At 43.1% G+C, this 121,896-nt stretch overlaps 4 protein-coding genes across 7 annotated transcripts; 3 read left to right on the top strand and 1 right to left on the bottom strand.

Annotated features, from left to right (window-relative positions):
* Positions 1-19,619: 19,619 nt before the first annotated feature.
* Positions 19,620-42,535, bottom strand: FBXO9 (F-box protein 9). 3 transcript variants are annotated; one of them, XM_058554142.1, is made up of 13 exons: positions 42,194-42,533; positions 38,974-39,057; positions 36,058-36,212; positions 33,238-33,296; positions 31,748-31,847; positions 29,091-29,221; positions 28,188-28,302; positions 26,245-26,363; positions 25,687-25,777; positions 24,904-24,999; positions 24,452-24,545; positions 22,274-22,425; positions 19,620-20,213 (listed from the first exon to the last, which is right to left on the bottom strand). In XM_058554142.1, the coding sequence occupies exons 1-13, from the start codon at positions 42,194-42,196 to the stop codon at positions 20,105-20,107; spliced, it is 1,308 nt and encodes a 435-aa protein (XP_058410125.1). In that variant the 5' UTR covers positions 42,197-42,533; the 3' UTR covers positions 19,620-20,104. The 3 variants fall into 3 exon arrangements, with proteins under 3 accessions (XP_058410125.1, XP_058410127.1, XP_058410126.1); XM_058554144.1 differs by lacking the exon at positions 24,452-24,545 and having other exon boundaries at positions 42,194-42,535; XM_058554143.1 differs by lacking the exon at positions 38,974-39,057 and having other exon boundaries at positions 42,194-42,534.
* A 3,024-nt stretch (positions 42,536-45,559) lies between these two features.
* Positions 45,560-64,500, top strand: LOC131413568 (uncharacterized). The gene is made up of 2 exons (XM_058554145.1): positions 45,560-45,760; positions 64,358-64,500. The coding sequence occupies exon 2, from the start codon at positions 64,381-64,383 to the stop codon at positions 64,498-64,500; it is 120 nt and encodes a 39-aa protein (XP_058410128.1). The 5' UTR covers positions 45,560-45,760; positions 64,358-64,380.
* A 29-nt stretch (positions 64,501-64,529) lies between these two features.
* On the top strand, positions 64,530-99,671 carry CILK1 (ciliogenesis associated kinase 1). The gene is made up of 13 exons (XM_058554146.1): positions 64,530-64,630; positions 67,988-68,042; positions 72,367-72,488; positions 73,906-73,985; positions 81,190-81,322; positions 82,086-82,257; positions 84,879-85,046; positions 87,337-87,657; positions 89,114-89,304; positions 89,420-89,568; positions 91,864-91,992; positions 94,934-95,056; positions 96,072-99,671. Exons 1-13 carry the CDS (start codon positions 64,530-64,532, stop codon positions 96,224-96,226), a joined length of 1,899 nt encoding a protein of 632 aa, XP_058410129.1. The 3' UTR covers positions 96,227-99,671.
* A 3,353-nt stretch (positions 99,672-103,024) lies between these two features.
* On the top strand, positions 103,025-118,950 carry GSTA4 (glutathione S-transferase alpha 4). Of its 2 annotated transcripts, XM_058554147.1 has the most exons (7): positions 103,025-103,088; positions 104,042-104,146; positions 110,845-110,896; positions 112,324-112,456; positions 113,277-113,418; positions 115,056-115,187; positions 118,348-118,950. In XM_058554147.1, the coding sequence occupies exons 2-7, from the start codon at positions 104,060-104,062 to the stop codon at positions 118,468-118,470; spliced, it is 669 nt and encodes a 222-aa protein (XP_058410130.1). In that variant the 5' UTR covers positions 103,025-103,088; positions 104,042-104,059; the 3' UTR covers positions 118,471-118,950. The 2 variants fall into 2 exon arrangements, with proteins under 2 accessions (XP_058410130.1, XP_058410131.1); XM_058554148.1 differs by lacking the exon at positions 115,056-115,187.
* The last annotated feature ends 2,946 nt before the right edge of the window (positions 118,951-121,896 follow it).

Here is a 121,896-nt window from a genome sequence, read left to right on the forward strand (position 1 = left end):
TTTAATCTAATTACCCATATCTTTCAGTTCTGAGACATGTTCTTGTATTTTTTTAAAAAATAATTTCCTTTTCTTTCTTTTTCTGGTTCTCTTTTTGGAATTTCTTTCAGCTGAGTATTATACTCAACAAATTTTCATTGAGCATCTACTCGTATACTTGCCCTGGGTACTATGCTCCTGTTGGCTGCTGTACAAGGCAAAATTGCATCAACTATGTTTACTGAGAATTGACTGACTGCAAGAATCACACTTGAGCTTAGACAAAATTATAGTCATAATACCTGACCAAAGGGATCCAAATCTGTTAAGGTCAAGATAAAATACAAATAGAAAAATTAAAAAGGCAAATAAAATGGGAACATGGATACTATCAATTATTATAGCACTAAAATTTATTATCTTTGATATTGTCATAATCCACATGTGTAATCAATAAATATCTTGTTTAGCAGCTGGCTCAATGCGAGGCTTCTAGAAATGCTCAATGTCTATAACTGACATAAAGAAATATCAAAGGCCAATCAGAATCCATGATGGGGACTATTATTCTGACTTTAATAAACGTGTAGTAAGAACAAAATGTCCAATATAGGAACTAGTTCTACTATCTTTGTTTTGTATAAAAACATTAAAGTCTTTGTCATTGAGTTCCAGGTGGCAGACCAAATTTATGCTTTGCTACCTCTTCTTGTCAATAAATGTCAATAATGATGTACAAAAGAAAGAATGAGCTCATGAGCCGAGAGAACATAGGGAGATAATAAGTGCATAAGAAATGTCAACAAATTTCTGGGAGAAGGGAATTGTATGGCGTATGTATTGACCTATACTGAGGAGGTGCAAAGAGGTGAAATGGAGGAGGCAGGACTCTGGAGAAGCTGTGGGCTTGATGTCACCGAGCGGAAGGGTAGGAATGAGGAAGGATGCGGACGTTGAAAACAGAGCCAATGCTTGAAGGTCTTTCTACAGATCAGCTGCTACCAGTTAGGCTCTCTCCCAGCAGGCATTCATCCAAACGTGTATCCTAGGGAGTAAAAAACTAAAAAAATAAAATAAACATCAGACTAAGACTCGTCTCAAAAGAAATTGAATTAACTATTCTAGGAGAACTAGGGCTTCTACCAGGGTGCTTGTTCCCAGAATAAAACACTTCTCAGCCTTGCCTTTTGGGGGCCAAGGTCTAAAGGCACAGGGTCTAAAGTGAATGCTGTTTGGCGTTTGATTTCGATGCTAGAAACTTAAACGCACAGATAAGGAGAGAGAATCCTTGCCTGCTATGTGGCCCTGCAGTGAGCTATTTACACAGATAGTCACTTAAAGAGTATTCATTGAGTTCCAACTTTCAAAATTAACCACAGACGAAATGCAGAAGACCTCATAAAAGTTACAGCACAGAATGTAACTGTTGTAAAGGTGTAGTTGACGGGTTAAAGAGGAAAAGAAGTGGAGGAGAATTTGGGTGGGTCGTTTATATCCTTGTGTGGAAGGGAATCAACAGCTGCTGACTGACGTCGATGGAATAATAAGAATGGTGGTTTAATACGTTATGTTAAGTTTCAAAGATATCTACTAGAAGCATGGAGAGTAATCGTATAACAACATATGACCAAGAAAAGTCAAGAAGAGGAAGGTGGAGGGGAGGGAAAAGAATGAGGGCTCAAGTGAGCTAAAACCTCATTTTTCATTCTGGAGGATCGATAGATATCCAAATTTGATAATCTAAGAAGTAGAAGAATAAGAATATGATTTAGAATTATGAGGGTAACCTCTGAAAAACCAAAACCTGGTTTAAAGTGGTTGCCTCTTGGAGAAGCTTCGGGAGTGGTGGTGCTTTTCAGTATAAAGCCCTTGCATATAATATTATATATTTTTTACCATGTACAAATGTTATTCTGATTGAAAAATTAAGAATAACAAATCAAATAAAAAGCACTAAATGAACTTCTCATAATGTAAGTTTGTCACAAGTACTTTCCATCTACTTCTACTGTTTCATCATACATGATTCATAACGTGTGTTTGTTACGAGTCATAACAGCTGTGCTTTGACTCTGTAGGTTTCTACTACTGCTACATTAGCTGGTCCGGAAAGGTGCTAAAGGGCCCTCCATTTGAGGGAGGGCTTCTCTTTTCATTCATAGGCAAGATTTAGTCAGGAAATGGGTAAATGGAGAGGAATGAGCTCAGAGAGGCAAGTGAGAAGACACCCCTGGCAGGGTCAGTGGAGTCGAGTGGGGAGTGAGAGCAGTTGGTTTAGGTGTTGCCAGCCTGTAAGTGACCTTGACTCCAGACAGTGACTCAACAGCCACTACTTTCCTTAGTCAACCAGCTCCTACTAGTAGGGGTCAAAGTTAAACTGGACCTGGACATCAGGGCTTGGTTGGAAGGTGAAGATGAGTGTCTTGGTGGCTAACTGGGTCCTTCCAAGCTCACAAGATGAGTGACAGAGGAAGACCATTCAAAAATAAGGTGAGGGGAGGACTGAGGGAGATGAATTGGAGGATAAATAATTGCACTTGTGATTGAGGAAAAAAGGATGGGATGAATTTAAAACCAGAACCAGCTCCCAAACGTTTATTCTGATGTTCAAAACGGAAAGAGTAATTATCCAGCTTCTAACCAGAATCCCTCTCTCACAAGTAGAGCATTGTCCTATAAGAACAGGAGAAGGCCTCTGGCCCTGGGTGATTTCAGTGGTTTATTCTCCATCCTGCAAATGTTTACATAGAGGCCACCTCCAGAACAGTTTTTCCTTGACCAGGAGAGAAGAAACATATCCCACGGGTTTCTTTTCCTAGCTACTTTTTGCCCTGCTGAGAAAAAATTATTTTGGAAATTGAAGCGTCCTCTGATAAGCCTTGGGGTTTTTTATCTAACAGTCACAGAGAACTTGTGTAAAATAAAATACGAAGATTGGACAGTAACCTGGAGACACAAGGTTCTTTGGGCTGACGCAGGGTGAGATATAAAGGCCTGTGAGCTCTAGTTCCTTCACTCTCCTTTTGTGTGACTTCATGCTGGCACACAATTTTCTTGTGTACACAATGGGAACAGCACACTGTCTTCTTTTCTCTGAGAGAGTAGGTAGCTTGTATCTAGTTCTGCATCAGCTGAGGCTCTTCATATGCCCTCAACAGCCCTTCCAAGGTCTGTCCTTTTCCCACCCCTTTGGATCCATTTGGTTTTGCTCTGGTTCTGGGAGATGGAGAGCATTCCTTTGAGGAACTGAAGTCCATGAGTTGTTGAAACTCCATTCTGAGATGCTGAAAGTTTTTCATGAAGGCTGAGAGAGAAGGTTAAATACTCTGATACTTCATATTGAGAGTGTAGAACGTGCCAGACATTGTGCCAAATTTTTTCTATACATTACTTTATTTAATCCTCAAAACGATGATGTAGAAAATGTTATTGTCTTCATTTCAGAAACAAGAAAACTGAGCTCCAAGTTCTTAAGTAACTTCCAAGGCTACCCAGGAGACAGTATTGAGAGAGGGTTAGTTAAGAGTGTAAGACTTCCTGGGGGGTGGTGGAATGGGAAGATATTGGTCAAAGGGTACAAACTTACAGTTAGAAGATGAATAAGTTCTGGGGATCTCATGCACGGCAGTTGAGGTAGACTTGAGCACAAACTGCTAAGGTGACTGACCATCCCTGACACCGAAGCAGGTGAGCCTCAGGCACACCTGGGTTACACCTGCCACCCAGCACTTAGGGACTCAGGGACTGCGACTGGGCACTCACACCATCCAGCGACATTTACTGAGGCTCCACCCTTTGGGCTTGGCAAAGCCCACTCTGCAATATTCCATGGTGTCCCTAAAGTTCCCGCGCATACGTACATGCCTTTGCATATAGTTGTCATTTTGTCTCCATCAGCCTGTCTCATCAGAGCAGTTGTGGTTTCTCCTGCTGGATTTTATTGGTTCTGTGTAGCAAAAGCTGCCAGGGCTTACCATAGGATAGTGACACGGCACTTTGGGCTGAAGTGATGAATTCTGGGCCTGGATGTGGAAACATGCTTTGCATGAGCAGAGGTCAAAAGGCTGACTTCAAATGATAGCTTCCATAGAAATGCTTGGCATTTCTTAGAAACCATCAAAGCCTGGCATTGTTGGCATGGCTAAGTAATTGCATTGCAAACAAAGAACTCTTTGAAGCTGTCTCTCTCTTTGGCTTCTGGTTTCTCTGGCTGAGCCACATCATCACAACACAGATGATACCAGCCGGGCAGCTTGCTTTGGGTTACTGACCCTGAAAGATGCTGCTGAGAACCCCACGAAACGCTGGCCCTGAAGATCGAGACCTCTGGGGTGGTCTCACAAAATAAATCGTGTTTTAGGGAAGCTGCCAGGGTGGTGACAAGGTCAGATTTGGGTAAAAGGAGCAGATAAGGATTGAGGACTGAGCAACTGTCCTGGGAAACCTCATGCACCGCTGACTCAGGAGTGTGGCTTCAGCATCACAGAGCGGTAGAAAGGGCACAGGACTAAGAGCTAGATGATTTTGTAGGGGTGGAACTTTCTCCTCTACCCTCTCAGGTCTTTGGCTGGGGCCCTGGAAGTTAAACTGCCAAAGATAGATTAACAGGATAAAAAGATTTATTTCATATGCATATGGAGGGCCTCACAGAAATGAAATGAAAACCCCAAAGAGGTGGTCAGACCCACAGGCTTAAACTAAAAGGGAAATACATTTGTAGAGAAGTGAAAAGATGCAGGAAAAGGTTTTGAGCGTCTTGGGGTGGTAACTGTGGGAATGCAAGTATATGGGGAAACTAATGGAATGCACGGGGTGTCTTAGGAAGGTTGTTATGTAGCTTCCTTGCCATGCCATCTTTGGACTGATGAGTCCAGAGTCCTCCCCAGTGATTGAGTCATTCTGCCCTTCCTGGTATAAGAGAGGGGAGGGGGACACCTTCACAATGGGAAATTTACACCCTATTTTTAGGCAAGTAGGGGGAGGGTAGAGAGTTTCTCTGCACTCTATTGTTCCTCAGTTGCATTCAGCTCAAAACAATCCTTAGGTCAAAGTGGTTCTATTTTGGGGTGGTACATTGTCCCCTTCAATTTCATATAACTTATCGACAGTCTCTTTCCTGCCAGGCCGGAAACAATTTGCGGGCAAGGACCATGTCTGTCTTGCTCACTATTGTATCTCCAGAACCTAGCACAGTGCCTGACCCATTTATTTGACTGCGAATTAATGGATGAACAATTCTAAGCTGCTTGGAGCCTCCGTTCCCCTGTCTGCAAAATGAAGATAATGATCTTGTCTGAGCATCAGTAGACCTCTTCCTACATGGACTTTGCAGTCGAGGTTCTCAGGGTGGGCATGAGAACGAAACAGCATCATCTCTTGTTTTGAAAAAATAGCATAAGTGCAAAAAAAATTTTTTCTTGACTTAAATGGTAGCTCTTCTTCATTTGAATGTTCCCAAGGATTGGCAAGCTATGATGGGGAGGAGATCAAGACACATCGCCGCAAATTACCTATGGGAGTTTCTCATTTTGTCCACTCCTGTGACACGTTTTGCTAGGAGTTTGAAAGGTGTGGATGCACACACAGACACGTACCACTCCTCCTCCTCCTGCTAAGGAAATGCACCGAGGTGAGGATGGCTAGACCAGCAAATGTTACACTCGGAATGCCGCATTCACAAAGGCAGGAAGGACAAGACAAATTAGAAGCCCATTTTTGCACAGCTACAGAACGGAGTTTTTGAAAATGCCGCCTAACGTGATCTCACCTCGGTTCCTTTCAGAACGTTTCAAATGATAGTGGCAAATCTACAGCTTGGTGGAAAACAGTCCTTGGTGGAAGAGTTGGAGTTCGATGTCCTGGATCTTATCTAGGGCACCCTGCCTTTGTCCTTGGGCAAGCCACACTTCTCTGGGCCTCAGTTTCCTCCTTTGATCTTAATGTCTATAAGATGTCTCGGGTCTCTACTGTTTTAAGATGGTAATATCAGCACTAATTTGGATCCACCAAATCCAGGCGCTGCTCCCTCAGGGCATTTCTTCCTCTTCCCAGTGGTGCTGGCATCCCCCACCAGTCAGCAGGGCTAGCACCTGGATCCACTCCCCTGGGGGCTGAAGATGCTTTGTTCATTCAGCTCCCCTGGCCTGAGACCCTGAGTGACCAAGGACGCAGGTAAGAGATGGTGGCCACGCCATGGGAAGAGTGGAGCTCCATGGAGGGGCTGAGCAGAGAAGGCGGAGTTTTGCCCAGTGAGTCAATCAGCCACAGTCTTCCAAATCTGAGTTTAGCCTGGCTGGGATAAACTCAGTTTAGTCCCTTAAAGCCAAAGCTTTAAAGAAGGCTTGACATTCATCCAGCACCTACAAGGCAGATCCTGGGGCTGGAGGGGGGAGCTGAGAATGGGGCTCTGTGCACAAGTTGCTTATAATTTAGCATCACAACTTTTCTCTGAAGCCTTCTGATGTGTGGTGCATGCCAGGATATGGTAGAAAGTACAACAGAAGTGAAATGTACCCTTTGAGAGTGCCCTGGAGGCCCACAGGGAGTAGATTGTATGTAATTATTTAATTATTCATTGGCTGGAATAAATCAGGGAAGACCTCCAGGAAGATCAGCAGAACTTTCCAGGTAGAGCTGGAGGAGCTGGGAGAAAGGGCATTCCAGAGACAGCAGAGCAAAGGTGCAGGGGCAGGGAGGTGCCTTGGGTGTCCGGGGAACCAGAACTACTCTGGACTAGCTGAGAAGTGGAGCGGGAAGGGAGACTGGAAAGGTAGGTCATTGTCAAATAATTCTGAACCTAGAATGCACAGCTCATGACTTTGGATTTGGCCTGTACACCGAAGGTCAAATTCTGGCCAATTCCATTCACCCTGCAGACGGCTTTTGTTTGGTCTGTATAGAGTGCTTTTCTTTCTTTTTAATTTGAGCCAACTTTAAAAAATATAGACATTTCACATAAAACCCAGATTTCCAGCTTCTCTTTAAAAATGGGAGGATCTGTCCGCACGCCGACAATCAGGGGGAGCTAAGTAGCCGATTCCCTTTCTTCCAAGACACCCGGGGTCCCGCTAGCCACTGTCTGCACACCTGACCCTCTTGGCTCATTTGTGGCACTCTGTAGACCCCTGCCAGAGAGGGCAAGGCCACAAAAAATCACAACTCGGGCATAACAGAGCAAGGCTATGCCTCAGTGAGACTAGTCGGGGGTGGTGTTCAGGTAATAGGGCAGGAATAGAGGCAGGGTGCCTGATATAGGTTCAAGCAAGAGGTGGTGAGGTCCTGACCTAGGCAGTGGTAATGAATGAAAAGAAAGAGGTGGCTTTATGTGCCGAAGGAACAGGTGCTAACTAGTGGTGTGATGTGAGGGCCAGCAAGGGCTCTGTCTCAAATTCATTCTCAACAAGCATGAAGTCCACACTCAAACAATAAGAGTGCCTTATACCGGATCATTTCACATCCCTTATCTCATAGGATCCTCACCACAACCCTATGAGCATGGCATTGTTACTTGTCATTCCCATTCTGTGGATGAGGAAATTGAGGCTCAGAGATGGCCTGTTTGCCTAAACCCCGTCAACCAGTAAAGGGGAGAACCAGAACAAACCTTTATTGTGGGGCTCCCAGTAGGAATCCCTCTGCCTTGGTTGGGTGAATTCTTCCGCGTTGCACAAGGTGCTCCTCTCTGCACTCTTTAAAAGCACACATACATCCAGGTAGGAGAAAGCACTTGAACTCCCAACGACAGTGTGACAGTCTCCCGTTAGGAGAGGTGCTATAGCACAGGGGACCAGGCACAGGCTCGGAGCCAGCCTCCCTGGGTGTGAATCCCATTGCCACCACTCCCTGGGCAAGTTATGAGACATCTCTGTGCCTCAGTTTCCTCTCCTGTAAGAAAGGGCAGCAGCACCTGCTTCACAGGACTGTTGTGAGGATTCAGTGACTTAATATGTCTGTTGCTCACTGTCACCCACATTTTTCATAAGCCAGTCTACAGCCCTGGGTATCTGGGGATGAGCAGAGAATGGAAGGGGTGGTGGAGGAGACGTGTGTGGATATGGCAGGGAGATTGGCACAACCCTTTCCACGTGGTGTTTGCCAACAAGAGGCGACACCAGTCTGAGCCATCTGGGCTGTTACGAGTGGTGGAGAGAGGAAGGATAAGATGGGGTATGACCTACCTTTAGACCTTCCTCCTCGGGAGTCAGGCTTGGAGTTTCCTATTTCTGGGCCAGCCAGAGGAAGAGGGGTGCGGGCTGGTGGAAGCAGCAAAACTCATCTCTGGTTGCTGAAGGAAGGTAGACTAAATGCGTGACGCCGGCTGGTATGATCATGGGTGCAAACTGCTGGTATTGTGCCGAGGCTGATAGCCACCTCAGGTTTCTAAAAACCCTGAGCTCATAACCTGCACTCAGCTCCCGAGGAATGGAGGCACAGAGTTTGAGTGATGTTGACACAGCCCATAGTTTCATGGCTGTGGTAGGCAGAAACACAGCCCCCGAAAGATGTCCATGTCCTAACCCCCAGGATCTGTGACAAAACCTTAGGTGGCAAAAGGCATTTTGCAGATGTGATTAAGAAGCTTGAAATGGGAAGACAATGTTACCCAGGTGGGCCCAATCTAATCACATTGCTTCTTAAAAATGGAGACCCTTTGCCAGCTGTGGTCAGGGAGAGGGAGGTGTGACGAAGGAAGAGTGCTCAGAGAGACGCAATGTTGCTGGCTTTGAAAAAGGAGGAAGGGGGCGATGAACCAAGGAATGTGGGCAGCCTCTAGAAACTGGAAAAGGCAAGGGAATGGATTCTCCCCTAGAGCCTCCAGAAAGAACGCCACCCTGCAGACACCTTGATTCTAGCTCAGTGAGACCCATGTCACACTTCTAACCTCCAGATCTGTTAAGTTAATGTATCTGTGTTGTCTTAAGCCACTAAATTTGCAGTAATTTGTTGCAGCAGTAATAGAAAACTAACACAACAGCTGAGAATGAAACCGACCGGGAGACAAAGAATAGCCATCCGTAGGCATGGTCTTGGATGAAGAAGGTTGAAATATTTCAATGACAAATAGAGCAGGCGCACACAGGGCTAGCCCCAGTCTATGAACAGCAGATCAAGATGCAGAAAACTCTCCTAGAACCAAGGGAGACAGGAAAGTGGCACAGAGATATTTCAGAGAATCTAAGTGTTTGTCCCAGATTGGTGGTGAAGGAACTTCTCCTTGGAGCCAAAGGTCAAATCACATTTACGGAAATGTGAGTCAAGTTTTAGCTGGGCCTTGATGATGATTGAGTTTGAGCCCCCAAAAGAGGCTGTGCCGGAAACGATCTATCTACTGGGTAACTTGTTCAAGCCTTCTGGTTAGTTCTCTCTGCTTTAGGATAATTCAGTGGTTGTCAATAGGCCAACGACGGGGTGATGTTGCCCCTCAGGAGATATTTAGCAATGTCCAGAGAAATTTTTGGTTGTTACAACTGGGAGTTGCTACGGGCATCTAGTGGGTAGAGACCAAGGATGCTGCTAAACGTTCTACAACAGACAGGAAAGCCCACTCCCCCCACCCCCTCCACCAAAAAGCAAAGAATTACCCAGCCCCAGATGTCAACAGTGCCAAGGTTGAGAAACCCACAGGTCGAGAAACTGGGAGAAATGGGTTCAAATCCACATGGCTGGTAAGTGAGGAACAACCCTGCTTCTCTGGCTCCTCATTGAAAGACAGCCACCCCTCCATCAGTCCCCTGAGCCCTGAAAGTCTGGTTGGTTCCTCTGCCCACACACAGGACCAACTCCCACTCAGGCATTTATGAAAGGCTGTAACTGGGGTAATTGAAAGGAGGTAGTTTCAATTCTGAGTAGCCACTAACTGCAAAGGGGTGGTCTTTCTGTAAAACACCGCCTCATCGCCTCGTCAGCATATCTGCTGTTTTCCGGAGGTGCTTGCACCGTTCCAGCAATTTAGCTCCTTGACTACATCTTCCCAGGACTGAGCAGAGAATTCCAAGGAATATTTCAATGATCAGGAAACAGAACTAATCTTAGGACAGCCTCTGATTTGCCTTGAGCCCTTCTCCCTCTGGATTCCCCCATCATCCCCACCCATCATGGTGAACCAGACTGTCACTGCTTACTTAGAGAATCTTGGTCTAGCAGCGGGGCAGAGGGGTAGGGCCCACGGTTAAGGTTTAAAGCACACCGTGTGTGCTGTAATAAGTAGGCTTTGAAATAATTGTCTTATCTCTAGCTTGCAGGGAACTTTACACAATTTATTTGGAACTTTATACCAGTGTAAACAGAGGTCTCCCCACTGTATAAATGAGGAAACTAGGCTTTGAAAGACAATGTTTCTCAAACCGTGAAAGACAGTGGTTCTAGTTGGTGAAACACCTGGCTACCTGTCAGGACACATCACAGAAGCCTAACCTTCATCAAATGATTCCCCAGCCCAACAATTAGTGTTATCACAACTATAGCCATTATGCATTTAATTTACACTTTGCTCACAAACACTCATTTTCCATCACCCCATTTCTCACCATTGTGGTGATCACTATTATTGCCCCTCATCTCCCCCATCCTAAACCCTGTCAGTCCTGTTTCTGGTTAATAACTGGCAAGGAGACGCTAAGAACATCTTCCCAACTACTAGGGTCCCATAGCACATATGGACAAGGATGGCCAGAGTATGCATTAGTCAATGATAGATATCAGGCCGACAAATGTGAACAGTGGTTATCTCTGGTAGTAGGTTTATGGGTAAATCCTAATTTCTTCTAATGCCTCTCTGCATTTTCCAAAATGGGTACATTAATTCTATAATCAGAAAAAAAGTATTGAAATATATATTCCCTAAAAAATAATACAGGAAAGAAGTGAGTCTAGAACCTACATCTTTTCAAACTGAGCCAGGATCTGTAAACTTTACTTTTCAATAACGTTTGCCAAAAAGTTCAGAAAATTCGCAGGTACTTCCCAGTCCTCTGTATCATAGGAAAATGTAGGAAGAAAAGGCAAAAGAATATTGCCTGTCCCAGAAAGATTAGGGAGAGAGCTGTACCATACTCCCTCCATGACAGCTGACCCCGAAGAGTACTAGCAATATGGCGGCCACATGGGCCACTGTCCTCACACTCAGAGAAATCTGCTTAATGACAGTCTGAGTAGGAAAAGAAGAAAAGCCTATTCCAAAACTTGTTCCTTCTTAAAACAAAATTTCTTGATATTTATGTTTCTCCTGTCTCTTTCAGGTTCTTCAGGATTATTTTCCTAACTCAGGTCTGCTTTGAGATATTATTTCTGCTTCAAATACAGTCACAAGTCGCTTAACAACTGGGACTTGTTTTGAGAAATGCGTCGTTAGGTGATTTTGTCATGACGTGAACACTGTAGAGTGGACTTACACAAACCTAGATGGTACAGCCTTCTACACACCTAGGCTCTACGGTACTAGTCTTATGGGACCACCGTCATATATTCGGTCTGTTGTTGACTGAAACATCCCTATACTGCGCATGATTGTATTTCTATTTCTTGATGAGCTGGGGCAGAGGGAGGACAGGGCTAGGAACAGGGATTTGCTATTTATAGTCTCCCTGACTCTTATAAGGGTCATCCGTTGTACTCTATCATTAAGGATGAACCAGACTGCACTTTTTCTTACTCAATTCTTCTCAAGATTAGTGTCTTCAGAATACATATATTGAGACATCATTCAACAATTAGAGGAGGCCACTGGATTTTGGAAGGGGCATTAAATTTAGGGACATTCAAGGCTTTCTTGCTCTTGGCTATTTTGACCATTTATAAACTTGTGCTTCTTAAACTAGTGTTCCCCAGGACAAGGTTGGGCATTTGCTTGAATTTTACCTTGTGTGTATACTTTTGTGTTTCCCCTCTCTTCCTGCTCTTTAACTTGGCTCCGTGAATGTTTTAAAGTTTCCCAATATTCCCAATTTTCTCTTGACTCTTCCAGGTAATTTGTCAGGCCCTTCTGGCTACCGTTCCTGGGCTGCTCCTGGGTAGAATTAGGAAATCATTGAAATTTGCCTAATGTACTACCAAAGATTTCCCATGATCTCCCACACCTTTCCTAGTATATCAGTTTTGGGAGCACGACTGCCTTCCATTTTTTTCCCCTAAGCTACGCAAAGCCTGAGTGATGCTCTAGACTTCCAGATTCTTGCCTGTGTTAAGAGCAGCCTTATCCATTGGTCCATGAGGAACAGAGGGTCATCATATGCTCCCCAGTCCTGCACCCAGAGCAGGCATCACTGATCAATCAGCCATGGCACGCTTCTCTACTGAGTTCAGACTCAGCATCAGCATCTTTCTCAACCAGCACTTCAGGTAGCCCCTACCAAGTGATCAAGCCCAGTCGTTGATTTGACATAACTTGCCCTAGTATTAGGGGATTGCTGGCATAAACTACCCAGTTGAGATAGGGCGCAAGTATGGTCTTAGGATTTTTTTTTTTCTTCAAGTTTTATCATTTTAGAAGCTTGTTTCTGGGGGCTCCCAGTCATAGAGCTATCTTCCCTCCCCACCTGAGTGTTATGGTTCTTTGAGATAATTCTGTGTAACAAGAGTTTCTGCATACAGAGGGCCTGTTATGTGCAGGGGCTTCACATCTGTAGTATTTTATTGTCACAGCAACCCTTATTCCTAGTTTACAAATAAGGCTCCAGGTGTTAAATGACTCTGACTATGATAACAAGATGCTGATGCTGAGTCTGAACTCAGTAGGGAAGCGTGCCATGGCTGATTGACCAGTGATGCCTGCTCTGGGTGCAGGACTGGGGAGTTCAAACCCAGGGCTAGCTGACTCCCAAGTGCAGAGTCTTTCCATTGTTTTATGCTACTTCTTTACTTCTCCCTTCAAGTTCTGAGTTGAAGGAAGGCCTTACTCCTTCATGTCTGGGGGAACACGATACTTTCTTGCCCGACGTAAGTCAGGTCCCAAAGACTCAAAGGAATCATGTTGAAGGTTTGAAGGCTGCAGAGCTGAAAGACCCTTCATCTATAGAAGCCCCCGTGTTTGTGGCTCTCACTTGCTCCACATGATACTAGCATCTACTACCTTGGGCTTGAGTCGGGGGCACCCAAGCAAGGAATGCCTTCTCTGATGGATTGTTGGTGGAGAAGGCCACAGAGGCCTCCCCTCCACTGCAAGGGTTAACTGTGATGGTCTGATTGGGAATCGGCTCGTATTTATCAAGCATCTACTACGTGTCAGGCTCTGTGTCAGGTGCTCCGAGCTCATGTCCTTTGATCCAATTGGTGGTCTTCGCACCACACCATGCAGCTAGCTCCTCACATCACAGGGCTCCAAATACACCCTCTCCCCTCGGGGATCATGCAGAGAAGGCGCTTCACAGACAGGAAGGAAGAAGAAACAAGGCAGGAGGGGAAACTTGGCTTCCAGCCGGACACTTCAAGAGAATGCGAGTCATAAGGCATGGGAGAGCTATTTCTTGGCAACCGTCCACATTAATCTGGGATTATGGGTCTAGGCCTAGAAGCATTTAGCAAGACATTAAAGAAATCAGACTGAAATCAAGAACAGCTATAAGAAAAGTAGAAACTGACTTTTTTTTTTTTTTGTGAGGAAGATCAGCTCTGAGTTAACATCCACGCCAATCCTCCTCTTTTTGCTGAGGAAGACTGGCCCTGGGCTAACATCCATGCCCATCTTCCTCTACTTTATACGAGACGCCACCACAGCACGGCCTGACAGGCGGTGCATCGGTGTGCACCTGGGATCGGAACCCGGGCCGCCAACAGAGGAGTGCGAGCACTTAACTGCTATGCCACGGGGCCGCCCCCCTGACGTATGCTTTCAAGCTGTTGGTGATTCCTGGCACCAAAGTCTCTGTTGGCCAAATGCAGAAGTTGGTGAGCATTAAATAGCCAGAACAGAACAGATAACCTCCATTCCAAGTTAAATCTGATGAAAAGCTGGTTGTAGGACATTGATAATGCCTGGTATATAGAGTGACGGTTCATCCCAATTTGCCCAGGACAGTTCTAGTTTATGTTTGTTGTCCCAGCATAATTACAAAACACACTCCTCTTTCCACTAAAAAGTGTTCTGTTTTGACAATAAACTGACTATACGGTCACTTTGCTTACATAGCAGGTTTCAGCTTACTGTTCCGTTGGCCTGCACACAATAAATTGGGCTGAATGTATTTCCAGGGTTCAAAGAAGTTAGTCTGCACAGAAAAGCCATTTCATCAGAAAGAAGCCTGGGCTGCTGATAAAATTTCCACACTGTGTCCTCTCAATCTGCTGCACACAAACTCAAACACACACACACACACACACTCACACACAGTGTCTGGTGTTAGTCGGCATTCTTAGAACTGTCTTGCAGTTGTGAATCTCGATTCTATGACAAAGTGTCTACTGGAATCACAGGAAGAAGGTGCAAATATGGAAGCTTTCAGTAGACTTGCTAGTCACGCACCAAATCTCTGCACTGGTCCTCCCGAGTATAAAGTAGTCACAAATTGGGCCATTTGCTGTCAAATGGGGATAGGTTAGCTGTTCTTCTGCCCCTGCCCCGTCCCCCTCCCTCACTGCAGATGACTCATTTCAGGATCGCTTTCCTATTCATTCCAAAGCAGGATATTCAGTTTCCTCAAACAGCCAAGACAAACTGGCCGGATAAACTCTGGCCAAGAAAACTGGGGTTCCTTGGCAAGTTATTGAGGAGCTCGGCCTGGCAGGAGTCAGAGCTCTGTCGTGGAGATGACAGTGCATTTGGAGTCACACCTTAAGTCTTAGATCAGATCATCTGCAGCTGTGCAGGCCAGTCAGAAGGATTTGGGGTGCTCCTCATTTCCCGTGAATGAGAAATGTCAGATCTTTCGCTGACTACAGAGAATAAAAGCAAAAATAAAAGAGAGGAACAACACTGTCACCTAGTGGCAAGAGCACGCTTTCATTCATGTCTTTCAATAAAGTCGGTCCCCAGAGCCCCAGGAAAGTGTCCAGTGCGTCCTAGGGATTATTTTATTTCATGTTCTCAACACGGAGGTGCTTTGAAATCAGGAATTTAAAAGGAATGGTCCTGTCCTCAAAGAACCCAGAGTTGATGGAGCGACAATGACATGTAAACACAACATGAGGATAGAGGGTGATAACTGCTGGGTAGAGGTAATGAGGGGTGTTTCGGAAACACAGATGAGGGACACTTTCTGGCGGAGTCAGGGAATATGTTGAGAGGTGCCGAGCCCACGAGGAAGCGGGAATTAATTAGCTCCATGCTTGGCTGACTGGTCCCTGCGGCCAACTGCACAAGTGGAAAAACCAAGAGGGTGGAGCTCAGCACCAATCATCCCCCGCCCTCGCTGTCCTGTGATGTGCGTGTCCATTACGGCAGCCTCTCGCGGTGGGTGCTATGGAGCAGCGGAAATATTAAAATGTAGCTAATCCAAACTCAGATGTGCTGTAAGGACAAAATTACACTCCAGATTTCGAAGATTTAAAATTTTAAAAAGGAGTGTAAAAAAAGGCCATTAATAATTTTTTATGTTGGTTACATGTTGAAATGATACTATTTTTGATACACTGGATTAAAAAAGGTGAATTAATAAAATTAATTTTACCTGTTTCTTTTTAGTTTTTTGTTAACATGGCTCTAGAAACCTTAAAATTAAGTATGTAATTCAAATTCTATTTCTCCTGGGCAGGGCTGGTCTAGGTGATTGGTTCACCTCCAGTGGGAAAGAGAATGTATTTGTTTTGATGGGATTCCTTTAGAGATGGACTCGTGGCTCTGGCTGTGAGCACAGATTCTGGAGTCAGCCTTGCTCCACCACTCAGTAACTAGGGTAAGCTTGAGCAACTTTACTTAAACTCTCTTAATGTCAATTGTCTTGTTTATAAAATGGGGACCATAATACCTATGCATTGTGAGCATAAATACAGTCTTTTGCTCTACACTTACATATAAACTCTTAAAAATTTTAAACAGCTTCGTTGAGATGTTATTTACACAAAATAAACTCTTAATGAACAGTATTAAGACTAAAATTTGCTGAGTGCTTCCTACAGCCAGGCCTTTGGTATGAATTCTCTCCTGTAGTTTGTGCGAGTCCTAGTTTTAAACCTTTGGCGAACCACTTCACTTTCTAGATGCCCATTCTCTCTCCTCCACACTGGGATGCCTGGTCAGTCAATGATTTCTAAGGTAATTTCCAGCTTTGACATTCTATGTTTTGCCAGAAATTTAAAAAATTTTTAGCTGTCATATTTGTAATATCCAAAAGATCTGCCTTCCAATGGCTTCTTTCTCTTTATAGTCGCTTGTTCTTGTTTCATGGATATATTTCTTCCTTCATCTCTCTGAAGATATGTAACTTCGTTTTTTAAATTTTCTTCCTCTCCCTTCGTTTTTCTGTTTCCTCTGCGTTCCTTTTCTCTATTTATGTAATAAGTCTGATTCTCTCTTTCGTGTTAGAGGCTTTCTCCTCCCACGCCCGGTGTTCCTTGCTCGTCCATTGAGATTCAAGCATGAGGCACTAAATGTTGATGGGAATGTGTGGGTGGGAGGGGCGTGTTGACTGACAGGTGAGGGATGGAACCTGTCTGTTTTGTTGAGACGCCTCAATGTCAGTATCTATAGGGCTTTATTTGAGGGGAGAGGCTGTTTTCCCAGAGAGGAAGCCTCTTCTTTCCTGCCTGATGCGAATAAGCTCTGGGGACTGACGGGGGTGTCAACCCTGTGGACTCTCGCCATTCAGGATGGTTCATTACCTCAAGTTGGATGTCAGGTGAGTTGATTCACTCTTTTTATCTTCCCCTGCTTGCAGCTGAGGTCTCAAGTCTCTGGAACGACAGCAGTAATAACAGTAATAATACATATAATGGCTGTATTTATTGAGCACCAATTCCATCAGGCATTGTCCTAAGCAATTAGCACGGGGTATCACTTACTTCTCACGTCTGTGGGTAGGTACCGTTATTTCCTCCAATTTATTGTTGTGACATGGAGAGTGTGACTTGCTCAAAGTCACAAAGTCGTGGATCTAGCACTTCCACCCAGAGCCGTGCTCAGACCAGCGTGTCACTTGCCCATCTGCTTTCTACTTCCCAAATACTAACGTCTCTCGTCCACTGTCAGTGCCTCTCCTGTTCTCCTTGTCTTTGAGGACTTAGGCCTCCTTGTTTCTTTACTGTCCATTTAGCAGGGTTTCAGGACAGAGGGGAGACAAAAGTGCAGGTTTCATTCACCATATATAACCAAAGATGGGATCCCTTTTTGGATGTAGGTAGCTATCTCACCCGGTCACACTGACTGACAGATGATCAGTGTGAGACAGAGACCCACTGTATTGCCCCAGCTTCTGCTTCTAACCCCCTGTGGACTCTCTGTAGCCACAGAAGCCCCGGGGAGCCCTAGCCCACATATGTCATGGTGTCATAGTCAAGCTACCTCGAGCTGTGGCTGACCCTCAGCACCCATCACTGGGGAAATGACTGGCCGGGTGGTAAGATCCAGGGCATGAGAGCATCAGCTAAAGGAGAACTGGCAGTGTTGCAGTGTAGGAGTGAAAAATTGCACATTTACATGAGGCCAGAAGGATTAACACCAAAAAGTGAGCAGTGGATTTTGTTGGGTGAGCTGATCACAGGTGATTTACATTTTCTTTTTTATGCCCATCAGTTTTCCAGTTTTTCTATAGTGTATGTTTTTTAACAAAAAATTGTTAAGATATTTAAAAACATTCACTTTGATTCAGCAATTTTACTTTTTGGAAACATCCTAAGGAAATAATTAAGGATGTGTGTTAGGATTTAGCCACAAGAGTGTTCATTCCAGAAACGTTTACACTAGCATTAAATCAGAAAGTGGAACTGTCAAAAGAGGAGATTAAAGTTGGACTATGCAACCATTAAGAATAATGAAATGACATAGATGGTATCACTATGTGGGAAAAGAAAGCTTACAAAGCATTAGGTACAATATAATCCCATTTTTAATAGATGCACAGAATAAATAGTCAAAAGATACACATCATACAGTTGAGTGGTTACTATAGAGCCAGAGAGAGGATTGAGGTGAATCCTGCCCTGCATCCCCCAGCCCCCAAGGGCCCCAAGTGCTTCTACCTTGCCCTTTACTCAGGCGTGAGAGGACCGGGGAGGAAAACACAGGAGGGGAAGAGGAGGTGAGTCCACATGTTGGTGCTCAGGCCAGATTCCCTGTGAGGACATCTGAGCACTGTTCAAGCAGGAGATGAAATGCAATTTCTAGAAAATTTTTCTTGTTTTTTAAGAGCTAGTCTAGACACCGCTCTGCCAGCTTTCCATAGTTTCTAAAACATCCAAATAGAGCAAAGGAAGGACATTTCCTGAAGTTAAAAGGCTTTGGTGACAGGGTTTTCAGAGAACGGGAGAAAAAGGTTACACTGTAAAAACTCCTCCTCGTTAGTTATCTTTGTGTTAGGATTATTTTATGTTTTGAGTCTCTGAATATTCTAATTTTCTCACACTACATATACATGCATTAAATTTTAAATATACAGAAAATGTAATCTGAAAAAAAATGATTGTTTTCAGCTCCAAGCTAAATAGGTGAAAGCTGCTTTCTTGGTCACAAGGGAACCTTTGAACTTGGTATCCACCGGCTGTTTCCAACAGGTCATCTAATCAGGGGTGATGGCAAAACAACAATCTCCAAATTCCACTTTCCTTCGTGATTGATTTTTCTAGCTGTATTTGACCATGTCCTGATCAGATGTTCTATCAACTTGTATATAAACATAACAGCCGTATCATGAAGAGTTGCCCTGTCTTAGGCAGGTTGCTTCTTTCTCCCCCTTCCAACTTGAGGAACACATCCTTCTCAGATTGCTGCAAAAAGCCGACCTAAGCAGACCTCTCTTCTCTTTGTACACACACTGGATGTTTGGTTTTCATCTTTAACATAACATGTATTAGCTTTTTTTGTTTCTTTGGTGAGGAAGATTGGCCCTGAGCTAACATCTGTGCCAACCTACCTCTATTTCGTATGTGGGATGCTGCCACAGCATGGCTTGATCAGCAGTGTGTAGATCGGCACCTGGGATCTGAACCCGTGAGCTTAACTGCTACACCACCTGGCGGGCCCCACCTATTAGCTTTTTAAAAGATCTGTCCCATATTGAGTTGCAGGAACTTATGAAGTGTCTTTTGATCTCAACATGAATTTGAAAGCAACTGTGGCTGCAGATGTGGATTTCTGAAAGTACATGACTTTCTTAAAGTACTGGTCGGCAGCTGTATTTGAATTGCCAACATCTGAATCTGGTAGAGCTCTGAATTTAAACACTAATAGTATTGTTACTAGGGACGTAACATACAGTATACTCGGTGGCTGGCTCTCTCCCATCTTGAATGCTGGAAAGAGTTAGGCCTAGGTTTACATGATCCTGTATTGTTCTTTTATGAACAGAAATGACCAGTTGAACATGTTGAAAAGTTCACTCTTTCTCATTTAATGTCATCCATTTGTAAGGTGCCCGGATGAGGTCAGAGTATGATATCTATAGTCTGCGGCTGCAGATAAAGACCAATGATGAAATGAGGCAATGATTCTTAAGCTTTCACTGGCTACTCTAGGCCTGTTTATTATCCTGACAATTGAAAAAGGCCATCCAAATATATTTTCTTGAAAGAAACGTTTATTTATGATCTTTATTGGTCAAAGAGTTTCAAACAAATCCAGAACAGGTTTTTACATTTTGAACCTTGAGTGCAAAGACACTATGTCATGCATAAAAGAAATGCTTACCCAGTGGAGCTCTCCCCCCTGACGCATTTAAATATTGGGATGATCAGGCAGAAGATTTATGTGACAGAAATCTGCTTGAAAAAGAACATGATTTAAACCTCATGAGGTTTTTCACAACATAAATGTGCTTCAACAACTTAAAATTTCAACTTCTTAATTTCAAAACACAACACCCCAAGAATCAACTATCCCTTTAAATAAAAAAAATAATCAATTTACATTCTTCTTAAAAGAACTCCAACAATGTAAAATAAGTTCCAATTCCATATATATATATATGTACATTTATAACTTAGGTGGCTCTTTTGCTCTCTAAACTTTTTTTCATGCAATAGTGACAGAGGACTGGGCGGAGGCTCACAGAGGCCTCTCGGAGAAAGCAGTGTAGCTCCTCACTCGAGCGAAGAACAAGGGGGTGTACATCTTGTCAATCTCAAAAGCAGTGACTGCGGTCTCACCAGTTGATCTGGAAAGAGAGCACAGAATTACTAGCTACAAGGAAATTTCACTTCACTTAAAATCCTTGCATATTTCTAGGGGGGAGTTTATTTTTTAAAAAGCATAAAGAAAAACCACTCATAATTCCATCACCCAGACATAGCCAGAGGAAGTACTTTCTTCTAGTGTTTCTTCCAAGCACTCCCACCTCTGCTGAGCTTCACTATTAGGATCACACTCTGCTAGTCATGCTGCTTTTTCGCATTTAACATTATGACATACGCATTTCTTCACATCATTAAATACTCTTCAGAAGCCATTTTTAGTAGCTGCATAAGATTTCACTGTCTGCTTGTATCACAATTTACTTAATTCTCCTTTTGTTGGAGATTTAGGTTGTTTTCAATATTTGGCAATTAAAAATAACACTGTGAGGGGCTGGCCCGGTGGCACAGCAGTTAAGTGCGTGTGCTCCACTTCAGCAGCCTGGGATTCGCAGGTTTGGATCCCGGGCGCGCAATGACGCACTGCTCGTCAAGCCATGCTGTGGCGGTGTCCCATATAAAGTAGAGGAAGATGGGCACGGATGTTAGCCCTGGGCAAATCTTCCTCAGTAAAAAAGAAAAAAGAAAAAAAAAAAAGGAGGATTGCCAACAGATGGTAACTAAGGGCTAATCTTCCTCACAGAAAAACAAATAAATAAATAACATTGTGAAATTTTTTATTATGTCTTTTGAACAGATTCCTAAGAGTAGAATTTCTAAATCAAAGGCTATAGACATTTTAAGATTTTATTAAAATGTATTTTAGAAAGAAGTATAATCCTAGAATAGAATGTAATGATTTAATATTTGCATAACCGACTGCAAAATTACAGGTGGGAGGGGAAAGCAGGTGATGAGCTATATTACCACAGCCTTTTATTTTTCCTTAAAAAAGGAGAATAAACAAAAACAGAAAACTCAAGTGACTTTATAAATATTATAAGGAAGTCAACATGATCATCAGTTCTTACAAATGACGCCTATTATAATGTCCTTTTTCTCTCCTAAAACATAATGCTTTTCATTTGATTGGTCCTACTTTTGGGTTTTGAAAACCACTACTTGTGGTTTGAAAAACTACTTCTTGGGGGGGAGGAAAAAAAAGTTCCACCTCACAGATCGTTGAGAGAAGCAGGAAGATAGCGGGCCTGGTAAACAAAGATGAAAAGACAGAAAAATGCCCTTTCTCAGCTGTCAGGACCTTCCACACGAGTGGGACAGTTATTTGTAAGGTACAAATGTGACCAAGCAAGTTTTCAACCATGTGGCCAAGATTGTGAAGCAGGTTAACGGAAGGTGACCTCAAAGCTTGTCTCTCGGAATTCTGGATTCAACTGGAACAGAGAGCCCTCAGTCACACACCAACATTCTTTCAAACCTAACAGCAGCTGACTTCAATTCCACATGAATTGATGTTTCCTTTCCTAATTGCTTTTTTGATTTTATTTCTGTTCTGTTCTTTTCTCACACACACTCTTCTGTTTATTAATTGTTTCATAAAAGTAGGTCCTAACTCATAGGACAGAGAGCTTTAAATAGGAACCGCCTCACAGATTTGGCTTTGGGATACCTGAGATCTTTTCAGCAGACTTACTTTCCTAACTACAATTTTATTAAAATCAGTGTATAATCCCTGGGGATAAACCAAATGACAATAAAGTAAAAAATGATAAGACTGAAACATGGGAGAAGAAAAAGGATCTGGTATTTTAAACCTGCTTTGAGTAAGTCAATGACTAAGCAACGGCTGGACAGCTGAGAGTGACCGAGCACCACTCTACTCGTGGACCGCTGCTTTCACGCCCACAGCGGCGGTGCCCACTCCCATCCCACGCGCACTGCGGGAGACACCAGCGCTCCACTTCCTGGTCCACTTTTAGTTTTTTTCAATTTGGCCATTTTCTGGTTTGTAGTAGTATCACACTATGGTTTTGCTCTGTAATGTAATGTTAGCTCTGCGGAGTTCAAAACCTGCGAGTTTCCTAACCTGACAACAAGTACACATTTATCCTCTAACCTTGGTGTTTTTATCGTGTTCACCTACTTGTAAGCAATGTGACAAGAATGATGAATCCAGATGAGTTTGTTGAACCTCTGGTGGCCACTGGAACACAGCTGTAGCCCCACGTGAAAACTCTGTTCTGCTTCTTGTACAGGGACACGACGAAAGTATCTGTATTTATAGTCAAGTGGTTTCTGTAAAAGGGTGCATGAACAATAATGAAGCACCACTTCACTGATATTCATATATATAAAAATATTTATAGGTATATATTATGCAAGAGTGACACTAAAAGTAACAATCTCTGCACACAGTAAAGAGTTGTCTTGGATATCAAATTAGAAGGCATAAGAGTGGCACCAGCCCCGTGGCGTGGCAGTTAAGTGCTTGCACTCCGCTGCTGGCAGCCTGGGTTCAGATCCTGGGCACGCACTGATGCACTGCTTGTCAAGCCATGCTGTGGCAGCATCCCACATCAAGTGGAGGAAGATGGGCACAGATGTTAGCCCAGGGCCAGTCTTCCTTAGCAAAAAGAGGAGGATTGGCAGATGTTAGCTCAGGGCTCATCTTCCTCACACACAAAAAAAAGAAGGCAGGGCCAGCCCCGTGGCTTAGCGGTTAAGTGCGCGCGCTCCGCTGCTGGCGGCCGGGGTTCGGATCCCGGGCGAGCACCAACACACCGCTTCTCCGGCCATGCTGAGGCCACGTCCCACATACAGCAACTAGAATGGATGTGCAACTACGACACACAACTATCTACCGGGGCTTTGGGGGAAAAATAAATAAATAAAATCTTAAAAAAAAAAAAGAAGGCATATGAGTGCCTTAAAAAATGTTAAGTATTCTAAAAATATAACGTTTGTTTCTCCGTCATCATCACAATAACCCCATGTGTTAAATATGATTGCATTATTGCTATTTAATGGCTGAAAGAATGAAGACCCAGGAAGGTTGAAAGGGTTAACTAAAGCTACACAGCAGTTTCAGAGGTAGGAATTACAACTTCTGTCTCCTCTCTCTCAGCCTACTATTTCCTTCTAATTGAAAACATTTGGGAATTTTTAAAGAGGGAAAGTGATAAACTGATAAAGGCTGCAGAAAAAGCAGAGTACAACTTATCTTTTGCAATAACAGTGTAATAGTCAATGGAGAAACAGATGTGATAAAATTCATTAGAATCACACTTCTCAAATACTGCTGCTAAAAACACAAGAACATCAAGGCTGCATATGGTTTCTCTATACCATATTCTGAAGAGAAAACTGGTGCTCAACATGGGAGTTCCTCAACTCTTTTATTAGATAAAGTCTAAACAACTAGGGCCTGACCACTCCCCAGTTCTGACACTCACAGACAAGGTCACAGTCAGAGCAACTATCTGTGCCCCTCAGATGCTGCCCCAGATTCCAGGAGCCTCCCCGAGGGAGGTGGAGAAGCCAGCAACAGATGGCCACATGGTGACAGGACTCCCACAGGAAACCCTGCTATGACTATCTCCATGCGTGGTGCTAGCGAAGAGAGGCAGATTTAACACAAGGGAAACTTCTTTCAAAAACTGTATTAATCAGGAAAGCAATAGGTGAGTATTTATTCCAACTATCTTACAAATGACTTCTTGGGTATGTCACGGTTTTTAACGGAGACTGAAAAAAATGTACACGGAGAAAAGTTGTGAAAAAAATTAGGCCCTCAATCTGTTAAGAGAGTTTAAAGTACTCTGGAATGTAATAATTCAGCAATCATGTTTGCTTGGCATTTTTTTCCTTTTGTGAGAAGAGGAAGAAGGAAATTAGCTTACTTTAGTTTATGTCCAGTAGAAACTGAAATTCTCTCTAAGAATATGCTTGTGAAAGAAATATCTATATGAGATAATTTAGGAAGAAAATCTCCTATGATTCAAAATGAGAAAAGCCAAAAACATATTCAGATATAATTTTACCAGTTATTTTAGGGAAATTTGGTTTTATATTTTCACATGCAAAAAACCTGGACCAGAAAAGAAAACCATTTGGAGAAAAACAAACAAGCTGATCTTAAAAAAAAAACCCTACATTTTAGAAAACCCTCCAGCTCTCTTCAGAGATATGCTGTAAGTCAACATACATTTTGTGTAATAATATAAATTATGAAATAGTATTTTTTTATCCTTTCTAATCAAGAATGCTTGAATGAGTAGGGCACTGAAATAAAAAGAAAACTAATTCCACCTTGCATACTCACTTCTTCTTTTTTCTTAGTTATCACAGCAAATACTTTGGTCTGATTGTCTGTATCTTGTGACAAGCGATAATGACCCAGTAGAATTGCCTCAGTTCTAAAAATCAAAAAAAAAAAAAAAAAAAAAAAACACCACTTTAAATCTAAGTCTACTAATCAGTTTTATGTATTTAAGTCATCTTTAAAGTAATCAGTTATAAGTGTTTACTCCTGAGAAGTACTTGCCTGAGAAGAGTCAGTTAGGACGTGAGTGAACCTGGTTTCCAAGGCCCCAGAGCCCTACTGAAGCACACTCTCTGGGGAGGGGCCCGGGAATCGTATCTTTCACAAGTGCCCCTGATGATTACTTTTTTAACCATCCAGCAGCAGTAAGTTAAGGAAGCAGTGGCTTACATTCATCTGCACGTTACCACAGGAAATGTGGACTGGATAGAAAACCACACACAAAAACCCACCTAGTGTTCCTCGTTCTCAAACGAGGAACGATGGACTGCGGCTCCTCGGGGGTAGTCAGCATCATCACGTGGCCATCAGGAAAGAACCGTATGTACCTGGGTAAGAGAAAGAGAACACCAAAGAACACCACACACGCACAAGGTATGAAACACGTATGTCCTTTCTCCCCAGTGCCTAAACCTCTTCACAGCTGGGAAGCCAAAACAGAACTACCAAGCACCAAAGAACTGGCCAAACATCATTAAAACAAACGTGACAACCTGTGAGGCCAGTGACAAAGAACTAAAGGACTTTTATTATCTTTCTTAGAGGGAACTGCTGAACTTTTAGTTTCACTGAATAAAAATAAATTAAATATTGCTCTATTAAAGTTCATCTGTTTTTTCTTGAAGCACTAATTAATGACAAACAAAAGTGAGATCCCATGATAATACACAACAGTTAACGTGTCTACTCATTTCTCTATGACAGTAATATCTGATGAACAGGCTGAATAAAAGCACAAGCTATTTATAAAGGCAAATGAGTACACCAAAGGCACAAGACAAGGAAGAGCTCTAAAATACAAAATAATTCTTAGATTTAGAGGCTAGGAGGAATTAAATAATTTGTATTAACCTATTGGCTCTTTGAGTGTAGTTCCTATTATAATAACAGACAAAAATATTGAGGGCCATTTTGTGGGTAAATGCAAAGGCCACAAAGAACAGATGTCCAATAACTAACCAACTAATACTTGGAGAGAGAGAATTTTCCACTCACTCAGTTCACTACAGTTGTACCTGTAATATTCCACTTGGTGCCAGGCTCTATAGAAACCATCAAGAGACTGTTCCCCTTGGCGAATATATGTGGTTTTACTGATATACACTCCTATAAAAAAGAAACAGATTTTTTTTTTGTTTGTGATGAAGATCAGCCCTGAGCTAACATCCAATACCAATCCTCCTCTTTCCTGCTGAGGAAGACTGGCCCTGGGTTAACATCCCTGCCCATCTTCCTCTACTTTATATGGGATGCTGCCACAGCACGGCTTGACAAGCGGTGCGTCGGTGCGCACACGGGATCCAAACCTGTGAACCCTGGGCTGCCGCAGTGGAGCGCGTGCACTTAACTGCTGTGCCACTGAGGCAGCCCCAAGAAACAGATTTTTTTAAAGTAACAACATAAAAAACTTTAAAAATTACAATCATATAACACATTTTCAGCTTTATTTTTATTGTGGTTTCCTTTAAATATGCTCAGAGTACTTATCTCTGTTACAGAAAATTAAGACTGTATTTACCAAAATCAGCATGACAAATCACTATTTCTCCCGAGTGCTAACAACTTCAACTTACCATCAAACCGAACACGGGGCCTTTCTAAAAACATCTCTCTCCAGGATGTGTATGGAACAAGTTTAATACAGCTTCTACCCCAAACTTTCAAGCAGGCCAAACGCCATATTTCAGGGTCTCTAGGCAATGAAAGCACATCATCAATTTATATAAAGGCTAAGTGCCTACATGCAGACATAAGAAATACTCCTGCTATGAGCCATCTTTTATCCTGCAAGTGCTTGTGGAGCCCCTGCCAGGCACTGTCCTGGGCACTGGAGATAGACTGATGGATGAGGCAAAGGCTCTACTCTTTTACTGGTGGGAAAGCAAACAAAAATAAGAAAAGAGAGAGAGAAAAGTTCCACGTTGTGTGCTCAGTACAAAAACAAACAGACAAAGCAGAGTACCGAGATAAGGACGACGGTGGTGGGGAATACGAGACTATTTCAGATACGGTGGCTGGGAAAGGCCTCTCTGGGCAGCTGCCTACAGTGATGAGGAAGATGGTATCCTGGGCAGAAGCCACAGCAAGTGCAAGGCCCTCGGATGGGAGTGTGCCTGGTGTGCTCCACAAGGAGCAAGAAGGATCACGTGGCTGCAGCAAAGCAAGGTGAGGTGGAGACGACACAATCTGAGAGGCAGTCACGCCAGGTGAGGTAATGCAGGCGGGAGTGGCTACTGAAGTGAGAGAGATGCCCCTGCGGGGTTCTGAGCAGGACTGGTGCTCCTAAAAGATCACTCTGGCAGTTTACAGAGACTACGCTCCAGGGCTCTAGGCGTGGAAGCAGGGAGACCACGCAGGGTGCCGCCGTAATCCAGACCTGGCACGACGGCGGCTGCGGCTCTATAGTGTACTTGGAGAAGTGGCGAGACTGGACGTAGAGTATTGTGAAGGCAACACCAACAAGACTGTTCTGGGATTAGTGCAAAAAGCGAAGCAAAAGATGTATTGAGTACTGATACGATTCTGATACAGCTCAAAATATTTTAACTCCATCTGTAGCTTGAAATAGTCAGTTTTAAAGATGTAAAAACTATTTATATCAGAGCCAGACTGTAAAAAAAGATAAACCTGCTCCAGATTGGTTGCAATGTATATTTAAAACTTTTCCTTGTAAGGATTACTTTTATATTATAATAACACATGAAGTTTTTTCCCTGAAAATTTGTTTTCTTAATCAATTCCCTCTTTATAATGTTTTCTCTTGTATAGTTAAAAGAAAAGTTAACAGAATAACAGTGCTAGAGACCCCAATTTCAAAAGGTTGGTGGCAATCCACCAGGTGCTTAACAGGTACTTGTTAAATAGAATAGCATAAAGAATCACCAAAAAACCAAGGCTTCAGGCAATTCAAATGTTTCATCCCAAATATAAGACTCCAAATGAAATTAGGTTATTTAAAAATAATCTAATGCATCTGAATTTTAAGAACTACAGTTATAAAAAAGTTCTAGATGCGAAGGACTAAGTAGATATTTTTATAAAAGATACCCATGCAAGATTACCAATTTCAAATAATCTTATACTAACTAAACTATGATTATTCTTCACATAGCAAGATTTTAAAAATACAGAATAACTTTTAATAACTCAAAAGAAAATTCCAGCACAATCTAAATTTAAATCATTACCACTTAATGAGTTTAGAGTTACTGTGAAAATGACTTGAGCATATTTTTCTAACATAATTCTTTTTCCAAATCAGCTAAGCCAGCACGCAAACTACCCTAGGGAAGTAATACGTGTGACTACATCTGACCTGCATATTATTCTGCACCCTGGAAACCCAGTGCGTTCTAGCCTTTAAATGCTAAGCTGTTTGAGAAAATCACATAAGTACACTGTAGCAAACTGTTCATTCTAAGCTTTTACCCAGAATGTCAATCAAGTTCTTTTATCAAAATTGGCAAAAGACCGTAATCTTTTCACCACTGCCTGAGTGCTTTAAAAAAGTACGTACCTAGCACAGATATAGAATCCTCTGCACACCTGTGACAACTGCTCTAATGACCTGAGGTCCAAGTCACTGGACACCACCCATCGGAAGATGTACATCAGGACCTCCATCGGCAGCACTACAAAAGAAAACCATCCTCTCAGCGACTCTCCCAAGTTGCTCTGCTCTCACGTTCTCAGTGCAGATATCTTTATATATCACTAGAAATTTATAAATCACACCCTCAGTATCACTCAGAGCGACAGCATGAGTGTATTTAGCTACCCAAAAGTAATAATGGTTCCTAACATCAAGACGCAAATATCTTTGTTTCTTCAGTACAGAACAGATCTGAAGCTACTTTTGTAAAGCAACCCCTTCCCTCGGAGGATGATTTTACCAGCAAGACAAATTAAAACGAACGTGTTAGGAAAAGAGTCTACTATATCTATGTATGTGTGTGATCCTTAGTGCATTTGTTAACACTCAAAAGTTCCTTTCATCTCCTTGAAAATTTTCCATTACCCTTCTCTGAAAAGTCCCATAACTAATTAAACGTTTAACATGTGAAAAGAAAAAATATTCGTTTTTAACCCTTCAGCCTATCTCAGGACGACTGTCTAACTTGGCTGAAGCGCCTGATGCTGCCGGTACTCCTCAGTTTTCTGAGGGTCGCCCCAGTAACTCAGACACACAGCCTGCCAGACCTCCAGGGAAAAAGGAGGACATCCTGAACAACCGCCCCACAAACTGCTCTACTTCAGGTTCTGAAAGCGCAGCAGTGGACGCGAACTACTTACAGCGAGATCTCCCCCCACTCCGAACTAGAGTAACCGGCCGGCAAGTTATCTGACCTTGTACGTTCGGGAACCTTAAATCTAAGGTTCAAGCATTTCTCACTGGGTGATCACAAGCATGAATTCTCACCTGATATGTGCGTCTGACTGCTCTCGAGTTCAGGCTGACACAGTTTGAGCACAGACTCCTGAAACGTGAGCTGCTGCTGGAAGTAGGACAAGAGATCTGCCATCTTGCTGTCATCATCACTGTCTTCAATGCTGAACAAAGATGGGGGGTGAATCGATTACAGGCCTCAGTCTACAAACACAGAGCTTAGAAACTGATTTTTCATAGCACTTTCAAATCTGCTTTAGAAAAAGTCATCTACAAGTAAACTTACTAGTTTTTTTTTTTGGCTGAGGAAGATTCGCCCCGAGCTAACACCTGTTGCCAGTCTTCCTCTATTTTGTATGTGAGCCTCCAACACAGCACAGCCACTGACGAGTGGTCTAGGTCCCCACCCAGGAACTGAACCCAGGCCGCCGAAGCGGAGGGCACTGAACTTAACCACCAGGCCATCGGAGCCGGCCTCTATTTTTTTTTTGACGTGATAAAAGTTTATCTGCTTTGTAAGGAGTACCATACGAAGTCTTTTGAAGACGAAAGCGTTAGCAATTTTAATTACCACCCAGAAAGAATTAGAATTTTTGGATACAAATGTTGAGATTTAACTAATTAGTTTTATTGTAAAGTAGAGATTTCCTCAGGTATTGGAAAAAATAATTTCAAATAACTTTAAAAAAGTTAGGTAAATATATTCTTTTAAGTGACCTTAATCTATTCAAATTGGATAAAAATCAAATATACAGATGCCATCTAAGGTACTTACTTACTAAGGGGTTTCTAATAGACGTGCATTATCATTCTACCTTTAAAGAGGAAAATATGTAATTTAAAAAATCTTAGCAGGGTCTACAAATCATCTGTCAATATAAACAAACGTGCAGTTAAAGTTCTAGAAAAATATCTAGCTTTCCATTTTTGTTGAAAGTAATCTAAAAAATGATCACTTAAAAAAAAAGGCCTGGATGGGGATGAAGTTACAAAACCAGGAAGCGCTTCTTTTAATACAACAAAGGGCAAAGGTGATTGAGGCTATTCTACCAACCTTTTACAGAACACAAAAAACAGCAAAGAAACTTCTAGGGATCATTAGACCTGATAAGAAAAAAAACACTGTATCCTTCAAGAACTTTCACAGCATCTGGGTTGGTATAAAGGGATGGGAGAGAAAAGATATGCTTCTTTAATGTTTTAATACAATCTTTCTTAACAGCATCTGGTGTCCATTTATAAAACTGGCTAAAAACTGGGTCTAAATGACTCTACTCAAATATAAAGGCTTGGAAAAGCCCAAATGATTCCTTTGGAGCATGAACTACCTCACACTGTTAAATCTAATTTGGTGAACAACACTATCAGCCCAAAAGTTCAAACAGGCAATTAATACTGACTTCACTAGGATGTTTTTAATATGGCTTATCCAAGGCCTAAGTGTTAATACTATAAGCAGTTAAAAAACACTGGCAATAAGCATACTTTATCAATAAAATAACTTAACTATTTCATGACAGAGGTAATATAATAATATAATAGCTAATATAATATCTCATTACCCAAATTCTATTTTTCTATGTATTGCTCATTTTAAACCTGACATTCTCTCATGGGTACAGACTCCCTTCCCTTCTACTATCAGCAAATTGGGCTTGTGGGGATAGGGAGATTAAGCCAAAACAATGTTATAATAGTCTTGCAAATAGTTTCAAAAGTATTGGTTTAACAACACGTTCTCTTACTCTTTCCCCGTATAAAACCATCAGTGCTACTTTGTGACCTGGATGCAAGTGTCATCTATACAATAAAACGCGGTTTCTTTTAGGAGTTGGTTATATCCTGAACCTGTGCTTTTAAACAAACGTTACAGTCTTAGTAATGTTCTACCCACAACAAAGTCTTGCTATAGTTCAGTTTTATTTTCCTAAAAAATGGAAAGCCTTTTTTTTTTTTTTTTTAAATGTAGTTTCAAACATATACAAAAGGAGAAAGACTACCCATCACCCAATTTCAATCATTATTAACATTTTTCAACTTTGGCCTACATTTTTTTGTGTGTGTGTGAGGAAGATCAGCCCCGAGCTAACATCCACGCCGATCCTCCTTCTCTTTTTCCTGAGGAAGACTGGCTCTGAGCTAACATCTATTGTCAATCCTCCTCCTTTTTTTCCCTTTTTCTCCCCAAAGCCCCAGTAGACAGCTGTATGTCACAGTTGCACATCCTTCTGGTTGCTGTATGTGGGACGCGGCCTCAGCATGGCCGGAGAAGCAGTGCATCGGTGTGCGCCCGGGATCCGAACCCGGGCCGCCAGTAGCGGAGCGCGTGCACTTAACCGCTAAGCCACGGGGCCGGCCCCTGGCCTACATTTTAATAGTTTTGACTTTAAATAGGTTTAGAAAGCTGAAAGGTGTCCTTTAATTTACTCCTTTCAATAATCAATGCTTTTATTAAACTCTGTCATCACTTCATTTTTGTTAGGTCTGTTTAAAATGTGCAGGTCTATATTTTAACCTTAGAATTTCCCTAATTAAAAATTTCTACGACTTTATAAACAAGTCTTTATACTAAAGACTATGGAACTTAGCAGAACTGGCACAACCTTCTTATCATGTTAAGAGTCAACAGGACAAAGATGCTTCACTTTAACAAGCTCTAGGTATTCCTGTCTATCAAACCATATACGCACTAGCTGTTTCCAACGCCATCACCATCTGGAGACCGGGTATAAGTAATCTTGAACTCTATATCAGGTACCAGTTGCATGGCCCTACGATAAAACTTGATGGCTAAAAGAAGAAATAAAGAGAAATTAGGTACGACCACACATTTTTGTCATTTCCTTTGATTATCCTTAATTGTGGTTTAATTTGGTAACTTTCTTTAAAAACAGGCAAATTCCCTTTTTCTACATGCAACAGTAGTTCAGTGAACAAACTTATTTCCAAACCTTACTACTCAGAAATAATCTTTCTTTTTTCTAAAGCTAACATGTTATAAAGCTTAAGATGCTACATTTTACTCTCATCATTTAGCCCTTCCCATCTTTTTCCTCAGCCTCTTATGCATTGTCAGAAGTGAGCTTATGTGGTTACCTTTCTTCAGGCCTTGAAAATGCTGTAGCCCCAACAAAAACATTTTTAAGCAAACTTTTCTTTCCAGGACAGAGTTGAGGAAAATCAAATGTATCTTACTGGGTGGAATAAAGAGAAGAGGTTTTGGGACTTATCCTTCAAATCCAACTTCCTTTAGTCTGGCTGCCTCGTATTTAGCTAAATAACCTTTAATATCATTTTTTTTCCCCATAAATCTGACCAGGTGTTTCAGAGCTATAACGTTTATTCACGTCTCCCACAGAGAGATACCAATAGAACTTGGGGCTGTAGAGGCCCACTAGTTCCTTTTGCCCTAGATGAGGTCTATTCAATTCAATATATACTGCCATGTTCTAGTACCCTGGTGAATCACTGTACACTAAGTGGAGATGGCAATCTCAAAACTAATGAAGGCTGTGGAGGAATTTCACCCTTTGGGCCCTTTCAATATGTCAGAGTAAAAATATCACTAGCAGAAACTTGCAAATAAACGCAGTAATTCTGACAATGTTATTTGGGGGACATTTTCAAATGATTCAAGCACAAGCATTTTTCCCATGCCCCAACTATTAGCTTTACTACCAAAAAATGAAAGCCTAATTACAAAACAGCCCCACCACTTTGTTTACTTACACATTTCTACTGGGCTAATAAAAGAGACAATTAAAGCTGCAGGGTATTCCTTTTCATTAATGCAAATTAGAACTTAGAAAACATATGTATGTCCCTCAATCTATCCTTTATATTCCCCTCCTCTGAAATAATTTTCACCTATAAAAGGAGCATATCCTATTTTTAAACAAGTAACAATATTTTTAATATTTTAATAATGAGGAGTTAATAAATACTAAATCTAAATGTAGAAAATCATCCTACCAATATGATATTTCCCAGCAATATTTTTTGGGGAAGAGAGAGGTTACATAGAAATACAATTTTTATTTTTTATTTTTTTTAAAAAACAATTTCAAATATAGGGAGACATGTTCTATATCACATATATTCTAGTAAAAAAAAATTGGTTAGTAACAGAGTGGTTCTTCAGAAATGTCATGACAATAGATGCTGGGCCCTGAGTTTTTACCTTCATAGAGAGCTCCATTTTGTTCTTCTTCTACTGCTTTTAGGAAGAGTTCTCGAGCCTATAAAAATAAACAATGAAAAACAATTTTTGAAAATCTGTATTAAAAATGAGTATGGATGGTGGGAGGACAGCCTTTTTTTTTTAAATAATTTTATTTATTTATATTTTCCCCCTAAAGCCCAAGTAGATGGTTGTATGTAATAGCTGCACATCCTTCTAGTTGCTGTATGTGGGACGTGGCCTCAGCATGGCCGGAGAAGCGGTGCGTCGGTGCATGCCCGGGGTCCGAATCTGGGCCACCAGCAGCGGAGCGCACGCACTTAACCGCTAAGCCACGGGGCTGGCCCGAGGACAGCCTTTTCAACAAACGGTGCTAGAACAATTGGACATCCATAGCCAAAATAATGAACCTCGACCTAAACCTCACGTCTCACATAAAAATTAACTTGACGATGGACCATGAACTTAAATGTAAAATATAAAACTTTTAGGAAAAAAATAAAGAAAATCTTGGAGACCTAGGACTTGGCAAAGAGTTCTTAACACTTGACACCAAAAGCACAATCCATAAAAGGAAAAGTTGATAAATTGGACCTCACCAAAATCAAATACTTTTGCTCCGTGAAATACCCTGTTAAAAGGATGAAAAGACAAGCCGCAAACTGAAAGAATTGACAAGAAAGATGATGAATTTACACGGTCAACAAAGGACTTGTATTTGGAATACATAAAGCACTCTCCAAACACCACTAAAAACACGAGCAATTCAATTAGAAAAGACAAACAGACATTTCACAGAGATGAAAAGACAGTCAACATCATTAGCCATCAGGGAAATACAAATCAAAATCACAATGAGGTATCACTATACACCTATCAGAATGGCTAAAATTAAAAAGAAAGGACACCACCAAATGCTGATGAGGATGCGTAGACACCGGACAACTCATACATTGCTGAAGGGAACATAAAATGATGAGGACACTCTGGAAAAGTTTGGCTTCTTCTAATGAAACATGCACTTACGATATAACCAGCAATTGCATTCTTAGGCCAGAGGAATGAAAATTTATGTTCATGCAAAAACCTGCACATGAACATTCATAGTAGCTCTATTAACAATAGCCCAAAACTGCAAACAACCCAAATGTCCTTCAACTGATGAATAAACTAATTGGGGTATATCCTTACCATGCAACACTACTGAGCAATAAAAAGGAACAAACTACTGATAAAACAACTTAGATGGATCTCAAGCTCATTATGCTGAGTGAAAAAAGCCAATCTTAAAAGCTTACATACTGTATGATTCCATTTATACAACATCTTTGAAATATAAAAATTATAGCAATGGAGAACAGATGAATGGTTGCCAGTGATGAAGAATGGCTGGGGAGAGGGGAGAAAGGGAGAGCACAACTGTAATGTGTAGCAAGAGGGAGTCTCGTGGTGATACAGCAGTCCTGCATCTTGACTGCGGTGGTCATTACATGAAGCTAGACATGCATTAAGAGTGCAGAGATGGGCCAGCCCCGTGGCTTAGTGGTTAAGTGCATGCGCTCCGCTACTGGCAGCCCGGGTTCAGATCCTGGGCGCGCACCGACACACCGCTTCTCCGGCCTTGCTGAGGCCGCGTCCCACATACAGCAACTAGAAGGATGTGCAGCTATGACATACAACTACCTACTGGGGCTTTGGGGAAAAAACAAAAAAAGGAGGAGGATTGGCAATAGATGTTAGCTCAGAGTTGGTCTTCCTCAGCAAAAAAAGAGGAGGATTAGCATGGATGTTAGCTCAGGGCTGATCTTCCTCACCAAAAAAAAAAAAAAAAAAAAAAAAAGAGTGCAGAGAACTATTTATATAACACACACACACAAAAGTGCTGGGAAATTTGAACAAGCTCTGTGCCTTGCACCAATGTCTAATTCCTAGTTTTTAACATTGTACTATAGCTATTTATGCAAGACATCACCGTCGAGGGAGGATGGGTGAAGGCGGACTTCTCAGTACCTGTGAATCTGTAATTAGTTCAAAATTAGAATAAAAATTAAACAAAATGGAGCCAGCCCCGCTGTCCTGGTGGTTGAGCTTGGCACACTCCACTTCAGCGGCCTAGGTTCGGTTCCCGGGCACGGACCTACACCACTTGTCTGCCAGTGGCCATGCTGTGGTGGCAGCTCACAAACAAAACAGAGGAAGATTGGCAACAGGTGTTAGCTCCAAGTGAATCTTCCTCAGCAAAAAAAAAAAAAAAAAAAAAGAATATGGAAGTTTTTAGTTACCATGGTAATGTCAATTATTTAACAGCAAATTGTTTGTAAAGAAAAACTTGGATCTGATGGTGTAAAGACAACAGCCTCCATGGAATAGGAAAATAATGAAAAGTGAAATGGTGTGCTGTGCCTTATTCCTATAAGTACAAGAAAGAGGTGAATAATTAGCATTCAAAATCTTTTCAGTGTGAGCACTTTCAAAATTTTTCAGAATAAGAAAATGATTAATGCATCATTATAAATTTGTTCAACTCAAAATATAACAAAATATTGCATTAAGACCTTTGGAATGGTGTTAATATTTGAACAATTTTTTCCCCTTTTGGGCTTTTGTTAATAAATCTAGAAGCACCAATCTTTTCGAGACGAACTGAATCTCAGGGGGTCTATAAATTACCAAAGACAGTTCCATGAAGACAGTGCACCTGTAGGAGAGAAGCCTATGAGGATGGTGGTACCATCCAAAGTACCGAGAAGAAGTAGTGAGGGATGGACAGACTGGTACACTTGTCAAAATTCTTCCAATACAATATCCATAATACTTAATTTTTCTTCTTTTGCCAGTTCTTGCTTTCCTCTGGTGTCCGCTGCTTTCAGTAAAGAGCCTCTTGCTGGTCTGCAAGGTCGAGTTTCTGAATTGCTGGAGCCTACGCCCGGGGCAAGTTCAAACATCCACTGAGCTCGGAACATCTGGAGTTGGGCCTAGGGGAGAAAGTGTTTCAGGACTCATCGAGAAAGAGCAGCTCACATCTGGAATAATTTATCAGTAAGTCCACCATCAATTCATATATAAGTTTGTGTATACAGGAAAAATCTAATGGTATTGGAAAATCAAATTTTAATTACAATTGAAAATATAAGCTATCACTTAAGGGCTCAACTTAGAAGCTTTCCAACATGGGTTTATTTGGAATACATCATCTAGCAGATGTTAAAAGTGCTGCTAAAGGGCAGGCCTGGTGGTGCAGCAGTTAAGTGCATGTGCTCCACTTTGGTGGCCTGGGGTTTGCAGGTTCGGATCTATCAGGCCATGCTGTGGCGGTGTCCCCTATAAAGCAGAGGAAGATGGGCATGGATGTTAGACCAGGGCCAATCTTCCTCAGCAAAAAAAGAGGAGAATTGGCATCAGATGTTAGCTCAGGGCTGATCTTCCTCACAAAAAAAACAAAAGAAAGAGTGCTGCTAAAAACTCTGTAGGTGAGCCCAAGTCTTTCTTTTAATAACTATTCATTTTTTTTAACAACCAAATTCTTTCCTTTTTTTAAAAGGGAAATACTTTTTCTAACACACATAACTTAAAAATTATACATATAATTAAAAAAATAATTTTTAAATATAGAAAGCGTGAAGTCCCCCTGTGTGGTGGACTCTGCTGAGCTGCCCAGCTCCTCCTTCAGGAATAAAGCACTGACTACCCCAACCACTGGGAGCGCAGCTGAAAACAGCCCTCAACTGCCAGTCCTTCTGGGGCTAATCGCTCCCCTTCCCAGGGGATCTCTATGCAGTGACTGATCAGTGAAACTGACCACTGCCTGACAAGGGCCCGGCTCTGGAAGGTTACCCCAGCCTCAGAACTCCCAGAGGACGGGCTACGGTGGCCCACGAAGACTGCACAGCAGCTTGGCTTCTCCCTCTGCCCACTCTGCCTCCCTGCGCCAAGAGCATGCCCTCATAAGCCTCCCACATGCACTGAACCTCCTCCAGCTCGGAACCCAACCTGGGACACCCCTCCTCCCAAAGAAGACCACTGCCAATAGGACTGTGTATATTAGTCCTGGCTTTTTTAAAAAAGCCATATGGAAAATACGTGAGTTTTAAAAATAATTTTCTCTACATTTTTACACTGCATTGGTTCCCACCCTTCTACTTCTAAGACAAAACACATGTACCTCTGACCTATAGAATCTCTAGCAGCTCTCAATGTCCACTAGAGGATGCACTCCAAATAAATATGCATCATACAGCTTATAAATTCAGCAAGACACACTTAACTAATTACAATGAATATTTTTCTATTTCAGTGCACAAAGATTTACCCCATCTCTTTAAATGGCTGCAGCGTATTTACTGTATAGAAGCATCATTATTTAACATAAGTGTGGATATTTAGGTTGTATTCCATTTTTCCATATAAATAATGCTACAACAATTTTTGTACATGTATATTTACTCCCTTTCCCTATTATTTCCTTAGGATTAATTTCGTGGAAGTACAATTGCTGGATCAAAGGGAATGTATGTTTTTCATTTTGATCCATATTGCTAATCTGCCCTCCAAAAAAGTTGAAGCAATTTACACTTTCATGTACACCGCCTAAGTGTTCTTATAGCCTGGAAGGCAATGGGCATTATTCACCAATTTGATTGTTTTAAAAAAAAAAATCTCGGGGCCAGCTCGGTGGCACAAGTGGTCAAGTGCGCGCGCTCCGCTGCGGTGGCCTGGGGTTTGCCGGTTCGGATCCTGGGCGCGCACCGAAGCACTGCCTGGCAAGCCATGCTATGGCGGCCTCCCATGTGGAGTGGAGGAAGATGGGCACGGATGTTAGCCCAGGGCCAGTCTTCCTCAGCAAAAAGAGGAGGATTGGCAGATGTTAGCACAGGGCTGATCTCCTCACAAAACTCACTGTAGATTTAATTTGTATTTTTTTAATTATTAACGAGGCTAATTATCTCTTCAAATATTTAGTAACCATTTATCTTATTTTTTCCATTAGTTGTCCGTTCATATCTATCTTGTGTTCCTCCCACTAACGTATAAAAATGATATATATACTGAAGATATCAATCCTCTGCCCATATGTGGTATACAGTTTTTCCAGCTGATTATTTCCCTTGGTTTATGATGTTTTTTGCTATACATAGGTTTTAAACTTTTCGGTGGTCAAATCTGTCAATCTTTTTCTTTAAGGTGATGGGTTTTGCGTCATGCTTAAGCCTTGGTCTGAATACTTTACACCCACATATTGAATTACATAGCAGCAATTATTGATATCTCCTTTTACAGAAAAAGAAATCCACAACACAGTTATAATTTAAGTATTCTATAAATAAGCATGAAAATACGGTTAAATGCAATGCAAATAAAAACCTACATATCGGGGCCAGCCTGGTGGCACAAGTGGTTAAGTGCACACGCTCAGCTGTGGTGGCCTGGGGTTCGCCGGTTCGGTTCCCGGGCGCGCACCAATGCACCGCTTGTCAAGCCATGCTGTGGTGGCGTCCCATATAAAGTAGAGGAAGATGGGCATGGATGTTAGCCCAGGGCCAGTCTTCCTCAGCAAAAAAAAAAAAAAAAAAAAAAAAAAAAAGAGGAGGATTGGCAGATGTTAGCTCAGGGCCGATCTTCCTCAAAAAATAAATAAAAAAAAATAAAAACCTACAAATCTTCATAATTAGGATCAATTTCTGCTCATGTATAGAAAGCAATGGAATAAGAATTAAATAGACAACTGCAGAAACCTGCCTGCAGATCGGCTTCAGCAGGGCTTTCATTTTCCTCATCTCCTGCTCTGACAGTATCAGAATGACCATCTTCCTCAGCTTCTGCCTGAGGGGAAAAACCCAAAACAAGGATCAGGAATATGCAAACTTCAGTTCCCCACTGGAATCTACATCTCCTATTCAGCTACTCGCCCAATGAAATATATAGCTGCTTCTCTCCAGATGCCTTCTTCACTGGTAAGCTGCATGATTTCAATCAGATAAAATTTGATACTTTAATTTTTTAATACTGTAGAATAAACAACTTCACTGGCCTCCAGTTTAAAATATTTTGGTAGGTGGTTAAAAAGAACAACTTTGCTTCGGAAAATAACATTTAGTTGTGGTACAGATTCAGCAAACAGTTTCTGTTTCACAGATCACTTAAAAGACCATACATAATCCATATATGGATGCCACTTCTTTTAAAGAACTGGCATGTTATTAATATGCAAACGTCTTTTGTCTGTTTATTAATATTTTAAATGTAGTAGGAAAGCTCATTATCAAAGACAAGTAATACTGAACGTTTCTGTAAAGAAGCCTCTTCTATTTTATCTGTTTTATAAGTCTAAGTTTTTATATATTAAATTGACTTAAAGTGGAATACAGCTGGACTGGAATTATTGTGCGTGGCTTGGGACTTAAGTCTCAGGTCAGATTCCTTCCATTTTATCCTTTTATTCTCAATAAATGTTAGCTAAATTAAACTGAATCCTACCTTCCAGTGAAATGAAATGTTACCTCAGTCCACTCTGTTAGCTAACAGACTTATTAGCAAATTGGACTTGCTCAATATCTAATGTGTGGCAATCAGGGAAATGATCTTGAAGGTTAGTCAGAAATAAAAACAATAAAATAGTTAATTTTACTCACTCCAAAGATGGTAAGGTTTTACAAATTTTAGTTGTAATTTGTTTCCAGGACATAAATGTTTGTATCAACACAAATTTTTGAACGCAGCAATCAGATATACTTGCACCACTTTACAGCACAACATAAATAAGCCTCGCTTCCTATCTTATCTCTGGCACCCAGACTTAGAGCAGAGGCGCCGCTCAGACTTGAACTAGTTAGTAAATGCTAAAGTGCTTGGCACACTGTGGAGGCTAAATCGCTGAAGAAATAAATGAGCAAGGCCAAGACTCTGGATGAATCTCCAGAAAACTGAAAATTTAAGCATTAATGTATTGTCAAATACATTTTTTTTAAATCTCTTCAAGCAGGCGCTTTTCCTACTAAAAACATCACTAATGCGAAAATATATAATAAAGGACTTTGAATTTATAGATGGCATTGAGAAGTATTTCTCTCTCTCCTCAAATGAGAGTCTGCTTTACTACTGTAAACTCTAAGTACAGCCAACAGGAGGGACCTGAGTTCCCTGGGGTAGCCTCTTAGTGACTTAACCTTCTAACTCTGGCCTGGCAGTCTGACTACACTGACTTCATTTCAAGAGCTGCCCCCGCTCTCTCCACTGCCCGGCTCTTGCACGTGCTGCTTGCTCTCTCCATTTGGAATGACTTCTTCCTCACTTGGCTACTTCCACTCATCCTTCAAGATTCAGCTCAGGGATCATCCCAGCAAGAAGTATTTTTTGATCCTTTTAATTGCCTCTTTTGTTTTCCCATAACACTTCTGCTTGTATCACAGCACTAAAAACTCGTATTGAGATTCTTTTTGTCTCCTTCCCTCAAGTTAGTGCACTGCGAACATTTCAGTAATCTTCATAAACTTAGGGCCAAACACATTGCTTGATTCGTAGTAAAGAAGAGTCCAGGCCTCAGCTGTCTCATCTATAAAGAGAGGGTGTTGGATTTGGTAACCTCTGATGTCCCTTTTCATATATGACATTCTATGACTAAAAGTTTCCCATAAATCACCTTACAGGTTTGGTTATATTGAAGATCTAGTATTCTACAAGGGTCTAGCACTATGCCAGGTTGATAACAGGTGCTCAAAAAAACTGGGTGAATTAACAAATAAAATGCCACGTGGATATATAATGCATACATATCTCAAGGATAAGGAAAGGAAACCTATAATACACACACAGCACTTTTCCTCTCCCCTGAGTTCCTGTGTTAGAACAGAGTTATAACCTATTATTACTTTGATTTTGACAGTACGAGAAAAACAAGACACAATTAGATTTGGGGTTTTGCTACATTTTATCAACTCAAATACCACTTGAAATAAGTAGGTCCCCAGCTGTCACCCAGAGATTTTCACTTTATTCTTCACAACTGAGTTTGACCTCAACATCACCTTTTTTTTGAGCAGCCCATGTCATCATTTTACTCCTGTTTTACACATGGGATTAATATAACAGAAAAAATTAGGTGCTTAATCCTGGTCAGAGAACTACCTCTGAAAGTTTAGCGGTGTAGACAATTAGTGCCTTTTTCTATCCTCCAGATTAACTTAATAAAATAAATTCGTTCAGCATTCATTTATTCGATAGATATTTGAGTGCCTACTATGAGTTAATTAGTTGGGTATCATTCCACCCTTGATTCAGGCAACCCTAGCAAAAGAAAGTCAGCGTAGGGCAGAGACTACACATTCCAGCATGCAACAGTCTCATGGAACTTGCGTTGGCCATTTCTGAAGCTTAGCTCAGTCCCTCCATTTGGACCGCAGACTCTTCTCGGGCTCTCACTGCTGGAAAGTGAGAGATAATCCCTCCAACCCCACACCGCCAGGACCGCCTGCCAACATCCTACCCAGAGCAGTTACGCGTCCCGGGGCAGGTGCGTCCTAAACCCAGGACTCCTAAAGGCCAGAACAGCCTCTCCGTGGGCAGGGCTTTGCAGAGGGGGAACAATCAACAAGTGCCTCCGCTGGCCACGGCTCCCTCCCGATTTCAGATGCTGCGACGGCTCACCTCCATCTATGCTCACTGCTTTTGATAAAATCCCTCGAAAGGGGCGAGATTGGTTCCATGTCCTCGGCGAGCTAAGAGGCATTTTCCTCCGCGGTCCTGCAAACTCGCTCTTAGCAGGAAGGAACCCCGGGAGCGGTCAGGGCCGGCACCCCCTCCACTGCCTCTCGGGCCAAGGGCCCCATAATGGGCGGCGGCCATGCAGCTCCTACTCCTCCCAGTCTCCACTCCCGGCTCTCTCGGGGCTCCCCGAGGCCTGGCCCCTCCTGCACACCGCGCCCCCGCCCCGCAGTGTCCCCCGGGCCCCCTCCCCGGTTACCATGCTGGCGGGGTGGCCGGCCGCGGTCGAGGGCCTCTCGGCGCCCTCTGCACCGCCCCCCGAGGAGGTGTGCTGGTGTCCGGTGTCTACTCCTGCCCGTCTGCTGCAGCGGGGCTTAGCAGAGTTCTCGGTCGGAGAAGCGCACCAGGCAGCGGCAGTAACTGCGGGCCCGGCGTACGGCAGCCATCTTCGCGGGGGAGGGGGCCAGACTGGGGCGCGCTGGAGCGGCGGCCGGGGACTCGCGGAGCGGAGGGGCGCCCGCTGCCAGCCGAGGCCGAGGACTGTGCGAACACCGGACCGTCGGCCCTGCTGGAGACCCCGGACGCGGCTGCGGAGCTGCCCGCTCTGCCACGGGAACCTGCGCCGGCGCACCGAGCATGCGCAGTGCCGCCGCCGCCGCCCGCATGCGCACACGGCCGCTCCGCCCGGGCGCTGCCCAGCGGAGGACGAGGGGGCGTGGCCCGCTGTGTGCGCAGAGTAGGACCGCGGGTGAGGTCGCCAATTTGCCCAACCCGAAGCTTAACCCACCTATTGGGCTCAGTGAACACTTATGCAGACTCTAACAAGCGTCATCTCAAAAGCGTTTGTAACTCAAATTTAGGATTGAGACCTTAAGGCAAGCGTCGAACTGGGCGCTCGGGACAGTTCCCAGCGACTCTGGCTGGAGTCCCACGCCAGGAATGCAGGGAATCGGTGAAACTCCACTACAGTCACAAGCTGTTATAAAGACTAAACTTTTTTAAAGCACGGCTCCGAAGGTTGAGGAAAAGATGTGCTTAGCAGAGCAACAGGAGGAAAGAAAACCCAACGCAACCCAAGGCTTGTGTCACTACAGATCCCGTCATGCAACGGGGGAAGGATGTTGCGGCTCCAAGGCCCAGAAACCCGAGTCTTGCGGAGACGGCAGCCGCGAGTCACTCTGGGATTTGTAGTCCTGTGTTCCGCGTAGAGCGCCGGAATTTATACACGGTCGTCGCCCCGCCTTTTAAAGCCCAAACACCCGATTTCATTTCTACAGAAGGCTCTCGTATTTATCGGGCGGTATGTTATTTTTCCACATTTTACAATGTTTTAAATGCGGAATTTTGCGTGCTCTGTGAAAACCTACAGTCTTACAGCCTACCTTCATTCAGCAAACATTTACGTAGTTTCTAAAATTTCTACTAGTTGCCAGGTATTAATAGTCATCAGGATTCCAAGACCTTACGTTTAACGAGTTCACGGAGTTTAAATCTCTTATCCATTATGTTATTCCGGAGATGCAGTACATCTTCGGCAGAAAAATAGAAGCAAAAAAAAAGGGGTGGGGGCAGAATGGTGAGCTACAATAAGGAAGCCCAACTGCTGTCTTTTAATATTAGGGTCTACGCTTGGGATGGGTACATTTTTATTTGCATCCTAAATCAGCTGTCTATAAAAAGTACCTTCATGTTTAACGGAGGCCAAAAATTTAATAGTTTTTTTAGTTTTTAAAGGAGACTCTAGGGCTTAGGTCTTTTAAGGGCGATTTTCCTCCCGATGACCTCTTTAAAATTGGATTTTGAAACTTAAATTGGGAGAAAGAGTAAGATGTAAGGATTTATAATAGAAGAAAATGGTACATGTGACTCAATACAAAATATCAGTTTTGCAAATGAAGAATGAGGTATTGAAATATTTTCAGAACCAGTCTATTTCATTAGATGTGTTGAATGCTAATTTAAGACAGCTTGGTCAGTTAGCCCAGATGATTTCTATTATTCTAGCAAACAAGCTTAATAAAATAATAATTAGATTTGTAACAATAAATTGAGCACCTATTTTATTAAAACGCTATGTTTCACAGCTACTTATTTTCTATTTTAGATCAGCATCCACTGGACCTCTTTACAGGGTTGTATTATCTCATATTTTATTTACAGAATTATAGTTTTCCCCAGGCTAGAGCTACTGACCTAAGCCATTTACTAGCCCAGTGGACCCTTGTTAAAGGTAGACCAAGACAGTCCCTCTATTTGCCAGGTAGACTTGCTTGGACAACTAATTTGACTAAAACTGATAATTTTAGACACCTTAAAAATCACTTTTCATGGGAACAGTATAAGATTTGTTAGACTGCCTCTTGTCTGCTTATGTTTTCATTGACAATGGCTTTCAATTTTCATTTGCCATATGGTTTGGGTGTTATATAGGTAAACAGAAAGGCAGATAAATGTTATACATTTGCCAAGTGGCCAGATGACTCTTTCCCATTTGGAACAGGAAGTCTAAGGAAGCTTGACTGTCTGGTATGTTGCAGGTTTGTTCAACAGAAACAAGAGGAGAGAGGGATTCAGTCCTTTTTTATAGATTCTTTTAGAAAAAAACTATCTATCTTCAGTTCTTAGAATTCAGAAATGAAAATAGTGAGAGAAAATGGATACGGTGATGAACTGGGGAATTTAAATTTGGAGAAATATCCAGAATGTGTAAAAGAGTTACTGCTTTATTAATTAAAATTGGGTTGCGTAGGGCTGTGGTTCCCCTAACCAGCAGCATCAGCACCAGAATTCTGGGGATGGGGCCCAGCATCTGTTTCAACAAGCCCTCCAAGTGATTCTGACGCCTCCAACTAAAGTTTGAGAAACATTGGCTTGGGGCAATTATGTAAATTTAAATCAAGGACCTTGAAGCCATTTCTTTTTTTTAAAGCACTTCAGAGCCAGTCTCTTATGTGGATGGTTTAAGGTAATGTATAATTTGTGATACAAATGAGTGTGTTTAAAAAGTATTGTGTTTGATTTCATATAACTAGTTACAATTTTGTGGCTCATAATATAGTTAGTTTCCCGCCTGGATAACAATGCAGTCTTTCAAGCTAAAGTTGCTAACAATATAAAACCTCTTAAAAGTTCAAATGACTGCTAACAGGCAATCAGTTGCGTTTTTATTTTAAATATTTTTTATTGTGGCAAAATATACATAACACCATTTGCCATCTTCACCGTTTTTGAGCGTACAGTTCAGTGGCCTTGATTTCATTCACAGTGTCGTGCAACCTCTGTTAGGTTTTTTAAAGTCAGGAAAAGGTTTTCACCATGATTATCTTTAACGAGATGTTCTCAGAACGTGCATCCACGGCCTCCGTTTCTAAATCTTGATGCCTGATGCAGCTGGTCCGCAATAAGGCGTGCGTTTTGTGGCGCTGGAGGCCGCCTTGGTGGTCAGCTCGGCGCAGGGACCCCAGGGCTGGGTCGGGCTCGGCGCCCCCGGCGGGCTGGCGCGGTGCAGGGACGCGCAGGGCCAGCGAGGGGAGCTGCAGGGTAACTTTTCCCAGGGAAAGCGGCCGGTCGTCCCCACGAGCAGCCGCCTGCCTTTTGTTTGTTTTCCTGCCGGAGGCTGGAGAGCGGCCGGGTCCCTGCTGCTCCACCATGCGCCGCGCGGCCCGTGCCACTCGCCGGACCTCCCGGGCGTCCCTGCACGGCCCCCTCGGGCTGTCCTAGCAGGGATCGCCCCCCATCCCCGGTGCCCGAGCGCGCAGCTGCGCCCCACTCGCCGAGGAGCTGCGCTCGCCGCAGGGGCGGGCCCCCGCCTGTGTTCGCGGCGCCAGTAAGTGGGGTCAGGGATTTAGGGGCTTCCGCCGGGCGACCTGTCACTCGGGGCGATGGACTGCAGCGGCGGAGGGACCCCTGTCCGGTGGCCCCGCGAGGGATCGGAGGGGGAGGGAGAGGCTAATGGGCTGTAGTTTCTCTTCGCGGTCATGTGGGTCTCTCCCTCTTGGCGTGAAAACTCCCGTCTCCTCGGAGTCTGGAAGATTTTAAGGGCTGTTTACCTTTTGTGTTCAAGAGGGAAAGATCCTGGCCTGATTTGAAGCCCCTGTCTTGGGATGCGGAGGACTTGCTCTTGGAATTTTCCTGACTAGGCCTTTGGCTGTCCCGCAAGGGGTCTGAGCAAGAATCCTCACACGCTTCTGTGCAACCATTTTTCACTGGGTTTCTTTCTGCTCTGATTTCTTTCTTACTAATCTGAGTAGATGTTATGAGAGAGATGTTGAAGGAGTTTCCAGAACAACGGTTTCTTTTGTAATGTACCTTTTCAAGTTTAACTTTGACGCTATCATCTAGGGCTTTTACTTTTACTTTTACATATGAGAGTAGTTGAATGCCTCATTCTGCAGAAAAGAGTATGCATTTCCACTTACAACTGAATACAGATCTGCTGTTGCTAAAGCTGGACCGTGCTGAGAGAATACCACCCTGAATTGTGCACGCAGGGCTAGGTTTCTCTGAGGTATTGGCACTTGGGTTTTTTATTTGGGACTGGAGCACTCTTTGTAGTTATAGAAGTTTGATAGCTACAGTTTTCATTTCTCACATTTTCCAGTGAGTGGGCTTTCAGGATTTGCCCCCAAAGTGAATTGCACTATTGCTGAATATAAAATTAAAATGAGTTTTAAATATTTGTAGTTAACATATAAATTATTAAGAAGAATTTGTGTCTCAACCATATGCTGGCTGTGCTTGGAGTTAATATATTCATAAAGATGCACATCTGAAATAGTTTCTGAACAAAAGCACTGCGATTTGGTAAAGAATCTTCAAGGCCTTCCTATCTATTTGAGGACCAGTAACTGTAAAACACTAGGAAGTGGGCGTAGAAATGAGAGCAGAGCTGGGAGTCTTTATTTAAAATGATTTCCTGAACCACTGCCCCCTCCCTAAGGTCCAGCGCTCTACAGTGACCCTGCCCACTTTATATTCCCCCCGTCCGCTTGGCCTTGCCACTTCCCCAAAGTCAAAACTGGTGGCTGGGCAGGAGTGGGCAGCCACGTTTCTAAAGGAGATTGGTTTAGTTTTAGATGATGGAGGCATGTGGGAGGGTTGATGGAGCCCTTGTGAGTAGGCAGCGTTCTGTCCTCCTTGTCCAGGGAAATGGTTTAGTTCAAAGAAATGGTTTTTCTCACTGAAGAGTCTTACCTCCGAACTATATGTGGATAAGCTTCCAGGATAAAGAAGAGGCCTTTGGGGGGTTTATTTGTTGACTATTCTACATCTTCCAAGCTCTTTTTATACTTTGGTTTATTCTCATTGCTTTTTGAGGTTCCTAGTAAAGGTGGAAATCATGTCAATCTTGAACCTTTGGAATTATCTTTAACCATCTTTTCTTTCATCCTTTATATCAATGAGTCATCCAGACCTTTGAGATGTGATGTGTATAGATCCCTCCCTCCACATCCTAGTCTGGAAACTCGCTCTTCCTCTCCTGCAGACTGGAGCAGCCTCTGAGCTGGCCTCCCAAGCCTGGCTCTTAGTAAGTCCTCAGTAAATGTTTGATGAATGAATGAATGAATGAATGAGACGCCTCCTTTCTGGTCTCTTCAGTATGTTTTGCCGTCTGATCTTTTTAAACTATCACTTCCTCATGTTTCTCCTTGCTTTGTAACCTTCACTTCCTTGCCATTCTCTGCTATCTCAAGTCTGAAATAATTTGCCGGATTTTTCAAGGCCTTTCGTAATCAGGCATCACCCCTCCTATCTAAATCCTATTTTCAGTTCAGCATACATCTTTTCGCTCTGTGCGGTTTGGTCTTCTTGCTGTCCTGCTAAGGGGGCCAGGCTCGTGCCCACTGCAGTGTCACTGCTCAGATTGCTCTCCTTAGAAACTCCTTCCCTTCTCTCCACTGTCCTGTACAGATCTTACCCATCCTCCGAGGAACAGCCTAGGTCCTACTTCTTTCATAATGTCTTCTCTAACTACTCATTTCTCTCCTCTTTCTTTACAGTCTAAAGTACTTGCTTGCGGGGCCTTCATTATCTTGGCTGTATCGATCTGTAATTGGTTTAGGTTATTTTAGGTCTCTTCAGGGCAGGAGCCATATTTTATGGGTGGTAATGTGGTGTCGTGGGCTTTGGAGTCAGGCAGAATTGGAGTCAGGGCTGACTCCACTTATTACTCACGTGGTCTTGTGGAATCTCCCTGGCATTGGTCCTGTCACGTGTGAAATAGGGGCAGTGCCTCCCCCAGCTTGTTGTGTTGTGAAGATGGTCTACAGTGCCTACACAGTGCCTGGCATACGCCTGACAAAGGTCTGCTCATCCCTGGACAATGACTCACAGAGGCTTGAACATGTAGCAAATATTTAGTAGACGTTTGTTGATTGACTTGTGGTCTACTACAAGTACTCCATGGCTCAGCCTGGAGGCCCAGAGGACAGGGCAACCAGGTGGTGAATCCTCCAGGAGTGTTATCCTGCCCTTACTTAAAATGGCCTGGGCTTTGGTTATTCCTGGCTATAGCTCTGCTTCTGGGATCTGTTGCAGTTTTTCCATCTGAACCTTGCCAGGAACGGTACTGCCTTTTAATTTTTTTTTTTCCCCACTGCTTCTCTTGTGGCAAGCTCCTCCATTACATTTTGCAGGATCTTGCTGAGCTGGAGCTGTACCTAACCCTTCTATTTTTCTTCTTGTGGGGTATGTGTGAATGTGTGTATTTATGGCAGGACTACTTGCCTCACAGTTTCTTGGCAGAATTCCACGTACAGTGACCTTTCTGTATGTGATGATCTGTCAGCCTGTGAAGAGTGTCTGACTTAACTGTTGGATCTCTCATCAGCAGTCTTTGACGACCACGGCGTTCTGAGAAGGGCCTATGACTAGAGTGTCAGAAATCGCCCGTCTGTGGACCTCAGTGTTTGCGGGTGATGTGGTTGACGGGGAGAATGTGCAAACAGAGGTGTGTGCCAGATGACTTACACACAGTGTCGTGTGGGGGTTATAGTGTAACCATGTCTGAGGCTGTGCTTGTGCTCACCTTTGAAACACAGTTTTAACTTCCTTCTCAGTACAGTCACGCGTCGCTTAACGACGGGGATGCGTTATTAGGTGGTTTTGTCGTTGTGCCAGCATCATAGTGACTTACACAAAGCTAGAGGGCGAAGCCTACATAAGGTATGTGGGACCGCTGTTGTATATGCAGCCCGTCGTTGACCGAAACATCATTATGCAGAGCATGACTGTACACGTGTTCTAGAAAATTACCTCCTAAAAGAATTTGGTGAAGCAAATCATTTTCTGGGCAAACTGCATTAAAATGTTAAGAAAGAGTTGTAGCAGGAAGAAATCAGATGCCTTTACTTGCAGCCGAAGAAGGAGTAAAAGAAGCAGGACAGATTCGTCTCAAGATGGTCATGAAGGTTGATGTGGGCATTCATGCTCAGTCTCTGCTCCTGTGAGGTGCTGTCTGATGTTAGGAGAGTATTACTAGAAAAATACTCAGTCCAAAGTGGAAAGCTTCCACTCCTGGTTTCCTTCTAAGGAAACGCAAGCAACCTTGCACATTAAGTGCCTGACTTGCTATGCTTTGCAAGTTGAAACCTTCATAGAAAGAGTGTCTTGTGGTTGGACTCACCTGTGCAGCGGGAAGCAAGTCCTTGGGGCGTTGACTTGTGAAGTTGTTTCAGAGTTTGCAGAAAGCACATCTTCAGCGATCTGCCACTTTTTTTATTATATGTCGTTCAGGATTAGCAATACTTTCATATATACTTCTTGCAAAAGAGGAAATGGGGAACATTTGATACATCTTTAATAGACTATTAAAACATTTCTTGTATTCACACATTAAAAAATATGCTGATCCCTGGGGCCGGCCCGGTGGCGCAAGCGGTTAAGTGTGCACGCTCCACTGCGGCGGCTCGGGGTTCGCCGGTTCAGATGCTGGGCGTGCACCAACGCACTGCTTGTCGGGCCATGCTGTGGCGGCGTCCCATATAAAGTGGAGGAAGATGGGCACGGATGTTAGCCCAGGGCCAGTCTTCCTCAGCAAAAAAGAGGAGGATTCTCAGATGTTAGCACAGGACTGATCTCCTCACAAATAAATAAATAAATAAATATGCTGATCTGGAGCTAACAAGGATTCTGTTCCAGTTAGTTGGGTTTCTGGATCTCATCTGTACAGTGAGGGTGTTGGATAATCATGAAGGTCCCTTACAGGAAAAAAAAAATCTAGTTCTATAGTCTGGATTCAACATTATGCAACGTTATGCTATGCCCACGTTGAACTTGGGTCCTGTTGAACTTAGCATTCGATCTATACTAATTAGCATTAGGTTATATATTATCTTACTTTAAATTTTTCCTATATTTTAACTTGGTCATCCTAACTCAATTTTTTAAAATGGAAGGGCCACAATGGTACCTCACGTTTCATTTGGTGCTTTTTCCACTGGGCTGGTGGCTCTTACTGGCCACTTGGTAAATGTACAGTGATGGCCAGGAGCTTGTGAGAGCCACATATTCTTGAGGAAAGATCGATGTGAGTCATTTTTCACATTTCTATACGTGTAGTATGACCTGTGATAAAGGACTGCTGACGTGTGACTGCCCTTGTGGTGACTATAAAAGATAATGGCCCAGAACCAGAAAGATAAACTATTATGGTGTAATTTCCAACTACATATTTGACAATGTCATGGAAGTTACTATCTGCATGAGCTGTAGTTCCCAGAAGACAACAGTGAATGGTTTTGTCCTCTTGGACACTGCCTTTGCTTTGAAAGAAAATCTATTAAAGGTTGATTTAATTCAGACAAAACTGAATGAGAAAAAAAGTAAGAGAGGTATTCCTACATGTTATCTTTGCTGTTAAAAAAAAACTTGTTTTCCTAAATTATTGTCAAAATTTTAGAAGGATCATAATTTCTGTGTCCCAGCCTCCATCTAGTTGGCCAATTTTGTGAAGAAGAGGGGTTTGAGGGCATGGGATGGCAGTGGGAGTGGGGTTGGGGTACAGGAAAATCACCCATAGTCGAAATTACCCTTGACAAAGCCATAAGCTGCTCATTCATTAATTTATTCACCCAACAAATCTTTGTTATGAGCACCTGTTTGTGCCAACTGTATGCAGGTACTCTTCTTGGTGCTGGGAATCCAGTTGTGACTATAACAAAGTTTCTGCCCTCAGAGACCGTATAGTCTAGAGATAAACGTACTTTGTGTATGTAACCCTGTAACCTAGGGGTAAATGGGGGTTATGTGGAGAGGGCTGAAATGCATCTTCTGACTTGCACGGTTTCTTCTGTCTCAGGGGTTGACAGACTGTGCTCTGCAGGCCTATCCTGCCTGCTGCCTGTTTTGGTAAACAGACCGTACTGGAACACAGCCATGCCAGTATTGTTTGTGACTGCTTTTGTGCTACAACAGCACAAAGAGTTCAGTAGTTGTCACAGAGACTTATAGCCCTCAAAGCCTAAAATATTTACTGACCCTTCACAGAAGAAGTTTGCTGAGCCCTGCTCTATTTTATCTTTATGTTAAGCCTTTACTTCTGGTAGGTTTATTGATCTGGTGGTGGTTGTACGTGGCCATGAATCATCATACGTTGGGTGAGATCAGTTCCTGAGTTAGATGTGCTGTAATATTTGCATAGCGCTTGAATGTATATGTGCTCATTCACTTCCCCATCTTCCCCTCACCCTACCTTGTGCACCTTTAAACACGGGGTGGCGGTCAGGCAAGCAGCTGGACCCTCAACAGCCCTCAGTAGGCTGGGGACTCTCACCCCAGCGCATCCACAGTTTCACACAAGTCAGGGTAAGTTATTCTTCCTCTCGCTGTTTAACATTTTGCTCTCTCTTCAGTTCTTCACAGCCCACGAAAGCCACACAGAATGATGGGTCCAAGTTTAGAAATAATCTGCAAGAGATAGAAGACGTTTTCCAGGTTCGGGGCATGAGCCCTCTTTGGTATTGCAGCAGAAGCGATGGAAAGTTGTGGACCCTTCTCATGGGATTAAGGACTCGGTTGCATGGGGAGTTCTTTTCTCAGAAGCTGGTGTTGGAGGAGGAGAGAGAGGTAAAGACAGGGAACAGTTTCCGGGGAATAGAAGAGGGCACACGGAGAACTGATTTTCTTCTCCCATCACTCTAGTTGATGCCATAGCCAAGAGCATCTTGACTGCACGCCTTCGTCAATGTAAAGGCAAAGCAAGTTCCACACAGAGAAGGTTCTTTTGGCCCTGTAGCTGCTGCCCTAGTGCAGAAAAAGGCACTCCTCCAAGAGGGATAATAATTAAAGGACATTTTTGCTAAAATGCGTATGGGTAGAAGAATTAAGCCGCAGAGAGAAAAATATAAACAAAGGTACTATTTTTAGTACTCTTTAAAAGAAATTAACAGTATTAACTTACTCATGTGAAGGTCTGACAGGTTTGAACCTGGAATACGATGTGTAATCACATGCCAGCTGGGCTAAAGTGGAAGTCGGAAGTGTAGGGAGATGGGCCGATGAATGACTGCACATAATCCGGTTTTCCCATGAGGACAGATGAAAGTCACGGAATCTTTTCAGTGGAAAATGATTAAGGCTAAGGGAGACGAGCTCCTCCTCCAGGTCTGAATGGTGGAAGTGGGGCTGATAAACCATGACTCCCAGAGAAGCCCACAGTTGCACATTTTTCTGTCTCCTAGCCTAAAAAATGATTAAATGTGACATTTATTCAATGGCTATCAAGGTTCCAAAATAAGAGTGGACTACTATTGTCCCTGTACTTGTTGTCTGTTTTCCAGGCTGTGAATGAGCAGGGGGCCCATGTGAGCCACTGAGTGTGAGCAGATGTTCTTTGCTTCCACTGAGGGTCAAAGCTGGGGGGAGGGAATTGGGGCAGATCGTAGGAAGATTTTGCCCAATGTCACCCAGCCAGAAAAACTGTAACATTTATTTCAAAGATTGGCTGGAACTCTTTGAAAGCGAGGTAAAGCTGTATTTCTCTATTAGTTGGGTATAGCCGTACCCAAAGGCCAAAGGCCTGATCTGACGACATTGAGGGGACCCTGCTGTGATTCCCTGAGACTCAGTAATTCCGGCTCTGCGGTGGGAGGGCCGAGGCAGCCTGCCTGCGTTAGCCTTTCTATGGTATTTACTATTCTTCCATTTGAGAACTTCAGAATGTTTCTGGTCAAGTCCAATGATTTGATTATCATTACTTTGCACATGAAGAAATAGAAGTACCAAGAGTTTTGAGATACTTACCAAGGGTGGTACAGAAAATAAATAGCGTAGACTAAAGTTCAAATTTTGACCGTTCAGACAATCTTCCAGTACCTGCCGTGTGCAAGCGGAGTGTGAGGTGTGAGAACAGGGAGATGAAGGAAGCGTGGTGAGTGTCCTGGCTGATGCAGAGGGAGGCCTACATGTCTCTGACCACCGGGAAGGGCTGGCAGTGAGGTGGGGACAGGGCTCTGTGGCTTCTCGGGGAGAGAGCCGTTAGCTGTGTGTGTCTGTGTGGTTGGGGCGGGAGGCTCTGAAGAGGTGATGTTTGAGCTTGACTGGGAAGGAAGAGAAGGGGTAGATTCTGAACTTTGGTGCCTGGCTGAGGCGGGGGGTGCTTGTCCCTCTCCGAAAGAGAGATGACGTATAGCATACAGGGTTCCTCTGGGGCACTGTCTTCTCTTTGCTAGCTTTGTGCATGTGATGGGAAAAGTGGAAACACAGATCCATTATTTTTCTTAGACAAATGCGAGGTTGATTCCTGACACACAGAGTCACAGAATCACAGAGCAGTAGAGCAGGAATCTGCCTCACTTCATCAAGTCCAACGCCCTAATTTCACAAAAAGTAAACCTGAGGACCCGGAGACACTCTGAGTTGACACTGGGACCATTCCCTCTTCATCTGCATTCCCTTTGCCTCCACTGTAGGCGTGGGTGCTGGCGAGGTCCCTGCTGGGTTCGCTGATGTTGGATTGCAGAATGAGGCCAACTAGAGCACGGCCACATCGCTGGTTTCCATTTTTGGACTTTGAGCTACAAAGCGCTGCTTCTAATTCCTCTCGTTCTCAGATCCTCAAAAGAGTTCGTGATCTTTGGATCTTTTGCAGCCTCTCCCTTAACTTGGGTGCAGTTGGCCTGGCTTCCTGTCTCAATTCCACCACTTATTAGTTGTATAACCTTGGACGAGTAACTTCTGTCTCAGTTACTTATCTATAAAATGAGATTGATGATGAGAACAGTACTATAGACAAGTTGCCTTGCCTTAGTTTCTTTATCTGTAAAATAGGGATAATAATAATAGTACCTACCTGGTACACTTGTGACGATTAAATGGATTAATATATGCAAACCACTTATAACAGTACTGTACACATAGTAAGTACTAAAATTATTATTATTACCTTTTGGGCTTATTTGAAATATTAGGAAGCAAAATATGATTAGTTACAGTGAGTGATTTATCCAAGTTAATTCTTGGAGTCAGAGCAGGATTTAGAAATACTGCCCATTAGCATGTTAGCTAATTCCCAAGTTAATGGATAGGTGGCTACATTCCATTCACTTCTTAGGCAGTGTTGACTGCCTGTACCAGGAGCTGTGAATTCAGATGCAGTCAGGGCAGAGGAGGGAATGTAAAAGACTCAAGGAAGCTGGGTATGTGCTTATTAAACAGGAAGGAATTGCTCTTCTCTTTTAAAAAAAGAAGAATTTTTCTTCTAATATGAGGTTTTTTTCAGGCTGTCTTTTACTTTGTCACTTTTGATAGAGGCATAGGAACAGAGAAATGTTTGTCTTCGGGTAAAACAAGTGGCCACGAAGATGTAAAAATAAATGGCAACTAAAAAAAAATTGGCACCTGACAAAGAGACCTTTTTGGGGACAACAGTGAGGATGGGGACTGTGATGAGCTGAAGAGCCCATGCTCAGTCCAAAGGGCTGGTGATGACTCTTCTCATTTTTTATTACCAGGGAGGGCTAAGGATCCCAAGTCGTTAGCTCTTCAGTTTTTCCAGGGAAGCCCCAAATCTCGATTTTTATATAAAAGTTCCTATTTTTATATAATTTTTTTTTTTTGAGGAAGATTGGCCCTGCGCTAACATCTGTTGGCAATCGTACTTTTTTTTTCTTTTTTCTCCCCAAAGCCCCAGTACATAGTGGTGTAGCATAGTTGTAGAGTTGTAGCTCTTCTGTATGGGACACCACCTCACCATGGCTTGATGAGCGGTGAGTAGGTCTGCGCCCAGGATCCAAACTGGCAGACCCCGGGCCGCCGAAGCGGAACACGCGAACTTAACCACTATGCCACCGGGCCGGCCCCTGAAGGTTCCTATTTTTAAACATAGACTCAAAGCATACCTCTGAATTCAGTCTTCAGGCTGCCAGTTTGCAACCTCTGGCCCACCCAGTGTGGAATCTCCATATGCTAATGTCATATACTCAGAGATTTCAGCCAGAATTGTGACGTCTTCTCCACTGTGCAAAATTGAAGAGAAATATTCTCTATATTTCAAAAAGGAATACCCTTGTTCATTGGGTAAGTAAGCATTGACTTCTGATTTCATTCCTAAAACATTCAACTTTGGATGAATGGAAACCACTGCTGCCATAATTAAGATGATTATAGGAAAGTCTTTGGGATGTTTCATTGGACAGGGGTGGGCTAAATAATATCCCCCAAAGATATTAGGTCCTAGTCCCTGGAACCTGTGAGTGTTGTGTGATATGGCAAAATAGACTTTGCAGATGTGATTAAATTAAGGAATATGAGATGGGGAGATAAACCTGGATTATCCGGGTGGGCTGTAAATGCAAACACATAAAAGAGAAGCAGAGGGAGATTTGACACACATGGAAGAGAAGACAATGTGACTACAGAGGCAGAGGTTGGAGTGATGTGGCTACAAGCCAGCAGCCACCAGAAGCTGGAAGAGACAAGGAGAGGATTCCTCCTAAAGCCTCTGGAGGAAGTGCCTACACCTTGGTCTCAGCCCAGTGATACTGGTTCTGGCCTCTGGTCTCCAGAAACATGAGAGAATATATTTCTGTTGTTTTAAGCCACCACATTTGTGTTAATTTGTTACAGCAGCCATGGGAAACTAATACAGTTGGTAAAGAAAATTTTTACATTTTAAAAATATTATTTTTTGTCGGTGATACATGGAACAGCATATGGGTTAATGATATGTCTTTAACGAGAGAAATTAGCCATTATTTAGAGATTAGTGGCCCAAAGCCTTCCTTGAGATTGCTGGCCAGTGATCCACAAAGTGACTTCTCCTTACTTGTGCACTGTGGATCTCGTGTTGTCTCCACCCCTCTCCAGGAACTTACCCCAGCCGCCGTGTCTCCCCGTCATTGTGTGTGTTCCACCTCCCCAGCTAGATGGGAGGTTCCTAGAGGCCAGATCCACCACCCGCAGCTCTTTGGATCTTATGTCTCAGTACTGAGCATAGTGCCTTGTGCGTGAGTTTTCACTTGAGTGATACTTTGTTGATATTTTAACTTCTTGAGCATATTTCATATTTTCCTGTATATCTGAAATAAATATTTTTATACTTCTATAAAAATATATATCTCACTTATTTCTATATTGTACATCCTAAATGTGGGGAAACCTCACAACTGTAGAAAAACAATTGTTGGCTTTATTACCAAACTATAAAGAACTCAGTAATAGAAACTGTCTTCTACTTATGGAGTGACGTCTCAGTGGAATGACTTATAGGCAAAATGTTGTGGAAAGAAGCAGACATGAGGTACTTGAGAGGAACCACAATGACATGATGGTGATTTGTTTTTATACTGAGTTGAGACTTGAATTAGCAATTAAAGACATATGATAGCTTAGTGACTGTTGTTTTAAATGAGCATTCTAAAACACTGAGTTAATCAAGTATATTGAAGTACCCAACTTTTTACAAAGGAGTAGCTATTTCACATATGCATTTTACACCTTCAATATTTGGTTGCTTCTTTCTTTAAAGAACTGACCTGAGGATGTAGATGTCTCTGGTTAAGTATCAAGGAAGAATGTACAATAAAAATAGCATTAGTGTGCTGAAACGTTTTTCCTGCTGAGACTCAGACTGAGAGTTCTGTAATTTTCTTGGTTGCCTTTAATTTAATCTCTGTTGCTACATGTGGTAAGTTTCACATGTGGTAAGTTTCACACATGGTACGTTTTGTGAATTTGTGGAAAACTTCCAAATCAAGAGACCAAAAAAGAGAGGCATGAATATCCCAATTTCTCACCTTCTCCATGGAAGCCATGCTTGGCGAGGGTGCTCTGTTGAACATGCAGTGTGGGTGTGAGAACGGTCTTGTCTGTGGGGGCATAATCAGACCATTTGCAGAATGGGTTTAGTGCCAGCTGTAGATAGTAGTTGTCTGGGAAGCCATCCACCTAGCATGTGGGAACCTTCAAGGCCCAAGATAAGTGGGGTTTGGATAAACCCTGGGGAGTAGAGGGAAGCCCCAGTCCTAGCTGGCTAGTTGTCCTGGCAGCGTCTGGACACTCATCTGTGTTGCACCACAGTAGATTTGTAGTCAGATGTTCTTCCAAAATGGAAGCAGATAATGGTGGATGGAAAATGAACCTTAGGCTAATAGAATTACTTCTTCTAATTTGTCTCCAGCTATACACCTCTTTCAGTCTCCAAAACCATTCTAATTACAAAAGAACTGTCTGTCTGTCTGACTATCTATCTATCTATCTATCTATCTTTCTATCTATCTCACCTCCTATAGAGAATTTTGTATCTAGTCTCTTGAGTCAGTGTAGCCTTAGTCCGCTGTATCAGGAATGCTTTCAGTTGTTCTTGATAGAATATCTAACAGTGCCTTCAGCAGCAGAAACCTTTAATTAGGTCATATAACAAGAAATCTAAGGCAGTTATTTTCAGGGATCATAGAGCAGTCCAGTGAGATCATCAAGGACTCAGCCCCTTTCTTTTCGTCCATCTTCAGCGCGTAGGGTTCTTATACATTTCGTAGTCCTCAGAAGGCTGTCTCAGCCCTAAATAGTGCAGCTTTATACAGCTATGTTCAAGGCAGAAACATGGGGCAACCTTTTTGTCAACTGCCTTCATCGGGGAGTAGAGTCCTTCTCAGAAGGCTTTCTCCTCCCTCGCCAGCCCACTTTTCTTTCCATCTCGTAAGTTGGAGCGGAGCCATAGTCCCACTCCTAAACAATTTTTAGTAGGAAGTGGAATTGCTTTGCTTGGCTTGGACCGATCATAGTTCATGCCCTGGGGCGGGCTGTAGTGGGTGGCTGCCGTCCCTGCTTATATTGAATCCTGAATAAAATGAGAGTTCTGTAAGTGGAGCAAGAAGAGGGGCATAGCTATTGGTAGATCAAGAATGGCATCTGTCGTATCTCCCTTCCCTTTTCTAGTGCATTGCCCATCACCCTGTTGTTTTCCCAGAGCAACAGGGAGTTTTTGTTCTTCCCTTTCAGATTGTGACATGAGTCATCATATTCAGGCCACCACAAAAATGATGAACAGCTGAACAATACTGATCTCAAATGAACTGAACCACTTCCTGCTGGGATATGCTCAGAATTGACTATGTGTTGAACGATACTCTCGTCTAATGCTAAATTGAATAATACCACTTCATTTTTTCACTATAGGAAATCATTCACTAGAGTAGGGAGTAGAAAGCTCAGACGGTGGTCATGGTTCTGTTCTCTGGATCCCTGCATAGAGTAACTAATCCTTCTCTCTGATACTCCTGTGTATACTGGAAACAATTACCATGGCTTCTTAAGTGTCCTTTGCTTCATCTAGTCTGTGTTTTTTCAACTACTCTTCTTGTGCTTTCATTTAGGCCCATCATTATGTTCTTTAATATCTCTCTTGAAGTTTGTCGTCCAAAGTTGAACAGTAATTCAGGCGTGTATTGAAACTATCACTATTGAAACTATCACACTCCAGTGGGCACTGTTCACATAGTGTTCTGTGTGACTGGGGTACCCAGAGTTGTGCAATGTATCAGCCTTGTCTGAATGCTATGCTCCTAATAAGAACTCCAATAATGCACTATCTTTGGGAAAAAAATACGACAACATTAGAAATACTTGTAGCTGCCTACTGAGCATCTCCAATGAGAGGTTTTATACATACCTCAAATTCAGCACCTTAGAAATCAGAACCCATTGTCTCTGCACATTGTCCAAATAATACATACCCACACATTCCCTGTTCCAAACCTGTGTCTCCTCCTATCTGAAACTCATCCAGTCCAGTGCCTTTGTTCAGGCCTTCGACGTATTTCACCTGGACTATTGCAATACCCTCCTAACTAGTCTCTCTGCCTCTAGGCTGTCTGTTCTAACCTCTGTTTGGTCTCCAGCGGGACCTTCCTCCTGTCATTTACCTGCTTAAAAACCTTGGAGAGCTCCCCTCTGCATGATAAAGACCAAACTCCTGCACGACAAATATACCCCTTCACAATTGGCCCACCCTACGTTTCTAGCCATTTCCTGCCTGCTCTCCATGGGTTTTATGCCCTACCCCTGTACTTCACAACCCTGGTTGTACATTAGAGTCACTTGGAGAGCTTTCAAAACTACTGAAACTCATTCCCAACCCCTGACCTGACTCTTAGAGGTGAAGCCTGGGATTCAGTATTTGTTAAAAGTTCCCTAGGTGATTTTTTTTTTTTTTTTTTTTTTGCCTGAGGAAGATTCGCCCTGAGCTAACATCTGTGCCAATCTTCCTCTATTTTGTATGTGGGTCACAACCACAGCATGGCCATCAACAAGCGGTGTAGGTCCACGCCTAGGAACCAAACCTGGGCCACCGAAGCAGAGCACACCGAACTTAACCACTAGGCCGTGGGGCCAGCCCCCCCCAAGTGATTCTAATGTTCAGGTACTGAGTACAGGGAACCACTAGGCTTTTGCCCTCTTGTGAACATACCAAGCTCTTGTACCCACCAACCTTTTGCATACAGTTTCCTCCATCTCTAATTCCTTTCTCTCCCTTTTCTGTACAATAAAACTTTGCTCATTCTTCAGTAACTCAATACTACCTCTTCTCTGAAGGGTTGTCAGATCTCTGCCTTCTCCCACGAGTCCCACGAGCGAGTTACTCTCTCTACTACGTTCTTACAGCACCTTCTGCATTTTTCACATACCTGTCAATTGTGAGTTATTTAAAGGAAGGACCCTTACTTTATCCATAATGTGCCCCAAAAGCCTTGCATAATGCTTAGCATCTCAGTAGAGGTTGACTAAAATTATACACTGTCAAGCTGACATCAGTGCCTGAAGAGACACTAGTCCGGTCCATTGTACAATCATTATGTAATTACCTGAAATAACAAGATTAAAAAGTAACTACCATGCATGGTGAGAGTCACATCTTGCCAGAGTAATTGAATTTTGTTCTACGATAATATGGCAAACTATAACAAGGAGAAATTGTTAGGGTGACTGTATGTTGAATGACTGAGCCACTCTATCTTGATTTCAATGAAGTTCTGAATACTTTCACAAATAGCTTTCTCAATGATAATCTAGCAAAGCATTGTCCCAGTTATACAATTTAAGTAGATGAGGAAGTAGTAGGATATTATCAAAGAAAGGCTTCTGTGATTAATAATAAATAGATATGGATCAGTAGTATAATGCCATTGCAAAAAAAAAGTGGGGGAGAGCCCCCATGCTACTGGAATGTAGATCATTATTAAGTTTTGGCCTTCACAGTTCATCAAGGAGATGGAGAACTGTGTGAGGATTCAGAGATGAATGCCAAAGATAATGAAAGGAGTAGAAAACAGGTCCTATGAGGAAAGCTTCTGTAATTAAAGCAAGAGAAGGCTGAGAGACACACGTGTGACTACTAATTTCATGTGCATACGCATTTTTGTGAGTTAGTTTATATCCAAAAAAACTAAGCATGAAGAAATTAGCTTAAATTGGAACAGGTGAGTTTTGGTTGGACATTAAGAAAAATATTCTAACTCACTGGATTACAAAATGCAAATCTGATCATGTTATTCTCTAGTTTAAAACCTTAATTGACTTCCCATTGTCTCTAGGTCAAAGCTTTTTTTTTTTTTTTTTTAAATAAAGCATGTAATTTATTAGTTAGCTGATTTTGACAAATCAAAATCCAGTGATTTTTTAGGAAGATGACATACAACAATGGTTTGGGAATTTTAATTTGCTGGAAAATATTATGAGTGATGTAGCAAACATATATGTCCTATCAAAAATAGGTGGAGATAAATATGAAAAAGAGAGGAAAACTAACGCAGAGTCAAAAATTGCTTATGTTGTGGTCCAAATGTTCTTTCTATGTTGAGGCACAGCTAGAGTCCAAAACAGTCACGGTGTAGTAATCATAAAGTGGGGGAGCCATGATGTATGATAGTGTTCTGTCTTATGAACAAGTTATTATTAGGTTTTATTAATCACATCTACATTTGTATGTTTTAAGCTGAAATAAAATGTTTAAGATATGTATGTATCTTTTTAAAGATTGCCTTCCTTTACCATTTTCAGGAGAATTTTTAAAACTATTAATCTAAAATAATTTCAAACATACAGGAAAGTTGCAAGAATAATACAAAGAATACCCATATACCTTTTCCCAGATTTACCTGTTGTTAACATTTTACCCTATTTGTGTGCACGCTCTCTCTCTCAACACACACACACACACATACACATGCGCTTTTTGTTCTACCCACTTGAGAATAAATTGCACACGTCATGGCCCTTTACTTATAAATCCTTCAGAGTAGATTTTCTAAGTATAAGACTATGCTCTTACAGAACCACAGGACAGGCATCAACTTCAGCAAATTTAATACAGGTACAATACTTGAATCTCATCTACCGTCCATATTCCAGTTGTTCCCATTGACCCATGATGTCATTTATAGCTTTTTCTTCTTTAGTACAGGATCCAGTCAAAGCCTGTGTTTTTCAAAATGGCATCTGAGGCCCTTGGCAAACAAAACTCTCAGGTTATCTCTTTCTATTTCCAAGCTCCCCACTTTCCCCTTTACCCCGGGTTCAAGCCCCTGTGCCTCTTTTTCTGCTCCTTGGAGTGCGAGAACTCCTTACCTTGCAAAACACCTCCTTTTCTTTTTCGTTCAAGACTCAGTCTTTTCTGAAGACTTTTCTTACTGCCCTCCTAAGCCCAGATGGAATTGACCCAGCTGGAAACCAGGGGGCTTTCTCCTTAACCCCTCCCAACATCCTGTCTCTTAAGTGTACTTGAAATATCTTAGTGCACATTCATGAGTACATAGCTGGGTCCCCTTCCCACCCACCGTCCTCATCCGATGCCATGAGAAGCTAAGATCTTTGAAAAAAGGGGCCATATTTTATTGGTCTTTATATTGCCAGATGTTAACATAGGGTCTGTCACACAGGAGGTGCTTTATAAATATTTATTAATCAGCAATGAGAGACATCCCTGCAAAGAGCTGCTGAAGGAAGTTGTAGGGAGTCTGATCCTATGGAGCCTCAAAAGGAAGGAAACTGCCCCGCTAACCAGGGGCCTTAAAATGGCTCTGGGGGGAGGGGAATGAGTTTGTGTTTGTATGTCAGGGGTGAGGGGAGCTTGATCTCCAAAAGCTCTTCTAGTTACATGATAGAGTATGGTGAGATCAGCCGTAACCTTGCATTTAAGGTTTCTCAAGGTCACGCACAGCTTCACAAGAACATAGACTGGATTTAACTTTTAATTTTGAGCTAACTTTAGACCTCCAGAAAAGTTGCAAAGATAGTACAGAAAGTTCCTAGAAATCTTTTACCCAGCTTCCCCTAATATTAACATCTTATAACCGTAGAACAATGATCAAAACCAGGAAGTTAGCGTTGGCACAGCGCTGTTAACTCAACCTCAGACCTTCCTCACATTTCACCAGCTCTTCCAGTAATGGCTGTTTTCTGTTCCAGGTTCCTGTTCAGGATCTCACATTGCACTGAGTTGTCATGTCTCCTTAATTGCCTCCAATCTGTGACCGTTTTCAGTCTGTCCTTGCCTTTTATGATCTTGACCCTTCTGAAGAATATTGGTCAGTTGTTTGTAGGATGTCCCCCATTTTGGGTTTGTCTGAAGTTTTCTCATGAATAGATTGAGGTTCTGCATTTTTGATAAGAACACCACGGAAGTGACGATGTGCCCTTCTCAGAGCATCACGTTCAGGTTCATGATGTCATATGTCTTATCAATGGTGATGTTGAACTCGATCATCGGTTAGGAGGCTTCTGCTGGATTTTTCCCTGTAGAGTTACCATCTTTCCCTTTGAAGTTAATAAATACCTTAGAGATACTTTGAAATTATGCAAATATCTGTTTCTCCTCAAACTTTCATCCACTAATTTTTGCATCCATCAGTGAATCTTGTCTGCAACAAATCTTACTGTGATGTTTGCTTAATAGTGGATTTCTTATTTCCCTCTTTCCTTCTGCATTTATTGATTGGAATTCTTCTGGAAGGAGAAGCTGCATAGACTGGATTTAGATGCAGAATGTCACATATTTTTAATCATCATTTTCTGATCTTTTGATTCTTCAGATAATTAGTTTGGCAGCTGTATTTTTAAAATATGCCTTTATTCTTACTTAAGCATTTACATTTTATTAATGTTTGCATAAAAGCATTGCGATCACTGAAGTTATTACTACATTTTCTTTATTATAGGCAGACTGAATGACTCCCTCAATTTCAAAAATGAGAAATCAATGACTTTATTAAAAAAGAAACACAACCAAATGACTTTAAAATGGGCACACCCTATACGCAGGCCTTAAAAAATTAGTAGTTCTTTGTTTAGCTTCTCTGTGCCTAGTAGTAGAAGTAATACTGTTGATGCCTAGCCACAGATAGTTCATGGAGCACATGTAAGTAAGTTCTCTATAAAGAGAACTTTAATTTTAGCATTTCTTGGCTTTTGTATGTTTGCATTGTTAATCGGAGCTGAATTACACAGAACACAGTATATTTAGCACAGATTTTTGCAGGTCGGCAATTTTCATCGACCAGGGTTATCATGCAGGGTTTGCCCATAATGGTTAGTCAGCAGAAAAACATTAAATTGCTTCTGATTCATTTCTGAATCAGTGAAAAATTCACTTTCCAAGAATATTATCTCTGGTTTTATAAAATATTGGAAAAGAGCATTATTTAGATGAGAGGTTGACAAACTTTTTCTGTAAAGGGCCAGATAATAAATACTCTAGCCTTTGTAGGCCACAGTCTTTGTCACAACTACCCAACTCTGCTGTTGTAGTGTGAAAGCAACCATACACAATATGCAAGTGAGTGGGCATGGCTGTGTTCCAATAAAACTTTATTTACAAGAACAAGTGGCAGGCTGGGGGTTATAGTTTGCTGATCCCTGATTTAGACTATAAAAATACACAAACTTAAAGTGTACATTAGCATTTACCCTCATCTCTCATATTTCTTTACAGGAAGAAGACTGATCTTTGAAAATATGTATTTGGGAGATAGTCACGTTCTATTGAATACCTTGTGCTGGTGCTGCCATCGAAAAATCTGGTTACACTCCGGGGAGGCCTGCTGCCACTGCAGGACTGAACCGCCTCGGCCCTGAGATGAGTGTCCGGCCTGAGCGAGCACACCATGAATAGATACACAACAATCAAGCAACTCGGGGATGGAACCTACGGTTCCGTCCTGCTGGGAAGAAGCATTGAGTCTGGGGAACTGATTGCTATTAAAAAGTAAGTTTTATCTGTCACTTTCATGAATTCATCCTCAACTACACGTCGTCAACATATTTTTAACTCTACCCTCTCCATTCCTCGTCTTTGGAAAAGTTCTGAAGGGGAGTGGGTGGGAGGCTTGGAGAAGAATCTTCGACGTTGATTTCTGTGAGTTAGGTGATCATTGACTCTGGAACGCTCATATTAGAGGTCTTAAACACATTCCCACTTAAGATTTACTATTTTGCATACATAGTAGTGCTTTTTCAAAGTGTTTTCGTATATTGTGAGGCAGTAACAAGCAAGTTAAGAAACATTATTTTCTAGGAAAGGAAACTGAAACTCTGAGAAATTAAGTGACTTGATTTGGATCATTTACACGTGTGGTGGTCTGGTGACTACTGAGCTTGTTCCCCCGACACCACTTGCCCTTTGCCATCTGGGTCCAGACCCATTGTATTAGTTATCTTTTGCTGCATAACCTTTACCCCCAGAATTAGTGGTTTATAACAACAGACATTATCATCTCACAGTTTCTGTCGGTTAGGAGTCTGGGTGTGGATTAGCTGAGTTCTCCGCTATAAAGTCTGTCATAAGGCTGCAGTCAAGGTGTTGGCCAGTGCTGGGGTCTCATCTGAAGACTGGACTCAGAAAGGATCCGCTTCCAAGCTCACTCACATGATCATGGGCAGCATTCAGTACCTTGTGTTGGACTGAGGACCTCAGTTCTCTGCTGGCTGTTGACTGGAGGCCGCCCTCAGTCCCTTGCTCTGTGGGCCTTTCCAAAGAGCAGCTCACAATATGGCAGCCTGCTTCCTCAAGACATGGGAGCCAAGAAGGCAATGAGATAATCTTCTACCAAGACAGAAGTCACATCTTTTTTGCTTTTGTAAACTAATCACAGAAGTGACATTCTCTCAAATTGCTGCATTCTATTGGTTAGAAGCAAGTCATTGAAAGAGGGGGATTATACCAGGTTGTGAATACCAGGAGATGGGGGGTGGTCTTTGGGGGCCATTTTAGAGTCTGCCTGCCACACTCATCTATATCCAGTTGCCTTCTCAGCATCTCCACTTGGATGCCATGCAGACACTTCGAACTCATCATATCCAAAACTAAACTTATGTCCAACATATTCTCCCTCTCCTGTTTCTCCTTCAGTATTCCCTATCTTGATAAATGATGCTACTGTCCCTTTAAAACCTGGGAGTCCTCCTGACTTCCTTTCGTATGCCCCAGCATTGGTCATCTACCTATAGATTCCAATGACTAAATAGTTATCTGATCCACCTACTTCTCTATATTCCCACCGCTAACCTCTCGTGCAACCCTTCCTCATTTACTACCTCTACCACTGGAATAATTTCTTCTGTAGGGTTCCTGGCTTCCATTCTAATGCCTATCCAGTCCAGTCTGAAGGGATTATTATAAACACACAAATCTGATTGTCTAAAACGATTTTTGCTAAACACTGTGTCCCTGCTGCCCCATCTCATCCCACTGTCTCACCTGACTTCAGTGTGCTGTGGTGTATAGTTCTGGCCCACCGCCAGCATCCCACCTCAAGTATACTCAGGAGACTCCCAACCAACACGCCTTCTACACGATCCTTAGAAGGCCCAGCAGGATGGAGTCACAGTTGCCCACCTTGGTATCAGCTAAGTAATGTACCCTTTACTGGGTTCCCTACCTCCTTTCCCATTTTCCCTGTTCTTGCCCTGGCTTCCTGGAATCACCTGCCAAATAAACTACTGCACCCAAGTCCTTGCCTCAGGCTCTGCTTTCAGGGGAACCCAAACCCAGACAGCTTTCAGTGTCTTCCTTTCAGTTGTAGGATCAAGCTGCCAGTTTTTAATGTGACCTACCAATTGCTGCCTCATCTGGCCCTTGCCTGTTTTCTTCAGCCGGATCTCCTATCCTTCTTTGTTCTGCTTTTTGAACTCAGCAAATACCTTCCTGCCCTGAGCCTTCACATGACATTCCCTACCCCATGCCTCCCACGGGCTAAATTCTACTTGTCCTTCAGGTCTTGTTTGAAATATCACTTCACTAGAGGAGTGTTCCCTGATCACCCCAGACTAGATTAGGTCACTTTGAGGTCCACTCGCATAATGCCCTGTACTTTCCTTCATAGCACTTAGTGCTGAAAAGGATTAACTGCCTGCCTTCCTGCTAGGATGTCAGTTTCATGAGGGATGTCTCTCATCATTGTATCTCCTGTGTCTACCAGAGCCTCTGCCACATGGGAGGGACTAAATAATATTTGGGGCATAAATAAAGGAATTGGTTACTGAAGCAGGAGACGGTGTGACATCGGGGAAGAGTGAGGTGGAGAGATGGAGTTGATCTGTTATTAGCCAGCAGCGAGACCTGGGGGAAATCATGTAACTTCTCTGTTTCTTGGTTTCCTCACCTGTCCCATCTATTTCACCGGGGCTGCTGCACTGTGGTTGAAGTGCGATGAAAGATATAACCTTGAAACTTGGGTTTCTGGCTGGCTAACAGGGTTCTCTTTCTCGCCCCTTAGGCGCTAGACCAGAGGTTGGCAAACTTTTTCCGTAAAGGGCAGATGGTAAAGATTTTAGGCTTTGCAGACCGTATAGTCTCTCTCACAACTCAGTCCTGCTGTCATAGTGTGAAAGCAGCCGTAGACCATCTATAAATGAATGAGTGTGGTTATATTCCAATAAAAATTTATTTATAGAAACTGAAATTTGAATTTCTTATAATTTTCACATATCACAAAATATTATTTTTCCTTTTATTTTTCCCAATGATTTAAAAATATGAAAGCCATTCTTAGCTTATGATCTGTACAGAAACAGATGGTAGGGTAGAGTTGGCCCACGAGCCATAGTCTGCCAACTCGCGTACCAGACATTCTAGAACTGTGCTGTCCAACATGGTAGTGAGTAACCATATGTGGCATTTAAATTTAAATTTAATTAAAAATTCAGTTTCCATGTTGCACCAGCCACATTTCAAGTGCTCAGTAGCCACACATGTCTCATGGCTACCATAATGGACAGCACAGAACATTTCCACCGATACAGAAAGTTTTATGGGCAACTCTAGTCTAGATAAAATAAGCCCGAGGGATTTCCCTCGAGGGCAGGTTAGTGACAGAGCAAGACAGCAGTCCAGGCCTTCTGCACTGCACTGCACTGCACCACCTATGCTGGGAAATTTTATGATGTAGGATTGATGGCACTGCCCACTTTTAAAATGTCGCTTTGGATAGTCTGATATTTGGTAGAAATCAAAACCAACTTTAAATACTGTTCATTAGGTTTAGAATGAAAACATTTTTTTAAAAATAAAGTTTAGCCTCTTACTGGGAATAACCATGCTATTTGTTTCTTTCTTCTCTTTTAGAATGAAAAGAAAGTTTTATTCCTGGGAGGAATGCATGAACCTTCGGGAGGTTAAGGTATTTATAAATAGGCTAGGGAACAGTTTGTGTATGGTTGATAAAATAGCTTTATACCTGTGGTATAGTCACTGTGTTTGAATGGTTTCACTGATGCTGACAAAGGGGGCAGATGATAACATTACGCAGCTAATAGCTGAAAGAAGATTCCTGTGCCATTATATTAGTGAATATACTTTATTTTTAACCTTCGTATAGTGCTATTCACTAAACCACTGATTTATTCAGATTTCACTGGTTTCAAACTAATGTCCTTTTTCTTTCAAATTGTGATGAAATACACATAAGAAAATTTACTGTTTTTAAGTGTACGGTTCAGTGGTATTAAGTACTTTCATAATGTTGTACAACCATCCCCACCATCCATCTCCAGAACTCTTTTCATCTTACAAAACTGAAACTCTGTACCCATCAAATAATAATTCTCCATTCCCCCTCCCCCCAGCCCCTGGCCTCCCCCATTCTGTTTTCTGTCCCTGTGAATTTGGCTACTCTAGGTACCTCATGTAAGTGGACTCATCCTTTAGTCCACCTCATAAAGTGGACTTTATCCTTCTGTGACTGGCTTATTTCGCTTAGCTTAATGTCCTTAAGGTTCATCCATGTTGTAGCAGGTGTCAGAGTTTCCTTCCTTTTTAAGGCTGAATAGTATTCCGTTGTATGTATAGACCACATTTTGTTTATCCATTCATCCATCAGTGGACACATGGGTTGCTCCCACCTTTTGGCTATTGTGAACCTTCCCATTTCTTTAAACTCTCCCTTTCCGTGGCTTCTTCTCTGTGGTCTATAAATGTGCTCGCCGTTCCTTCTAGTCTAGGAAAGCCACAGCCCTCTCTTCCCTTGAGCGTCCACCCCTTTCCTTTCTTTCCCTTCCCTTCCAAACGTCTCCCTTTGCCATCACTTCCCCACCTACTGTTGACTTTGCACTTGATTGAATCAGGCATTGGCCTCTGCAGCTGTACTGAAGCTGCTCTCCTAAAAGTCTCCAGTTGAGAGTCCAGCATCATTGTCTCTGGCACTTTCTTGCCTGCATTGTTGGGTGCTGTTGATCACTTCTTCCTCTCTTCTCCCAGGACTGTGTGACTCTGCTTTTTCCCAGCTGTCCTACCTTTTTCTTCTCTTTCATCAATTGTTCTATGGTTCACCCCTTAAATATTGATGATTTCTCATATTCTGTCCTTAGCAACTTTTCTCTTTGCTCTGACTTCTTCTCCTGAGTGATCTCATTCATCCCCCTTGCATTCAGCAGTCTCATCAAATCTTTTATCTTTCTTATGCATTAGACCAGGGGTCAACAAACAGCTCGCTGCCTGTTTTTGTTAAAAAAAAATGTTGTAACAGCCACATCCATGTGTTTGCATGTTGTCTATGGCTCATTTCATGCTACGAAGCACAGTTGAGTGGTTGCAGCGGGGACCATGTGACCTAGAAACCTAAAATATTTACTCTCTGTCCCTTTACAAAAAGTTTGCTGCCCCCTGTTTCAGGCCCATATATCCAACTGCTCAGTGGACGTCAGTGTCTGAATTTTCTGGAATGTCTGCTTCCCCCACTGCTCATATTTTCTCCCCTTTCTGTTAATTATCATTTACCCATTCACCCAGAAACCACAGCTTGTTGCAGGTGGCCTATGTGACCCCACTTCCTACACATCTCACCCATCCTGTGTGCTGCTGCCAGATGGTAGAACGACCTCTGTACACTCAGCTATTCACACACTGGCCACTATTTATTGAGAAGACTATGGGCCAGGCAGCACCTAAGATGCCTTACATGCATATCTTGTTTCATCCCCACAACTGCCTGATGAGGAAAGTGTTAGTATCTTGAGTTTGCTGGTGAGAACAGCTGAGGCCCAGAGACTCAGTAATTTGCTTGAGGTAAACACAACTCTAAGCCACAAAGCTTGGTTTGAAACCCAGGTTTGTCAGAAGCTTCAGTGGGTATACACCTGGTGTCTAAACAGTGTCCTCCCTGCCCATTTCTCCAGTTAAAGTCTTCCAGATGAGCTTCCTTCAGCTTCCTGAGGGTGATTCTCCTCCCTCAGACAGGGTGCTACTCCCATGCTCACGCCTCCGGAGGGCTTCCCTCCTGACACACTCTCTCCCTCCCCTGAGTTGGTGTAGATGTTACTCTTCCTTCAAGTCACATTCCAGATGATACTCTCACTGACCACTCAGGGTTTGCCTCTTACTCCTGCTTGAAACATCCCTGATGTTCCTTGTCTCTGTCGTTCCTTTAACACTTAATACGATCTTCCTTATTCTGTTACATGTGTTATGTATTCAGGACCTCTTTTCCCGACTGGGTTGTTTGCCTCTTAAGAGCAGGCGCTGTGTCTCGTGCCCCAGGGTATCGGACATTGAGTTTTGTTTATAGTTAGGAACCTTCCTCCGTGGGGGTAGACAGTCCCCGTTTGGACTGCTGACCCGGGTTTGATTTGCTGCTTTTTCTTCACTGCTCTGATGCAACTGCCCTGCCTCTACCTCTCCGTGGAGACCTTTCCTGAGCAAAATAAGATGGCTTCTTTCTAGAAATGTGTCTCTGTAAAATGAGTCACGTGAAGTCCCTCACACAAAATTAATTCCTTTTCTATTAAACTAATATAGACTTTAACTTGCCCGTGAGCCTCACTTTGAAACAAGAGCTGTGAGCCGCCCTTAGACTTGGGCCAGTAAGTCATGCTCAAAACACACTTCAGGCTCAGAGCGATGGTACCTTACTCCTTGCCTAGAATTCTCTTCTTAACAAGCTTTGAGACCTACTTCATTTTCCTCTGAATGAATTTGCCTGGTTCATTCTGCTGCTCGTCCACTGGATGTCTCAGCCGTTGCTTATGATGCATTTTAAGTAAACATGCAGAAAAGATGGCTGCCGTCCGTGAGAGTCCGGTGAATACTTACAAGTTAGGCAATGTTTGTTTGTTACTCATGGAGAACCAAGAATCCAACCCAACTAAAAGAAGTTATCGGCCCAGTTGGGTCATTCTAGAAGGATCTGGCCAGTTGGCCAAAACAGCTGTGGATTTCCTGCCAGAGAAGCTTCTTAGCAGGAGCTTGTCTTTCAGGAAAGAGGCTCCAGAAGGGTCTTATTTTGTTCTCATTCACAGACCATATTTCTTCTTTCTTCCCAGCTGCTTGAAGTAACTCGATCGTATTACACAATCCCAAGCTCTGATCCCTTGGGTACCTTATTACTGAGTGTCCTTCCAGATTGGGGTATTCTTGTTAACATTTTCATCTTCAGACATTGTGTTTGTTGGTTTTATAAAAGGGATGTTCTTTTTAAGGAAATTCAAAGATAAAGAGGGCTTTACAACTTATTATTATTGGACTCACTTCTTTGTGAGGAAAAGGCTCTTTGAATTAAAGGACTCGTCCCACTGGCCAAAGTGACCCTTTGAGGCACCTTTGAAGGAGACAGTCTATCAAATTCTGATCATCTGGTGAGCAGACGAGCAGTTGAGTGTCTCTGGCTGTTGTACGTGAACAAGATTGCTGCTCACTAACACAAAAGTGTTTGTTCACCATCGACAGAACTAAGGATGCAAACAGAAAATAGTTTACAGGTGACTGTACTCAAATGTATGTTCCGGGAAGAGGGAAACTGCATTTGCACAAGGATGAGTAGTCAGACGGTCGTCCACCGTGTTCTGAGCTACCCTCTTGCTCCTCATCCCCTGCCTGACTTTTTTGCTTTTGCTGTTCGTGGAAGCAGAGGTATTTCTCCTATCTCCCTTCAGGGTCCTTCCAATCAGATTTCTCCTCCTTCTCTCCTTCTTCTCCTTCTTTAAAACTTACATTGTAAGCAGTGCTATACATCTCGTGAACACACCTGAGTCAGCCGAAAATTGAGAGTATCAGGCTATCAGCCTCAGTCTATTTGAACAATTTCTTGTTCAATGTGTCTGCACACTGTTGGCTGGGGATCTCAGCCTAAAGCAGCTGCCTTCTCCAATGCTAGAACATTCCCAGCCTCAACTTCCAATTCATTCCCCTCTGGCCCCTTTCATGGTGTGAATTCCATCATCTGGAGGGAGGGCACCTAAAACAGCTCTGGCCCACTGCCTGGTGCAGGGGGCAGCCAGAAGTACCAGTTAACGGTCCGGTACTTACCTTCTAGTCTGTTTGTTGAAATGGTTTTTCTGTGTGTAGTTACTATTGACTTTGGAAGAATACTGTTTGTTAAATTGTCAATGAAATAGGAATGGTGGCTTTTCTGTGGTTCTAAAATTAGATGTCCTAAGTATATGTGGGATTACTTTTCTTTTTTAACAATAGATTTTCTCTAATTTTTTGTGTTTTTCTTCCTTGCCTTTCAGTCCTTAAAGAAGCTTAACCATGCCAATGTAGTAAAATTAAAAGAAGTTATCAGGGAAAATGATCATCTTTATTTTATCTTTGAGTACATGAAGGAGAACCTTTACCAGCTCATTAAAGAAAGGTACGGTTTGGTCATCATGATCTGAGAAATAAATGTTGCCATGTGGATGTATTTTCTCTCTGCTTTTGTTTATGGCAGTCATGCTACTTAGGCTTCGCTGTGTAAAGCTGCCCATTCGATGAGGGGCCAACCCACGTGCCTACTTGGAACCTTGTGGTAGCTTCATAGAAGCTACTTTCAATGCAGCCGTTTTCATGTTTTAATGTGTTATTCACCCAAACGAACTCACAGATTTAACAGAGACTCTCAGCTCTCCATTCCCACAAGGAGGTAGGGGCAGAGCAGCTGCAAGTCAAGGGTGTAACAGCTTCATCCATTTTGAGCCCTCCACTGAAAACTTCTAGGTTTATTTCAGTGCCTTTCTTGCTACAGTGCTCAGGGGTTTGCACGCTGGGAAGAGGAGACTAATAAAAAACTTACCCGCCATGGCCGCTTTGTTTATTTATTTTTATTTATTTTATTTTTTTCCCCCAAAGCCCCAGTAGATAGTTGTATGTCATAGCTGCACATCCTTCTAGTTGCTGTATGTGGGATGCGGCCTCAGCATGGCTGGACAATTGGTGTGTCGGTGCGCGGCCGGGATCCGAACCGGGGCTGCCAGCAGCGGAGCGCGCGCACTTAACCGCTAAGCCACGGGGCCAGCCCGCCATGGCCACTTTGAACTTTAAAAGTGAACCATGTAGAACCTCTTGGGCACTTTTTCTTAGTGGCAAGTGAATGCCATTCACAGCATCCCTTTGAGTGATTTCAGTGAAGAAATATCGTCTCCATTGTCAATAACAGCTGTGAAGCCATGTGGTTTGCCCAACCAGGGAGAAATGTCACTGTCTACTGCATCTCACAGGGCCTTCATCTGGAAGACCTCAAATTTTTCCCATTAATTTTTTTTTTTTTTTGCTGAGGAAGATTCGCCCTGAGCTAACATCTGTTGCCAATCTTCCTCTTTTTGTATGTGAGCTGCTGCCACAGCATGGCCATTGACAGACAAGTGGTGTAGGTCTGCACCCGGGAACTGAACCCAGTCCGCTGAAGTGGAGCCTGCCAAACTTAACCACTAGGCCACCGGGGCTGGCCCTCTAATTAAAATTTTTTAAAGTTTTAGTTTATTTTATGGAGAGAGGAGATTTTTATATGATATATTGGAGGGAATTTTTTCTTTTTTGGTTTGTTATAAAATGTTTAATCTTTTCTTCTTTGCAACATAACTGAATATATTTGGTGTTTATAAGGTAAGCTCTCATGTATGGATAGGTGGTTGTTTTCCTTTTGTCTTTATTATCAAAGAATCTAGTCAAATTAGCATGAAAGCAAATGTTTTCTTAAATTCTTACTATATAATCAAAAGAACGTGAAAATGGCATCTGTTTTCATATGTAAATCTGGATTTATAACTTTTTTTTTCCTCTGCCCCATACAGAAATAAGTTGTTTCCTGAGTCTGCTATAAGGAATATCATGTATCAGATATTGCAAGGACTCGCATTTATTCACAAACACGGTAGGTGATGTGGAGTATTGTGCTTTTGAAGAGCAGTGACATGTTGTCATCAGGTAGAAGATGTAGGAAGCATCAGTGTCCTTTCTAATTGACTCCTAGAAAGGGTTGAAGAGAGGCTGACAGTGGATTTTGGAATGTATTATCTTCCATAACTGGATTTCTGAATTTCCCTCATTTATCCTGTCTGCATGCTCCCATTCTTTAGGCTTTAACATTAAGCTTGTTAGTTATTGATCTGAGAATAATTCCTGACCCTTAACTGGTGTATTAATGAGACACCTAAGATAGAATTCAGAGAAATTTCATGTATCATATTTAACCCACTAACACTGCTTTGCCCTGTCTTCTCATTTTCTTAATGTGTTTTTATTTCACTTTGTTCAAAAGGGTTCAAAAATGGTCTAAAATATTTATGCAACACAGGAAAATAAAATAAATTGAAAATAAGCAAAGAAAAAGACAAAGCCAAGCAAGGCCTGGATAGAGCCAGGGGTGAGGTCCATCCATGAAATGCATATCAGCAAATTTCATCGCAGTGGAAGAAGCAGACACGGATGTGATTCTGAGCTCGCTGTCAGACCGTGCAAAATGTAAAATGTGAGCAGTTACAAGCTACGTAGTTGCCCCGACCTAAAAACAGACCAGCTGCCCAAGAGAAGCACAACTATTCATGGTACTGAGACCAGAGGGGTTTCTCTCATGCATCCTTGTAGAGGGGATAGTATGTAACGTGACTTCACGGTGAACACAGTAACAGGTTACGTAGGGCAGTTTCATGTCATATCTCTCAATATAGGCCAATTACATCACCTGATCAGAGAAAACAGTTCTACTGGGGCCCAGTGTGATTTGCTCCAGGGAGGGTCTGGTGAGTCCAAGGAGAGATTTAGAATATCCAGAAGAATGACCACATACCCTTCAGGAAATCCTCCATCTCTATCATTCTCCTTAGCTGAGCTTCTGAAAGGTATTGAGTAGCAATGAATTTGAGGTTATATTTTCTAGTAATTACCTTGGGCATTACTAGTCTTTGTTACTAACTGGATGCAGACCCAGCTAGGGTTGGAAACTGCCTTGTGAACACAGAGCCACAGGATGGATGTGTCCACCAGCAGAGCCAGGAGTACCCTCAGGAGGTCATTTGAGGTCGCTTTAACACACAGACAGATGGGGAAAGTGCTGATCTTGCACAGGCAAAAATCCTTTCACCTCCCACTCGAAGGATATCATTGCCATTGCAAACATTGCACCAGCAAAGGAATTCATTACCCAGTAAGGAAATGGAGTGGAAGCCCTGTCATAATACGGTCAATTCAGATTGGACTCACATTGGCAGTGAGTAGAGAAAACGTTGTGACACAGTTGGTGACACAGTACACCTGGGGCCGTTCCCAGTCTGCTCTTTAACCCGTAAGTGGCCCCTCACAAGTAGAGACTAAATGAAATGCAAACAAACAGACTGGCAGGGGCTCTCTGTGCAGGTCCTTGGCAGCCTCAGGCACATGCTGCATAAGCAGCAAGTAATATGCAAGACTGCGTCATTTGTGAACCAGTCCAGTAGAAAGTTTTTAGTCAAAAGTATCTCTGATCCCACTGACAGTGAGAGAACTAGCACTTTAGTCTTTATTCACAAGAATTCACGAGGGATGATATGAGTTTGCAAAACACTGAAGACTTCTGTTGTGATGTCTTAGGGACAAATAGGAGGAGAAGGTTCACTTAACTAAATTTAAGAGCCCAGAAAAAAGAAATGATGGGGCCAGCCCTGTAGCTTAGCGGTTAAGTGTGCGCGCTCCGCTGCTGGCGGCCTGGGTTTGGATACCGGGCTTGCACCAACACACTGCTTCTCCGGCCATGCTGAGGCTGTATCCCACATACAGCAACTAGAAGGATGTGCAGCTATGACCTACAACTATCTACTGGGGCTTTGGGGGGGGAAATAAATAAATAAATAAAATCTTTAAAAAAAAAAAAAGGAAATGATGGGAAATCAAAGGGATTCTCAACAGAGAAAGGTCAGCCAGAACATTTTCAAATAGGGATCGGTCCTAGTGTCTCTGTTACCTGGGCTGTTTGCTCAGTACTGGAAACTGAGTGGTTGACCTATAAGAAAGTTGATGTTCTTTGGCTTTCTCTTCTTTTGCTTTTTGTTGCTTTTCATGAGACTCAGATATTTGTTGCCAGAAAGAACTTGTAGCCTTTTATCCAGGTCTCTCCCTAATCCTATTATATGAGTACACACACACACACACACAATACATGTGCATACACATGCACACATCTGCATGTACACATACCCACATGCACATGTACCTACACATACACTCTTCACCCCATACACATGCACACACCCACACCCACAAATGGACAAGTATGTGCACACACACACAATACATATTTGTATCCAATAATTTAGCATCCATATACTGTTGTGTCAAAACAGCTCTTTGGAACTCTGCACTGTCTGTTTCCCTCGCACGCCTTAGACACCGGATTGTGTATGGGAGCAGGGCAAGGGAAGGCTCAGTTTATGGAGAAGGTCAGACCGCCTTTGCTTTTATAACCCCAGCGCCATTGCTATTGCCAGAGATTCTTGTTGACACTTTTCCCAGCTGTTAAGTGCTCAGTTCTAGTTTGAGCTTCATAACATTTCATCTGTCACCTTATTTATTTCCTTGCCAAATTCTCAGGTAGAAAGGACAGATGGTATCTATTCCTTTCAAAGAAGAGGAAACTGGGATTCAGACCTGCCCACGGCCCCACTGCAATGAAGTGGTAAAGCGGAGATTAGCTCCAATTATCTGTGCCCATTTGTCACGCTTCACTAGAAAAACCTGTCTGTTCTCAAAAAGAACAGAGAATAAGAGGTGAAGAAAATACTGATAATAATTGTAGGTGGGATGGATATTAATTTTGCAGGTCCTTTCTTACTTTCATTGATAAATGATTTTTGGAATCTTTTTAATGGTTTTCATAGGATATTGACTTGACCTTGGTTAAGTGCACATGTAGCTCCATATTGTTCTTTTCCTCCAGTAATGGAAAAAATCTAAAGCACTTCACAGATTTGTCTTGTGCGTTTCAGGCCCTTCCCTGTTAGCTGGTTCTCACTGTGAGAAGGTACGTTCTGTCCCCAGGGAGCAGGCTCCTCTGAGAGGGGAGAAGAGTGCTGGAGGTAGTTGCCATGGCCGTAGTTCATGTCACTGAGTACTTTCCCCCCACAGGGAATGAAAACACGACTCCACTTGGTGCTGATTGAGCAACGCCAAAGCATATGTACTTTGCAGAAATTAAATAATTAATACAGATCATGTTTTATCCTTGACCTGCCCTTACTGATACCCAGGTCACGCTTATCCATGCAGGTAATCAGAAATGCCTTCAGTGGCTTGGAGGACAATGTTCTGCCCCCAGAGGTGGCTGTCTGCTTCTCTTTCCCCACTGTCTTGCTGTGCATGACCTTGAGTCAGCCCTTGGCCTTTCTGTGTGTTGTGTCCTCTTGGCCTTCGGGATAAAAACACTGTGGGTTTAAATGCAGTAATATCTGTGAAATTACAGCTTCCATAGCAGGAAGGTGTGCTGCATAAATTCACAGTGTTTAAGTATTCTCTGGTTATTTCCATATATTCATATCAGGTTCATCATTAACAGAATGTGGTGGAGGGAAGAAAGCCTTCTTTGTAACCCGATGTTTTCCTTGCCCAGGGGTTGTTAATGAAAAGTAAGCACAACACATTTTCTGCCAGGATGAAAGAGAAAATCCCTCTGTTGTTCTACTGGCCTGGGTACCTTGAAATGAAATTAAAAGTCTGTTCCTGTATTCTGAAAGCCAGACAGTTTTGAACAGCAAGATTCTTATCAACAGCACTTTGCTGTTGCATGATCCCTGAATGACCCAGGTATGAGGGTTTCCATTGTGAATCAGAAGCCCTGAGGAAGAAGCAGGATCACTGTTACAAGTCCCAGTGCACACAGCAGAGCGTGTACCCAGCCAGGAATCGGATCAGAGCTTAGCGCCACCTCCCCACGGGAGGTGGAGCACATCACTAGCCTCACGAGTCTTAATTCCTATCTGCAAAAAATGGAGCTGTCTGCCTGCCTCCTTTACCAGGTTGTTGGGAAGATGAAATGAGAGGATTCATACCGTGGTAATGACAAGCTCTTGCAAGGTGCCGATGTGCCAAGCACTGTTCTGAAAGCTTTACAAATATTATCGCATTGAATCCTGCAAAACAACCCCGCGAGGTAGATGCTGTTATTTCTCCATTTTACAGATGAGGAAAGTGAGGCACAGAGAGGTTAAGTAATTTGCCAGTCACTGAACAGAACTGGGATTTGAAATTGGGCGACTTGATTGGTCTGCACACTTAACCACTGTGCAGTATTGCCTCTCATATGGAAACAGTAATGTGTTGTTAAAATTGAGATGAAAGGTCAATGTACATGACATGAGGGTCTTATACTTTTAATGCCAAGGACTAGAACTCATGGGTATAAGGCTAATAATAGCTATTGCTATTATTCAGCAGTGAAGAGAACAGAGGGCTGGATATCCTCCGGACATATTCACGCAAGCTTCCTAGTTATAAAGGCTTATACTTGAATACAGTATAACAGACAACATATGTCAACTGACAAATACACTTTTCATTACTCATTTTTAAGAGTCTGTTTGCAATTAATTTTTTCCCTAGATGTTTTCCCTCTGGTAGTTTATTTTGGGCCTGAAATATGATCCATAGAAAGGAAAGCCGCTTAGAGGGATACATGGGGAACCAGAATCTTCATTCTCCTCATTTCATTAGTATACATGTTCTCTGTGGAAGTAGTATTACAGACGAGTTAGCAGTGAGGGCAAGGATAAAACTTGATTGATGAGAGGAACTGGTTGGTGTTTATGGGAGCATGACCCAGTGGAAGCGGGGTACAAGGTCTGGAGTTCAAGTATGCTTGTATCTGATGTAACAGGATGAACTGAACAGGGAGAAGATGTGAGTTTGTTGAGGTGGGTATTATAGGTGATGGTAGAGGAGGTTGCAGTGGGGTTTGGGGGCTGGAGGACAAATGATTCCTTATAAGAGAAATGCCTCATACATTTAGAAATAATAATTTAGCCCAACTAGAGGAGAAAAAGGGAGTCTAAGAGGAGAAACAGCATTAGTCTGGACTGAGAGGACCAGAACCACAAATCGAGATTTAGCCATATGGATTGAGAGGGACAGAGGAGAGCTTAATAGTACAACAGCTCGGACACATTTCTTAGTAGGATTGTGAATAATTCATCCCTCCCCCCTCACTTTTCCCATCTGTTCAGTAAGAAAACCATGTCTGCCATTTCTTTTTTCACTGGGATGTTTTTTTTATTTTTTATTTTTTTCCCCCCAAAGCCCCAGTAGATAGTTGTATGTCATAGCTGCACATCCTTCTAGTTGCTGCACGTGGGATGCGGCCTCAGCATGGCTGGAGAAGCGGTGCGTCGGTGCGCGCCCGAGATCTGAACCCGGGCCGCCAGCAGCGGAGCTCGTGCGCTTAACCGCTAAGCCACGGGGCTGGCCCTTGTTAAATAATTTAAAAAGGAGCCACAGAAGTTTTGTGTATGTGTGTGGATGGGACAGTGACAAGGGAAAGATAGTGTTTAAATTATCAGGATGTGTGGGGATCCAGAGAAGCTGAAGCGAGGAAGTCCTGCTGGAAAGTGGCAGTGCAGGGATAGATGATGTGAGCAAGAGTTTGGGAGGGGGCAGTGGGAAAGGGCAGAGGGATAGATATGAGATATTTTGATAAAAATGTGACACAATTCCGTGACTGTCTGGGGAAAAGTGGATCCAGAATAACTGCAAGGTACCTAGATATCTTATCGAAGAGTCGAGAAGGAGAGATGATTTGGGAGGGGAGAAAAGTGGCTTGGGACAGGTTGATGTGGGGATGACAGTCACATTCAGCTGCCTTCCTATTAGAGACATAGGTCTAGAGAAGAGTGGAGAAGGCACGTTAGAGATATAGATTTGAGGGCCGGCCCCGTGGCTTAGTGGTTAAGTGCTCGCGCTCCGCTGCTGGCGGCCCGGGTTCGGATCCCGGGCGCGCACCGACGCACTGCTTCTCCGGCCATGCTGAGGCCGCGTCCCACATACAGCAACTGGAAGGATGTGCAGCTGTGACATACAACTATCTACTGGGGCTTTGGGGGGAAAAGAAATAAATAAATAAAATCTTTAAAAAAAAAAAGAGATGTAGATTTGAGCATTATCAGCATAGAGGTTGTCGAGGAATAGGGTAGATCTTCAGTGATGGCTATTAATTTCTCCCATAATGTGCTGGTTAGAATCCAACTTGCACAACATGGATAATGATAGCAGATAACAAGTATCACCATCAGCATTAACGGAGTTGATTTCCAGTTTTGGTGTCCCATTGAGATTTAGAGTCACGTAGAATGATGTCTGTGTCGGTGACACCCTCCACAAGTGAGAGGTTTTGGGTTTTCAGAGGCATATATTGCTGATGAGCGGGCGTTTGGGTGCATCTGGAAGGTTGGCGTGTTGACTGTTTCCTGCCTGCACACCCACAGCTCCGCTGTAGCTGAAACAGGCCTCCCATTGGATGAGTTATCTGTGCCCTTCACAATGTGAGCAGCAGATGTTTCTCTGTGCTTCATTAGGCACAGTAATAAGTATTTAACATTTAAACGTTTGTTGCAACACACACCGGAATCTCAGATATGAGTTGGTCATGTTCATAAATCCCTTGTTTCTTAAACAAAAATTGTAATTGTGTTTCTGCTGTGGTATAAACTTTCAGTACTCATAAGACTTGTCTTTTGAAATGGTTTTAATCTTACATTCTTTCTAGCTGACTGGGGCAGGGTAGGCATGATTTTTTTTTCCTTGAGTGACAATTTCTTTTTGCAAAGTCATCTTGGCCCGTGACTGAGTTTTGTTATTTTAACAGAAAACTTCTCTTGGGGAAAAAATACGAAGATCAACTTTTGAATGATTTTACATTTTGAATTCATCAAAGGGAAATGAATGAAGTCCTTTGAGTGGTCCAAAGGACTCTCCTTTATCAGTGGGATGAATGTATAGAGGCTTCAGTGTCATACCAGACTACTTTTCAAATTATAGCTGTTATGAAAAGAGCAATACAGCCGCAAAGAGGAATGCAGAAGCAAGCTTGCATTTGGATTCCTTCTCCACTGTCTCCACAGGCTTCTTCCATCGGGACTTAAAGCCTGAGAACCTCCTCTGCATGGGACCAGAACTTGTGAAAATTGCAGACTTTGGATTGGCCCGAGAAATCCGATCACGACCTCCATACACAGACTATGTATCTACCAGATGGTGAATACGATCTTCCTCAAAATTATTTAATTATAGTTCTTTACAAATATACCATTATTTGTATATTTCTATATATATACATATATATATACAAATATATATATATGTATATATAATGAGGGTAATATTAATGTCACCAATACTAACTTTTCACCAAGAGAAACAGTGCAGTTCGAAACACGTGTTTGTAGGTGTGTTGGCATTGTCCACGTTTTAAAAGCTTGTGTTGTAAATAATTTTAAAAGGAAGTCCATTATGCTCTTCCATAATATACATAATATTTTATATTTAGACCTTCCTGAAGACCATTTCCTAAAAGAGTTGTGTAAAAAATTCTCCAAGACCTGTTTGAAAAACCAGCTAATTGCTATTATTAAAACTTTCAAACCCTAAGAATTTGATTTAAGCAGTTGGCCATGACCAGGAAGTGGCCTACAGACAGCACATTTTATGTGCTCTCTGTCCCTTTTTCCCTCCTCTCTCACTCTCTTTTCCTAGCTCTTGCTCTCACTCTCTGTTTTTCTCAAAGATACTGTGAAGAGGAGTCCTGTAGAGAAATGCTCAATAGAAAATACCCTGAAATAGAGCAGCACTGATTTTGACAGCAGCCACAGCAGCTGCCAAGGCTTCAGGAGTCCATGTGCCACACTGAACTAGACAACAAATAGAAATATATCAACTCTCTCAGTGAGAATTGATTATATATTGACTTGACTTCTGGCCGGTAGAAGGAGTGACTAGCAGCTCACCTTTGTCCGTCCAGGTATCGGGCTCCAGAAGTGCTCCTGCGGTCCACCAACTACAGCTCCCCCATTGACATCTGGGCCGTGGGCTGCATCATGGCTGAAGTGTACACCCTCAGGCCACTCTTCCCTGGGGCCAGTGAAATTGATACCATCTTCAAAATTTGCCAGGTGTTGGGGACACCAAAGAAGGTAATGACATGGAACAAAGGCCTGTGGGCCGAAGCCAGCAGCTTCCTGTGCTCCCTCTCCTGCACCCTGTGCAGCACTGCATGCTGATCACCCCCTCTTCTGGTATCTTTTTCTGGAATCCTCCACTGCCCACCTTCTCAGACATGGCCGCTTCACTCTCTCCTTCTGCTCTTAAGTAGAAGAAACGTTTGTCACAGCTCCCTCTGCTTTTCTTTCTATGTCATCTCACCTCCCTTGCAGAGCTTCTCTCTTCTCATGGCTACAACTCTTGTATTTCTTCACCAGTCTCCTAAATGCCAACTGTGGCCCTCACCTCCCTCCTTCATCACTCCGTTCACATATTGACAACTGTCTGTGAGATTTTCTCCTGACGCCCCCCCCCATCACCTCAGACTCAGCATGTCTGACACAGTTGCTTTTTGTTTACCCTTCAAGTCGCTTCCTTCTTTCATTGCCCATTTCTGTCTGTGGTCCCTTCATAATCCCAGAGCCCCAGCCTGAGGCTGAGTTTCAGTTTTACCCTCTCTCTTTCCCTCGCTCCCCTTTCCCCTGAACAAGCAGTTGGCCCGTAAATCCTGCTGAATATCTCGGCATGGTATCTCTCACAGCCGCCATCACAGACTTCATCGCAGACTGTGCCGGAGCCACAGTCTGCTGTGACTGGAGGTGACAGTCCAGTCACCTGGACTGTGTCTGGTGGTGTCTTCTCAGTTTTTCTGCCTTCAAGTCTTTTCCCTCCAGCTTATCTTTCAGTCTGCGGCCAGATTCATCCTCCTAAAGAATAGCTCTGGTACTATCCTCCCCTCCTAAAATATTCGCTGACTCCCATCACCCAGCCCCCTTAATGCTTATCCCCTGTCCCCCACTTTGTCTCCACACCCCTCCTGGCTGTGTGCCCTGGACTCGCCCCACTTCTGTGCTCTGTGTATACACGCTCTGCCGGAGTGACAGTCCCTCACACACCCGAATCCGGCTCTCCTCCAAGGCCTCTCAGGAATCTTTGCCCTCACGCTTCCTCTCATCTCCGTTCCATCTTCAGCAGTGTTCTGTGTTATTAATAGAATTATATGTGTACGTATCTGTTTCTTGGACCATAAACTCACTCAGGACAGAGATTTGTCTTGTGTTTGTGTTTATTTTCTAGGTCTTGGCAACCTTCCTGCTACAAACCAGACCCTTAAAATTTTTTTTAAATCATTTAAATGAATCATTAATACCACCTCTTCAGGAAGATTTCCATAATTCTCTGCTGGAATCTCCTCCTTCTCTGGATAACTGTATCTGTCTCTCTCCTGACCTTTGTTATTTTTTATTCTGTATTATTGTGTTTTTATTTATTTATATTTTTTTGGTGAGGAAGATCAGTCCTGAGCTAACATCCATGCCAATCCTCCTCTTTTTGCCGAAGAAGACTGGCCCCGGGCTAACATCCATGCCCATCTTCCTCTACTTTATTTGGGACACCGCCACAGCATGGCTTGACAAGCGGTGCATCGGTGTGCACCCGGGATCCAAACCCACAAACCCTGGGCCACTGAAGCGGAGTGCGCACACCTAACTGCTGTGCCACCAGGCCAGACCCTATTGTGTTTTTAAATAAATATCTTATTTTCTCTTTTGGACAGTAATATCCTTAAGGGCAGGATTCATATTGGATTATTTTTGGATCCTTCACAACACTAGGCATATTGTAGGCACTTGGTGACTGAATGAATGATAAAAGCTATATATCCTGACACTTCACTTTAAAAACATAAAAAGCAATCACATAAGAATGTGTCTTGTAAAATAGTGGTATGTTGGAACTAGAAGGGACCTTAGAGACTATTTGTTCATCATTTTCCGTCACTCGCTCCATCATTTAGTGTCCCATAGGCATGAAGCATGAAAAGTGGAGAGCTGAGACTGGGCGGAATGGCTTTCTTTACTGCTGCACTTCTCAGCATATATATATATATATATATTTTTTTTTTAAAGATTTTATTTATTTTTTTCTCCCCAAAGCCCCAGTAGATAGTTGTATGTCATAGCTGCACATCCTTTTAGTTGCTGTATGTGGGACTCGGCCTCAGGATGGACGGAGAAGTGGTGCCTCGGTGCGTGCCCGGGATCCGAACCCGGGCCACCAGCATCGGAGCGCGCGCACTTAACCACCAAGCCACGGGGCCGGCCCACAGCATATATATTTTGAATCAAGATGAGGACAGAGTACAATGTAGGGTCTCACAAATTTATTTCACCAAGGTGAAACAAGGTGTTTTGTTTTATTTTTTCCCCCCAAAATTAGCAGTTTCTAAAACCTCTGTCTCATGGAACACGATTGGGAAGACACTAATTTGGTTTAACCCCCAAATCTCAAGAGATGAACTGTCTTGCATTGTTAAGGTTATAAAACAAGTTCATGGCAAATCCAGTGTCTTCTCCACTGTTCCTCAGACCTCATGTTCTTTGTAGTCTCTCCATTAGCGTCCTCCTGTGTTTCATCACACACAGTGCCACCGTCGTGAGTACGGGCATGGTAATGACATGATTGCCTTTCTGTCGTGGACACATGTGCCAGAATATAAACTCCTATCACCGTGATTGGCTGAGCATGATTTTCTGTCTTTTCCTTCTTTCAGACTGACTGGCCTGAAGGCTACCAACTTTCAAGTGCAATGAACTTCCGCTGGCCCCAGTGTGTACCCAATAACTTAAAGACCCTGATTCCAAATGCTAGTAGTGAAGCAATTCAGCTCCTGAGAGACATGCTTCAGTGGGACCCCAAGAAACGGCCAACAGCTAGTCAGGTTTTCTTCCACTTTCTTCTGTTTGATGCGTTTCTTGTGAAGTTTGTATCTAACTCCGAATAATTCCTCTAAGTCTCATGGGAAATATTTTATTTGGTATTACGGGTGAAAAATAGTGTTGAATACCACTAATGGTGAACTATTTCACTATAAGAACTTAAAATAGTTTGAAATTTTCTGTATAGTTAAAGTAGTGAAGGTTTAAATAATATAGTTGCTTTGAAAATTGGCATGCAATTTGTGTGCTATATCACCATATATGTGGAAATGAGAACAAATAGATATATCTACCTGTCTTTGGAGAATGTTTACAAAAATATTTTCTATGAGTTAAGATTATGAAGCAGTTTGTTTATAACGCAGTACTGATTGTTGAAAGGCAGTTTGAAAATATCTTGTAAAATCCAACTCACTCATTTTACTGATGACAGAGAGTGACAGATGAGAGAGAGCTAGGATAATAACTGTAATTAGCATTTTATAGCACTTTTCAGTTTGCAAATGCTTTAGTATGTTTTTATGTGATTTTAACCTCCTGAAGACTCCATGAGGTAGGTGTTACTGTTTTTATTCTATAAATGAGAAAACGGAACCTCAGACAGTTTGAGCTATTTGCCAGTAATTAGTACAGATATTGCAACCAACTGCAATTCACTGATGTGGGTGGCAGGTCTTCTGACTCCACACCTCCTGTTTTCTCAACCTGCCTCCCCCAAGCCCCTTGGTCTTAGATGATCAAATGCACCCAAAACCCACGTGGTAGTGCTGTGGGCTTTAGCCATGCCCATGCCTCCTGCCAGCTTCCTTTTGCATTAATTGCTTCTAGCCCCTTCTCAGCTTGTCCCATTGACAATTACATTGCTCAGAAGATCAAAAAAGTGACCAATTCTGATCAGAGGCATGATTTGGCTAAGCGAAAATGACGACTGTTTCGATGTGATGTTAGAATTTGTGAGAGCTGGAGAGGTGACAGTTGGGGGAATTAAGGGACGGTGGAAAAGCAGCTTTCCAAAGGCCCAAAGAAGAAAGAGCCATAATTTGGTACCAAAAGACTCTGGATGGCTCGAGAGGGTTAGAAGGTCCTCAGAAATGCCCTTCTGGTGATGCAATTCACAAATGTTGTCAGGGCAGGAAGGAAGCTTTCTGATGAACCCAGTTTTTTGAAGGATACACACAAGAGAAGAAGAGAAAAAGATTCTGTAACAAGGAGCCAAGAGAGGAACGTGTACTTCTAAGAATAGTGTCAGAGGGCCGGCCCCGTGGCTTGGTGGTTAAGTGCGCACGCTCCGCTGCTGGCAGCCCGGGTTCAGATTCCAGGTGCGCACTAATGCACCGCTTCTCCGGCCATGCTGAGGCCGCATCCCACGTACAGCAACTAGAAGGATGTGCAGCTATGACAGACAACTATCTACTGGGGCTTTGGGGGAAAATAAATAAATATATAATTAAAAAAAAATTAAGAATAGTGTCAGAAAAGCTAAAAACGTCCCCAAATCAGTTGAGACTTGCAGAATGCCTGGGACTACAGAGAAGACGTTTCAAGTTAGCTGTCAGGGTCCAGAATGTCTACGAGAGTATCCACATTATTTGCCCCTGTGTCCACACTTACGAATAACCATTACAGATGTTGATAGCTATGTCCTAGAGTCATTAAGGAAGATTATGTTATATGTTCAATGACTTCCACTCAGAAAGACTAGGCAATTCAGGGAATATTTCAGAAGGATAAACCCAGCACTCTAAGATTTATCCCTCGGCTACCCAGAAAACTTGATTATCTTGATAGCAAGCTTTAACTGTATCATGCATTACTCTCTTGGCTTTTCAGGGGTAAAAGCAGATATATCTGCTTATTTTACACTTGATTCTTCAGAGTCATCCTGGATCATTCTGTGTGGCTCTCTCAGTTTTATATTATTTTTTTCTGTCTATGGAACCAAGAAATGGGCTTAGAAAGGTGAAATATCGTATTTAAAACACGTAGCAAATAAGTTACAAAGTCAGGATCTGTGTTGAGCCCAAATACTTTTCAGAAGTAGCGAGGTAGCAGCAGTATAACTGGCTGCTTTATGCAAATAATTTCAAGTGTTGCAACCAGTGCATACATTTTACGCTATTTTAGATATGGAAAATCACAAGGGGTGTTACAGATTCAGGATCCTGTTTCACAGTTGGTTTGGGCTAAGGAACTGTAGTAAGTAGTTACGTGAAATCTTGCCCCGTGATCCTGAATGGTGTTAACCTTCGTGGCCAGATTCTACTCCTAAAGCAGACTCATATGTCATTCTAGGCACTTCGATATCCTTACTTCCAGATTGGGCACCCCCTGGGCAGCACCACACAGAGCCTTCAGGATTCAGGAAAAGCACAGAAGGACATCCTGGAAAAGGCAGGCCCACTTCCTCACATGAAGCCGGTCCCTCCTGCCCAGCCCCCAGCCAAGCCACACACGCGGATTTCTTCCAGGCAGCATCAAGCCAGCCAGCCTCCTCAGCATCTCATCTGTCCCTACAAAGCAGGGGTTTCCAGGGCAGATCACCCGAGCCATCTCCCGGAGGACAAGCCAAGCCCGTTTCTCTTCCCGTCCCTCCACACCAAGAATCCTCAGCAGGTAAGCAGCAAAGATGTGCTCGTGAGCCTTGTGTCTGGCCGCCACTCTTCTGACCCCACTTATTGTGTGAAATATTTTCTTTTTCAGCATATAAGGTCGAATTATAATAGACTTATCTTTGCAATATCATGGAATTGTAAAAAGAGCCCTGGCTTTGGAGTTAAAGATCTAAATCCAGGTTCCAGCTCTGCCTGTGAATAATGGAGCTGCGTATGGGGGGCGGCTGTGCTGTGGTGGTGCAGAGCTGGACGTGGCAGCCAGATTGCCAGGGGCTCAAATCTTGGCTCTGCTATTTCATAGCTCGATGACCCTCTGAAAGTCACCTAGCCTCTCTGCTCCTCATTTCCTCATCTGTAAAAGAGATAATAATAGCACCTGCCTGATACAATTCTTTTGAGGACAAAATGAGTTAATACTGGCAAGAATTTAGAATAGTACCTGGCACCTGGTTAGAAATCGACAAATGTTAGTCATTGTTATTATTAACCCCTGTGGACTCAGTTTCCTCGTCTGTAAAAGGAAGATCCTAATGCCTGTCTTGGCAACCAGACAGAGCTGTTCATGAGGATCAAAGGTCACAATGCTTGAGAAAATGTTTTGAAAATCATAAAGTGCCATACTAATATTTTTAGGTTGTTATTCCTATTAATGCCATCAATTGATGTTGTTAACTGAGCCCAGATCTTTCTCCTCTTCTGGGGCTGGTGTTCAAAAGGAAACAATGAGTGTTAGATTCAATAAAATGATAATTTGACAAGGGAGTCTAGTTACCATTAACTTTGTAATGCTGTCTCAAGAGTCTGGTTTTCTATCACCTTTATGCAAAAGTAGTACTTTTTCTGTCGACTAGTGTTCACTCGCTGAGTGCTGGCCCCCAGCTAGTGCCATGTGAGATACTGGGTGAGGTCACAAGGCGGGTGTCTCTAGGCTGTTCGCTTTGCCCCAGCCCATGACTTGAAAGCAGTGTGTGTTTAGAAATTTTCTGTTGTAGCTAATTCTGTAGTTAAGAGAGAGGATCCAGGTCTACTTGGCAGGGAAGGCATTATTTGCATTGTTTTCTGTAACGGAGCAGGACCACTGACATCTTAGCTACATTCTCTTCTGTCTCTATTCGTGACAGTATAAATCAGGTTAACTCTTTCAGGAGTGAGGCCTGAATGAGAATCCAGCCATCTTCCTAGTATGTGAGAAGTACCTTAGATTTTTTTTTTAAGCTTTGTCTTATCCAGCTGAGTGTCCCCATTGGACATAAACCGATGTAATCTGTGCAGGACCGTGAGAGACGAGTCTGGGAATGGGTATTCCCCGGTTCCCTTTCAGATAACGTGCATATTGGGGAATGGTATGCCCCAGAATCCTCCTTTCCATAACCAAGAAAGTTCAGAATGGGGATTACTCGTGGGTGAGCTCCATTAATGCTAAGTATTGCTTTTTCCCCCTCTCCTTGTATTCACAGAAAATCGTAGCTGGCCTGGAGCACAAAAATGGTGAGATCAAGCCAAAGAGTAGGAGGCAGTGGGGTCTCGTTTCTAGGTCAACAAAGGATTCCGATGATTGGGCCAACTTGGATGACCTGGACTTCAGTCCCTCCCTCACCAGGATTGACCTGAAAAACAAGAAGAGACAGAGTGATGAGACCCTCTGCAGGCGAGTGGGTGGCTTCTGTCCATAAATGGACTCATCTGGGATTTGTGGGATGATCTTTCCCGTCTGATGATGCTTCCTGTCTCGTGCTGGCCTAAGCCGCGTTCTCTCCCTTCAGATTTGAGAGTGTTCTGGACCTGAAGCCCTCTGAGCCCGTGGGCACAGGAAACAGTGCCCCAATCCAGACTTCGTATCAGAGGCGAGACACGCCAACCCTGCGATCCGCGGCCAAGCAGCTCTACTTGAAGCACTCGCGATACTTGCCTGGTAGTATAAATACTTGCGTTTACTTTGACAGTTGATAAGTCGTGTCCCTGGAATCACATATTCACAAAGATTCCAATTTGGAAGGCAAGTGCTTGGAGCTTCTCTTCAGAACTGGCAGGAACATCGTAAAAATATTTGCTGAAGGGCCAGCCTGGTGGTGTAGCAGTTAAGCTCGTGCACTCCACTTCTGGTGCCCAGGGTTTGCGAGTTTGGATCCCAGGCGCAGACATACACACCGCTTATCAAGCCATGCTGTGGTGGCATCCCGCATAGAAAGTAGAGGAAGATGGGCACGGATGTTAGCCCAGGGTCAATCTTCCTCAGCAAAAAGAGGAAGATTGGCAATGGATGTTAGCTCGGAGCTGATCTTCCTCACACACAAAAAAAACAAACTATGTATACTTGCTGAAGCCCAGGCCTCACATTTTTACTTTATATAGTTGCCTAAGATAAGAAATTTGGTAGAGGAAACTGGGTCCAGCCCCCGGGGAGGGAGGAACTGGAAAGTGCCAGGCAGCAAGGCTGAGGCCCCAGCACCAGTCCAGTTTAGGAGAAATTGCCAGTCCTCTCAGGAAACCAGGGAAGAGCTTAGTCTCACCATCCAGCAGTACTGCAGGGGTTAAGTGTCAAAGCTATAGTTTGGAGGGCCTCTCTCCAGATTCCCAAGGCTCTGTCCAGATTCTCTGGATTCCAAGCTTACAGCATTAGCCAACCATTCATTCACAAATTCATCCAATCAGCAAATAAGTTTGAGCACCTACCGTGTGCCGGGCCCTGGGAATGTTATGGTGAACAAAGTGGCCAAGCGGGGCCACTGGGCTGCCCAGCTGCAGGAGGCTCCACTCACATCACATTGTGTGCAGGGACTTTATACGGCAGCCCCACAGGCAGTACTCTCGCCCTCCTGCAGCGTATTTTCTAGTGCTGGGAGACAGACCTAAACAAACAGACACACAGAGTACAGGTGGTAAGAAGTGACGGTCAGGGTGATGCAATGGGGCGAGGCACTTTAGATAGAGTGGTCAGTAAAGGCCTCTCTGAGCAGGTGACTCCCAGCTAGGCCCCAAAGAAGAGGAAGGAACTAAGTGTGCAGAGAGCTGAGGGAGGAGCACACCAGGCAGGAAGCAGCAGTGCAGAGGCCTGGGGCGAGAAAGGGCTTGTGAGGAATGGCCGAGAGGCCACTGTGGCCAGAGTATGGTAAGAGAGTGATCTGGTATGTAGTACGAGGCATCTTTTCTGGTTTTGTAAGAAATTTGGATTTTATTTCATAAGCAATGGAAGCTCTTGAAGGGTGTTCATTGGAGAGCATCATGGTTTTACCCACATCTGTGTGCTCGGTGGGGGCCGGTGAGCTGTAGCTGTTGTCTAGGTGAGGGGACAGGGCTGGGGTCCCAGGGGAAGGAATGAAGGTGGGAAGGGCTGGCCTGCTGATGCATTGATTCCTCACCCTTCAGTGAGGAACAGGGCTTCTAAATACTGCCAGACTTCATCAGGGTTGGCATTGTTGTCTTAGAAGATGGGCCTGACAGTTCCCAGGATGACCTGGAAGAAGAGAGACCAGATGACAGGGTGCATGGGGCAAAGATTCCAACTACAGTGACCCCGGGCAAAAGGGAGCAGGGAGTGAGTTGGACAGTTGTTTCTCTTTGGCTCTAGGGGAAGAAGGAGAAGGAAAAAGATGAATTCAGTCTTTCAGTTCTGAAAAATAGCTGCCATGCCTGACATAAATAGGAAAGTGGGCAGTCCGGAGGGAAGGTGGTTTGGCTTGAGGTTGAGGTCAAGGCAGCCTTGGACGTGAGGGAGTTGGTGAGGATCATTGGTATAGACCAGAGTCACCAGCATTTGATGATGGTCCAGGTCAGGTGAGAAGATGGAATCTCGGGGGACAGAATGCAGAAAGAGGAGAGCAGATGGGGGGTGGGGGTGAGGGATGAAGGAGAACTTGGAAAGGTGACAGAAAGGCAGCAGTCTGTGAAGGGGGATGAGTAGGAATGTCCAGGAGCACTGAAGCCCAGGACAGCACCAGAGGGGTCAGACATATGACATGGGACAGATCTGTTGGTAGAAGTTTAAGAGACCTCTCTCAGGCCACCCAGCAGTGAGACGACATACTAAACCCAAAGATGGTGTCTTTCCTCTACCATCTCTCACACGACATCAGCACAGCCAGTTTTTGCTTAGATCTTGAACCATAGGAAGGTTTTGACAGATTGGTTCTGTGTTAATGTCACCTCTGAAGCCTGGTGCAAGATTAAATATGTATTTTGCATTTTAAAATCATTTCTTCCCTATTAGGAATAAATATAAGAAACGGCATACTCTCGAATCCAGGCAAGGATTTTATTCCATCTAATCCATGGTCTAGTTCTGGTTTGTCTGGAAAATCTTCAGGAACGGTGTCGGTAATCAGCAAAATAAACTCAGGTGAGTAATGGTTGTTAATTCCTAAATGACAAGAAGCAAATTCTCTGGATGCAGCAGGGTGGGTACAGAGAGATGAGGGCGCAAGCTGTGGAACCAGGAGTGCCTTTCTGGTGTGAAAACCCTGGGCCTCTTTTCCAGGCCTTTGCTCCTCTCTCTCTCCCCCTCTCCCCCCACCTTCTCGCTCGCTCGCTCTCCTGTACTCTCTCTCCCCTTCCCTCTCTCTCCCTCCCTCCCTCTCTCTCTCTCTCCCTCTCCCTCTCTCTCTCTCTCTCTCTGCAGCAGGCCCTGGGAGCTGAACCGCAGGGTCTGCCCTCAAGAGTAGCTGGGGAGGAGAACAGTCTTCCCTGGCTCATGGGAAAAACAAAAATAACTTGACAGAGCCTTACAGAGTGTGACTTCTGAGGCCGGCTCTGCGGTGGGCGGCCTCCTTCTGAGGTGGAAATTGAACTCAGCTCCGGCTGACTTGCTCCAGCTCGTCCCCTCCGTCTGGTGACCCAGCCATAGCCCATGGCGTCGGAACCCCTTCTGGTTGGAAGGGGTACTCTTTGGAAGGCCCTCTCCACTTCTTTTGAAGAGACGAATGAATTTCGGAAGCCTTCCAGGCTGACTAACCCCGTTCCCAGCAGACTGGTTTCCCACACCATTTTCCCTTGTCTGGGGAGCCCCTGCTGTGTGCTGCTTCTGCTTCCACAGGGCCCAGGAAACATCCTGGCCTCACTTCTCCCTGCCTTTATCCATTGTGTGTTCATTAACTTTAAGGAATACAAAAAGGAAGGAAATGATACGTCAACACCCATACACTCACCACCAGCTCAAGGAGTCAGACTTTGCAAATACACACGAAGCCCAGTGTCCAGTCCTTCCCTCCCTTTTCTCTTCCCCTCCCTCCCCCACCTCCTGCCTGATTTGGGTGTTTATTATTTCCATGCATTTTTTAAAATATACATGAGGGGCCAGCCCAGTGGCGCACTCCGCTGCTGCGGCCTGGGGTTCCCAGGCTCGGATCCCAGGCGCGCACCAACGCACTGCTTGTCAAGCCATGCTGTGGCGGTGCCCCATGTAAAGTAGAGGAAGATGGGCACGGATGTTAGCCCAGGGACAATCTTCCTCAGCAAAAAGAGGAGGATTGGCATCGGATGTTAGCTCAGGGCTAATCTTCCTCGCCAAAAAAATAAATAAATAAAAATAAAACAAAATAAAATATACATGAAATACATAGTATGTTTTGCATGTTTTAAAATTTGTATGCGTATAACCCTAGATATCCACTTCACTCATTTTAATAATTGTATTAGGAGGTAATAATTATATATAAGATATACATTGTATAACATATACAATATATGTAACTATACCGTAATTTATTACTTCTACTAGACTATAATTTATTTATCCCTTCTCTTCTTGACCACCTTGTAAGTTGTGTACAGTTTTTGCTGTTAGAAAGAGGGCTGACATGGGGCCGGCCCCGTGGCTTAGCAGTTAAGTGCGCGCACTCCGCTGCTGGCAGCCCAGGGTTCGGATCCCAGGCGTGCACCGCTTCTTCGGCCATGCTGAGGCCGCGTCCCACATACAGCAGCTAGAATGATGTGCAGCTATGACGTACAACTATCTACTGGGGCTTTGGGGGGAAAAAAATTAATAAATAAAATCTTTATTAAAAAAAAAAGAAAAAAAAAGAGGGCTGACATGAACATCGTCGGCCTCCATTGTTGTGCACCTATGTGAGGGGTTCTCTGGGTGTAATGCAGACATGTTAGGTTAAAGAGTGTGCTCGTCTTCGACTTTACAGATGTTGCCAAATTGCTCTCCAGCAGGGTATGGGAGTTGTGCTGCATCCTTGATGCCACTTGGTACTGTCAAGATTGCGAAATGTGTGCTGATCTGATGAGTGTGGAATGGCATCTTATTATGGCTTAAACTTGCATGTCCTGTTTACTAATGAGGTGGAGCGTCTTTTCCTGTGTTTGTTGACTGTACGTTTTTTTCCCTTTTGTGACTTACCTGTTCAATCTCTCTTTTCCCGTTTTTCTTCATATCTATCTGTTCACCAAAAATGCAAAATGTGCTCCAGCCGACAACACAACTCCTCACACGTGCATTCCAGACCATTTGCCCCTCTGCCTTAATAACTTGCCAAGAATGCTGTGTGTCGTGAAGCCATCTCTACCGCTCATTAACTCTTTTCCTAACGGATGTAACTTCCATTCGAATAATGGCCCATAATAACATTGTTCATTATTCCATGTGTACTGTTAACCCCTCATAATAAGGCTGATTATAGATATTCATTCACCCACCCAATATGTATTGATTACTTGTTATATGTAAGGCATTCCATTAACATCCTAGAATACTAAGATGAGGACATACAGTTCCGGCCCTTAAAGCACTCTCAAGATAGAAATGACATAAAAAGTGAATTCATTTAATATAATTTAATAATGATTAATTTTTCTGATTATAGACAAGAATATTTAGTGTAGAATTACTTGTAAATAATTAAGATAACCTGTGTGCTGATCAATAAGACAATGGTTAAATGAATTACGATTTAGCCATACTCTAGAATTTGTATATACTGACATGGAAGGATAACTATTCTATATTATGGAGTGGAAAAAGCAAATTGAAGAAGAGGATAAACCTATTATTCCAAAAAGAAAGAAAATTCCAGATTTCCTTTTTCTTTAACAAACCGACCAACCAGCCTCCATGTGGGTGCAGGCCACAGGAGCAGCATGGTCTTTGCCCTCCGAGTCTTTCTGACAGTGTGGTGTGGTGGAATGCTCTGCTCAGAATTCACTGTTTCTATCATAATTCTTTTTTCCTCCCTAATAGTCAAAACCTATTCTTTGTTGCTCTGCACCGATGTCCTTTAACCCTGTGATGTCATGTGCATGTGTCCTTGTAGTAATGAGCTTTTCCTTTTGCAAATCAGTTGGTTCCGGCTCTACAAGTTCTAGTGGACTGACTGGAAACTACATCCCTTCCTTTCTGAAAAAAGAAATTGGTTCTGCTATGCAGAGGGTACACTTGGCACCTATCCCAGACCCTTCCCCTGGTAAGTTCTATTTCGGATATTCATGAATTGACTCGACAAATAGTTACTGGACAACTGCTTCGTGCCTGGCATGTGTAGGCCTAGGGTCCCCCAGGGAAGGAGGCAGACAAAGCTCCCTGTCCTCGTGGAGCTTGCACTCTCTAAACAGTAAGGAAACCGAATAAGATGCTCATAGGTGCTCAGGAGAAAAATAAAGCAGGCAGGAGGTGGGGAGTGTGGGGCTTGGAGTGTGGGGTGCAGAGTGCAGCTTTAGAGAGGGTACCAAGAAGACCTCACTGCAAAGGAGACGTTGAGTAAAGATCTGAAGACAGTAAGGGAGCAAGCCATGCAATATGGGCCAGACTGTTCCAGACGTGGGATTCTTAGTGCGTGGCCTTTGAGGCAGGACAGGCCTGGCATATTCCAGGACTAGCAGGGAGTGCAGGAGTGGCATGAGTGCGAGGCGGGGAACAGGGAGAGGAGGTCAGAGAGGCAATAAGATGCCCAACGGGATGAGGCCCTGCAGGCCACCGTAAGCGTGTTGTCATTGACTCGGAGTGACATGGGAACCACTGGAGGGTTTTGAGCAGAGGAGTGAGGTGATCTGACCTTCATCTTCCAGGCTCACTCAGTGCTGGTTGTCACTAGATGGAAAGTGGGGAGCAAGGTTGGAAGCAGGAAAACCAATTGGGAGGCTATTGCAATTATCCAGCAAGGTATGATGCTGGCCTGTGCCGGGCTGGTAATAGTGGAGTTTTCCCAATTCTGGGTATATTTGGAAGGGAGAGCCAATAGGATTTGCTGACAAATTATAAGTAGGATAAGAGAAGAGAGAGGTCAGGAATGACACCAGTATTTTTGGTTTACAGCCATATAATGGGGTTGTCCTTACTGAAAGAGGGAAGACAGTGAGTAGGAGGCAAATGCTGCTCTTGAGCTCTCATTTTCTGATATTTTTGTTACCAAGATGCATTTGTCTGCACTTTGTTTGCAGGGGTCCCATATCAATCAGACCCACCTTTCTCTCTCACTGCAGGTTATTCTTCCCTGAAGGCTGTGAGACCTCATCCTGGGCGACCTTTTTTCCACACCCAGCCTAGAAGCACTCCTGGGTTGATGCCCCGGCCTCCGGCCGCCCAGCCAGTGCACGGACGGACGGACTGGGCCTCCAAGTACGCGTCTCGGCGATGACTGTCATGAAGCCCTTTGTAGGGAAAGCAGGACACTGTCCCTCAGCCCGCTGGTTCTACCTGCAAGAAACTTTCAAGTGGCACAAAAGGAAACAAATGCTTTACAGTTACCTTCTGAACCAAGACATTTCAATAGTCTTTAAAAAATTTGTTTTTAAATATTGATTTGAATGCAATACCCTTTTTTTGTACAAAATTATTTTATTCTAAAACTGGGTCCCATTATTTTCTTAAGCAGTAACATTTTGTATATATGGATTATGTGTTAGCATTTTATACAGTCAACTTTGTAATGAACTTTTTAAAGGTTAATTGGTTTTCTTTTGAGGTTCCAGGTATTTTATACAGATTTTTAAAAATGTAATAATATTGATGCAGTATTGCAACAGGGGTACAATTTAAAGCTATGTGATAAAGGGTTATTTACTCAACGTGTGGGGATATTTGTGAAGTGCTTAAATTTTAAATGTGGCACATCAGGTACTTTCAGCTTTCTTGGACTGATATCAGCACTAGAAAAATGATCTGCTTTTCTCAATATCATGTTATTGGTTTGATTTTTTGATACCACTGTGCTGTTCTAAAAGTACTATTATGTAATTCACTTTCTTCTGTTCTTGTTCCCCAGATGAAAGAACTCTTAAGTAAATACTTTTTGACATTTTTACAATACCCTTTGTGGTGGTTGGAGATATCCAGGAGAAACCCAGAGTTATACGCTATGCCATCACATTCTATTTTCTTCCATTTATGAAATCAAATTGTATAAGTACCCACAAAAGGGAAGCCTTTCAACCAAAAGGTTCTCCACATAAAGGTTAACACAGTCAATTAAACTTATATCCCTACCAAGATGCATGACCAAAAAGCTGTTTCAAAGCAGCAGAAGATTTTTATATAATAACTGATAGAATTTTGCATTCAGCTCAGTTCTCCAGGCCTGGCTGGGAACAGACAATGAATAATCTTCTGTCCTAGCCGAATTCTCAGGGCAGTTTGGGAAGCAGAAAAGATGTATGGCAGATGTCCCACTTATCTGGGAAGTCACGGTTACCGTGATGTTAGTGTCCATGGCGTGCCACATTTGAACTCTTAACCCTTGTGTAGTTTCTTTCAACAGTGAGAACTCTGTTGGGCAGAGGCTGTCCCATTGAGAGGAATGTTTACAGCAGTTCTGAAAATGACAAAGCTAGTTTGGAGATAGAAAAAAACAAAAGGTCCACTTTCATCCATCTCTTTGGGGCACAAATTTGCCTCCACTCATGGTTACCTGAAAGGCAAGGGGAAGGTCACCACTGGTGAATATGATATAATCGCAATAGTGTATTGACTCACATTCTCTCAAGGCATTTGGTTCCAGGTTCCAGGATAGAGCAAGTTGACCCATATGAAATTGTCATTTTTGTAGCTTAAAATGAATATTGGCACTTGGACATGGTTCAGCATAATAAAGTTGGTAAATTATTGCTTTGATGTATTAATAATACGTTGCAGCCTGAACAAATCGCTGTGGCTCCCAGAGAGCCTGAACCTAAAATCAGGGAGTATTTCTGCTTTGGGGAATCTGGCTCAAAAATGTATTTGACCAAGCACTAGAGGCATGAGGAAAGCACATAATGGATGTGGATTTGATAAGTAATATTTTCCTGTTAACAAACTGGCAGCAAAGCTTCAGAAAATAAATATGTATATGTATGCACAACTTGAAGTTGAATTCATTTCTGTATTATATTCTCAACTCATTATCTAAAGCAACAGAAAATGTGTTTTCAGAGATGAGTCTTTTACTGAGGTTAATATTTATTTTCCCTTTCTGTATTTTGTATAAAGAATAATTTAACCTGTAACCTTACCCAGCTTGCTGGAAAGCTGGTTTTAAATTGTAAATACCCTTTAGGGAAGCAAATGGATTGTGAATACCATATTCTTGGCACTCTAGCTTATGTTAAGGTCGTTACATATTTTTTTAATTGAAAAACCTAGTTACCTGGTTATTACACATTATAAAATTGTTTCTTAATACTTTTGTAGGGCCCAAATTCAGAAAATATTTCACTTTTCTTCCTTTTCCTCTTTCCTTGGTTTATTAGCAAACAACTTCCCTTGGGAAGCCAAACACATTTATTCATATGAAAGTCAAGAAGCTAATGCACAGTTGAGAAAACTAGAAGACTGAAAAAACAACGTCAATTCTAAAGAACTAGCAAAATCCTGACGTTCTCTGTTTTTTCCCCCAGATGGGTAAAGGACACATTGTGTGTACAAGCTGTTTACTATAGAAGGGAATAGTGACCATTTTTTGTTAAGTGAAAATAAAATCTACCTGTTGCGTATATTTTTTAGTTACTATAGAATTATGAAATGTACCACAAGACACCAAGAGGAATGATGAGTTTCACTGCACCTACCCGTGACTGTGCCTCATTTCAGAGTCAGAAAGCTTTCCAGGACATCAGGAGATGGTGCAGGGCTGGCTCTCATTCAGTGACAGTGGTGTGCCAGGGGGCCCATGTGTAAACTGCAGGGAAACTGCATGAGCGTAAAAGCTACTCTTGGTGTCATTGTTCGTTTTACAATAAAATTCCATTCATTACCAAGACCTCCCCCAGCTCATGTATGATAGGATTTAAGTAGGAAGAAAATTGATTTTCAAACAATTTTTAGACACGTCTCTTGCCTAAAGGACCACCATGTACATCTAATAAATTGACACTATGTCATCTTCCAGAGTTATCAAAAATTGAATACAATCAAGGAAAGACATGTAAAACAAAACAAGAGTTGTTTTGTTTTTAAGTACCAATACCGGTACCCTTGGAGTTCACGGGCACCATGTTTTCTCATGAAGTAGCATTTCCCTACCATCAAGCCATTGTTTCGTGCCATTTAAGAAAGGAAAAAAATGCAGGCTGTATGTTTCAGCTCGGTGTATAACCAAAAGCAATATGTTTATAAGAAAATATTTGACATACTAATTATTTTATCTCATTTAAAGCACACTGTAGCAACTTGTTTGTTTAATATATGTGGTTAACTTTTAGAATTATTTTTTAAATTTCCAACCAAAGTACTGTATTTTATATAATTTATTGTGAAGACGTTCTCATGGAAACCATTAAGAAGACAAACTGGAGGCAAATGTCACACTGATCTGTATTATCAGTTTCTTAAAGACACTGTGCTAATGTGAATTTAAAATGATCTGAACAGTCTTCTGATCTCAGATTTCTCAGTACTGAGAGCAGTTTAGTCCCCTGATTGGATTACAAGGGAGTCACTGAGAATATTTATTTATAAAGCAAATATTCATAATGATGAGAAGATAGGAGGACAGAAAACCACTTATGCAAGCCTCCACTGAAATAAAGTGTTGCTTCTTGAATAGTTTGTCCTGAGGTGTTGAAAAACGTTAACTTGACGTAAGGAAAATTCTGCTCCAAATAAAGTTACAGTTTAAGAAAAATTGACTGGAGTGTTCGGGTTTTGTTTTCGTGCTCTGCCATCAAAAGATCACAGTACTATTTCCTAATTTGGAATTTTGAGATTTTATAACTTCTCCTTAATGCATACTACAGTGTTACTGCCATGGAGTTGGAAGCACACACTAGAGCCACAGTAGGAAGTTATCCTGCAAAGTGGAGGTTTTCTAAATTTAGCTTTTAGCAAATTAGGTGACTAAGGATATTAAAAAAAAAAAAAACCAGGTCAAAAACTATTTCTTGTTGCTGATGTCATCACGATTAATACCTACCTTGTATGTAAGAAGCTCATAACTTCATGAATTATATACAGGATTCCACAGGAAATTCATTTCCCAAACATTCTTTGAATCCCTGAAAGAAGTGTGCAGGAACATGTTTTACCAATCGGACTGGTATTGGTGAATCCCTAGATGTGCCCCTCACCCTCAGAACATGGCTGAGCTGACTGTGTGACCTTATGGCATATGGGCCCACCGTGCCCCTTCAGAAGCCCCACAGATTCAAGCCCTCAGCCATCCTTCCTGCTATAAAAACGCATTGTTAGAATAGGGTCTGATACCAGTCATTTATGGCTAAGGCTGAATTTAAGCCAATTGTTTCCCTCTCCCTGGAGTACTTACGTATAAAGCTTCTCTTAAACTGAGATTTAAAGCTGTTGATTTTTAAGGCAATTTTACCTGCTACTGAGTAGGTTGGTGAAGGGTTAAAGGCTGAGAGGCTCTCCCCGGGCCTCTGAAAATACATTAGGTAGATGGATAGACACTGTGAATAAGACTGTCCGAGACGGAGAGCAACTCGGAAGGTTTCCAAGAATAGCATGATTTCAGGGGCTTGCAGGGAATAACATGACCTGAGGGTACCTGTCATAGAATGGCAGAATTATTATAACAGGACTTGTATCTCTCCACAAGCATGGTAATAATAGAGTCATATGATGATGCCTTAGTTTCTCTTTCAGGTAAACAAGATTGCTAGGATAGTTTGACCCCTGTAATGTTAGGTTGGACATATGAAGTTGCCATTTTTGTGGGTTAGAAAGAAATAGGAAAGTATCAGCAATTTGATATGGTTCAAACAATTAGAAATAAGGAAATGGAGATAAATGTTTGGTTTATGAACAAAATTGAATAATCATGTTTGTCCTAACTAGTTTAATTCAAGTGAATCCTTGTAGAAAGATGGGTTGGAAAAAATGAATGATCAGTTTCAGCAGGGTTGGAAAATAATGACTTCCTACCCAGGTTAAATTGAGTAATCTGTGTTAGGTCAGAATTAGAAAGATGAAATTGAACATATACTGTTATTCGTGTTTGAAAGTGTGGCTTTTCTGACTCGAGGGGTGCCCAGCTGTTGTTGATTTTTTTCTCTTCTTACTTTATATCCTTTCTCTGGATCAGCTCATCCTGTTGCTGCCAGTGTGATCCATCTTAGTCTTCTCTTCTGAGTCATCACCGGCTTGTTCAACTGTCTAGTGGACATTTCCAGTCGGATGGCTCATAGGAATGAAAGACAAATCCACTGATTATTATTTCCCCCAAACCTCTCTCTCTTCCTCCCTCCCTCCCTCCCCTGTTTTCCTTCCTTCTTTTCTCTCCTTCTTTCCTTCAACAAGTATTCTCTGAATGCCTACTCTGTGCTAAGCATTATTCTAGGAGCAGGATATACAAAAGTATGTTTTAAAAATATGAAAATCTCTAACCTCAAGGAATTTACCTTCTATCAAATCTACAGACAGATAACAAAATAAATAAAATATCTAGTATGTTAGAGGACAATAAATGTTATGAAAAACAGACGAGGATGGAAAAGGAAATGTGTGTGTGGCTGTGTGTGTGTGTGTTTGGAGCGGCATCATTCTAGACTTTTCTCTTCCTCCTCTCCTCTACTCCTTAATATCTCACCTTTTCTTACCCATGTTCTTCAGACTCACGGTGCTACTTGAACTCACACGGACATTTAACAGGTCTCTCTTTCTCGACCCTGCACTGTCCCAATTCATTCTCCACACTTATGTTAGAAATCTACTGAAAATAATATATGATTGTATTAGTTACTGCGATTGATCAGCACCACAGTCTTCTCAAGCCAGGTAGTCTCAAGAGCCCCTCCTGGGTGAAAACAATAATCAACAAATGTACAGTCTGAGCGCAGAAACCGCCTCTAAAAACAAGAAATAGTTTTGAAGTCCTTTTGAAGGTACATATTTTTAAGTTTAAAATTCATGTGAATTTTGCATCATACTCTATAATATAGCCTTGATGGTTTTAAAATATGTTTAAAAGTTTCAACTTATTTACCAGCCAAATTACTTGTTTAGCCCCACTGACACCTTCACCCCAATGCCCCCACCTTCGTCCCATCCAGGAAGGTGCTATGTATAGTAAAAATAATAATAAAAATATATATACATATGTATATACACAAAATGAGAGAAATTAAGTTCTACTGTTTAATAAAATATGCGTTAACAGCACTTTTATGTTATATAGTACTTTGCCTACATAACACCTTTCAAAAATTCGCTGTATGTACCTTACACAAGTTACCTTACAGCTGGTATTTACAAGTCGTTCAGTGTGCTGAGCCTTCACGTTGATGCCTGTTGTTTTTTGCCTCCCAACAAAAGTTTCTTAATTACACTGTCAAAAGATTTCTTAGTTACATTGTCAAAAGAAAGGCAGACTGCCACATGCAGCGCCTCATTTGGATGTGTCTGGAGTCTTGGAAGCTTGACTACCCTACGTTCTCCTACAAATGGACCTTGAGAGCTTGTTTGGAGGTTCTAGCAGGGGAGCGCAGCTACTCGTATACCCTTGACCGAAGAACGGTCCTCCTCTATCGGGGAAGGTCGTCCTCTTCGACCGAGCGCGCAGCTTCGGGAGGGACGCACATGGAGCGGTGAGGGAGGAAGGGGACACCCGCCTAGCCAGCCAGATCAGCCGAATCAACCCTGGCGATCAATGGGGTGACAGATGTCGCAGCCAGATCGCCCTCACATCCGAGGGACCACACTTGAGCACGAGGTATATAAACCCTGTAGAGAATGCTCTCTTTTCGCATAGGTCGAGTTGTTTACCACATGCCTGAGCGCTAATAGGAACTTTTAACTAAAGTCCAAATCTAACTAACATTTTACAGGTTATTTCACCCTTCAAAATGCTAAAATTGCTGTTGAAATTGGCTTAAATTGGAGCTGTTTTTATATTATCCAGAATGCCTTGCAGATGGGTGGGGCATGCTAAATACTGCCGTCTCTATTGGTGAAATCTTCCCGCAGCCTCGCCCACCGTGAGTGCCTTCTGGCCGCCCGCTGCTCCCGCCTCGCCGCAGAGCACTTGTGGTGGGCTTTGTGCGGCTCCAGGTGCTCCGAGCGGCCTCCAGGTCTGTCTCCCCTGCTGCCCCCACCAGCCCCTTCTCCTCTTCCTTCTCCTCCCCTCTACTCTCCCGGCTTCGAGCCTCTAACTCTCCCATCCATCCGGTAACCACTCTTCCATTCAATCCTTCTCTAGTCTCCCTCCCTCTTGTCTTTGGCGCCTCTGCCCCCATCTGGGCATACGTGGGCCCTTGGCTGGGGTTGGGGTCGTTCTTGGCTCAGCGTGCGTATTTTTATTAACCCGCTCTGCAGAGTCTGAATCCATTGATGGAAGGCAGGCTCGGATCCTCCCCGGGCCGAGCCCAGCGTGGGCTGAGCGGGGGCGCGGAGTCCCCGGGAGTCTCGTCTCGGGTGGCCGACTGCGTGGCGTGGGAGCATTCGCCAGTCTGGGGGCTCATCTCCCAGCGGGGGCGGGGGACGTGCGGGACCCGGGGGCGGCTACCGCAGGCGTGGCGAGGGACGCACATTTTGCAGACAATAGTAATACTTAGCCTATCCATCTCCCAGTTGCTGTGATAATCAAATATGATGATGCATGTGAAAGTACGAATACTTGCAGAGGTTCCAGTGGGCGTGTAATTCTTCTCCGCGTCTGGCCTCTCCAGGCCGAATTTGTAAAATCTAAGATTTTCAAGGTCAAAGTATATGATGTTCTGAATCTGTGAAGTACCGTACTGCTAGCACAGATGTCTTTACAACAAATGGCCCCAGCTTCCTAAGATCCAGAATAAGAAATCAGAAATAGAAACAATATGAAAGCCAAGGTGGTTCGTTTTTTGTTTTTTTAAATGTTTTAAAATGGTGGCATGTTTTTATTGAGTGAGAGAGAACGCAGTAATAATTTAAAAAAAACAGTTTCCTGTGCCAAAATCCTGAATATTCGTTTAGCTCCTGAGCACTGGGTTGAGGACACGAAATTAAGACTGTTCGTGTGCGAGGAGCTGCTGGATTTGTTTTTCAGAAAACCTGAAAGGCCATCATGGCAGCGCAGCCCAAGCTCCACTATCCAAACGGGAGAGGCCGGATGGAATCCGTAAGATGGGTTTTAGCTGCTGCTGGAGTTGAGGTACCCTATATGCTGTTTCTTCCTGTCGTACAGCCTTGAGACTATTGAGGAAAACATAAATGGCGGAGCCTTGTGGAGTCCTCTCCCACTAACATTACAGACATGCTTCATTGAGTCAGAAGACTCCTTCCTTTCAAGGGGTTTTTTCTTTATAAATGGAATGTCGTTGATGGAATTCTGTTTTACTTTTGACTATTACTTAATCGTTGGCTTCCGATCTACTACCAATAAATTAATAAGGAGAAAAGCAATGAACCTGAAATTTGCCAGTTACTCCCAGAACTTTTAATCATACAATCTCTAGGTAAATTGTCTGTTTACTTCAATGGCTTCAAACTGGCAGCCTTCTATTTTTGTCTGCCTACGTGTATGCTTCGGCCCACAGTGTTTTTGTTTTTCTTTTGGTTCTGTTCTTTTGCCTTCTTATTTATGGAAATTTTCAAATGCGAACAGTGGTAGACAGAACATTACCGTGAAGTCCATGTACCCTTCGCCAGCTTCAACAATCATTAGCTCTATGCTAATCTTATTTCTTCTCTCTCCTCCCCTCTGCTTGTTTTGTGGGAGTGGGTACTTCAAAGCAAAATCCATACATATTGTTTCATCTGTGAGTACTTCAGTTTGTATCTTGAAAAGATGAGGATTTTAAAACATAACCACAATACCGTCATCACACCCAACAAAATTAACAATTTCTTGTTAGCATCTAACACTCAGTCTGATTGTCTCAAACAGGTCTTTTTATGGTTGGCTTGTTCCAGGCTGGATCAAAATCAGGTCCACGCGTTGTGTTTCGTTATGTTTCAATATTTTAAAAATCTCTAACATTTTCTCTGCATTAAAAAAAAATAAACCTTGTATTTGGAAATAATTTTAGATTAATAGGAAAGTTATAAAGATAGTGCAGAGCGTTCCCACATAACTGTCACTCAGTCTCCCCTAATAATATCTTAGATAACCATGTCAAAACTAAGAAATTAACATTGGTGCATAAACTATGGACTTTATTCAAATTTAATTAGTTTTTCCACTAATGTCCTTTTACTGTTCCAGGATCTGACATTATATTTAGTTATTATGTTTCCTTAGTCTCCCTCAATCTGTGGTAGTTGCTCAGTCTTTCCTTTATTTCACAACCTTGACAGTTTTGGAAAGTATTGTTCAGGTTTTTTGTAGAATCCTCCACAGTTTGGGTTTCTCTGATGTTTTTCTCATGATTGTACTGGGCTTTGGGGTTTTGGGGGAAGAATACCACAGAGGTGAAGTGCCCTTCTCATTGTATCATGTTAGGGGTTCCATGATATTAACATGAGTTATCATGGGTGCTGTTAACCTTGGTCACTTGGTGAAGGTGGTGTCTGCCAGGTTTCTTCATTGTAAAGTGGCTATTTTTCCTTCTGTTCTTTGGAAGCGAATCATTAAGTTCAGCCCACGCTCAAAAGGATGGGAATTAAGCTCCGCCTCCTGAGGGGAGAGTATCTGCATTTAGAATTCTTATGTAAGGAAGATTTATCTTTTTCTCTCCATTTATTTATTTATTCAATCATTTGTTTATATCAGTATGGACTTAAGTATATTTATTTTATACTTTGGGTTAAAAATCCAATAGTACTTTATTTTCTTACTCAAATTGTTCCAGCTCTGGCCTTTGTGGCTCTGTCAGGTGGCTCTTGTGTCCTTTCCACAAAGCCCCATGTTCCTTTTTTTCCTTTCAGCGCTTTCTTACTTTCTGACACTACAGGATGCTCCAGGCTCACCTTGTATTTTCCTTGCCCCGGCCTTAGAATCCTGTATTTCTCCAATGAGCCCTGGTCCCTTTTATTAGAACACGGTATTAACAGCCAAGATCTGGATGATAAGTGTCTGCATTTGTTTCTAGTGCCATTTATTTGTGGAAGAAACTGCCCTGTAGAATTTCCCCTTTTCTGGATTTGGCTGATTTACCCTCATTTTAATATGTTCCTTTATTCTCCATATTTCTTGTAAACTGATGCTGGGACCCAGAGGTCTGATCAAATCCAGGCTCCTTTTTTTCTTTCTGTCTCTGGATTTTTTTCCTGCCAGGCTGTATCAGAGGTGATGCTCTGAACACATTTCTATTGTATGACATCTGGGGTGCATGATGTCTGACTGTCTCGTTTTCAGCAACACTGAGCGTGATCAGTGTGTTCCGGTGACGTCAGCCTGAACCACACGTTATAAAGTTTCCTCCGTTACCCTTGCAACTAGTGGTTTTAGCAGCTGTTGATCATTGCCATTGTTAGGGATTACAAAATGGCTATTTTTCTATTTCTGTCACTTCACCTGAATTTATTAGCCATAATTCTCTTATAAAGAGTAATGTTTCATTTGTTAACTAATTACCTTGAAGTACAGTTCATATAGGAAGGGCAAGATAAATGCTTGATTCTGTCTCTTTATGAATTTTCAGAATAGTGAGTCGTTACCTTAGCAACCTCCAAAGATGAGAAATGAAGGTTGTTGGCTTTGGGGTTTTGTTTGTTTGGTTTGGTTTTGTTACAGGATACATACCCAGGTTCTTTACCCGCCACACAAGAGGGGCCAAATAAAACTGGAACACCAGGCTCACGGCAAGGAAAGAGTTTTATTTCAGGTGACGTCAGCAGGGAGACAAGAGCTCTCAGATTTGTCCCATCTCCCCGAAAGATGGGAGGCAAGGGGTTTTAAAGGTTGTGAGGGGGAGCGTCTACTGGAGTTTCAGGTAGGGGAGGGGGAGCATGTGGACCTGCTGGTTGGCACCTTCCCACCAGCTTGTGTTTGGCCTTGAAGACTGAATTTCTCTCCCTTGACTGTCTGGACTTTTCTGGTTAGTTTTCATCTTCAGCCTGCGTTTGGCCTTGTGAGGCTGAATCTTGATGTCTGTACCTGGATTTCCTGAGAAAGACAGCTCACTCATATACTGAGGAGGGACAGAAAGACCTGGTTAGTTTTAAACAACAGTTGATTATGCAGAGTATGCACAGCTGCAGTTAGCAAAGCTTATCTCAAAGTTTTTGCTCTCTTCTTCTAGCCCAGGGAAGATTTTTTAACCTCTTCTTGCTCGGTTTCAGTTTTGGTTTCTTTGCAGATTATTATAACTTGCCACACAGTGTTTTACAATTTTCTAAATTTTTATATAGAAATTCTGATTTCTGACTTCTCTTGAGAAATAGGAAGATCTGATGATACTGGGCCCTGATTTCCACAGGGCAGCAATTGCTGAATCTGAGTAAGGACCACCACTGTAGATGGACCTTTCTAGTTCAACACAGTCCGCATCACTCCCAGTTGTCTCAGGACATATTATCTGATTTGTTAAGAGGAGGGTGAAAAAATTCTTGGTCCCATCAACTAAACCTGGTCAGCTTATTTATGTCAGCTGTCTAACCCCTGTATGCTTCTGAGTTTGCATGCAATTCCGATTTATTTAATAGCTTTTGTAATGGGTGTCTTATATGTGTATGTAATATAGTCCTTTGTCAAATCCCCTCTCATCCCTGACTTCCATCTACCCTGTCTCTCCTACTCTCTTATGAGTCAAGATTCTTGGTTACAGTAATAGAAATCCAACCCTAGATAAGTTAAACAAAAAAGAACATGGGTCTTATGACCCACCTACCCTAGACCAGGCAGGCAAGTGGGGTAGCATAATTAGCCCAGCTTAGGTCTCGGGCCCACCCCACTGACCAGGGTGGAGGGAGCTAGACTAAATTCTCTCACTGGGGCTGACCACATGGTTTATAGGAGCAATTCCCAAAAGGTGGTTTTGGGGGTGGGGGGTCCCTGCCCATTTCTTTGCCAAAAGACATTTTTAGCTAAGTTTGTGCTTGTGTAGATGTGAAATGGTCGGGAGGGCAGGCTGGCAGCCCCTGGATGAGCTCGGGATTCCCAGGGTCACAGTGTTGGGTTGACCCTGTTGTATAAAGCACACACATCTGAGTAACTAGGTAACTGAAACCCTCTGAAAGGCAGCCTGTCCTCCTTCAGGGAGTCGGTGTCCTCAGTCTCAGCCACTTGGTTTGAGTCCTTAGACATTGTTCTGAGCTGGATGTTGCTTCTTTGCTGCTTGAGGCTTCATTTGCCTGAAGACCCCCCAGAAACCCAGTCAGATCCTCCTTGTTAAGAGGGAGATTAACACATGTAAAAGAGAAGATTTAAGCCCACAAAATATTAATTCAGGACTTCTGGGCAATTCACTGAGAAGAACTGAAAAAGCAAGCAAAAGGAGGTGTTGTGGTGTCGACAGGGCAGTGCTCCAAAGACCCCCACGTGGGAATAGTACCCTGCTTGTGCAGACAGAAACGGAGACGCTGCCTCTGTCCCATCGCCTTGAGCAGTGCTCAGACTAGAGTCGCTCAGACTAGAGTCGCCAGGCTCCCTCCCACCTCTCTCTGCTTGTGATCTTTCTCCTTCCTCTCTCTCCCACCCTCTCATCTCCCATTCCCGTACCAGTTTCTTCTTACTGCCCAGTAGTTTTATAAAGCTTGACATGAGAGAGTTGTTCTAGAAAGAACACACACATTTTGCATAGGCGTTCCCAGAAGTCAAAAATCAGAATCAGAACCATTTGGAAGGACTTGTTTTTAAAAATGTAACTTTCTGGTCTCTGCCAGCTGCTGCATTGAGTATCTGAGGGGTGGGCGTGGGTCTAACACTCCCCTCACCCCCACTTCCTTGTGTGCTTTAAGTGGTCATGGTCATAGAAGTTTGAGAGCAGTAGCGTGGAGGGAGCACCACCTGCATCACATCTGAGCAGCTGGGCGTTTGGACAAATGCCTGGAACATTCTTACTCTGTGGCTACTGGTCCGTGGGCAGGAGATAGAGGGCCTCCAGGGGCCCTGAGACCCCTTTCCTCATACCACGAGGACGCTGGCGAGTAGGAGAAGCCATGCTTACAACCCATCACCCCGATTCCCACCCCCCAGGTCAGCTGGTTGGGACGGAGGAGGGGAGAACTGCTAATTGTGTGCTGGTCAGCTCTGCCCCCCCTCAGATGACTTGGGCAGCAGCGCAGGGCAGACACGACTCGGGACTCTGCAGAGGCGGCCTCCTCTTCCTGATGTGAGGTGCATTAGTGCCTTAGAATGCTTTTTTCATGTCTCAGAAGAGGAACCTGTTTTCAGTGTTTCCTTTTTCCCCCCAACTTTTTAGTTTGAAAACTTTCAGACCTACAGAAAAGTTCTAATAGTACAATGGACACCTTTCAAGTAAATTCACTAGCTGTTAACATTTTGCTACATTTGCTTTCTCCCTTCCTCCCTCTGCTTTTTTTTCTCAGTCCGTTGAAAGTAGGTTACAGACATCAACATGTATCTTCCTCCTAAGAAAGAGTAAATAATTGTGCTAACACAGTATCATTGTCACAACTAAGAAAGTTAATACTAATTTTATAATATCTACTATGCAATCCGTATTCAGAAGTTCCCTATTGCCTCCCAAATGTCTGTATAACTGTTATATGTCTATTTAGCAGTTGTGACTGTGTCGTGTACCCCCCACTGCCTGCTCGCCCCTCCTTCCAGGATCTAATCAAGATTCAGGCATTTGGTTATGTCTCTTTAGTCTCTTTTCATCTGGAACTGTATCTGTTTTTTCCCCCCATGCCCTTGACTCTTTGAGAGTCCAGGCCATTTATGTTGCAGAATGTCCCACATTCTGGATATGCCTGATTTTCACCTTGCAATGAGATCCAGGTTAAATGTTTTTGACAATGTTTTTACAGTGTTCCTGTGCCCTTCTCATTGTGTGACAGCAGGAAACACACGATGTCTCGGAGTGGCCCCCAGTGGGGAGCTAAATGTGACCACTTGTTTAGATAGATGGTGAGATCTCCAGATCTCTCCGTTGTGGAGATATTTCTCCTTTGTTGTAATTAAGTAACTTGGGGGGTGATACTTTGAGGTTGTGTGAATATTCTGTGCCCCATAACCCAAGGATTTCAGCATCCATTATGGTCCTTATGAGAATCAGTCACTGCATTGTAGATTGCAAATTGATGACTTGCTAATTTTATCATTAATGAGCAATAGTCTACATGAATTAGCACTAATTCATCTGTAAAAAAGACCTTTTCCTTCTCCCTTCCTTTATTTTGGTATCATCATTTATGGACACTGGGATTTTTTTGTTGGTGTGTGTTATAACCCATAACTGACATTACTCTTTTTGATGCTTAAATTGTCCTAGATTCGGCTAGGGAATCCCCCTCGAGTAGGCTCCCATGTGCCTTTGCCTTTGTTGTCTCTCATTAGTGCTTCAGCACTTCCTTGCTTTCTGAGAAAACAGAATCAACTTTTTCTCCCAGGAGCCCTGGTTTCCATCCTGGTAGGCAGTGATATTTGGAAACCAAGATATGGGTGTTAGGGCCGACCCCGTGGCTTAGCGGTTAGGTGCGCGCGCTCCGCTGCTGGCGGCCTGGGTTTGGATACCAGGCGCGCACTGACGCACCGCTTCTCTGGCCATGCTGAGGCCATGTCCCACATACAGCAACCAGAAGGATGTGCAGCGGTGACATACAACTATCTACTGGGGCTTTGGGAGGAAAAAAATAAATTAAAAAAAAATTAAAAAAAAAAAAGATATGAGTGTTAAGTGTGCTCTTTCTCTTTGCTTCTGAGGTGATTTAACTTGGTATTTTCAGTCCTGAACCTGTAATAACATTTCCTTTCTTTTGGGGGGTTATCTTTTTTAAATTTAGTTTGATGAAGAATTTTTAGAAACAAAAGAACAGTTGCAGAAGTTGCAGGATGGTAAGTATGGAAATGAGACAACGGTCAGTAATACTGAATTTTTTTTTTTTTTAAGAACTGATATGTACATGGAAGGGCAAAGATGCTGCTTACACCAGACCTTCAGAACAGTATCCTAAAACCAGACAAGCAGGAGGGAATAACAGCTGAAATTGCCAAGAAATCGCTCCTTTTTAAGTAGTTCTTTAAGAACTAGCTAAAGGGAGGAAGCAGTTCCTTCCTCCATCCAAGTGCCCTTCTCCATCCCTTTCTCCTCCCTCTGCCCTCCTCTGGCCTCTCTTTCCCCCCTTTCTTCCTCTCCCTCATCCCTTCCCTCCTCCTCATCTTCCCTGTCTTGCCCCCTCCAAATTGTCTGAGGCATCAGCACCTGCTTGAAGTATGCAGATAAAAATCGTCGTTTATACTAGGCTGCATTTCTGAAGTAAATACCAAACAGAAACAAAATCAGTGACAGGGCCCCCCCTTTAACTCCTGGTCAGTCTTACTCCCTCCATGCCCAGGGCCCAGAAGAAACACCTGCCAGCCCTGTAAGCAACCTCCCTCCCAGCCGTCAGCAGGGTCCCCAGGCCGAACTCAAGGCTCCCTTGAGAGGGACCAGCTCTACAGGGCTGTAATGCCGCCTGTCATGCGTGACCCTGCCTGGCGTCACCAGGCGTGTGCTGAGTACTCATGTCCCCTCTGCGCTCACGTGCCCACAGACCCTGAGCCCCTCGAGGGCTGGGCTGTATCCTGTACTTGCATCCCTCCCCGGGATTTGGAGTGTGCAAGGTGTTTGATACAGGTTTGTTGAAGAAAGTAATGGCTTACTTTTGGACCAGTGACAGCATACTTGATAGTAAGTGGTCTGTGGCTGTGGAAGAGAAAAACTGAGTCGACGTGAGTAAGTATCAGCTGGTGACTTAGGTTTCATGATCAGATTGTCTAAAATAAGTGCAGTCAGTAGAACATGTTACAGTGATGGAAATGTTCTATTCTACACAGTCAGTGTAGTAGCCACTAGCCATATGTGCCTATGGAGAACTTGAAATGTGTCTACTGTGACTAAGGAATTGAATTTGAAATTTTTAAAGTTTTAATTAGTTTAAATTTAAGTTTAACTAGACACATGCAGCTACTGCCCACTGTTGGCCAGTAGAGCTCTGAAGAAATATCTTCACTGCATTTCCCACCACCCCTTATCATGGTGGGTAGGTATTTTTTCCTGGGGTGAAAATGAAAAAGGAAGGTTTAGAACGATGCTAGCGCTGGGGCTTCTTTTATGGCTAAATCCGCTTCCCCGAATGAGGTTGAGGTTATCTGTCATCAGGGAGCTTTCTACTATTTCCTAAGGCTGTCGCCCCACTGGCCCTTTTCATTCAGTAGAGCACTTTTTTAGGGGATGGGGGACAGGGAAGAGATTTCTTCTAACTCTGGGCTTCCACGCTCAGGTAACCACCTGCTGTTCCAACAAGTGCCGATGGTTGAAATTGACGGGATGAAGCTGGTGCAGACCCGGAGCATCCTCCACTACATCGCGGACAAGCACCACCTCTTTGGCAGGGACCTGAAGGAGAGAACCCTGTACTGTGGCCCCTCTCGAGTGCTGTCGTTGTCAGCTTGCTGGCGCCCTAGCTGATTAGCAGTCCTCTGCAGCGCACCCTGGCTACTTTATGTCTCGTGTTGTTAGTGTGACAGAGTCTGAGTAAAACAATAGAAAACAATTGAATTCAGATATTGGATCCTGACTCTGGCATGTGGTGATTTCAGGTTTCAGCATCTTTAAAAGCTTTGATACTGCTTTTTACCTTTCTTGCAAACTTATCATCATGGAGTATTAGGAACAGAAAGCCGCTGTGACATTCAAGGCCTGGGATACTGTGCACTGGATTATACTTTGAGCTCAAAGCCAGGTCCTTGTATCTCCTAGAAGGCCTGATACTGGGAAAAATGCTGAGTTCCAGGGTTCTGATGAGTTTCCTGTGCAATGGGATAATAATAGCACATTCCTCACAGTGTCATAGGATTCAGTGAAATGTTGGATATAGAGTGTTTAGCACCATGCCTGGTACACACCAAGCATTCCATAAATGATATGCACTCTTTTTATAAATGTGAAGTTCCACCCACATTGAGGGTGGTGGCTGGTTGTGGGTGGAGGAGGAGGGCCGGGGAGAGACTGTTGTGCTTTCTGATTTGTGACAGATTTTTCTGAAGGACTTTTCTGAATTATAACTAGAATTGACTTTGCATCTTTGCCCTTAAGAGTCAGATGTAGGTAAATGCTTCTTGGTACTTAAGTTGCGGGAGCCTTAAGAGAAAAGCACTCTGAATGCTTAGCGGTGGAAGCCGTTGAGTTTAAAGAGAGAGGAAACTGAGAAAACTGCTTTTTTTTTGTTTTTAGGATTGACATGTACGTGGAGGGGACGCTGGATCTGCTGGAACTGATCATCATGCATCCTTTCCTAAAACCAGATGATCAACAGAAGGAAGTGGTTAACATGGCCCAGAAGGCTATCATTAGATACTTCCCTGTGTTTGAAAAGGTAGGTGGCAGAGAAGCCCGTGACCACAGCATAACCTGACCACAAAGGAGCTGCCACTACGCCCCTTTCTGCTCAGGGCAGTGTAAAGCTGATGGACTGACGTCGCCGGACACCTGAGAGTGACAGTGGCCATCAGCACAAAGCCAGGATGTCTTGGAGCCCCTCACACTCCACTAGGACCACATTACTGGAAAATGTGGGCTCACCCCATGTGTGCATTATTGTTCCTTCACATTCCCCAGGGGCCCAACTGTGTAAGATGCAGAAAAACAGAAACTCCCTAATTCCTTCCTTCTTCCATTCCATTGTGACTCAGATACCCTGTTTGGAGAGAAGAACCGTTACAGTTTTATTTTTCTTCCCTTTGCTCTTTTTGTTCTCTGTTTTCTTATTTTCCTTGTCTTCTTGCTATCTCTGCTTTTCTGAGCTTCAAACTCCTTTTTTCCTGAACTGAGAGGAAGTTTTTTAACTGTTTCACTTAAAAAACAAAAGAAGAGAATGTGAAAATATGGAATTGGCAAACTTCCTCTGGTCATCCTGGTGGAATTAGATTTCAGACAAAGGAGAGGTATTTTCTGGGTTTTTCTGTCACTTGGTTTCATGGTCTTCTGCCCACAGGCACTTTGTGAATATAAAATATAATGCAGAAATGTGGTGTGACAAGGGGGGACAGGTACCTCGGTGACAGGTCACTGCTGGTTCTTCTGTCCCTATGGCCCAGACTGCATCAGGCCTCCTCCCAACACATGAGCTAAAAACTGTTACCCCCTCTTACACAGAATGAAACAGAGTCACAGAGAGATTGAGTGACGTGCCCAAGGTGGGGAGCTGGGATTGGAACCCTGGCCTCTGATTACAAATTCTGGATTCATTGTACTATCCCACTCTGGCTTCAGAGTCCTGTTTAATTTGGAGTTATACACAGAATCCCTGTCAGACACACACACCGCATATATACACACACACACAAATATGTGTGCACACAGACTCACTTTCGTGGGCATCCAAGAATTCACTGCAAAGGGATCTCCCTTCTACCACTGTTCTCGCCTCCCCCGATCATCACCTGTTCCTGTGAATCTCTGCACCTATAGGTTGCTCTCAAAATGGGAGTCAAGGTGAACTCTCGTGCTTTTAATTTTCTCTGTCTTGGGAGATGTGAAAGAAAGTCTGCTTTTTTATAGTCACGTCTAGTTTATGACCATGAGTCCCGATGTTCATAGAAACGCAGCTAGCAACAAGATTGGGCTCCCTGGAGAGGACCTATCGTTTATTTCTTACATCACGTGCCCCCCAGCCTCCTGAGTTCATCAGGGCTAATTCATTTCTGTAGATACATTTATGGAATAGATGTATTCCTTTAAAGCACTGGATGCTAAATCCAAAATTAATGTTTCCTTCCCCTTTTCAGTATCTCCTTCTGCTGTAAAGCAGATATTTAATGATGCTTTCATTCCTTCACCTTTTGTTTCTCTCTCTCTGGTACAGGGAGCTTCCTCTTAGTTGATGTTATTCATAAAAGGATGAAAGGGCAAGGCCTAGTTTCACCCCTTCTCAGACCCTGCACTGACTCAGGAGCTTCCTCAGTTTCTCCATGTGGAGGATCGTAACCAGTGCAGCATGTTTCTATCCTGCAGGTTTTAAGGGATCACGGACAAAGGTTTCTCGTTGGCAATCAGCTGAGCCTTGCAGACATAATTCTGCTCCAAACCATTTTGGCTTTAGAAGAGAAAATTCCTAATATCCTGTCTGCATTTCCCCACCTCCAGGTAAATAAAACCACGTCTTAGAAGATTAGCCCGGAACTCTTAGACCTTCCTTCAATGTCTGTTGATTGGTTGGCTGGGGGCGGTGTGTGTGTGTGTGTGTGTGTGTGTGTGTGTGTGTATAATTTGTTTAGATTCTAGTTAGTGAAATGAAATGAAGATACAGACTTGAAATTGTTTTTCTGGTCCCCAGATTCTTAGAGCTGAAAGATCATTTCCAGCTGAGAGAAGTTTTACCTTAGTAACTGCTCTCCTGGAACGAACTCCACACAGTTTGCCAGTAGAGACTTGCCTTGGAGGTAATCCTGGGGACAGGCATTCCTCATCTCTTTGGGCTGTGTGTACTGACCGAGGGCCTGAGAGTCAGCATCACAAGTCTCATGGTCAGGGGGTGGCTCCCATTCTCAGAAGAACGTGCTCTCCAGTTAGAAACGTCCGAGCCTGAGTTCTAAGAACTAAGAGGCACCCTGAACATTACCCCAAAGAGTTCCTGCCATTCTCCTTCCCAGAAATTCCGAGGAGAGACTGTGTGTGACTTAGCTTATTCCTTAGTATTATTCTGACAGGATTGATCATACAATTTTGAAGCAGAAAAGGGCTTTAAAAAAACGAATCTCTTCCGATGCCTTAGATATCTGTATGAGGAAATAGAGACCCAGGGTAAAGAAGTCAGCAGCTAAGATGGCCTGGTGAGTGGGTGCCTCAATTTTGTCTAGAACCTTAGCCTTTTCTCTCTAAATCCAATGGGCTTTCATCTATACTGGGGGGGGGGGAGGGGGGCAGTTGGCAAACCATGCCCCCCCCAGGTCAAATTGGGCCTGCTCCCTGTTTTTGTACAGCTCTTGAGCTAAGGATGGTTTTTACATTTTTAAATGGTTGAAAAAATACCAAAAGAATAATAATATTTCATGACATGAAATGACGTGAAATTTAAATTTCAGTGTCCATAAAGAAGTTTTATTGGCACAAAGCCACAGCCATTCATTTATGCATTGTCTAAGGCTGCTTTTGTGCTACCGCAGCAGAGCCGAGTGGTTCTGATACAGCCCGTGTGGCCTGCAGAGCCTAAAATATTTACTAACTGGTCCTTTATAGAAAGAGGTTGTCAATCCCCAATATAGACCAGATCAACACATCTTTGACCAAGTTATCAAAAGCCAAAAGAGACACACAATTTCCAAAGAGTAAAGACGCATACTTTTTTAAGAAACTAATTTTTCCAAGTCTAGTAAACATCATTTTGATATGCTGATAAGGACAACAACCACCAGTTAAATGCATACACCCAGAAAATGAGAACCAGAATCTTTGATGAGGCAAATACTCAATATATAGTTTAGCTATCTGTTCATTTTTTTCTTGTAGACGCAGAGATGGACTTTTTTTTTTCTTAAATGTCGCTTTTTTTGTGTGTGTGAGGAAGATTAGCCCTGAGCTAACATTCGGGCCCAGCTTCCTCCACTTTATATGGGATGCCGCCACACCATGGCTTGACAAGCGGTGCGTCAGTCTGTGCCCGGGATCCGAACCTGTGAACCCTGGGCTGCCGAAACAGAGTGCTCGAACCTAACCGCTACGCCACGGCGTTGGCCCAAGATGGAGGTTTTTTAATTTGACTTTAATACCAGTAGGTCCCTGAAATAGCCCAGGGACCTACTGGTATTTTCCATCCATGATGCTAACAATTTGTTTTTAAACCCTAGGCACATCTGTGTAAATACAATTTTAATCTCTGGTCAGATCGAACATCAATATTAAAGGACTTCAGAATCTAACACCAGTCTGAGTTGAATTAAAGGGTCATTCCTGCATTGAATAACGGGTAAAAAAAAAAAAAAAATGTCGGGAGTCAAAAAGCTTTATTATACATGACAAGTATGAACCCCAGGTAAAACTTGAAATGATAAATCCTATGGAACAAACTTCTAAACAGTGCTATAATATTCAAAATTAGATAATACAAGTAGTTCAAATAGGTAATAAGAGAAGATTGTCATCTTTGTAAAGCATTAATTGACATAATTATTAGTTTTTGTTGATATTAGTGACATATATACATACATATGTATATACATATATATGTGTGTGTATGTGTGTTTTTGTATATGCTTAATTAAGGCTGTGCTTTGTATATAATAGACATTTAATAAATAGCAGCTTTTTAAATAAATGACCTCTTTACTTTGGAAGATTTTATTAGAATAATTATGATGGATATGCACTTTGCATAATTCAAAATTTTCGCTAAATCAGTTAGACTTTTCTTCTCAATTACTGAGAATTGGTAAGATTTGACTCTGTGAATGAAAAATATAATTTTTTTCCTTCCATTCCAGTTTACATAAATATCTGGTATCTGAGCCCTAGGTTACAAAAAGTGCAACTGGCCGTCTCCCACGCATAGCCAGAAAGATGATTCATTTGTTAATAGCAGTAAAAAAGTCCAAGGAAGGGGCCGGCCTCGTGATGTAGTGGTTAAGTTCGTACACTACGCTTTGGCGGCGCAAGGTTCACAGGTTTGGATGCTGGGCATAGACCTATGCACCACTTATCAAGCCAAGCTGTGGTGGTGTCCCACATAAAATAGAAGAAGATGGGCATGGATGTTAGCCCAGGGCCGATTTTCCTCAGCAAAAAGAGGAGGATTGGCAACAGAGGTTAGCTCAGGGCTGATCTTCCTCACACAAAAAAAAACAAGTCCAAGAAAGCTGAATTGTAAAATGTACATTGTACCATCTGATGACTTTTTAAAGCACTTTATTTATATGATTCATTCATTTTCTCTGAGCAGATCGATATATTTAAGGTACTTCCCCTGTCTTTCTTTTTCCTTCCTTTTTTCTCTTTAAGCAAGTATCAGAATCCTAATCATAATTCTAAATATCTTTTTCATTTTGCTATCTCTGAAGAGGACTCACATCTCGGTGTGAACCCTGAGGTTTGCATGAAGCCTGATCCAGATTCCAGCCATGGTTGGCAGAGATTGTAAATAATCGTACCAAGAGATCGGACGCTAAACAGATGCTGGATTACAGTTCTGGTTGGATCCCTGCGACTAATATTTATTGAACAGAGTTTGATGGGCCATTTTGCACAACCGTATTTTCAGAGTAAATAATACCTCTGCCGTTAACCTTGAACTTCTGTGTTTTTCCTTTTTTAGGAGTTCACAGTGAAAATCAGTAATATCCCGACAATTAAGAAATTCCTTGAACCTGGCAGCAAGAAGAAACCTCCTCCGGATGACATCTATGTGAGAACCGTCTACAATATCTTTATGCCGTAAAACAACTCATGCATCTGTGAGTGAGAGCCAGCCCCTAGAGATTGCTGTGTCCACGATAGTATCTCCATCGATGCCAGGCTGCCGTGATCCCAGCTCTGTTGTAGTGCTATGTATGGTTGTTCCCAAGTTGGGTCTTTCATGTCAAGGCGATCTCTTCTAGAAACATCGACATTTTTGTGTCCAGTGAATAATCATTACGGGATTTTTTTTTCCTGAAAACCTTTTCAGAGAGGCTGGCATTCAAGTTAGATCTGATCTGAACTCATTTCCTGATAACAAGGATGGGAAGGCCTCATGTTCCCCCCTGAGTGTCTTTTCTCCTCTTCTTATCCCATTCTAAACCCCCTCCAGTCTCTTCCTAATTTTTAGTGTCTAATAAAACAGAATATCTAGTGAATAACTCTCCTCTGAGCTATTATAAATCCCTGGTAGCAATGAATGCAGTCGATATTAGCCAAAATAAAGAATTTACAAATCATTGCCCTGTTGCTAGAATTTTTAAATTAAATTGTTTGGAATATATAATACATTCACATGGTTCAAAATCAAAAACGTATTAAAGGGGTGAACAGTTAGAAGTGTTCTTTTCGGGCCGGCCCCGTGGCTTAGCGGTTAAGTGCGCACGCTCCACTGCTGGCGGCCCGGGTTCGGATCCCAGGTGTGCACCGACGCACCGCTTCTCCAGCCACACTGAGGCCGCGTCCCACATACAGCAACTGGAAGGATGTGCAGCTATGACATACAACTATCTACTGGGGCTTTGGGGGGAAAAAATAAATAAATAAAATCTTTAAAAAAAAAAGAAGTGTTCTTTTCACACTGCCACCCAGCTACTAAGTTCTGCTCCCCACAGGCAACATAGTTATCATTTGTATATCCTTCCAGTTATATTTGACACATGTATAAGAAAATATAAATATGTATTACATTTAACCTCTCACCACCCAATTGGTTATTTGTAGGCTTCTAATTTTTTGTACTTCAGAACTAAAAGTATGATTTATTAATACTGCTTTAAACATGTGTGGATCTGTATCTTAAATATTAATTAAGCACCTATTATGTTCCAGGTAGGGTACCAGGAGGTGGAACCCTAGAACAGAGCCCCTGCTCTAGAAAAATTCATCACTGTAGAGGAGATAGATGTGTAAGCAGCAGAAGTAAATTTGGAAAAGGAAGAATTGCTGCTTTGGGAGTATCTAGTACTCAGAAATTTAAAAACCAAGGAAAGGCGAGTGTTTGATGAGAGTCTCGTAGAGAGGACACCCTCATCCTTGACTGCAGGAGGGAACTTGTGCTCGGATGTAAAAAACAAAGAAGTAGTCGTGAGGTGATCGTGATGCCTGTCACAGTCAGTGCCAGTGCCTCAGTGTGTGTTAGGGGAAAGTCAAGCGCAGTTATACAGGTAGTGATTTGTCTTCACACCGTCACAGTGTGAGTCACTCTAATATTTAGAAGTGCTGGAGGAGCAAAGGCTTGGTGGCAGGTGCCGCATGGGGGCTGGCCTGAGGAGCAGTGACGGCCTAGGCTCTGCTCCTGAGGGGGAGGCCCAGTCCGGCCAGGCTCCTGAGAGCAAGAGCCAACAAAAAGAAGAGGATGAGGTAGTATGGAGTAGAGTCTCACCTTGCCGCAAGGCGGATCTGCCTTTGCTTCTGGGAGGTGATGCCTAAGCCCTTGGAATGTCATGCTGATAGGAGCAGCTTTGTTTGCTGGAGGCCTTGGGCCAGCCAGGCAGTAACAGAGTGATTTAGGGTGAGAGCTTTGAGCCACACCAACAATGTGATGTAGGGTTGGGGCTTGGGGGCATGTGGTGTCCGCTCAACGCTGGAGGGGCTGGAGACAGATCTGCCACGTGGGCAGTCAGTCATGCCCACATGATGGAGCCCCAGTAAAAACTCTGGACTCAAGGCTTGGGTGGGCTTCCCTGGTTGACCATACTCTATTGTCACCCGTGGTTGCTAGGAGGATCTAATGCTGTCCACGACTCCGCAGGAAGAGGGCATCTGGAAGCCCCGTGTTTGGAACCCTCCTGGAGTCTGCCCTGTGCATCTCTTCCCCTGGCCGATGTTCCTCTGTATCCTCTCCCTGTGATAAACCATAGCCGTGAGTACCACAGCTCTCAGTGAGTTCTGTGAGTCTTCGAGCGGATTGTCGAACCTGAGGGTGTTTTTTGGGTGCCCGCTGAACTTGCAGATGGTGTCAGAAGAGAGGGCCATCTTCTGGCCCGCTCCTTCTAAACTCTGCGGAAGAGAAACGACTTACACTCATATGGAAACTAATTTACATGTGGGAACCAGATACTGATTTGATGATGCCCAGGGACCTGTATTATTGAGTTTTGTAGATGGCAGCAAATTTGGGCTATTTTGTATTACCATTTCGGTGTGATTTTACTATCCAGTTTCAGTGCCTGATAATATTCATTGAGGGCCTGCTGTAGACCTTAAGCCATTTTGCAAACATTGCTCCTTGGGTTTTAATTCTCTTAGACACAAGGGGGCCCTCGAGAGAAAACAACCAGGGAGGAAGGTTGGCTTCTGCACTGAATGACAGGATGAGAGAAAATAAATACAAGAGAGAGACCAAGCTGTCTCCGAAGAAGACAGGTTCCCATGTCTCCTGCTCATAGTTATATACCTTAAATGGTGCAGGTCACTTCCCGTATTGGAAACAGGTTCCCCTCCTTCCCCATCCTGTCTCAGGCGGCATTACTGTACCTTTGTCACAACCCCTTTTGGCCCAGACTCCCACCCTTTAGTCTGACATCCCCCCCCCCAATCTATTTTCATGAGCCAGCGAACTCTGGCCATAGAGTAAGAAGTCAGGCACTGCATCATTTATCCTCAAAAACATCAGTGTGCTAGAATGTTCGGGGCTGAACCTAAACACATGAGACAGGGAGCAGAGCAGAAGGGGGGTCAGGAGGCTCACCGACCGGAAGCCATGGCAGGTGCGCCAGTGGGATTAAAGTGCACAGCCATGTGTAAATGGGGCAGTTGCAGAGGCTCTGGTGTCTGGGACAAAAGGGGAAACCTGGATGGTGTGGCGTTCTGGTGTCTGGGACAGAAGAAAGAAGTGCAGCACTTAAGGAGCCAGGGACCCAGCAGAAGCCACTCAGAGAGGCTCTGGCAGACTGGGTGCCCAAAGAAACACCTGAGTCTCCTCCTGCCCTTCGCCTGGCCGGGGCAGTCTGTCAGGGCAGCCTCCTGGCATATGGAGCAGAGCAGAAAGTGAATTCCAGGGGGCAGGGTCTGCAACAAGCCACAGCCAGCAGGGGATTTTGTATTATTTGCTGCTATTCCCTCTTTGGTGAATGAGCTTTTTTTTTTTTTTTTTTCTTGAGGAGATCAGCCCTGAGCTAACATCCGCCAATCCTCCTCTTTTTTTTTTTTTTTGCTGAGGAAGACGGCCCTGGGCTAACATCTG

This window comes from Diceros bicornis, chromosome 14 (genome assembly GCF_020826845.1).
Source record: "Diceros bicornis minor isolate mBicDic1 chromosome 14, mDicBic1.mat.cur, whole genome shotgun sequence".
NCBI classification, from domain to species: domain Eukaryota; kingdom Metazoa; phylum Chordata; class Mammalia; order Perissodactyla; family Rhinocerotidae; genus Diceros; species Diceros bicornis.

Bases quoted from the DNA above. Each gene is read 5' to 3' on its own strand.
- FBXO9 (XM_058554142.1), bottom strand. The intron at 25,000-25,686 runs GTACAACTGTAG...TCTCTTACCCAG, and splicing joins CACCAAGTGGAATATTACAG to GTACATACGGTTCTTTCCTG. The intron at 20,214-22,273 runs GTAGGTGAACAC...CTCTCTTTCCAG, and splicing joins TCTTGTCACATTGCTTACAA to ATCAACTGGTGAGACCGCAG.
- LOC131413568 (XM_058554145.1), top strand. From the start codon at position 64,381: ATGTATTTGGGAGATAGTCACGTTCTATTGAATACCTTGTGCTGGTGC.
- CILK1 (XM_058554146.1), top strand. From the start codon at position 64,530: ATGAATAGATACACAACAATCAAGCAACTCGGGGATGGAACCTACGGT. The intron at 73,986-81,189 runs GTAGGTGATGTG...CTGTCTCCACAG, and splicing joins CGCATTTATTCACAAACACG to GCTTCTTCCATCGGGACTTA. The intron at 95,057-96,071 runs GTAAGTTCTATT...CTCTCACTGCAG, and splicing joins TATCCCAGACCCTTCCCCTG to GTTATTCTTCCCTGAAGGCT.
- GSTA4 (XM_058554147.1), top strand. From the start codon at position 104,060: ATGGCAGCGCAGCCCAAGCTCCACTATCCAAACGGGAGAGGCCGGATG. The intron at 110,897-112,323 runs GTAAGTATGGAA...TTCCACGCTCAG, and splicing joins GTTGCAGAAGTTGCAGGATG to GTAACCACCTGCTGTTCCAA. The intron at 113,419-115,055 runs GTAGGTGGCAGA...TCTATCCTGCAG, and splicing joins ACTTCCCTGTGTTTGAAAAG to GTTTTAAGGGATCACGGACA.